The 117685-nt window shown below is 40.1% G+C and overlaps 1 protein-coding gene across 5 annotated transcripts; it reads right to left on the reverse strand.

Moving 5' to 3' along the window:
- Nucleotides 1–39547: 39547 nt before the first annotated feature.
- On the reverse strand, nt 39548–106382 carry LOC147918165 (uncharacterized). Of its 5 annotated transcripts, none has more exons than XM_087444847.1 (5): nt 106203–106382; nt 103819–103894; nt 73480–73560; nt 72674–72743; nt 39548–39708 (listed from the first exon to the last, which is right to left on the reverse strand). In XM_087444847.1, the coding sequence occupies exons 1-5, from the start codon at nt 106309–106311 to the stop codon at nt 39577–39579; spliced, it is 468 nt and encodes a 155-aa protein (XP_087300973.1). In that variant the 5' UTR covers nt 106312–106382; the 3' UTR covers nt 39548–39576. The 5 variants fall into 5 exon arrangements, 4 of the variants coding, with proteins under 4 accessions (XP_087300973.1, XP_087300998.1, XP_087300877.1 ...); XM_087444872.1 differs by lacking the exon at nt 39548–39708 and adding an exon at nt 69143–69357; XM_087444751.1 differs by lacking the exon at nt 39548–39708 and adding an exon at nt 72023–72458.
- Between the last annotated feature and the right edge of the window lie 11303 nt (nt 106383–117685).

Here is a 117685-nt window from a genome sequence, read left to right on the forward strand (position 1 = left end):
GCCTCAGAGACGAAGTCAGGAGGGATACCACCACTAGGCTGCTCCTGATCCTGCTTGCTCAGCCTGGCCCTGCCTGGGCATGCTCCACTCTCCGGACTCTAGAACCAGCCTGCCTGTCTTACTGCCTTCCTTCACTCCTTCTTTCTTTCATCCTTCCCTCATTCCTTACTGCCTCCCACCCTCCGTCCCTCCCTTCTTTCCTTGCTTCCTTCCTTCCTGCCTGCCTTCCTGCCTTGCTTCCTTCCCTCTCAATCTATACAGCCATGCTTCCATTCCTCCACACATTCCTTCATTCCTAGACAGCGCACAGTGACGGGGGCAGGCAAGACCATCAGCCTGTAGCTGTACCCCGCCCGCCAGAAGGCGCTGCCGCTCGCTCAGAGCGTCCAGGCTCTGTCGCCTAGCAACCGCCTTATTCATTGTGAGGCCAGAGGAGCCAGTTGCCGCGCATGCGCAGTTGAGGGGCTGAGTTTACTGCCGAGGCACTGGGCTCCTGGAGGGGTGAGGGAGAGGAGGAGCGGTCAGAGAGGCGCGGGCAGGTGGGGAGAGCGCGTCTACCTTTCTCTCCGCAGGTCCACGACATCCCAGATCTCTGGGCGGCTGCCACCACCGCCCTGCAGAGGCCGCCTGGCTGCAGGCGGCGCCGCACCACCGCCATTTGCTCAAGATCCGCTGACACCACCGCGGTGTCAGCGAAACTTGGCGGTGCGAGGCGCCAAGCCCGCCACCTCTGTGCTCTCAAACGTAGACTTTGCTGGCTGTGTCATGGGTCAGATCGGGGTGGTGGGGCTCCATGAAATACCGTGAGGCGGGGTAGATGAAGATCCCTGAGTCCAGCCTGAAGCGACGGTCGTGGCAACCATCCTTCTGTTGACACTGAGATGGGTCCCTCCGCTAGACACGGGCAGGTGGGCCCCTTTGACTGGACCTACACCCCAGGGGTGCTGCCTCTCCTAGTTCCTCCGGGAATCTCTTGAATGACCCTCTCTCTGGCGCCTCCACCCGCCACCCTCACATCTTCGCTCGCTTTCAGTACCTAGGAATGACCTGTGGGAACTTGGATGTTGATGCTGCTATGGCCTCATTCAGGCACATCAGTAGCCCTGTGACGTCCTCCTCTGAAAGGTGTGATGACTTTTCCAAGAAAACTTTTGGGACTAAGGGCTCTTCCCTCCGTCATTGTCCCGCTGACAGATACTTGACTCGGCAGGCAGGGAGTGCCAGCCCCGCTTTGGACGATGCAGGCAAGCATACGGTGCTCCTCTCCCTCTGCCCTGTATCTTGGAGCTCAGGAGAGGGCCAGGCTAGGTCCTTTTTCGGCCCTTCATCTTGGATTTCTCCCAAGATGTGTGCTCTAGGCAGCAGGAAAGCGTGGCTTCCTGCCTCCAAGGGCGTGGGTAGGACCTACTTGAGAGTGAGCCTGCCTGATTGGCTCCTCTTGCCCTGGATTGCCTGCCCGGTGTGGCCAAACTCCTTGGCAGCTCCTCCTGGGCCTTCTGACTTGACAAAGTCCTCCCTTCCTGGCGTTGAAAGCTTCCACCATGATGCGATGCCGTGTTTTTCTGAGGAGGAAACAAGGAGGCCCAGGAGGAAATCAGCTGCCAGAAGGATAGCCTTGATCTGCTCCCCAGTCCGCTGTTGGAAAACAGACAATGACTTGCAAAGGACGGCAGCAGCGACCTGTGCAGAAGGGTTGAAGAGGAGGGGAGAAGCACAACTGAGGGTCAAGTGACCCCAGTGCCACACAACACGTTCACCGTCCACTGAGGGGAGAGAATCATGGAAAACGGTGAGGAGCAAACACAAGCTTAGGGAGCAGAAACGTCAAGCGTGAGTTTGGGATCGAGCAACAAAAGATCGAAGAAGAGACTGAGTGATTCTGATGCAGTATTTCGGGATTCCAAAACTGACAGACACCCCAAGTGGGGCTTTGCAGTGCAAAAGATGCCCCAGCGGGGTCACGATGGCAAATATCCTGTCCAGGAGCCCAAGAGGTAGCGTGCTGAGCGCCACCCCAAGGTCTGAGAAGCTTGCAGACAGGTTGCAAAGAAGGACAAAGCAGCAAGAAAGAGAGAGAAAGAGAGCGCATTCCAAGGAGCACCCAGAAGACCCAACACCTCAACCCTTCATCCCAGGCAACGAATTCCCAGGAAAAGTGGGGCTCCCAGACGATGAAGCTCTGGAAGGCCAAGACAGACAGCTAAACTGCAAGAGGACCGGTGATGAATTGGCCATCCAGTTGGCAGCTGAGTGGGTTCTCTCCTCTCAACGTGACATTCCTCTTCTGATCATGGAACCACGGCGAGGTCAGATTTTAGCTTTGGGTGAATGGGGGGTGGGGACATGAGAGTCTTGAGCATCTTTCTGGACCTCTTTGGCTCCTTTCCACCAAGTCACAAATGAGCTCCTGATGAGGTCTTCTGGCATTCCTGTGTTTGGAAAGGTGTCTCTCCAGATGCAGATGGGCTTTTTCCAACGGGCGGTCCGGCCACGGCCAGGACAGGCACAGCTTCAACACCCGGGAAAGACAGCATGGAGGGAAGAAAAGCCACAGAGCTGAACACAGCCACAGAGACAAAAGGTCCTCAAGAGGAATGGGGACTTCAGGAACGCCCAAGCCAAGCCAGCAAGACGCATCCCTCCAAAGGCAAGGGCCGCTCCTCAGTCTTAGGGTGTAGCTCCAGGAACCCAAGCCCTCACGGAGCAAAACCACCCAGAAGCACACAAGCAGTCTAATCTCCAGGTCACAGGGCGAACGACTTGCTGGCCAATCCCAGGCACAGCCTCAGAGACGAAGTCAGGGAGGGATACCACCACTAGGCTGCTCCTGATCCTGCTTGCTCAGCCTGGCCCTGCCTGGGCATGCTCCACTCTCCGGACCTAGAACCAGCCTGCCTGTCTTACTGCCTTCCTTCACTCCTTCTTTCTTTCATCCTTCCCTCATTCCTTACTGCCTCCCACCCTCCGTCCCTCCCTTCTTTCCTTGCTTCCTTCCTTCCTGCCTGCCTTCCTGCCTTGCTTCCTTCCCTCTCAATCTATACAGCCATGCTTCCATTCCTCCACACATTCCTTCATTCCTAGACAGCGCACAGTGACGGGGGCAGGCAAGACCATCAGCCTGTAGCTGTACCCCGCCCCCGCCAGAAGGCGCTGCCACTCCCTCAGAGCGTCCAGGCTCTGTCGCCTAGCAACCGCCTTATTCATTGTGAGGCCAGAGGAGCCAGTTGCCGCGCATGCGCAGTTGAGGGGCTGAGTTTACTGCCGAGGCACTGGGCTCCTGGAGGGGTGAGGGAGAGGAGGAGCGGTCAGAGAGGCGCGGGCAGGTGGGGAGAGCGCGTCTACCTTTCTCTCCGCAGGTCCACGACATCCCAGATCTCTGGGCGGCTGCCACCACCGCCCTGCAGAGGCCGCCTGGCTGCAGGCGGCGCCGCACCACCGCCATTTGCCCCGGATCCGCTGACACCACCGCGGTGTCAGCGAAACTTGGCGGTGCGAGGCGGCCAAGCCCGTCACCTCTGTGCTCTCAAACGTAGACTTTGCTGGCTGTGTCATGGGTCAGATCCGGGTGGTGGGGCTCCATGAAATACCGTGAGGCGGGGGAGATGAAGATCCCTGAGTCCAGCCTGAAGCGACGGTCGTGGCAACCATCCTTCTGTTGACACTGAGATGGGTCCCTCCGCTAGACACGGGCAGGTGGGCCCGTTTGACTGGACCTACACCCCAGGGGGTGCTGCCTCTCCTAGTTCCCTCCGGGAATCTCTTGAATGACCCCTCTCTCTGGCGCCCCTCCACCCGCCACCCCTCACATCTTCGTTCGCTTTCAGTACCTAGGAATGACCTGTGGGAACTTGGATGTTGATGCTGCTATGGCCTCATTCAGGCACATCAGTAGCCCTGTGACGTCCTCCTCTGAAAGGTGTGATGACTTTTCCAAGAAAACTTTTGGGACTAAGGGCTCTTCCCTCCGTCATTGTCCCGCTGACAGATACTTGACTCGGCAGGCAGGGAGTGCCAGCCCCGCTTTGGACGATGCAGGCAAGCATACGGTGCTCCTCTCCCTCTGCCCTGTATCTTGGAGCTCAGGGAGAGGGCCAGGCTAGGTCCTTTTTTCGGCCCTTCATCTTGGATTTCTCCCAAGATGTGTGCCCTAGGCAGCAGGAAAGCGTGGCTTCCCTGCCTCCAAGGGCGTGGGTAGGACCTACTTGAGAGTGAGCCCGCCTGATTGGCTCCTCTTGCCCTGGATTGCCTGCCCGGTGTGGCCAAACTCCTTTGGCAGCTCCTCCTGGGCCTTCTGACTTGACAAAGTCCTCCCTTCCTGGCGTGGAAAGCTTCCACCATGATGCGATGCCGTGTTTTTCTGAGGAGGAAACAAGGAGGCCCAGGAGGAAATCAGCTGCCAGAAGGATAGCCTTGATCTGCTCCCCAGTCCGCTGTTGGAAAACAGACAATGACTTGCAAAGGACGGCAGCAGCGACCTGTGCAGAAGGGTTGAAGAGGAGGGGAGAAGCACAACTGAGGGTCAAGTGACCCCAGTGCCACACAACACGTTCACCGTCCACTGAGGGGAGAGAATCATGGAAAACGGTGAGGAGCAAACACAAGCTTAGGGAGCAGAAACGCCAAGCGTGAGTTTGGGATCGAGCAACAAAAGATCGAAGAAGAGACTGAGTGATTCTGATGCAGTATTTCGGGATTCCAAAACTGACAGACACCCCAAGTGGGGCTTTGCAGTGCAAAAAGATGCCCCAGCGGGGTCACGATGGCAAATATCCTGTCCAGGAGCCCAAGAGGTAGCGTGCTGAGCGCCACCCCAAGGTCTGAGAAGCTTGCAGACAGGTTGCAAAGAAGGACAAAGCAGCAAGAAAGAGAGAGAAAGAGAGCGCATTCCAAGGAGCACCCAGAAGACCCAACACCTCAACCCTTCATCCCAGCCAACGAATCAGGAGGCAGAAGTGGGGCTCCCAGACGATGAAGCTCTGGAAGGCCAAGACAGACAGCTAAACTGCAAGAGGACCGGTGATGAATTGGCCATCCAGTTGGCAGCTGAGTGGGTTCTCTCCTCTCAACGTGACATTCCTCTTCTGATCATGGAACCACGGCGAGGTCAGATTTTAGCTTTGGGTGAATGGGGGGTGGGGACATGAGAGTCTTGAGCATCTTTCTGGACCTCTTTGGCTCCTTTCCACCAAGTCACAAATGAGCTCCTGATGAGGTCTTCTGGCATTCCTGTGTTTGGAAAGGTGTCTCTCCAGATGCAGATGGGCTTTTTCCAACGGGCGGTCCGGCCACGGCCAGGACAGGCACAGCTTCAACACCCGGGAAAGACAGCATGGAGGGAAGAAAAGCCACAGAGCTGAACACAGCCACAGAGACAAAAGGTCCTCAAGAGGAATGGGGACTGCAGGAGCGCCCCAGCCAAGGCAGCAAGACGCATCCCTCCAAAGGCATGGGCCGCCTCAGTCTTAGGCTGTAGCTCCAGGAACCCAAGCCCTCACGGAGCAAAACCACCCAGAAGCACACAAGCAGTCTAATCTCCAGGTCACAGGGCGAACGACTTGCTGGCCAATCCCAGGCACAGCCTCAGAGACGAAGTCAGGAGGGATACCACCACTAGGCTGCTCCTGATCCTGCTTGCTCAGCCTGGCCCTGCCTGGGCATGCTCCACTCTCCGGACCTAGAACCAGCCTGCCTGTCTTACTGCCTTCCTTCACTCCTTCTTTCTTTCATCCTTCCCTCATTCCTTACTGCCTCCCACCCTCCGTCCCTCCCTTCTTTCCTTGCTTCCTTCCTTCCTGCCTGCCTTCCTGCCTTGCTTCCTTCCCTCTCAATCTATACAGCCATGCTTCCATTCCTCCACACATTCCTTCATTCCTAGACAGCGCACAGTGACGGGGGCAGGCAAGACCATCAGCCTGTAGCTGTACCCCGCCTCGCCAGAAGGCGCTGCCACTCCTCAGAGCCCCCAGCCTCTGCCGCCTAGCAACCGCCTTATTCATTGGGAGGCCAGAGGAGCCAGTTGCCGCGCATGCGCAGTTGAGGGGCTGAGTTTACTGCCGAGGCACTGGGCTCCTGGAGGGGTGAGGGAGAGGAGGAGCGGTCAGAGAGGCGCGGGCAGGTGGGGAGAGCGCGTCTACCTTTCTCTCCGCAGGTCCACGACATCCCAGATCTCTGGGCGGCTGCCACCACCGCCCTGCAGAGGCCGCCTGGCTGCAGGCGGCGCCGCACCACCGCCATTTGCCTCAAGATCCGCTGACACCACCGCGGTGTCAGCGAAACTTGGCGGTGCGAGGCGGCCAAGCCCCAAGCAAACACAGAGGTGACGACCTCTGTGCTCTCAAACGTAGACTTTGCTGGCTGTGTCATGGGTCAGATCCGGGTGGTGGGGCTCCATGAAATACCGTGAGGCGGGGGAGATGAAGATCCCTGAGTCCAGCCTGAAGCGACGGTCGTGGCAACCATCCTTCTGTTGACACTGAGATGGGTCCCTCCGCTAGACACGGGCAGGTGGGCCCGGTTGACTGGACCTACACCCCAGGGGGTGCTGCCTCTCCTAGTTCCCTCCGGGAGTCTCTTGAATGGCCCCTCTCTCTCGCGGCCCTCCCCCCGCCACCCCTCACATCTTCGTTCGCTTTCAGTACCTAGGAATGACCTGTGGGAACTTGGATGTTGATGCTGCTATGGCCTCATTCAGGCACATCAGTAGCCCTGTGACGTCCTCCTCTGAAAGGTGTGATGACTTTTCCAAGAAAACTTTTGGGACTAAGGGCTCTTCCCTCCGTCATTGTCCCGCTGACAGATACTTGACTCGGCAGGCAGGGAGTGCCAGCCCCGCTTTGGACGATGCAGGCAAGCATACGGTGCTCCTCTCCCTCTGCCCTGTATCTTGGAGCTCAGGCAGAGGGCCAGGCTAGGTCCTTTTTCGGCCCTTCATCTTGGATTTCTCCCAAGATGTGTGCCCTAGGCAGCAGGAAAGCGTGGCTTCCCTGCCTCCAAGGGCGTGGGTAGGACCTACTTGAGAGTGAGCCCGCCTGATTGGCTCCTCTTGCCCTGGATTGCCTGCCCGGTGTGGCCAAACTCCTTTGGCAGCTCCTCCTGGGCCTTCTGACTTGACAAAGTCCTCCCTTCCTGGCGTTGAAAGCTTCCACCATGATGCGATGCCGTGTTTTTCTGAGGAGGAAACAAGGAGGCCCAGGAGGAAATCAGCTGCCAGAAGGATAGCCTTGATCTGCTCCCCAGTCCGCTGTTGGAAAACAGACAATGACTTGCAAAGGACGGCAGCAGCGACCTGTGCAGAAGGGTTGAAGAGGAGGGGAGAAGCACAACTGAGGGTCAAGTGACCCCAGTGCCACACAACACGTTCACCGCCCACTGAGGGGAGAGAATCATGGAAAACGGTGAGGAGCAAACACAAGCTTAGGGAGCAGAAACGTCAAGCGTGAGTTTGGGATCGAGCAACAAAAGATCAAGAAGAGACTGAGTGATTCTGATGCAGTATTTCGGGACTCCAAAACTGACAGACACCCCAAGTGGGGCTTTGCAGTGCAACAAGATGCCCCAGCGGGGTCACGATGGCAAATATCCTGTCCAGGAGCCCAAGAGGTAGCGTGCTGAGCGCCACCCCAAGGTCTGAGAAGCTTGCAGACAGGTTGCAAAGAAGGACAAAGCAGCAAGAAAGAGAGAGAAAGAGAGCGCATTCCAAGGAGCACCCAGAAGGCCCCACACCTCAACCCTTCATCCCAGGCAACGAATTCCCAGGAAAATGGGGCTCCCAGACGATGAAGCTCTGGAAGGCCAAGACAGACAGCTAAACTGCAAGAGGACCGGTGATGAATTGGCCATCCAGTTGGCAGCTGAGTGGGTTCTCTCCTCTCAACGTGACATTCCTCTTCTGATCATGGAACCACGGCGAGGTCAGATTTTAGCTTTGGGTGAATGGGGGGTGGGGGACATGAGAGTCTTGAGCATCTTTCTGGACCTCTTTGGCTCCTTTCCACCAAGTCACAAATGAGCTCCTGATGAGGTCTTCTGGCATTCCTGTGTTTGGAAAGGTGTCTCTCCAGATGCAGATGGGCTTTTCCAACGGGCGGTCCGGCCACGGCCAGGACAGGCACAGCTTCGAACACCCGGGAAAGACAGCATGGAGGGAAGAAAAGCCACAGAGCTGAACACAGCCACAGAGACAAAAGGTCCTCAAGAGGAATGGGGACTTCAGGAACGCCCAAGCCAAGCCAGCAAGACGCATCCCTCCAAAGGCATGGGCCGCCTCAGTCTTAGGCTGTAGCTCCAGGAACCCAAGCCCTCACGGAGCAAAACCACCCAGAAGCACACAAGCAGTCTAATCTCCAGGTCACAGGGCGAACGACTTGCTGGCCAATCCCAGGCACAGCCTCAGAGACGAAGTCAGGAGGGATACCACCCCTAGGCTGCTCCTGACCCTGCTTGCTCAGCCTGGCCCTGCCTGGGCCTGCTCCACTCTCCGGACCTAGCACCAGTCTGCCTGTCTTACTGCCTTCCTTCACTCCTTCTTTCTTTCATCCTTCCTCATTCCTTACTGCCTCCCACCCTCCGTCCCTCCCTTCTTTCCTTGCTTCCTTCCTTCCTGCCTGCCTTCCTGCCTTGCTTCCTTCCCTCTCAATCTATACAGCCATGCTTCCATTCCTCCACACATTCCTTCATTCCTAGACAGCGCACAGTGACGGGGCAGGCAAGACCATCAGCCTGTAGCTGTACCCGCCCCGCCAGAAGGCGCTGCCACTCCCTCAGAGCGTCCAGGCTCTGTCGCCTAGCAACCGCCTTATTCATTGTGAGGCCAGAGGAGCCAGTTGCCGCGCATGCGCAGTTGAGGGGCTGAGTTTACTGCCGAGGCACTGGGCTCCTGGAGGGGTGAGGGAGAGGAGGAGCGGTCAGAGAGGCGCGGGCAGGTGGGGAGAGCGCGTCTACCTTTCTCTCCGCAGGTCCACGACATCCCAGATCTCTGGGCGGCTGCCACCACCGCCCTGCAGAGGCCGCCTGGCTGCAGGCGGCGCCGCACCACCGCCATTTGCCCCGCATCCGCTGACACCACCGCGGTGTCAGCGAAACTTGGCGGTGCGAGGCGGCCAAGCCCCAAGCAAACACAGAGGTGACGACCTCTGTGCTCTCAAACGTAGACTTTGCTGGCTGTGTCATGGGTCAGATCCGGGTGGTGGGGCTCCATGAAATACCGTGAGGCGGGGGAGATGAAGATCCCTGAGTCCAGCCTGAAGCGACGGTCGTGGCAACCATCCTTCTGTTGACACTGAGATGGGTCCCTCCGCTAGACACGGGCAGGTGGGCCCGTTTGACTGGACCTACACCCCAGGGGGTGCTGCCTCTCCTAGTTCCCTCCGGGAATCTCTTGAATGACCCCTCTCTCTGGCGCCCCTCCACCCGCCACCCCTCACATCTTCGTTCGCTTTCAGTACCTAGGAATGACCTGTGGGAACTTGGATGTTGATGCTGCTATGGCCTCATTCAGGCACATCAGTAGCCCTGTGACGTCCTCCTCTGAAAGGTGTGATGACTTTTCCAAGAAAACTTTTGGGACTAAGGGCTCTTCCCTCCGTCATTGTCCCGCTGACAGATACTTGACTCGGCAGGCAGGGAGTGCCAGCCCCGCTTTGGACGATGCAGGCAAGCATACGGTGCTCCTCTCCCTCTGCCCTGTATCTTGGAGCTCAGGCAGAGGGCCAGGCTAGGTCCTTTTTTCGGCCCTTCATCTTGGATTTCTCCCAAGATGTGTGCCCTAGGCAGCAGGAAAGCGTGGCTTCCCTGCCTCCAAGGGCCGTGGGTAGGACCTACTTGAGAGTGAGCCCGCCTGATTGTCTCCTCTTGCCCTGGATTGCCTGCCCGGTGTGGCCAAACTCCTTTGGCAGCTCCTCCTGGGCCTTCTGACTTGACAAAGTCCTCCCTTCCTGGCGTTGAAAGCTTCCACCATGATGCGATGCCGTGTTTTTCTGAGGAGGAAACAAGGAGGCCCAGGAGGAAATCAGCTGCCAGAAGGATAGCCTTGATCTGCTCCCCAGTCCGCTGTTGGAAAACAGACAATGACTTGCAAAGGACGGCAGCAGCGACCTGTGCAGAAGGGTTGAAGAGGAGGGGAGAAGCACAACTGAGGGTCAAGTGACCCCAGTGCCACACAACACGTTCACCGTCCACTGAGGGGAGAGAATCATGGAAAACGGTGAGGAGCAAACACAAGCTTAGGGAGCAGAAACGTCAAGCGTGAGTTTGGGATCGAGCAACAAAAGATCGAAGAAGAGACTGAGTGATTCTGATGCAGTATTTCGGGATTCCAAAACTGACAGACACCCCAAGTGGGGCTTTGCAGTGCAAAAAGATGCCCCAGCGGGGTCACGATGGCAAATATCCTGTCCAGGAGCCCAAGAGGTAGCGTGCTGAGCGCCACCCCAAGGTCTGAGAAGCTTGCAGACAGGTTGCAAAGAAGGACAAAGCAGCAAGAAAGAGAGAGAAAGAGAGCGCATTCCAAGGAGCACCCAGAAGACCCAACACCTCAACCCTTCATCCCAGGCAACGAATTCCCAGGAAACATGGGGCTCCCAGACGATGAAGCTCTGGAAGGCCAAGACAGACAGCTAAACTGCAAGAGGACCGGTGATGAATTGGCCATCCAGTTGGCAGCTGAGTGGGTTCTCTCCTCTCAACGTGACATTCCTCTTCTGATCATGGAACCACGGCGAGGTCAGATTTTAGCTTTGGGTGAATGGGGGTGGGGACATGAGAGTCTTGAGCATCTTTCTGGACCTCTTTGGCTCCTTTCCACCAAGTCACAAATGAGCTCCTGATGAGGTCTTCTGGCATTCCTGTGTTTGGAAAGGTGTCTCTCCAGATGCAGATGGGCTTCTTCCAACGGGCGGTCCGGCCACGGCCAGGACAGGCACAGCTTCAACACCCGGGAAAGACAGCATGGAGGGAAGAAAAGCCACAGAGCTGAACACAGCCACAGAGACAAAAGGTCCTCAAGAGGAATGGGGGCTTCAGGAACGCCCAAGCCAAGCCAGCAAGACGCCTCCCTCCAAAGGCATGGGCCGCTTCCTCAGTCTTAGGCTGTAGCTCCAGGAACCCAAGCCCTCACGGAGCAAAACCACCCAGAAGCACACAAGCAGTCTAATCTCCAGGTCACAGGGCGAACGACTTGCTGGCCAATCCCAGGCACAGCCTCAGAGACGAAGTCAGGAGGGATACCACCACTAGGCTGCTCCTGATCCTGCTTGCTCAGCCTGGCCCTGCCTGGGCATGCTCCACTCTCCGGACCTAGAACCAGCCTGCCTGTCTTACTGCCTTCCTTCACTCCTTCTTTCTTTCATCCTTCCCTCATTCCTTACTGCCTCCCACCCTCCGTCCCTCCCTTCTTTCCTTGCTTCCTTCCTTCCTGCCTGCCTTCCTGCCTTGCTTCCTTCCCTCTCAATCTATACAGCCATGCTTCCATTCCTCCACACATTCCTTCATTCCTAGACAGCGCACAGTGACGGGGGCAGGCAAGACCATCAGCCTGTAGCTGTACCCCGCCCCCGCCAGAAGGCGCTGCCATCGCCTCAGAGCGTCCAGGCTCTGTCGCCTAGCAACCGCCTTATTCATTGTGAGGCCAGAGGAGCCAGTTGCCGCGCATGCGCAGTTGAGGGGCTGAGTTTACTGCCGAGGCACTGGGCTCCTGGAGGGGTGAGGGAGAGGAGGAGCGGTCAGAGAGGCGCGGGCAGGTGGGGAGAGCGTCTGCCTTTCCCTCCGCAGGTCCCCGACTTCCCAGATCTCTGGGCGGCTGCCCCCACCGCCCTGCAGAGGCCGCCTGGCTGCAGGCGGCGCCGCACCACCGCCATTTGCCCAGATCCGCTGACACCACCGCGGTGTCAGCGAAACTTGGCGGTGCGAGGCGGCCAAGCCCGCCACCTCTGTGCTCTCAAACGTAGACTTTGCTGGCTGTGTCATGGGTCAGATCCGGTGGTGGGGCTCCATGAAATACCGTGAGGCGGGGAGATGAAGATCCCTGAGTCCAGCCTGAAGCGACGGTCGTGGCAACCATCCTTCTCTTGACACTGAGATGGGGCCCTCCGCTAGACACGGGCAGGGGGGCCCGCTTGACTGGACCTACACCCCACGGGGTGCGTCCTCTCCTAGTTCCTCCGGGAATCTCTTGAATGACCCCTCTCTCTGGCGCCCTCCACCCGCCACCCCTCACATCTTCGGTCGCTTTCAGTACCTAGGAATGACCTGTGGGAACTTGGATGTTGATGCTGCTATGGCCTCATTCAGGCACATCAGTAGCCCTGTGACGTCCTCCTCTGAAAGGTGTGATGACTTTTCCAAGAAAACTTTTGGGACTAAGGGCTCTTCCCTCCGTCATTGTCCCGCTGACAGATACTTGACTCGGCAGGCAGGGAGTGCCAGCCCCGCTTTGGACGATGCAGGCAAGCATACGGTGCTCCTCTCCTTCTGCCCTGTATCTTGGAGCTCAGGGAGAGGGCCAGGCTAGGTCCTTTTTTCGGCCCTTCATCTTGGATTTCTCCCAAGATGTGTGCCCTAGGCAGCAGGAAAGCGTGGCTTCCCTGCCTCCAAGGGCGTGGGTAGGACCTACTTGAGAGTGAGCCCGCCTGATTGGCTCCTCTTGCCCTGGATTGCCTGCCCGGTGTGGCCAAACTCCTTTGGCAGCTCCTCCTGGGCCTTCTGACTTGACAAAGTCCTCCCTTCCTGGCGTTGAAAGCTTCCACCATGATGCGATGCCGTGTTTTTCTGAGGAGGAAACAAGGAGGCCCAGGAGGAAATCAGCTGCCAGAAGGATAGCCTTGATCTGCTCCCCAGTCCGCTGTTGGAAAACAGACAATGACTTGCAAAGGACGGCAGCAGCGACCTGTGCAGAAGGGTTGAAGAGGAGGGGAGAAGCACAACTGAGGGTCAAGTGACCCCAGTGCCACACAACACGTTCACCGCCCACTGAGGGGAGAGAATCATGGAAAACGGTGAGGAGCAAACACAAGCTTAGGGAGCAGAAACGTCAAGCGTGAGTTTGGGATCGAGCAACAAAAGATCAAGAAGAGACTGAGTGATTCTGATGCAGTATTTCGGGATTCCAAAACTGACAGACACCCCAAGTGGGGCTTTGCAGTGCAAAAAGATGCCCCAGCGGGGTCACGATGGCAAATATCCTGTCCAGGAGCCCAAGAGGTAGCGTGCTGAGCGCCACCCCAAGGTCTGAGAAGCTTGCAGACAGGTTGCAAAGAAGGACAAAGCAGCAAGAAAGAGAGAGAAAGAGAGCGCATTCCAAGGAGCACCCAGAAGACCCAACACCTCAACCCTTCATCCCAGGCAACGAATTCCCAGGAAAATGGGGCTCCCAGACGATGAAGCTCTGGAAGGCCAAGACAGACAGCTAAACTGCAAGAGGACCGGTGATGAATTGGCCATCCAGTTGGCAGCTGAGTGGGTTCTCTCCTCTCAACGTGACATTCCTCTTCTGATCATGGAACCACGGCGAGGTCAGATTTTAGCTTTGGGTGAATGGGGGGTGGGGACATGAGAGTCTTGAGCATCTTTCTGGACCTCTTTGGCTCCTTTCCACCAAGTCACAAATGAGCTCCTGATGAGGTCTTCTGGCATTCCTGTGTTTGGAAAGGTGTCTCTCCAGATGCAGATGGGCTTTTTCCAACGGGCGGTCCGGCCACGGCCAGGACAGGCACAGCTTCAACACCCGGGAAAGACAGCATGGAGGGAAGAAAAGCCACAGAGCTGAACACAGCCACAGAGACAAAAGGTCCTCAAGAGGAATGGGGACTTCAGGAACGCCCAAGCCAAGCCAGCAAGACGCAGCCCTCCCAAGGCACGGGCCCCGCCTCAGTCTCAGGCTGTAGCTCCAGGAACCCAAGCCCTCACGGAGCAAAACCACCCAGAAGCACACAAGCAGTCTAATCTCCAGGTCACAGGGCGAACGACTTGCTGGCCAATCCCAGGCACAGCCTCAGAGACGAAGTCAGGAGGGATACCACCACTAGGCTGCTCCTGATCCTGCTTGCTCAGCCTGGCCCTGCCTGGGCATGCTCCACTCTCCGGACCTAGAACCAGCCTGCCTGTCTTACTGCCTTCCTTCACTCCTTCTTTCTTTCATCCTTCCTCATTCCTTACTGCCTCCCACCCTCCGTCCCTCCCTTCTTTCCTTGCTTCCTTCCTTCCTGCCTGCCTTCCTGCCTTGCTTCCTTCCCTCTCAATCTATACAGCCATGCTTCCATTCCTCCACACATTCCTTCATTCCTAGACAGCGCACAGTGACGGGGTCAGGCAAGACCATCAGCCTGGAGGTGTGACCCGCCCCCGCCAGAAGGCGCTGCCACTCCCTCAGAGCGTCCAGGCTCTGTCGCCTAGCAACCGCCTTATTCATTGTGAGGCCAGAGGAGCCAGTTGCCGCGCATGCGCAGTTGAGGGGCTGAGTTTACTGCCGAGGCACTGGGCTCCTGGAGGGGTGAGGGAGAGGAGGAGCGGTCAGAGAGGCGCGGGCAGGTGGGGAGAGCCCGCCTCCCTTTCTCTCCGCAGGTCCACGACATCCCAGATCTCTGGGCGGCTGCCACCACCGCCCTGCAGAGGCCGCCTGGCTGCAGGCGGCGCCGCACCACCGCCATTTGCCCCGCATCCGCTGACACCACCGCGGTGTCAGCGAAACTTGGCGGTGCGAGGCGGCCAAGCCCGCCACCTCTGTGCTCTCAAACGTAGACTTTGCTGGCTGTGTCATGGGTCAGATCCGGTGGTGGGGCTCCATGAAATACCGTGAGGCGGGGGAGATGAAGATCCCTGAGTCCAGCCTGAAGCGACGGTCGTGGCAACCATCCTTCTGTTGACACTGAGATGGGTCCCTCCGCTAGACACGGGCAGGTGGGCCCGTTTGACTGGACCTACACCCCAGGGGGTGCTGCCTCTCCTAGTTCCCTCCGGGAATCTCTTGAATGACCCTCTCTCTGGCGCCCTCCACCCGCCACCCCTCACATCTTCGGTCGCTTTCAGTACCTAGGAATGACCTGTGGGAACTTGGATGTTGATGCTGCTATGGCCTCATTCAGGCACATCAGTAGCCCTGTGACGTCCTCCTCTGAAAGGTGTGATGACTTTTCCAAGAAAACTTTTGGGACTAAGGGCTCTTCCCTCCGTCATTGTCCCGCTGACAGATACTTGACTCGGCAGGCAGGGAGTGCCAGCCCCGCTTTGGACGATGCAGGCAAGCATACGGTGCTCCTCTCCCTCTGCCCTGTATCTTGGAGCTCAGGGAGAGGGCCAGGCTAGGTCCTTTTTTCGGCCCTTCATCTTGGATTTCTCCCAAGATGTGTGCGCTAGGCAGCAGGAAAGCGTGGCTTCCCTGCCTCCAAGGGCGTGGGTAGGACCTACTTGAGAGTGAGCCCGCCTGATTGGCTCCTCTTGCCCTGGATTGCCTGCCCGGTGTGGCCAAACTCCTTTGGCAGCTCCTCCTGGGCCTTCTGACTTGACAAAGTCCTCCCTTCCTGGCGTTGAAAGCTTCCACCATGATGCGATGCCGTGTTTTTCTGAGGAGGAAACAAGGAGGCCCAGGAGGAAATCAGCTGCCAGAAGGATAGCCTTGATCTGCTCCCCAGTCCGCTGTTGGAAAACAGACAATGACTTGCAAAGGACGGCAGCAGCGACCTGTGCAGAAGGGTTGAAGAGGAGGGGAGAAGCACAACTGAGGGTCAAGTGACCCCAGTGCCACACAACACGTTCACCGCCCACTGAGGGGAGAGAATCATGGAAAACGGTGAGGAGCAAACACAAGCTTAGGGAGCAGAAACGTCAAGCGTGAGTTTGGGATCGAGCAACAAAAGATCGAAGAAGAGACTGAGTGATTCTGATGCAGTATTTCGGGATTCCAAAACTGACAGACACCCCAAGTGGGGCTTTGCAGTGCAAAAGGCTGCCCCAGCGGGCTCACGATGGCAAATATCCTGTCCAGGAGCCCAAGAGGTAGCGTGCTGAGCGCCACCCCAAGGTCTGAGAAGCTTGCAGACAGGTTGCAAAGAAGGACAAAGCAGCAAGAAAGAGAGAGAAAGAGAGCGCATTCCAAGGAGCACCCAGAAGACCCAACACCTCAACCCTTCATCCCAGGCAACGAATTCCCAGGAAGATGGGGCTCCCAGACGATGAAGCTCTGGAAGGCCAAGACAGACAGCTAAACTGCAAGAGGACCGGTGATGAATTGGCCATCCAGTTGGCAGCTGAGTGGGTTCTCTCCTCTCAACGTGACATTCCTCTTCTGATCATGGAACCACGGCGAGGTCAGATTTTAGCTTTGGGTGGATGGTGGGGACATGAGAGTCTTGAGCATCTTTCTGGACCTCTTTGGCTCCTTTCCACCAAGTCACAAATGAGCTCCTGATGAGGTCTTCTGGCATTCCTGTGTTTGGAAAGGTGTCTCTCCAGATGCAGATGGGCTTCTTCCAACGGGCGGTCCGGCCACGGCCAGGACAGGCACAGCTTCGAACACCCGGGAAAGACAGCATGGAGGGAAGAAAAGCCACAGAGCTGAACACAGCCACAGAGACAAAAGGTCCTCAAGAGGAATGGGGACTTCAGGAACGCCCAAGCCAAGCCAGCAAGACGCATCCCTCCAAAGGCATGGGCCGCCTCAGTCTTAGGCTGTAGCTCCAGGAACCCAAGCCCCTCACGGAGCAAAACCACCCAGAAGCACACAAGCAGTCTAATCTCCAGGTCACAGGGCGAACGACTTGCTGGCCAATCCCAGGCACAGCCTCAGAGACGAAGTCAGGGAGGGATCCCACCACTAGGCTGCTCCTGATCCTGCTTGCTCAGCCTGGCCCTGCCTGGGCATGCTCCACTCTCCGGACCTAGAACCAGCCTGCCTGTCTTACTGCCTTCCTTCACTCCTTCTTTCTTTCATCCTTCCCTCATTCCTTACTGCCTCCCACCCTCCGTCCCTCCCTTCTTTCCTTGCTTCCTTCCTTCCTGCCTGCCTTCCTGCCTTGCTTCCTTCCCTCTCAATCTATACAGCCATGCTTCCATTCCTCCACACATTCCTTCATTCCTAGACAGCGCACAGTGACGGGGGCAGGCAAGACCATCAGCCTGTAGCTGTACCCCGCCCCCCGCCAGAAGGCGCTGCCACTCCCTCAGAGCGTCCAGGCTCTGTCGCCTAGCAACCGCCTTATTCATTGTGAGGCCAGAGGAGCCAGTTGCCGCGCATGCGCAGTTGAGGGGCTGAGTTTACTGCCGAGGCACTGGGCTCCTGGAGGGGTGAGGGAGAGGAGGAGCGGTCAGAGAGGCGCGGGCAGGTGGGGAGAGCGCGTCTACCTTTCTCTCCGCAGGTCCACGACATCCCAGATCTCTGGGCGGCTGCCACCACCGCCCTGCAGAGGCCGCCTGGCTGCAGGCGGCGCCGCACCACCGCCATTTGCCCCGCATCCGCTGACACCACCGCGGTGTCAGCGAAACTTGGCGGTGCGAGGCGGCCAAGCCCGCCACCTCTGTGCTCTCAAACGTAGACTTTGCTGGCTGTGTCATGGGTCAGATCCGGGTGGTGGGGCTCCATGAAATACCGTGAGGCGGGGGAGATGAAGATCCCTGAGTCCAGCCTGAAGCGACGGTCGTGGCAACCATCCTTCTGTTGACACTGAGATGGGTCCCTCCGCTAGACACGGGCAGGTGGGCCCGCTTGGCTGGACCTACACCCCAGGGGGGGCTGCCTCTCCTAGCTCCCTCCGGCAAACTCTTGAATGACCCTCTCTCTGGCGCCCCTCCCCCCGCCACCCCTCACATCTTCGTTCGCTTTCAGTACCTAGGAATGACCTGTGGGAACTTGGATGTTGATGCTGCTATGGCCTCATTCAGGCACATCAGTAGCCCTGTGACGTCCTCCTCTGAAAGGTGTGATGACTTTTCCAAGAAAACTTTTGGGACTAAGGGCTCTTCCCTCCGTCATTGTCCCGCTGACAGATACTTGACTCGGCAGGCAGGGAGTGCCAGCCCCGCTTTGGACGATGCAGGCAAGCATACGGTGCTCCTCTCCCTCTGCCCTGTATCTTGGAGCTCAGGGAGAGGGCCAGGCTAGGTCCTTTTTTCGGCCCTTCATCTTGGATTTCTCCCAAGATGTGTGCCCTAGGCAGCAGGAAAGCGTGGCTTCCCTGCCTCCAAGGGCGTGGGTAGGACCTACTTGAGAGTGAGCCCGCCTGATTGGCTCCTCTTGCCCTGGATTGCCTGCCCGGTGTGGCCAAACTCCTTTGGCAGCTCCTCCTGGGCCTTCTGACTTGACAAAGTCCTCCCTTCCTGGCGTTGAAAGCTTCCACCATGATGCGATGCCGTGTTTTTCTGAGGAGGAAACAAGGAGGCCCAGGAGGAAATCAGCTGCCAGAAGGATAGCCTTGATCTGCTCCCCAGTCCGCTGTTGGAAAACAGACAATGACTTGCAAAGGACGGCAGCAGCGACCTGTGCAGAAGGGTTGAAGAGGAGGGGAGAAGCACAACTGAGGGTCAAGTGACCCCAGTGCCACACAACACGTTCACCGTCCACTGAGGGGAGAGAATCATGGAAAACGGTGAGGAGCAAACACAAGCTTAGGGAGCAGAAACGTCAAGCGTGAGTTTGGGATCGAGCAACAAAAGATCGAAGAAGAGACTGAGTGATTCTGATGCAGTATTTCGGGATTCCAAAACTGACAGACACCCCAAGTGGGGCTTTGCAGTGCAAAAAGATGCCCCAGCGGGGTCACGATGGCAAATATCCTGTCCAGGAGCCCAAGAGGTAGCGTGCTGAGCGCCACCCCAAGGTCTGAGAAGCTTGCAGACAGGTTGCAAAGAAGGACAAAGCAGCAAGAAAGAGAGAGAAAGAGAGCGCATTCCAAGGAGCACCCAGAAGACCCAACACCTCAACCCTTCATCCCAGGCAACGAATTCCCAGGAAAAATGGGGCTCCCAGACGATGAAGCTCTGGAAGGCCAAGACAGACAGCTAAACTGCAAGAGGACCGGTGATGAATTGGCCATCCAGTTGGCAGCTGAGTGGGTTCTCTCCTCTCAACGTGACATTCCTCTTCTGATCATGGAACCACGGCGAGGTCAGATTTTAGCTTTGGGTGAATGGGGGGTGGGGGACATGAGAGTCTTGAGCATCTTTCTGGACCTCTTTTGGCTCCTTTCCACCAAGTCACAAATGAGCTCCTGATGAGGTCTTCTGGCATTCCTGTGTTTGGAAAGGTGTCTCTCCAGATGCAGATGGGCTTCTTCCAACGGGCGGTCCGAAGCCACGGCCAGGACAGGCACAGCTTCGAACACCCGGGAAAGACAGCATGGAGGGAAGAAAAGCCACAGAGCTGAACACAGCCACAGAGACAAAAGGTCCTCAAGAGGAATGGGGACTTCAGGAACGCCCAAGCCAAGCCAGCAAGACGCATCCCTCCAAAGGCATGGGCCGCTCCTCAGTCTTAGGCTGTAGCTCCAGGAACCCAAGCCCCTCACGGAGCAAAACCACCCAGAAGCACACAAGCAGTCTAATCTCCAGGTCACAGGGCGAACGACTTGCTGGCCAATCCCAGGCACAGCCTCAGAGACGAAGTCAGGGAGGGATCCCACCACTAGGCTGCTCCTGATCCTGCTTGGTCAGCCTGGCCCTGCCTGGGCATGCTCCACTCTCCGGACCTAGAACCAGCCTGCCTGTCTTACTGCCTTCCTTCACTCCTTCTTTCTTTCATCCTTCCCTCATTCCTTCCTGCCTCCCACCCTCCGTCCCTCCCTTCTTTCCTTGCTTCCTTCCTTCCTGCCTGCCTTCCTGCCTTGCTTCCTTCCCTCTCAATCTATACAGCCATGCTTCCATTCCTCCACACATTCCTTCATTCCTAGACAGCGCACAGTGACGGGGGCAGGCAAGAGCATGAGCCTGTAGCTGTACCCCGCCCCCGCCAGAAGGCGCTGCCACTCCCTCAGAGCGTCCAGGCTCTGTCGCCTAGCAACCGCCTTATTCATTGTGAGGCCAGAGGAGCCAGTTGCCGCGCATGCGCAGTTGAGGGGCTGAGTTTACTGCCGAGGCACTGGGCTCCTGGAGGGGTGAGGGAGAGGAGGAGCGGTCAGAGAGGCGCGGGCAGGTGGGGAGAGCGCGTCTACCTTTCTCTCCGCAGGTCCACGACATCCCAGATCTCTGGGTGGCTGCCACCACCGCCCTGCCGAGGCCGCCTGGCTGCAGGCGGCGCCGCACCACCGCCATTTGCCCCGCATCCGCTGAAACCACCGCGATGTCAGCGAAACCTGGCGGTGCGAGGCGGCCAAGCCCGTCACCTCTGTGCTCTCAAACGTAGACTTTGCTGGCTGTGGCATGGGTCAGATCCGGGTGGTGGGGCTCCATGAAATACCGTGAGGCGGGGGAGATGAAGATCCCTGAGTCCAGCCTGAAGCGACGGTCGCGGCAACCATCCTTCTGTTGACGCTGAGATGGGTCCCTCCGCTAGACACGGGCAGGTGGGCCCGTTTGACTGGACCTACACCCCAGGGGGTGCTGCCTCTCCTAGTTCCCTCCGGGAATCTCTTGAATGAGCCCTCTCCCTGGCGCCCCTCCACCCGCCACCCCTCACATCTTCGTTCGCTTTCAGTACCTAGGAATGACCTGTGGGAACTTGGATGTTGATGCTGCTATGGCCTCATTCAGGCACATCAGTAGCCCTGTGGCGTCCTCCTCTGAAAGGTGTGATGACTTTTCCAAGAAAACTTTTGGGACTAAGGGCTCTTCCCTCCGTCATTGTCCCGCTGACAGATACTTGACTCGGCAGGCAGGGAGTGCCAGCCCCGCTTTGGACGATGCAGGCAAGCATACGGTGCTCCTCTCCCTCTGCCCTGTATCTTGGAGCTCAGGGAGAGGGCCAGGCTAGGTCCTTTTTTCGGCCCTTCATCTTGGATTTCTCCCAAGATGTGTGCCCTAGGCAGCAGGAAAGCGTGGCTTCCCTGCCTCCAAGGGCGTGGGTAGGACCTACTTGAGAGTGAGCCCGCCTGATTGGCTCCTCTTGCCCTGGATTGCCTGCCCGGTGTGGCCAAACTCCTTTGGCAGGTCCTCCTGGGCCTTCTGACTTGACAAAGTCCTTCCTCTTCCTGGCGTTGAGAGCTTCCACCATGATGCGATGCCGTGTTTTTCTGAGGAGGAAACAACGAGGCCCAGGAGGAAATCAGCTGCCAGAAGGATAGCCTTGATCTGCTCCCCAGTCCGCTGTTGGAAAACAGACAATGACTTGCAAAGGACGGCAGCAGCGACCTGTGCAGAAGGGTTGAAGAGGAGGGGAGAAGCACAACTGAGGGTCAAGTGACCCCAGTGCCACACAACACGTTCACCGTCCACTGAGGGGAGAGAATCATGGAAAACGGTGAGGAGCAAACACAAGCTTAGGGAGCAGAAACGTCAAGCGTGAGTTTGGGATCGAGCAACAAAAGATCGAAGAAGAGACTGAGTGCTTCTGATGCAGTATTTCGGGATTCCAAAGCTGACAGACACCCCAAGTGGGGCTTTGCACTGCACAAAGATGCCCCAGCGGGGTCACGATGGCAAATATCCTGTCCAGGAGCCCAAGAGGTAGCGTGCTGAGCGCCACCCCAAGGTCTGAGAAGCTTGCAGACAGGTTGCAAAGAAGGACAAAGCAGCAAGAAAGAGAGAGAAAGAGAGCGCATTCCAAGGAGCACCCAGAAGACCCAACACCCTCAACCCTTCATCCCAGGCAACGAATTCCCAGGGAAAAATGGGGCTCCCAGACGATGAAGCTCTGGAAGGCCAAGACAGACAGCTAAACTGCAAGAGGACCGGTGATGAATTGGCCATCCAGTTGGCAGCTGAGTGGGTTCTCTCCTCTCAACGTGACATTCCTCTTCCGATCACGGAACCACGGCGAGGTCAGATTTTAGCTTTGGGTGAATGGGGGGTGGGGGACATGAGAGTCTTGAGCATCTTTCTGGACCTCTTTTGGCTCCTTTCCACCAAGTCACAAATGAGCTCCTGATGAGGTCTTCTGGCATTCCTGTGTTTGGAAAGGTGTCTCTCCAGATGCAGATGGGCTTCTTCCAACGGGCGGTCCGAAGCCACGGCCAGGACAGGCACAGCTTCGAACACCCGGGAAAGACAGCATGGAGGGAAGAAAAGCCACACAGCTGAACACAGCCACACAGACACAAGGTCCTCAGGAGGAATGGGGACTTCAGGAACGCCCAAGCCAAGCCAGCAAGACGTATCCCTCCACAGCCATGGGCAGCTCCTCGGTCTTAGGCTGTAGCTCCAGGAACCCAAGCCCCTCACGGAGCAAAACCACCCAGAAGCACACAAGCAGTCTAATCTCCAGGTCACAGGGCGAACGACTTGCTGGCCAATCCCAGGCACAGCCTCAGAGACGAAGTCAGGGAGGGATACCACCACTAGGCTCCTGATCCTGCTTGGTCAGCCTGGCCCTGCCTGGGCATGCTCCACTCTCCGGACCTAGAACCAGCCTGCCTGTCTTACTGCCTTCCTTCACTCCTTCTTTCTTTCATCCTTCCCTCATTCCTTACTGCCTCCCACCCTCCGTCCCTCCCTTCTTTCCTTGCTTCCTTCCTTCCTGCCTGCCTTCCTGCCTTCCTTCCTTCCCTCTCAATCTATACAGCCATGCTTCCATTCCTCCACACATTCCTTCATTCCTAGACAGCGCACAGTGACGGGGGCAGGCAAGAGCATGAGCCTGTAGCTGTACCCCGCCCCCGCCAGAAGGCGCTGCCACTGCCTCAGAGCGTCCAGGCTCTGTCGCCTAGCAACCGCCTTATTCATTGTGAGGCCAGAGGAGCCAGTTGCCGCGCATGCGCAGTTGAGGGGCTGAGTTTACTGCCGAGGCACTGGGCTCCTGGAGGGGTGAGGGAGAGGAGGAGCGGTCAGAGAGGCGCGGGCAGGTGGGGAGAGCGCGTCTACCTTTCTCTCCGCAGGTCCACGACATCCCAGATCTCTGGGTGGCTGCCACCACCGCCCTGCCGAGGCCGCCTGGCTGCAGGCGGCGCCGCACCACCGCCATTTGCCCCGCATCCGCTGACAACACCGCGGTGTCAGCGAAACCTGGCGGTGCGAGGCGGCCGAGCCCGTCACCTCTGTGCTCTCAAACGTAGACTTTGCTGGCTGTGGCATGGGTCAGATCCGGGTGGTGGGGCTCCATGAAATACCGTGAGGCGGGGGAGATGAAGATCCCTGAGTCCAGCCTGAAGCGACGGTCGCGGCAACCATCCTTCTGTTGACGCTGAGATGGGTCCCTCCGCTAGACACGGGCAGGTGGGCCCGTTTGACTGGACCTACACCCCAGGGGGTGCTGCCTCTCCTAGTTCCCTCCGGGAATCTCTTGAATGAGCCCTCTCCCTGGCGCCCCTCCACCCGCCACCCCTCACATCTTCGTTCGCTTTCAGTACCTAGGAATGACCTGTGGGAACTTGGATGTTGATGCTGCTATGGCCTCATTCAGGCACATCAGTAGCCCTGTGGCGTCCTCCTCTGAAAGGTGTGATGACTTTTCCAAGAAAACTTTTGGGACTAAGGGCTCTTCCCTCCGTCATTGTCCCGCTGACAGATACTTGACTCGGCAGGCAGGGAGTGCCAGCCCCGCTTTGGACGATGCAGGCAAGCATACGGTGCTCCTCTCCCTCTGCCCTGTATCTTGGAGCTCAGGGAGAGGGCCAGGCTAGGTCCTTTTTTCGGCCCTTCATCTTGGATTTCTCCCAAGATGTGTGCCCTAGGCAGCAGGAAAGCGTGGCTTCCCTGCCTCCAGGGGCTTGGGTAGTACCTACTTGAGAGTGAGCCTGCCTGATTGGCTCCTCTTGCACTGGATTGCCTGCCCGGTGTGGCCAAACTCCTTTGGCAGGTCCTCCTGGGCCTTCTGACTTGACAAAGTCCTTGCTCTTCCTGGCGTTGAAAGCTTCCACCATGATGCGATGCCGTGTTTTTCTGAGGAGGAAACAACGAGGCCCAGGAGGAAATCAGCTGCCAGAAGGATAGCCTTGATCTGCTCCCCAGTCCGCTGTTGGGAAACAGACAATGACTTGCAAAGGACGGCAGCAGCGACCTGTGCAGAAGGGTTGAAGAGGAGGGGAGAAGCACAACTGAGGGTCAAGTGACCCCAGTGCCACACACCACGTTCACCGTCCACTGAGGGGAGAGAATCATGGATAACGGTGAGGAGCAAACATAAGCTTTGGCAGCAGAAACCTCAAGCGTGAGTTTTGGATCCAGCAACGAGAAAACGTGGTATAGACTGTTTGTTCCTGAGGCAGTATTTGGGTCTTCCATGACCCAAAGGACCCCAAATGGGGCTTTTCACTGCAAGAGGGACCTCCAGCATTTCACTATGAAGAATATCTTCTCCAGGATCGCAAAATGGTACATGGTAACATTCATTTTCTGAATCAACAGTGTCTTCCTACTATCTTGCTTGTAGTTATTTAGGACCCTCTTCATATAAGACTTATCAAATATTTTCTTGCATTCACAAAATAAGTTTGTAAGTTTCATGCACTTAAATTACACTGTGTATAAACCAACCTACTTGTAACTCTCTATGAGTATCTTCATATAAGACTTATCACACATTTCACCTTTAGCCTGAAATTATGTCTAGAATGCTTAGTCATTGAAAGGACGCTGGTTAAATGAACTTGCTTGTAACCGTTTAGGAATATCTTCATATACAATTTATCCAACATTTTACTACAGGTCTGACAGATATCTATAACATTAATCATCTAAAGAACACTTTGATTAAAACCTCCTGTTTTAAGTGATTTAGGAACATCCTCTTAAAACACTTCGCAAACATATTATATGCCTTGCAGTACGGCTATCAGTTTCTTACAAAGAAAGAGCTTTGTGTGTAAACTATCTTGCTTGTAGCTGTTTAGGAACATCTTCATATAAGTCTTATCAAATATTTCACTAGATCTGTAATGAAATATATATAACCTTCACTCAGTGAAAGAACTCTGTAGTTAAACCATGTTGCTTGTACCTGTTCTGGATCATCTTCTAATAAGACATTGCAAACATTTCAATATATGCCTTACAGAATGGATATCACTTTCTTACAATGAAAGAACCCTGTGTTTAAAACATCTTACTTGAAGCTCTTAGGAGCATCTTCATATAAGACTTATCAAAAATTTCACTACAGGCATGACAGGATATCTATAACATTCATTCACTGAAGGTACACTGTGGTTAATCCATCCTGCTTGTTGCTGTTTAGGAACATCTTATAAAACATTTCAGTCCATGTCGTACACAATGACAATTACTTTCTTAAAATGAAAGTACATTTTGCTGAATGCTGCTTGCAGGTAGCTGTTTAGGATGATCGTCATAAAAGACTTATCAAAACTTTCACTAAAAGCAGAGCAGAATATCTATAACATTTATTCACTGAAAGAAACCTGTGGTAAAAGCACTTTGCTTGGAGCTGTTTAGGAACATCTTCATATAAGACCTTTGAAATATTTCAGTATATGCCTTACAGAAGGGCTATCATTTTCACGCATAAACAACACTGTACTGTATCCAGCTTGTAAGTAGCTGTTTAAGAATATATTAATATAAAACTTATCAAACATTTCACTGTAGGCAGGACAGCATTTCTATAACATTCATTCACTGAAAGAACACTGTGGTGAAATCACCTGGCTTGTAGTTGTTTAGGAACATATTCATATAAGATTGACAAACATTACATCACAAGCATGAAAGAATGTTTATAGCATCCATTTGCTGAAAGACCACTGAGTTTAAATCATCTTTACTATAACTGTTAGGAACCTCTTCTTGAAAGACATTTCAAATAATTCCGTATATTCCTTATAGAATAACTATAACTGTCTTAAAATGAAACAATGTGTTTAAACCCTCTTACTTGTAGCTGTTTAGGGACATCTTGTTATAAGACTTATCAAATATTTCACTACGGGAGTGACAGAATATCTATGACATTCATTCACTGAAAGAACACTGGGGTTAAAACATCTTGCTTTTAGCTCTTTTGGAACATCTTCTTATAAGAAATTACAAACATTTGGTATGTGTGGTACAGAGTGGCCATCACTTCCTAACCATAAAACAACTTTTTGATGGGACTTTCTTGCAGGTAGCTGTTAGGTACATTTTTAAAGAAGATGTATCAAACATTTCACGAGATTTGTAGAGCAATATCCATAACATTCATTCACTTAAAGAACAGTGTGGTCAAACAATCTTGCTTGTAGCTATTTGGAAACATCATTGTCTAAGAATTATCAAAAAATTTCAGTAGATTAATTACAAAAATCTATAACATCATACACTGAAAGAACACTGTGGTTAACCAAGCTTCCTTGTAGCTGTTTAGGAACATATTCATATGACATTTGAAACGCTTCGGTATATGCCTTACAGAACGGAAATCACTTTCATAGAATGAAAGAACACTGTACAGAACCCAGCTTGCAGGTAGCTGTTTAGGAACACCTTCATATAAAACTCATCAAACATTTCACTCTGGCAGGACAGAATATCTATAACATTCATTCACTGAAAGAACACTGTGTTGAAACCACCTTGCTTGTAGCTATTTGGGAACGTCTTCATGTAAGATTAATCAAAGATTTTACTACAGGTATTACAGAATACCTATAACATTCATTCAGTGAAAGAACACTGTTGGCAAGCCATCTTGATTCTAGCTGTTCTGGAACATCTTCTTATGAGACATTTCAAACACTTCTGTATATGCCATACAGAATGGCAATTATTTTATTGCAATGAAAGAACTCTTTGCTGAACCCTGCTTGCAGTTAGCTGTTAAGCAACATCTTCAAATAAAACTTAGCAAACCTTTCACTACAGGCACAACAGAATATCTATAACATTTATTCACTGAAAGAAACCTTTGTTAGATGCATTTTGCTTGTAGCTGTTTAGGAACATCTTCATATAATAGTTATCAATATTTCAGCACAGGGATGACAGTATATCTATAAAACTCATTCACTGAAAGAACGTTGTGCTTATACCATCCTGCTTTTAGCTGTGTACAAATATCTTCATATAAGATATTGCAAACATTTCAGTTTATACCTCACAGAATGGCAATCACTTTCTTAAAATGAAAGAAAACTATGCTGAACCCAGCTTGCATAGAGCTGTTTAGGAACATCTTCATATAGAAGTTGTCAAACATTTCACTGTAGGCAAGACGGAGTATCCAAAACATTCATTCCCTGAAAGAATATTGTGGTGAAACCATCTTGATTATAGCTGTTTAGGAACATCTTCACTTAAGAGTTATCAAAAATTTCACTACAGGTGTGACAGAATATCTCTAACATTCATTCCCTCAAAACACACTGTGGTTAGACCATCTTACTGGTAGCTGTTTTGGATCATCTACTTATAGAACATTTGAACTGTTTCTGCACATCTCTAACACAATGGCTTATCCCCTTCTTACAGTGAAAGAACACTGTATTTAAACCATCTTGATTGTGGCTATTTAGGAACATATTCATGTAAGACATCAAATATTTCAGTATAGGTGTTACAGAATATCAATAACATTCATTCACTGAATGGACACTGTGATGAAAACATCTTGCTTAAAGCTGTTTTGGAACATCTTTATATAAGAATTACCAAAGATTTCAGTAGTTTCATGAAAGAATATGACATTGATTCACTGAAATAGCATTAAATTTAAACCATCTTGCTTGTAGCTGTTCTGGAACATTTTCTTATAAGACATTTCAAATATTTCAGTATATGCCTCACAGAACAGCTATCACTTTCTTACAATGAAAGAACACTGTGGTTGAACGGTCCTGCTCGTAGCTGTTTAGGAACATCTTCTTATAAGAAATTTCACACATATCAGTTTAAGGCTTACCGAATGACTATACTTTCTTACAAAGATAGAACACTGTGTTTAAACCATTTGCTTGCAGCTGTTTAGGAACATTCCTTATAAAAAATTTCAGTATATGCCATGCAGAATAGCAATAACTTTCTTACAAAGAAAGCACTCTTTGCTGGAACCTTCTTGCTGGTAGCTGTTTAGAAATATATTTGTATAAGTCTTATAAGACATTTCACTACAGGCGTGAAGTATATCTGTAACATCCATCATTGAAAGTACACTGATGTGCAACCATCTTGTAGCTGTTTAGGAATATCTTCATAGAAGAAATCAAACTTTTCATTAGGTTTCTAAAAAAATCTATAACATTCAATCACTGAAAGAACTCTGTGGTCAAAGTATATTTCTTGTAGCTGTTTGGAAAGATCTTCCTATAAGACATTTCAAACATTGAAGTATATGCCTTGCAGAATGGCTATCACTTTCTCACAATGAAAGAATCCTGTGGTGAACTAACGTTGCAGGTAGCTGTTTAGGAATATCTACATATAAAACTTATCAAACATTTCAGTAGACAAGACAGAATATCTATAACATCCATTCGCTGAAAGAACACTGAGTTTAACCATCTTGATTGTAGCTGTTTAGGAACATCTTCACATAAGACTTCTTACACCTTTCATCACTAGTTTGAAAGAATAGCTAAACACGCATTCACTGAAAGAACATTGTGGAGAAACCATCTTGCTTGTAGCTATTTAGGAGCATCTTCATATAAGACTATAAGCATTTCACTAAGGGGATGACAGAAAATCTGTAAAATTCGTTCATTGAAAGAACACTGGTTAAACCACCTGCCTCTAGCTTTTTAGGGACATCTTACAAGACATTTCGAACATTTCAGTATATGCATTATAGAATGGCTATCAATATCCTACAATGATAGGACACTGTGCTGAACCCATCTTGCAGATAGCTCTTTAGGAACATCTTCACATAAAAGTTACTTAACATTTTCACTATAGGCCAGATAGAATATCTTTATATTCATTCACTGAAAGAGCACTGTGGTTAAGCTGTCTTACTTGTAGCTGTATACTAACATATAAGACTTATCAAACATTTCACTGTGGGCTTGAATGAATATCTATAACAATCTTTCACGGGCAGAACATTGTCTTGAAACCATCTTGCATATAGATATTTAGGAACATCACCTTATGAGACATTTCAAACATTTCAGTATTTGCCTTACAGAAAGACTATCGCTTTCTTACAATAAAATACCACTGTGCTGAACCCAGCTTAGAGGTAGCTGTTTATGAACTTCTTAATATAAGACTTATCAAACATTAAACTATAGGCGTGACAGAATATTTATAACATTCATTCACAGAAAGAACACTGGTTAAACCATCTTTCTTGTAGCTGTTTAGGAACATCTTCTTCTAAGGCATTTAAGACGTTTCATATGTGCCTACAGAATGTCTATCATTTTCTTACAATTTAAGAACACTGTATTGAACCTAAATTCCAGGTAGCTGTATAAGATCATTTTCATATAAGACTTATGAAATAATTCACTACAAGCATGATAGAATATCCATAACATGCACTCACTGAAAGAAAACTATGCTGAAAACATTTTGCTCCTAGCTCTTTAGGATCATCTTCACATAAGATTAATCAAGTGTTACACTGTAGCTGTGAAAGAATATCTATAACATTCATTCACTGATAGAAAAATGTGGTTAAACCACATGCTTGTAACTCTTTGGAACATCTTCATATAAGATATTTCAAACATTTCACTATGGGTGTGAAAAATATATTTACCTTGCAGAGGCTGTTTAGGACCATCTTCACATAAGACCTTTCAAGCCTTTCAATATATGCCTTACAGAATGGATATCACTTTCTTACAATGAAAGAACATTGTGGTGAAACCATCTTGCTTGTAACTGTTTAGGAATATATTCTTATAAGGCATTACAAACATTTCACTACAGGCATCAGAGAATATCTATAACATCATTCATTGAAAGAACACTGTCGTTAAACCATCTTGCTTGTAGCTCTTTAGGAACATCTTCATGTAAGATTTATCAAATATTTCACTACAGGTGTTATAGAATATCTTTAATATTCATCATTGAAAGTACCCAGTGGTGAAACCATCCTGCTTGTACCTGTTTAGGAACACGTTCATGTAAGACTAATCAAATATTTCTCTAGAAGCATGAAAGAACACCTATAATGTTCATTCACTGAAAGAACACTGCTGTTTAACCATCTTGCTTGTAGCTGTTTAGGAATATCTTCACATATGACATTTCAGAGATTTAGGTGTATGCCATACAGAATGGCTATCACTTTCTAAGAATGAAAGAACACTGTGCTGAAGCAGCTTGCAGGTAGCTGTTTTTGAACATCTCCATAGAAGACGTAAACATTTCACTCCAGACATGACAGAATATATAAAACATTCGTTCACTGAGGATACACTTTGGTGAAACCAGCTTTCTTATAGCTGTTCAGGAACACCTACATTGAACACGTTTCAATAATTTCAGTACATGCTCTACAGAATGGCTATAAATATCTTACCACGAAAGAACACTAAGGTGAAAGCAGCTTGCTGGTACATATTTAGGAATATCTTCAAAGAGGAATGCCAAACATTTCAATACAGATGAGACAGAACATCTATAACATTCATTCAGTGAAGAACACCGTGAGGAAACCATCTTTCCTGTAGCTTTGTGGAACATCTTCATATAAGTCATTTCAAACATTTCAGTATATGCCACTCTTTCTTAAAATGAAAGACCACTATGTGAAGACAGCTTAGAAGTAGCTGTTCAGTTTTATCTTCATATAAGATATCAAACATTTCACTATAGGCATGACAGAATATAGCATTCTTTCACTGAAGGAACATTGCACCTATTAAGGAATATCTTCACATAGTCTTTTCAAACATTTCAGTACATGCAGTACAGAATTACTACGACCTTAACACAATGCAAGAACACACTGTGAACCCAGTTTGCAAGTAGCTTTTTTGGTACTTCTTCATATACGTCTTTCCAAATATTTCACAATGTGCCATAAAGAATGGTTATCACTTTCTAACAATGAAAAACACAGTGCAGAACTCAGGTTGCAGGAAGTTGTTCAGGAACAACGTCATATAAGACTTATCAAATATTTTACTAAAGGTGTGACAGAATATCTATAACATTCATTCACTGAAAGAATACTGTGATGAAGCCAAATTCCTTATAGCTCTTTAGGAACATCTTCATATAAGGCTTTTCAAACCTTTCTGTAAATGCCATACAGAATGGCTATCACTTCCATAAAAAGAAAGAACACTGTGTGCTGAACCCAGTTTGCAGGTAGGTGTTTAGGATGATCTTCACATAAATCTTAACAAACATGTCACTACAAGTGTGACTGAATATCTATAACATTCATTCAATCAATGAAGACTTCATTGAAACCAGCTTCATTTTAGCTGTTTAGAAAGATCTTCATATTGAACTTTTCAAACATTTCAGTATAACTCTATAGAATGGCTGTAACATTCAGTGAAAACACTGTGCTGAACTCAAATAGCAAGGAACTGTTTAGGAACATCTTCATATAAATGTTTTCAAATATTTTACTACAACCCATGCAGAATGGCTATCACGTTCATACAAAGAAAGAACACTGTGCTGAACTGAGCTTGTAGACATCTGTTTAAGAATATGTTCATATAAGTCTTATCAAGGATTTCACTACAACTGTGATAGAATATCTATAATGTTCATTCACTAAAAGAACACCATCCTGAACCCAAATTGTAAGTAGCTGTTTGGGAACATTTTCATGTAAGTCTTTTCAAAAATTTCAATATAGGCTTTACATAATGGCTATCACTTCCATACATAAAGATCATTGTGCTGAACTGAGCTTCCAGGTAGCTGTTTAGAAACCTCTTCATATAGGTCTTTTCAAACATTTCACTACAGCCATGACAGAATATCTATAACTTTCATTCACTAAAGGAACACAGTGGTAAACCCAGCATGCTTGTAGCTGTTGAGGAACTTATACATATATGCCTTTTCAAACGTTTTGGTATATACAGAATGGCTATCACTACCATCCAATGAAAGAACATTGTGCTGTACCAAGCTTCCAGGTAGCTGTTTAGAATCATCTTCATGTAAGTGTTATCAAACATTTCACTACAGCCATGACAGAACATTTATAATTCTCATTCACTGAAAGGGCATTGTCCTGAACCTAGCTTGCTTGCAGCTGTTGAGAAACATCTTCATATAAGTCTTTTCAAATATTTCAATATAGGCCATACAGAATGGCTATCTCTTTCATAGAATGAAATAAACTATGCTGAACCCAGATTGCAGGTAGGAGTTTAGAAACACCTTCATGTATGTCTTATCAACATGTCACTAAAAGTGTGACAGAATATCAATAACATTCCTTCCATGAAAGAACACTGTGGTGAAACCATTTGGTTGTAGCTGCTTAGGAACAACTTCATATAAGACTTTTCAACATTTCAATGCATGCCATATAGAATGGTTATCATTTCCATACAATGAAAAACACTGTGCTGAACTCTCATTTAGGTAGTAGTTTAGGAACATCTTCATCTAAAACTTATCAAACAGGTCACTGCAGTCATTACATAATATCAATAACATTCATTCAATGGAAGAACACTGTATTGAAACCAGCTTCCTTGTAGCTGCTTAGGTACATCTTCATATTTTACTTTTCAAACAGTTCAGTATAAGCCATACAGAATGGCTATCACTTTCATTCAATGAAAAACACTATGCTGAACCCAAAGAACAAGTATCTGTTTGGGAACATCTTCATATAAGTCTTTTCCAACATTTCCCTATAACCCCTACAAAGTGGCTATCACTTTCACACATTGAAAGAACACTATACTGAACCGAGCTTGTAGGTGGCTCCTTAGGAATATCTTCCCATAAATCTTATCAAGTATTTTACTGCAACTGTGACAGAAGATCCATAACTTTCATTCACCGAAAGAACACTATTCTGAATCCAATTTACAAGTGGCTATTTGGAAACAACTTCATTTAAGTCTCTTTGAACATTTCAATTTCTGCTTTAAGAATGCCTATCACTTCCATAGAAAAAAAGAACATTGTACTGAACCAAGCTTCCAGGTAGCTGTTTAGAAACATCTTCGTATAAGACTTTTCAAACATTTCACTACAGCCGTGACAAAATATCCATAACATTCATCACTAAAAGAACACTGTGGTAAACCTAGCTTGCTTGTAGCTGTTGAGGAACATCCTCATAGAAGACTTTTCAAGCATTTCAGCATGTTGTACAGTACGGCTATCACTTTCATACAATGAAAGAACACTGTGTTGCACCCCACCTGCTGGTAGGTGTTTAGGAATATCTTCACATAAGATTTATAAAACATTTCACTACAGGTGTGACAGAATGTCTATCACTTTCATTCTCTGATGAACACTGTGCTTAATCCAGCTTTCGAGTAGCTGTTAAGGAACATCTTCGTTATAAGTCCTTTCAAACATTTCAGTATATGCCGTCCAGAATGGCTATCATGTTTATTCAGTGAAAGAACACTGTTCTAAATCCAGCTTGCAAGTAGCTGTTTATGAACATCTTCATTATAAGTCTTTTCAAACATTTTAGCATATGCAGTACAGAATTGCTATCAATTTCATACAGTGATAGAACACTGTGCTGAAACAGCCTTGCAACTTGCTCTTTAGGAGCATCTTCATATAAGTTTGTTCAAACATTTCTTTTCAAGCATGACAGAATGTCTTTCACATTCATTCACTGAAGGAACATTGTGCTGAACCTACCTGGCAGTAGCTGTTTAGAAACATCTCCATTATAAGTCTTTTCAAACAATTCGGCATTTGCTGTACAGAATGTCTATTACATTCACTGACTGAAAAATTATTGTGCTGAACTCAGCTTGCAAGTAGCTTTTACGACCACCTTCATATAAGTCTTTTCAAACAGTTCACTACTGGCCTGCCAGAATTTGTGTCTGTTTCATTCACTGAAAGAACACTCTGCTGAACCCATCGTGCAAGGAGCTCTTTACGAACATCTTCATTATAGGTCTTTTCAAACATTTTAGTATATGCTGTACAGAATTACTATCAATTTCATACAGTGAAAGAACACTGTGGTGAACCTAGCTTGCAGGTAGGTGTTTAGGAACATTTTCCTTATAACTCTTTTCAAAGATTTCAGTATATTTTGTACAGAATGGCTATCACTTTTGTTCACCGAAAGAATATTGTGCTGACCTCAGCTTGCAGGTAGCTCTTTACAAACATACTTTTTATAAAACATACATTCTTCAACTACTTCATCAAACTTAATGCTGCAGGAGCTCACACTAGGAAAGGCACTGAGTGGTCTTAGAACTGAGACCAACAGAGGCAACAAAGGAAATGGAAGGCCAATTCTTTTCAACAGTGATTCAGAGATATTCTGCTTATTGAACAGAAATGCTGTAGAGTTTTTAAAATGTTTCCTACCTTTTTTTCCCCAAGTTATGTATATTTCATTGTGTATAAGTTAAATGTGTGTATAGTTGACAGATATTCATGTTAAAAAACAAATTGCAGAACCATATTATAACATGCTACTTTAAGAATACACATGCAATGTGTTCACTTTTAAAAAACTGGATTGAAGTATCCATAAAACAGTATAATATATACATTTATATATCTAAGGAGTTATACATTTATAAAGAAAGTTTGGAAGAATATAGGTTGTTAATTGTGGCTGTTTCTGCAGAATAAAATCAAGTATGAGGAGGGATTTTCTTTATATATCTTTGGATGTTCAAGGAGCATACATTAATTTTGTAATGAAATAGCGTATATATGTTAAGTAAGTGGAATAAAGAAAGAAACTGCCAATTTTAGAAAGAAAATCTTTGGGGCATTCTTTTTTTATCAAAAAGCTTAAAGCAAATTAGGTAAAGACGAAAAAGCAAGATGGAAAATATTGCCATAGCTCAGACAAATAATCACATTCAAATATTGTATAACTGTATCTATAAATGTACATTTCTGTGTATTTGTATGTATATCACAGTTATCAATTTCTATTGAATCTGCTTCCCAGTTGTTCCTGGAACCCACCACTGCCACTCCATCATTCCTGCTATTGCCCTAATTTAGTCAAGCAAAGGCAAACTCATTGTCTTTGGACATATTGCTATGAAGTACACAGACACAATTTGTTTAAAATCAGATATTGTTTTTAAAATTTGAAATTAATTAACAATTCATAAAATTATGAGATTTATTTTTGGCTTCCCCTATAGGATTAAAAAATGTAGAATATTTCATCCACATTTCCACATGGCAATTAGCGTCAGGAACTGAGTAGATGATATCTCCTTTAGACACAGCATGTTCTCTCAGTTTTCCATAGTCCTGACCAGCCCTGTTACACTCATTTAAGTGAACTTCCCGCCTTTTGATATTGACTGTCATAAATACATCTCTTCAAAGTATTATTATGGCCTCCAAATGGGTGTGCAGTTACTACAAGCTGCCGATCCTATTCTATTTACCAAAGATAATCATGTCACTCTTGGGTTTAAATGAGACACTTTCAAATCTGCCACCATTCCGTCCCCATCACTTTTTTTCCTTGTATGTCCCCGGCTTTACCCAGAGTTTCTGTTTCTCTCATTTCTGAGTACAAACCACATGCCAGGCTCCGTGCTAGGTGCTGTGAATATAAAGAGTTCATAGCCCAGCAGGAGAATAGAAAATTAAATTATTAATTGCAATAAATTGTAGTTGATGATAATAGAGCACTTAGGAAAACCAACTAACTTTACCCGGAGAGGGGTAAGTCAAAGAAGGCTTAATGAGGGTGAGATGAAATTGTTCAATAATTAACTGTTGGAGATAAGTTGGGTTGTGAACTGAGGATATGACAGTCATAACATATGGATTGACTTTCTCTTGAGTGATACCTAATCAGGTAACTATTAGGTTTAGCTTTAAAAAGAAAAATTTAGGGCCGGCCCCGTGGCTTGGTGGTTGAGTGAGCGCGCTCCACTGCTGGCGACCCGGGTTCGGATCCCGGGCTCCCACCGGCGCGCTGCTTCTCCGGCCATGCTGAGGCCGCGTCCCACATACAGCAACTAGAAGGATGTGCAGCTATGACACACAACTATCTACTGGGGCTTTGGGGGGAAAAATAAATAAATAAAATCTTTAAAAAAAAAAAAGAAAAATTTAAAGGTAAAACAACTGTTGAATGAATTTTCAATGCATGTCATTTAAAAATATACACAGCATAACATATTAATATCATTAAAGCATAAATGTTGAAATATAAATAATTAACAATAATCTCTATTACTATGTCATTATTTTCATAAATATTGGATAAATATAACCTGTCCATTAATTATGGAAATTCCAGAATCCTGCAATGAGTGCATAATATACTTATATAGAAGTCTCAAGGAATAAGAAAAATAATTGTGTCTGTATGTGTATTTGTGTCTGTATGTAGTGACTGGAATCCCCAATTACTTCAGATTCAAAAATAAAAAGTGACTGGAGAAGGAAGAGTAATAAGTACTAATACGTTCTAGAGTTCTATCTGCTGCTTCATCTTATTATTGCATGTTGTCTTTTTAAAATACTATGAATTTAATAAGATTCCAATCTTTAGAGGAAAAAACTCAGTCTTACTAAATGCATCATGGTAAGTTTAATAGCAATGTAGTATTCTGTAATTAAATGAATATTCTCAAAAACATATATAAGCTTAAATCTAGATAATTTTAAAGATTTTTTAATCTAAAAAAGGGTAAATCAAGGAAATTGGCACTCTGTTTATCAGAGCATCCTCAAATATAAAATATAATTTTTTAAGAATAAATTAAGATTGTGTGGTGATACAAGGTTACACAGATAAATGCATACTTTTCTTTCCTAAATCAATATATACTTTGCTGTTTTTTCATTACATTTTAAGTCATGCTCTCCAAGCAAGAGAATAGCTCAAAGAACGGAGAGGGATTCTAGTATTAAATGCTTTATATCTTTTTAGAGACCCAACAATAGCCTCAGAGGTAAAAATAGGAGAAAACATGCCATGTAAACAGAATTAATTAGGCAAGATATGGACAGATGTGTATACATAATGTGATTTCAGGAAGTAATTCAGAGCAGCTGAAGTATGGTTTTGGGTTAGAAATTAGTGAGGAAAAAAGTAGAAAAGAAGTGACAGTCTCTATCTGAAGAGTCCTAAATATCTAACCAAGGAATCAGTTCATTTTTATGTGAAAAGAAGTACTCATCAAAGCTTTCAGGTGGAACAATGGATCACATGTATGTGTAATATTTCTGGGAGTAGTATTTCTGGATGCAGTAAGCCCAATTTATAGACTATCGAGGGGAAACTACAAAATTCTAATATCTGAATGGGGGGTGGCAATGGTCAGGAAAATGAAAAAAGTGCTGGATGTGAGAGGTAATGGAAAAAACTTACAGCAGAGAATATCAGAAGTGATGATGTACTTGAGTAGACATCAGTTTTATGAGGTCAACATTATTCTGTTTCCCCAAGGAAACAAGTGAATCTTAAGAAAATTGTGTTTGTGAGGAGAAAGGCTATTTATGCCATTAAAAATAGAAGAAAGAGTAGGAAACAAACATGAAATCACAAAGATATTTTTAAATTTTGCTAGACAGTGTAGGACTAACATACTTGATGAGACTAACACCTTTATTGTCAGTAATAAATATTGTGAGTATGACATAGAAAGAACAGAGGCAAAATTAGGAGAAGCACTCAGAAAATATTTTCCACTTTTTCACTTATAGCCCAGGACAGAAGGAAGGCAAGCAGGAAGAAAGTAAAGAAGGAAGAAAGGAAAAGTTAGAATTACATTACTTATGTGAAAATGTTAAGCAAATATGAAGCATAGTAACTACTCTTTACTTTTTTTTTTGAAACTGTCATATATAAATACAGTATAGTATAAAAGAGAAGAGTATGATACTTTGGAAAGCTAGTTGGAGAAGGAGTCCAAAGTTGTAAATTTATGGTCTTTTTCCGCTTTTATTTTTTTATGTGACACTTTGGAAAGTCACTTAACTCTCCCAAGCTCAGTTTGTCACTTATTCTTCTTCCTCCTCCAAGAATTTATCAGACTTTGAATCTCAGTGTGGTTGTGGGGAAAATCTTGTCCACGGAAGTTTCAAGTCCCTACCATCTCCCTATATCCTCCTCCTCCAGTTTGGGGCTTCTAGACCTTCCCTGTTGTCACCAACGCCCCTGGCAGGGTTGGCTGTCAGGCTGGGCTCTGTACTTCCCATTGAAGGCTAACTCATTCCTTAGAATATGCCCTGCTACACTATACATTCTCTCCCTTCATCTGTACCAATCATTTCTTCTCTCTCTTCTACTTCTCTCTCTTGTACTCTTTATTATATATTTTGTTCTTACCTAGATATTTCCAAGTTTATAGAAAGGCCAGAATACCATGTTTCCAAAACCATGAATAATGTATCTGATTTTTATAATAGCTGACCCATCATTATCTAATAACAATTTCAACTGCCATATAAAAAAATTGAACTATCAATATTACCTTTTCTCTTTTCCGGTGAGCCATTTGATCTGAAAGCTGGACTCCCTTGCGAACACCTTACTTTGAAAATAAACTTCTATTTTACAAATTTGAACCTGAGCTTTCCTTTGCATTCTAAATATTGCTTAGGTTTTTTCCCAAGTGGTATATAGATGTGCTTAGGTCTCTCCTACCTTAGTTTTAAAATCTAAATAAATAATCCAAAACCAAGTATAGAACAACTCTCCTTTGAACCTGCTCATGCCTCTAATCTGGTAATATCTTTTTTCTCCTATTTTCAACCCAGCATTTTAAAGCAGCTATCTTCTCTCCGTTTCTTCGCTTCTTCACTTTCCACTTCCTCTTCTGCTTCTGTCCTTAGAATCTACCAGAACTTCTTTGGCATATCACCAATGACTGCCGTATCCTAATCCATTGACATTGTTCAGTCCTTACCTTTCTGGATCTCTTTGCTTCTTTTGGAATGGCTGATCACTCCTTCGAACTTTCAAATCTTTTCACTTATCTGGCCTTTCTCATTCCCGTTTCTCATCCTACTTTTCAAATCCAGGTTTATGTCTTGTTTCTAACTTTTACTAACTCTGGACTCTTAGGAAAAGAGTTATTTGATCTATTTGGATTTCAATTTTTCTTATGAAAAATGAAGATAATGATACATACTTCTTATAGTTAATGAGGAAATTAAGTGGCAAGGTACATGAAGTATCTACTGGCGTGCTCAAAGGAGACTCTTCATTAATTCTTTTTCTTCTGCTCACATCAGAATTAGAGAATAATTAAGCAAAATATTCCAAACCAAATGTGAGTTAGAAAAATGAGCTAAACATAATTTGAATTTCTTGAAAATTTCAAGCTGGGATAAGGAATGCAAAAGAATTTTTAACCTTAGAAGATTTATTTGGTTATTATTATTACCTGAATAGCTTTGAACTGTTTTGAGAACATCATTATTGAATCAATTATAACATTTCAAGAATCTTGGAATTGGAATAATGTGCAAAAGAGACTATGACTAAGATTTCAAGAATTTACTTTTAAAAAATGATCTTACATGGGCTTTGTTAGAGAAGTCTTCATGGTTCGCTTCTACCTGAACTCTTCTTTCTGTTGAAGTCCGTTCTTCTATCAAAATGAGGATGTCCAGCTGCGTACAGAAAGTAAAGTTATGATATGTGAGCAGTTTTTCATTAGCTTCATAGCTTTGAACAAACTTCCTTACATGATCTAACCTCAAATAATCTTCTATTCTAGAATAGAAGGCTGCTCATATTGACGAAATAACTTATTAACACAATGCAGCCACATCTGGCCATCAAGTGCTCAAACTCTATTTCCTCTTTGTACCCTTACCTGTCAGGACCACACTGCTGGCTTGTCTATATCTTTATATTCTCTTAGAAAAGACAATCTCTTTCTCTTGTTGCAGCTGTCCTATCAGAGCCCTTCAGTGAAACATTACAAAAAAAGAGGAAGCAAATTATTTTTTTTTTTTTAGAGAAGCCTGCTCTTTTTTTTTTTTTTCAGTTTTATTTATTTATTTATTTATTTTGTGTGAGGAAGATCAGCCCTGAACTAACATCCATGCTAATCCTCCTCCTTTTGCTGAGGAAGACCAGCTCTGGGCTAACATCTATTGCCAATCCTCCTCCCTTTTTTTTTCCCCCCCAAAGCCCCAGGAGATAGTTGTATGTCACATTGCACATCCTTCTAGTTGCTGTATGTGGGACATGGCCTCAGCATGGCCGGAGAAGCGGTGCGATGGTGCGCGCCAAAGATATAAACCTGGGTCACCAGTAGCAGAGTGCACACACTTAACCGCTGAGCCACAGGGCTGGCCCAGCAAATTAAATTTTAAGTCTGATTAAAATGCTCTGGCAATTTCAAACATGTCATTATATCGTATTCTAATAAAATTATGCAATAGTTTAATGAGCTTGAAGGAATCTTCGGCTGAGCATGATGTTCTGTGTTGAATTAAGCTCAGAAAAGGGTGTTCAGCTCTGCCTTTTCCTTGCTGCTTTCTTCTCTCTGGTTCTCTGCCTTGTGAATTCTAGCCATGTTGACCACCCTGAATTCTTAACTTTGTCTTGATAAATAAATGGCAAGCAATAAGATATACTGGAGTATATGAGGAAGCCATTTGGTCTAAAACTAATTCAGCCTGACCTTGTTTTTCCAAAAGAGCCTGACGTGGCCATTGAGCATGCTTTGTATATCTGCTTTAAGCATTTACTATGTCCCAAGCACAAGAACAATGCCCTTAAGATAAAGATGTAACTTCCCCCACATTGGCATTTCCTTAAGGAAAAACGTCTCTCCCTAGGCTAGGAATTGATTGCTGCACTCACCCTGTGACCACCCAGCTCAAGACAACAGACCTGCTACCTGCTGTGTCCATCAATCACTGTGCCAACAGAGCAATCTCGTGACAACTGTAAAAGGGACATTACAATCATACATGCTCTTTGATTGTACATAACTGGTCTGTACACCCCCACTTCTTTGGAGTGCTCCATTCCTTTGTGAAAGGACTCTCCAAGGCTATATGGGCCTCAAATCTGGCTCATAATAAACTCATCACAATTTTGATTTATAGATTGGTTATGGAATATTCACATTAACAGCCTCATTCTTTTTACTCAGGCAGATCACCAGGCTTAGTTTGGGGTCTGCCTCTCTGCACCGTGGTTGGAGATTCCAGACGGTGAGCTATGACAGTGTCAGGGATGACCTTGTTTGTTTCCCTTCCTGCAGGCATCACTGTCCTGTGCTGCCTCTTGTCCAACGTGTCAAGCAACAATTGTATCATATATTTTGTCCCATTATTTCAGTTGTTTTAAGGCAGGTGTGTAAAACCAGTCCTGGTTACTCCATCATGAACAGAAGTGAGTTGAAAATTGGCATCTGTTAACTATAGTAATTAGCCTAACATAACTGAAGATTCCAATACAGAACAGACTGTAAATATTATAATCCATGATTATGTAGAAATGATTTAAATAAGAAAAGAAGGAAGGGAAGATAGAAGTGGTATAATTAAACTGTTTCCCTTACGTTTTATCACAATGGTTAAATATCAATTAAATAATATATCAAACAATAGAGATTATAAAGGTAACCACCAAAAAATCAATACATTAACTAAAATTGGAAGGTAAGATGAAGGAGAGGAGGAGGGAAAGTAGAATTATTAATTTCATTATTGTTTAGTAGGGAGTCAATAAATAGTGTATAAATAGAAATTTAAGTGCATTATAGCTTACAGTTATAAATGGAACTATTAAAATGAATATATAAACCATTCAATTATCAAAATATATACACACAGAGAGAGATTATACAATAAAAGATTGAGAGGAAAAAAAAGTAAAAAGAGAAAGCATTACATAAAATATGATGCCAGAACCAAAACCAAATATGTTTACCATATCAATAAATATTTACAGGCTAAAATCGTAAATGGAAGGAAAAATAGTCTGTCACAGAATTATAAAGTAAAATGCTATGCCGTCAAAGAAAGGTTCAGCAAGGTTTTCGGGGCACCTATGAGCCGAGTCACTGGCCCAAGGAGTCCCTTGTCTACCAGAAGTGGGTCTCTTAAGATCCCTGCTTCCTTCCATTGTCAGCTAGGAGCAGCCCATGGGAAGTGTGCACTGGGCACATTCATACTCAGTGACAGATTTCAGAGTACAGACGCTGGGCCTTTGGTCAATTATGTTCCCACAGTTGGAGGTTTGGGAGACCCATTATCTTGGTCACCATGAAGAAACATTGTTTTAGAGATTGAAATAATAACAAAAGCAAAATAAAACATCAAAATACTATTCAAGACTATGCAACTGACTCAAATTAACCTCCTGAATCTATAGATCTTTTCATAAGGGTATGATGATACCTCCTCAAAAACTCAATAATGCTTTGTTACTCCATTGGGGCATGTTTTTCACTTATTTTAATGTTTATAATGTATGTAAATGAATAAAGTTACTTCATAGTTGTCATTGGCCTATTAAATTATCACAAATAAATAGCCAGAATAGGCAGACGTGCAGAACGGCAGGCTTTGATTTTATTGGGAGAACAAAATTAATGTTTATTCCAGGTTTTTGTCATATTCCTTAATTCCTCACCAGTATTAAATGAGTAAAAACAAAAGTAAAAAAAAAATTGGAAAGAAAATCATTAGAAATCATTAAAAATTGAATGCAACAAAAATAATGTTGTAAAAAAATTCTAGAAAATTGTAAGCATCTTCCTCTTTCAAACCAGCAAAATATACCACCACATACAATGAAACATTCAACCAATTTTTTTTTCTTGTAAGGCAGAGAAATGCAAGTTAATTCCAAATACTGTGGATAGATAAATGTTTCTGTAACAATAATTCTATTAAGCTATTACAGAATGGGCTAGAAGCACATTACAGATTCTGGGGATGATGTATAGTATGATTTTTTGATTTCTATAGCAGATACTGTAGCCAAAAAAAAAAAAGACAGACACACACACAGAAGTTCAAGATGAAGGACAAAGTCAAATGAGACTTTCCATATATCATAGCAATATTAAATAGAAATCAAATTTTAACACAGTCCACATGGCTTCTGAACAAGCTTAAGGTTAGCTCTCAAATCTCGATTGCTTGATAGTCTCCCATGAATGGATTCTCAGGAGAATTCTTAAACAACAAACCTCGTTTTAATGGTAGAGTGGCCCTCAGTAGTTGAATCTTCATGGGGCTAGTAAACTGATCACTATCTTTGAAGGAAGTCCTAATCTTTTCTTCTACATGCTCCCTACATGTGTAATGGCATCTCTTTTTTCACGTTCAGTCTTCCACAGTGTTTACCACTTTATCCCTTGTGGAACTAATATTAATAACTTCAATATGCATGAACTTCCATATGCATATAGTCATCAAATGATGCTTCAAATGATGGCTATAGGATGTAGTCTAAGGAGATCAGATTACTTTGTCTCTACTATTAATTCAATGTAGTTAGCTATCTTGTTCATTTTTTTCTTGTCTTTCCATACTGGCCAATGGCATCCTTAAAAAGTGAATGATCACAGACAAGCATCAAAGTCCTAAACAAATGGATATGGTTGTTGGGAGTCTTCAAGTCATCAGCACTATCAAACTTTGAGAACAGCTGAAGGATTGCTTACCAAGTTCTGCTCTTAGCATACGTAAAACATCAGTGTTGCATGATAGTGTCCTGGTTAGCAACCTCCTGATTAATTTCTGTTTCCTCATCTTCCGGGGAGGGCTTAGTAGTAGGAGTGGTTTATGGTGCCATATCTGTAACTTTAATGAATCTGATCACACCCAGTCTTTGATTTTTAATCAAGCTGCTTCTCATTGTTCAGAAAGCTCTAGGGTGAGTAGAAACAAGGATAAATGTATTATTTTTTAGAAATGGCTAATGAGCCATTTCAAGAGCCTTTGTGTAAGTCAGCTAGGTATACATAAATCAATACAAAATTGTCTTGCATTTACATAGGTGACAGAGTAATCTGTATAAAAATGTCTTATTTGTACCATTGTAATTGTAAATTGCATGCACGTACTACTTTTTTCAAAATTAAATAATTCATTTAAAATTCTTAACAAATGTTGAGACATAACTTGGAAGCATTTTTTTAACAAACTTTTATTTTATAATAGATTTGGTTTACGGAAAAGTTGCAAAGATGTTACCAGGAGTTCCCAAATGCCCTATACTCAATTTCTCCTCAATTTTTAACATCTTGTATTAGTATGATACCTTATCACAACAAATGAATTGATATTGATATATTTATTATTATTAATGAAAGTCCATACTTCATTCATATTTTCTTCATTTCTACCTAATGTCATTTTTCTGTTCCAGGATCCCACCCAGGAGATGACATTAAATTTAGTTGTCATGTCCTTGGAAGCATATTTCAACTATTACTTTTCAATTTTTTCAATGTCTATTATAATAGATTTATATGTACAATCTTTCAGAGTTGAATAACATTGTAATGTATTTTAAAAATTCATTTTAACATTTGAATGGTGCATTCTAAATAAGAACTTATACAAATTTTTAATTAATATTTTAAATAAAAAATTTACTAAAAATTTTTTAAAATAATTATATCAGTGACATCATCTAGATATCTAGAATGCATTCTGAACACATTCTGATTGCAGAAGTAATTTGCAACCATTTAAATGAATGTTTATACAAAAACTTTTAAAAATGTATACATGCACTTATATCGTGACATCAAGTAATTAAATAGGGTATCAGTCGCATCATGATATTGGAATATTTGGAAGGCGCAAGGTAACAAAAGAAATCTCTATAAACTCCCACTTCCCGGTGGCAGAAACTTTTAACTTTCAACATAGTTCCTGTCCTGCTTTTATCTAGTATATTTTTCTTACAAACCAGGGATCATATTGTATATGCAGGTATTAATCCTGCTTTTTCAGACTTACAATGTAGACTATTTGCAAAAAGAAGTTTCTTGGTGACAAAAATATTTTATTTCCATATAAACTTTTATTTTAAAAATCCATTTCCCCATTGATAACCATTTAAATCCTTTTCAGTGTTTTTTATGTATAATTTCTGAATGAATAGTTTTTAACAAGCACTTTATTGAAGTATGATTGACATTCAAAAAGCTGTATATATTTAATATATACCATTTGATGAGTTTGGAGATAAGTATGACCCATGAGACCATCACCACAATCTATGTATAAATATACCCATCACCTCTCAAACTTTCCTCCTGCCGTCATTATTTTTTATTTTTCTTTTTTTGGTGATAAGATAAGAACACAACTTTTTTGACAATAAATTTTTATATTGTTTTCAAATTTTTTAGGAGCTATTTATTGCTTTATTGTTTGCCACTTTCCAAACAGAATTTGAGAGAATACCAAAAATACATATAGTACATTTAATACGCTATAATAGAGCATTAGGTAGATTCCCTGAAATGAGTTTCTGCACTAAGGAATATAATCATTTTAAGGCTTTTCATAAACATTGAAAAGTTCCAACAGGTTTTACTCCAAGACACTGTGTGAAAGTGTTTTCTTAGAACCCTTTCCAACACTAGGCGTTTTTCTTAAAAAAAAAAAATTGATAAACAAACACCACTATCCATTGTATGCTTGAAATTAACATTGAAATCTTTTTGAAGATTTCTAGCCATTGCAGTTCCTCTTTTTTAAACTATCCATTTATATCCTTTACCCACTTATTGTAATGTTGGGGCTTATCACACCAATTTGAATTAGCTCCAAATAAATTAAAGTTATTAAAATCTTTATCTCTTCCATATATTGTGTTTATATACAAATTAATTCAGTGGTTTGGATGCACAAAAATGTTAAATGTTTATGTACTCAAAATACTAGTATTTTCATCTGCAGTATCTTCTATTGCTTTTAAGGTTAAAATGTACTCAGTGTTCATGTATCAATAACTATCATGCTCCATTTATTTTCTTCTGTCTGTTATAAGAGTCAATCTGCTGTGGGCCCTGAGCTCCCTCTAGTTCTCACCACGTGTGCCAAGAGTATAAGGCTTTGACCACTCTTTACCCATGCCTTTTTCAAGGTTGTATTTGCAGCCAGCAACCTTGAGTGATGAGGTAAACTATGCCCCCCAGACAAAAATGAGGCTTGTCTACCGCTTACGTAGGAGCAGTGAATTCTTTGAGCTCAGTGTTCCTCAACTGAAATGAAAACCCACTGAATGCACAGTATCTACATGGGCCCCTCCACATTGTTCCAGTGGGACTTGGGGAATAAGGGAAACCTATGCAAATAAGATGCTTATGCTGCTGGCTATGTAATACCTAATAGTCTTTTGTGTTTGATCCTGGAGTCTTATGCCTTCTGCCAGCATCCATGAAACAGTAACAAGGTAGCTTGTTAGCATTTAAACAGGATAAAACCCTAGACTCTGACGGTTTTAACAAGGATGAAATGCTGACACAGACAAAACTTTCTGAAAGGAGAAGGAAGAGGGCCCAGGTGGGCTGGATCTGGGGCTATGGGAAGACTTCCCAGGATCAGTTAAAAAATGCTTTTGCCAAAGAGACAGGGGAGATAGAAGAATAAGGTCATCCATTGTCCTACAGTGCATGAGTCTGAACAGCAAGAGATAAAATTGAAACAAGTCGCCTAAATGTCTCACTCTTCTCCAGGGAGGAGAGGAAGAGGGAAGAGTAGGAAGAAAAAGGGAAGCGGGAGGAAGAGGGATGTTATCACGACAAGGGGGCAGTAAGGGACCCTATAGCTGAAACGAATGGTGTCAGAAACGAGGATATAAAACTTTAACTGTACAGAAAATATTAAAAGATTTTTGAGTCTGAGAGATCAAGAGACCCTTGAAACTGAAAATAAATGCAGTCTACTTTACTGGAGGGGAGCTGCGTTCCCCTTCCATGCATCCTCATCCCTCCCTCTCTCCCATTTATCCAGACCTCATCTGCTTTAGGAAAAAGGCTAAGTATTTTGGGGAACTTTGGGGAAGAGAAGGATTCAAACTTTTATAACTGTTGAATACACGCACCCAAGTCACATTCTACCTGGCTCCATTGCAAAGGGGCTGCGAAGCAGAGGGTGGCCAAAGATCCAAGAACTGCAGGGAGGAGACATAGCAGTGGGGCCGGGGAAGGCAGAAAAGGGTCCCTGGACTTGCGTGCTTGCTAGACCCTGAAGGTGCATATGGCAGGAGGGAATGCCCACCCTGGAGCTAGAGACCAAAGGAGAAAATTCTTCCCCACTGATCTCTTCTAGCACAAGTGTCCCCCATGGACTAGCCTCCCCCACCCCTGTACTTCCTATATTCCAGTAGAAGGATAGCATAATCCCCTAGTGGCTGTGGCTATAGCTTCTGAACAGTGTGTTTAAACCCCTTGGTCTGTGTTCTCAAGGAGGAAAAACGCACTTAGACTCAACTGATAGGGTTTGAGCAAATTGTAGTGGAGAGCAGAATTAAAGCGATCTCCTAGGCGAAGCCTTTGGGGGCTATTCAGTGTAACATTGCTGTAGCTTCCACTGTTACATGTATAATTAGAAGTGATGTGTCACATGCTTGTACAGTAAATGCTCATAAAGTCTAGAGTGAATTCTTCCATTCAAGTACACCCCACTTGGAGATGTGACCCCTATCTCCTCCTGTGTGTGTTCTAGCAGAAATATGTAGAATCCAGGAGCAAAAGGGAAACTCACAGCTTAATTGACCCGTTTAGATGACAATGGCTGCATAAGAAGAGGCAATTTCCCAGTACAGGGGTGCCACCTGCCTGAAGCAAGTAAATTCTTTCTAAAAGAGGTTGGTGGATGGGTGGGGAGTTTTGTCCTGCTGAAGCTGAGTACCTGAAACTCAGAAGTTTTCAATTTCCAGGCCTGACTGACAGCCTCATTTTAGAGTAGGTCAAATCAGACCTCACGACTAATAAGGAAAGGGCCCAGCAAGTCTTGCTAATCAAATGGAGGTGGTAGAGCCAGTTTGGCCCTGGTGTCACCTTGGTTTTACATGAAGTGGTAGCAGCTACCCTTTTGGGCCCAAGTAGTCTTGGATAACACTATGTATCACAACTGACACTGGTGCTACTGGGTGATTCTACCCATGTGACTTAATCAAACCAATATAATATAATTTAAGTAAAGTTTAACAGCAAATTCTGAACTGAAATGAGCCTCTTCAGGTAGTATTTGTATGTATGGAAGATTGGCAATGGAATGTCTCCATGGGAGTTGCTTTTTGGCCCATCCATTGCCTGTTACAATTATTGTCAATGACAGTAAATATCAGCAGGTCCCTGGTGTGGGTCTCCAAGTGGTGAAACTTCTCATATCACATTCTGTTTCTCTTCTAAGGCTTCACAGTATGAACCTTATTGTTTCTAGGCTTAACTCTTGACACATAAACCGAAGTCTTAACAGGCAAAATACTTTTATCTTAAAAAGTCTTTCATTCAATCTATTGTTTCAGAAATATAATTCAAACATCATAGTCGAACAGTTACTTCTTTGTTCTATCATGGTATTCACCCTCCTGGGAAATTAAACCTTTTGGAGAGTAAAGTAAATCATATTGATGGAGAACTGCAGAGTAACATGATTCATGGAGATTTTTTAAAAGGCATGAGCTTTCTCTCTTGTGATATTAAGGTTGATTAGAAACAGTGGCTCACAGAGTATGTCCTATGAAGGATATAGTTGCTCTGAAAGAGTAGGTTCCCTCAGAGTTTCTAAGCAAACATCTGTTGATTAGAGGAGAAAAGAATAGGGAGGTGGGACCTACAGGGACAGGATAATACTAAAGGCCTAAGTCTTCAGAAGCACAACTCTTAGGATGCTGAGCCTTGAGTCAGCGGTGGAGATATGAACTTAGTATACAATCTGTGCAGCAAAATAAAATTAAATTCAGTAAGAAAAATGATTTAGGGAAAACTGGTTTACAATATGATGAAAAATAAAATTGTTTCCTTACCTCTCACCTTTGAAAAAATAATTCCTAGATATTTAAAATCTAAATGACAGAGATAAACTATAAAGTAAAATAAATAAAATAGGAAGTATTTCTTAAATATATCAGAAACCACAAATCAGGCGGCCTGCCCTGTGGCTTAGCAGTTAAGTGCGCGCGCTCTGCTACCTGCGGCCTGGGTTCGGATCCTGGATGCGCACCGACGCACTGCTTGTCCGGCCATGCTGAGGCCGCGTCCCACACACAGCAACTAGAAAGATGTGCTACTATGACATACAACTATCTACTGGGGCTCTGGGGAGAAAAAGGAAGAGAATTGGCAATAGATGTTAGCTCAGGGCCCGTCTTCCTCAGCAAAAGGGGGAGGATTGGCATGGATGTTAGCTCAGGGCTGATCTTCGTCACAAAAAAAAAAAAAAAATGAAAGAAAAGAAAAGAAACCACAAATCATAAAATGAGAATTTAGTGGATATGACTACATCAAAATAAAATTTTCTTTTAAAGATAAATTTTACAGATGTACAAAGAACTGTTAAAAGATATGTTTATATATATATCATAGAAGAGGAAATAAGAATTGCCAATAAGTATGATCAACTTACATGCTTTAGAGATGCTCAAGTTCATTAATAATAAGAGAAATAAAAGTAAAAAGAATATTGAGAAACCCCCTAATAACTATTATATAGGCAAAGAATACAATTTTGGATAAGCCAATCTTTATGAGATGTGAAATGGAAGTATAAACTTGGCAAGATATTATTAAGTGAAATTAAAGTTGTCTATATCTCAAGATCCTTTAATATCTCTCTTGAAAAATATCTCACCCAGAGAAACTCTTGCACAGATGCATTAAAGGATACATATAAAGACATTTTTTTTCAGCACTGTTTGTGTTAATTGTAGACAACAAAGCTCTCTATCACTAAGCTAATAGATAAATACAATTTGATGAATGCATAAGAAAGAATATTATAAGGCACAATATCAGAAGCATCAATGTGGATATATATACATTTATAAAGCAATATGTATGGTTCTTAGAATAATCTGGAGTTTTAAAACGGCAATAGAGTGAGATTCATAGCATAATTTCATTTATGGAAATTGAAATATACACACAAAATATCACTGTATATTTTTCAATCTAAGTACCTAAATAAACACATTACAGTTGGCCACTATTGCAGGAAGAAGAATAAGAGAACACATGAGTGATGGGGAGAAATGAAATGACTTACAAAATAAGAGAAAAGCCCAGTACAGATGAATGACTATCATTTTTCATGAACCAAAGGATGTGGTAAACTCAACTCTCCACTCTAGCTGAACCCCAACATGGTTGGGGGTAGATGCTAATCAAAAACCTCTCCAAAACCACTAAATTTCCAAGGGGCATGCTAGCAGAGGTTTTCAATGCCTTAATTCAAATGGTTGACAAATTTAGGGACTTTGAGATACTAAAATAAGTTGGAGGAGGAAGTTTTTAATATTTCCAAGCACATAACTCTCGTGAAGCTGACAGATGCAGTGATGATGGAATGGCAAGTTCTATTTACGCTGAGCTTTAGGGTTTTTTGAAGATGCCTTAGAAGCTAAGTAGATGAAACTTCGGTATCCTCTATAAACAAGGCAATTTCTTAAATATTTGGCTTTTGAAGATTTATTCTGAAACAAAAATCCATCATAAAAAAGTTATGATTTTTATAATATTTTATTTAAAACAACCTTGAAACATAATTCAATATAATGCTCCTTCTTTGAATTATTTGTAGTGGTTTTGTTGTATATAAAATTTGGCTTTACGAAACCTTCATATTTTGTTTTATAAAGAAAATAATGGCTGATATGAGCAGTTATTTTTTGAGTGGTGCTAAAAATGGAATACAACTTAGTGTCGTTTATTCATTTATAACATTGTTCTTTTAGTCCATGTGCTATAACTCTCATTATGTCATTCTTTTAGGGGGAATATTGATTTTGAAAAATTGTTTTAATAGAAATATAATGAAAAAATACAAAAGCTTTCAAAGTTACCTAGTATTAAAATTTTTCCTTGATATGAATATATTTATACTTAAAATATAATTATATTTGGTTTATAAATGTTAAAAGTAATAAATGTACTTCATTCAGACACAACTAACATCAATTGAGCACTTCCTATTTGCTAGGCATTTTCATGTAGGTTTTCTCATTAAATTATCTCAACAACAGAGGTTCAGACAATTAACTTCAAACAGCTAATAATGAGACAACAGGGCCTCAAATCTAGGCAAGTCTTCCAAGGAAATCATTTGTTCCATTACAACACTGTCAGAACCAGATTTACGAGGAAGCTAGTGATGCTTAAATATCAAGGCCCTTCATGTGTATGCATACCTTGCAATTTGTACCTAATTTTAAAGTCATAATTCCATATATTTTTCTTAAAAAGGGACCCTAGGGAGCCAGCTTGGTGGCGTAGTGGTTGGGTTCATGCGCTCTGCTTCAGCAGCCTGGGGTTCACGGGTTGAGATCCCAGGCACCAACCTACACACCACTTATTAAGCCATGATGTGGCAAGTGATGCATATATAAAGTAGAGGAAGATGGGCCCGGATGTTAGCCCAGGGCCAATCTTCCTCAGCAAAAATAGGAGGATTGGCAACAGATGTTAGCTCAGGGCTAATCTTCCCCACAAAAAAAAAAAAAAATAGAGAGAGAGAGATCCTAAAGCTGTATAACTTTCAAGCTTCCCAAACCTGAAGAATCCTCTACTGCCCATAATGCTTAGCTATGAATGTTATAGAATCTGAAAGTAAAACACAGAAGACTTTTTCTTTTATAACATCTGAGCATAAGCGATATTGTAGTATAGAAGTCCCCAGAAGATAGTGAGGCAATAATTCAAAAGTGGGTTAAAAAAAAACAACACTTTTTTTTTTTTGTTCCAGTGGGGTCAAGAGTGAGAATGTGAATTGTAGAAACCAAGAGAAAGCTAAATTGCTCTGAATAAAAAGGAATGGACAGGGGCCAGCCACATGACCTATGGTTAAGTTCAGTGTGCTAAGCCACAGCGGCCCAGGCCCCTCAAAGGTCCCAGGCGCAGACCTACGCCACTCATTGGCAGCCATGCTGTGGTGGTGACCCACATACAAATAGGGGAAAAGTGGCAACAGATGTTAGCTCAGGGCAAGTCTTCCTCAGTGAACAGAAAAACAAAAAAGAATAGACAAATCACAATGGGAACATTGGATATGGGGAAGGAGAGGAGAACATAGCCAGAGGTGAAAAGGAGAAGATTGACAGAGAAATTTCTGCACAAAAACAACAACGTAAAGATGAGAGACAATATTCTTTAAGACAGTTCCCTCTAGTAGAATATTGAGATAGTAGAAGAGTTTTGTACTATGTGAGAGACCTCACATGCACACACATATACCCCTCATTAAAATCCTACTGTCTCTTCAAACCTTTTATAAACAAATTTGGTGATGAAAGAAAGAACACAAGTGCTTTCATGTTGCATGCTGTATGTGTCCTTAAGGTGAATGTAAATCAGCCTGGTTACATCAAAGAAATCAGTGATTTTTGCTCAGCAATTGTATGCTAAATGTAAGGACTAGAGTAGCTGAAAACCAGGAACTCTCTGATTTCAGGAAATTTATGATCGTAATGGACTGTTGCATCAGAAATCTTACCGAAACAATTCATGAACGACTATGTCTAAGAAAAATATGTAGATGAGAAAGAAGATCCTAGTGTGGTTAGAAAACTTTGTCCAGGTGGGATGCTGAGTCTTGGGAAGGACTCAGGAGAACCAGAAGTAAAATTCTTAAGAAGGGAGAGTTCTATGGAGCACAAGAGAGTGCTTCCAAATTGAAAAGTTCCAATATAAGAGATTAGAAGACATATTTTTTTTTCCATTAGGAATGGGTTATTTGAATGACCCATTGATTTACACATCGAACCAAAGAGCTAGCACAGCAAAGGAATTGATGGCTTAGAGTGTGGGTATGCAACTTCTCTGGGTTTCAATCCAAAGTTGTGACAATTTGCTATTGTTATTTGACCTCTCAAGGCTTTATCTTCTTCTTTATAAAATAAAGATCATAATATTACCTACTTTACGACATCATTAAAGAATTAAATAAGATAACCATCATAAAACACTTAGCAAGGTCACCAGCATTGAGTTAGAAGTTATTCTTAGGTTTTATATAATAAGTAAAGTGCATTAGAGATTTTCTTTGAAATTGAATTTCTTTCAAATTTTAAGACAAGCCGTAATTTCTTTATCACTTTTTTATTTGTCAAAGGTAAAACACAGAATAACTTTTCTTTTATGACATCTAAATAGGAGTAATGTCTTAACAGAGGGGATACCAGAAGAAGACGGTGAGACAACAATTAACGGGTATATAGTTAATTTGGAGATAAAGGACAGAAATACTGGAGAAGTGAGACAGGAAAGGGAAGGCAGCCAGCACAGTACTGTTATGAAGCAAGTTATAACACTAACTGAAGCTCATCCTGTTGGGGAACTGGAAGTAGGTTAAAACGTGCACCTCAGAGTTGTCTCAGCCAGGATTGAGGGAGGTGGATATTTATACATTATTCCCTCCAGTCATAGGTTGAGGGCTGATCTTGAGGGAGATTACACCCTTGTCTGTTGCATGGCTATATCCTGAGCTCTGCTAACAGTAAAAGACCTCAGGCAAACTGCTGTCAGTTGAAAGGTGGGGCAGTTTACACTGGAGTGGTAGGTGCAGGGAGACCTGGAGGAGCATTAACAGTATTTGCTACCAGAGGTAATTTATGCATGAGTGTAATATGCAATACAATGACAGATATATGTACTGTTTATAACCAAAAAGGAGAATATGTTTTTCTTCAAAATCAGTCCATACCACACTTTCAAAGGTATTTAATAACTAAGTAAAATTTTGTTATAATTATATATTTTAATAAAATTTTCTATATTGGATGCTGACCATATATAAAGAACATAAGTGTTTGTAAAAAGCCTCTAAATGGACTTCTGGTTTCTGTCTCGACATGTAAGCAGCTTGGAAGTCACCATTCTGTCCTAACAACAAGTAAAGAGCTAAACAGACAGAGAAATGAATAACTCTTCTTAGATCCATAAGAAAGGTGAAGATACAGGACAAACCACTGCCCCGAGACTGAACAGACAGAAAGGCGAATGGAAAGCATCATGGCTTACCTGAGCAGAGATTAGTGAGTGGAAACTGCCAGGACAACCAGTGCACAGAATGAAAACCTCAACTGTAACTGATAAGTTGCTGGAGGCTCAGTGTGGACAAGTGTAAGTTAAAAATTCCAGGAGGTCCCAGTCATAAGGGGGCCCCCACATTTTTGTGAGATTTACCTCCAGGAGCTTGACAGAAAAATCTCCTGTGCTTCTAGCAGTAGGAAGGGAAAAGGAACCATTTTGAACTACGCCAGAGCACTCTGTTCTTCCTAACAAGACCTGCCCTCAGGAGAAGCTGGTTACCCAGAGCCTAACCCACTGTGGTATTATCAGAGCCTAACTGACCTGGGGGAAAGAAAATACTCAACTCCTGTCTGGCTTCCACAAGGGGAAAGGGAAGCACCCAATTCCAGCCCACTCTTGCCATTCTGTTCCACCTACAAGGGCAGAAAAAAACTGAGAGGCACTTGTGAAATTCACAGTCCAGAAGCATGGGCCCACTAAAAGACTAAGGCCTAATCCCAGGACTCTAGAACACCTCCCCTCCCCACAGACACTATCATCACGTTACTAAAGACCTATTTACAGCAGTTCATTTTACCCAGAACATCATGTCTGCCTATCAAAAAAATTACAAAAATTATTAAAAGGCAAAAACACAATTTGAAGAGACAGAGCAAGTATCAAACCAGACATAGCAGGGATGCTGGTATTATCAGACTGGGAATTTAAAACAGACTGGGAATTAATTTATGATTAAAATGCTAAGGGTTCTAATGGATAAAGTAAATAGCAAGCAAGAAAAGATAGGCAATGTAAGACAAGAGATGGAAATCCTAAGAAAGAACCAACAAGAAATGTTAGAGATCAAAAACACTGTAACAGAAATTAAGAACATCATTGAATGGGCTTGTTAGTACAGTGGACATGGCTGAAAGAAAGAACCTCTGAGCTTGAGGATATATCAATAGAACCTCCAAAATATAAAAGTGAAGACAACAAGACTGAAAAAACAGAATAACCAATGACTGTGGGACAATGACAAATAGTGTAACATATGTGTAATGAGAATACAAGGAGAAGAAAGAAAGGAACAGAAGAAATATTTGAAACAATAAGGATAGAGAATTTCCCCAGATCAAAGTCAGACACCAAACCACAGATCCAAGAAGCTCAGAGAACACCAAGCATGATAAATGCTAAAGAAAAAAAAAAAGTACATCTAGGCATATCATTTTCAAATTACAGAAAACCAAAGAAAAAGAAAAATCTGAAAAAAACAGAGGGAAAAAACATCTTACCTATAGAGCAACAAAGATAAGAATTACATCCAACTTCTCCTGAGAAATCATGCAAGCAAGAGAGGAGAGTAAAATATTTACAGTGTTGAGAGGAAACAAACCACCAAACTAGAAGTTTGTGCCCTACAAAATTATCTTTCAAAAGTGAAGGAGAAATAGACTTTCTCAGACAAACAAAAATTGAAGAAAATTGTTGCCAATAGACCTGCGATGTATAAAAGGAGTTATACCACAACCAAGTAACATCTATCTCAGGTATGCAAGGCTGGTTCAACATTGAAAAACCAATTAATGTAATCTATCACATCAACAGCCTAAAGAAGAAAAATCATATGATCATATCAATAGATGTAAGCATTTGGCAAAATCCAACACCTGTTCATGATAAAAACTATGATTAGAGGAAACTTCCTCAATTGGTAAAGAATATCTACAAAAACCTAAAGCTAACATCGTACTTCGTGGTAAGAAATTCAAAGCTTTCCCACTAAGATCAGGAACAAGGCAAGGATGTCTCCTTTCACCATTCCTTTTCAACATCGTACTGGAAGTCCTAGCTAATTCAATAAGATAAAAAGGAAATAAAAAGTATACATATTGGGAAGGAAGAGATAAAACTCTCTTTCTTTGCAGATGACGTGATCATCTATGTAGAAAACCTGACATAATTCACCAAAAAACTCCTGGAACTAGTAAGCAATTATAGTAAGGTTGCAAGATACAAGGTTAATAGACAAAAGTCAATATCACCTTCCTATAAATCAGCAATGAACAAGTGAAATTTGAAATTAAAAACACAATGCCATTTACATTAGCACTCCCCCAAAATGAAATACTTAGCTATAGATATAATAACATATGTACAAGATCTATATGAGGAAAACTACAAAGCTCTGATGAACAATCAAAGAAGAACTAAAAAAAAGGAGAGACATTCTGTTTTCATATATAGGAAGGTTCAATATTATCTTGATGTTCTTCCCAATTTGATTCATAAATTCAATACAATCCTAATTAAAATACCAGCAAGTTTTTTGGAGGATATACACAAACTGATTCTAAAATTTATATGGAGAGGCAGAAGATGCAGAATAGCCAACATACATTGAAGGAGAATAACAAGGTTAGAGGACTGACACTACCCACCTTCAAGATTTACCGTAAAGCTATAGAAATGAAGACGGCGTGGTGTTGGCAAAAGAAGAGACAAATAGATCAATGGAAAAAAATAGACATCCCGGAAATCGACCCACAAAAATATAGCCAACTGATCTTTGACAAAAAAGCAAAGGCAATACAATAGAGCAAAGATAGTCTTTTCAACAAATGATGGGGGAACAATAGGACATCTGCATGCAAAAATAATGAATTTAGACACAGACATTACACTCTTCATTACAATTAACTCATAATGGATCATAGATCTAAATGTAAAACTCTAAGCTATAAAACTCCTAGAAGATAACATAGGAGAAAACCTAGAAGACCTTGGGTATGGCAGTGACTTTTCAGATGCAACACAAAAGGCACGATCCACACAAGAAAGAAGTGATAACTTGGACTGTATTAAAATTAAAAATTTCTGTTCTGTGCAAGACAATGTCAAGAGAATAAGAAGACAAGCCACAGACTGGGAAAAAACATCTTTGCAAAAGACATATCTGATAAAGGACTGTTATCCAGTATGTACAAAAAACTGTTAAAATGCAATAGTAAGAAAACAAACAACCCAATTAAAAAGTAGGCCGAAGACCTAAACAGACATCTCACCAAAGAAGATATACAAATGGCAAGTAAGCATATGAAGAGATGTTCAACATCATATGCCACTAGGGAATTGCAAATTAAAATAACAATGAGATACCACTACACACATATTAGAATGGCCAAAATCCAAAACACTGATGCCACCAAATGCTGGCGAGGATGTGGAGCAACAAGACCTCTCATTCATTGCTGGTGGAAATGCAAAATGGGACAGCCACTTTGGAACACAGTTTGGCGGATTCTTACAAAACTAAACATGGTCTTTCCATGAGAATCAGCAATCATGCACCTTGGTTTTTATCCAAAGGAATTGAAAACTTATATCCACACAAAAACCTGCATACAGATATTTTCAGCAGCTTTATTTGTAATTGCCAAAACTTGGAAGCAACAAATATATCATAATTTCTAATGAAGATAAACTTTTAAAACTATGCTTACATTTACTGAAATCTTAAAACATTTATGTTTTTAGGTATGATTTTTAAATATCCAAATCATAAAATAGGGTATTTTTTCCATTTCTTATATTCTATGTTTTCAAATTATATTGGTTATAATAAAACAATAATTCATATCATCCAAATGAAGATGTGTTTCTTTTGTTGTTGTTTTGTTATTATTATTGTTGTTTGCTTTTTGCACAAGCTTATTTGAGTTTGCTGAAGATTCTGTTCTAGCTTTCCTCAAATGCTGTCTTCTCTGACACTGTCATTTACATTTGATTATAGTACGCAAATATATAGTTTGCATGTCTGCTGCCTGCAAAGCAAGTCTTCTGACTGTAGCTCCGTGTGTTATATATGCAGGGTAAGAACGACAACAAAATTCCAATTCCAGTATCAATGTAGAGTATTACAAAATAAGCGTATCTCTGTTTACCCATTAAAATGTAATTCACAATTTATTTAGTACCAGTCTTTAGAAACGACTGTGGTGTTATTAAAATTTATTTAGAAATACATTCCCTCTAGCTTTATTTTGGGGGCATAACTCCTTCTCCTACCTTCGTTACTTCTCTGCTGAGGTGATTTTCTTTTTATAGAGTTAGTCATTGTCTTATACCACCTGGTCACAAGGCAAGAACTAGAATCCTCACTTTCCCTGGTATTAGGTCTTTGTGTCAGAGCACAAGACCTAGTTTCTGAAGGCTTCTATTCTGTCACAAAATTTTCCTGTCACAAATATGAAGCATGAAGAACAAGGGTGGCCAATGCTTTAATTTGAATGTGTGATGTATGTTAGACACTTAAGAGTTGGACAGGTTGTAAAGAAAGGCATGGCACAAAATTGAATGAAAATTAAACTTAAAAGCTTTTTAATTTTCTATTTTTAAAATAGAACTATAAATAGTGTGAAAACTGAACTAGTTTATAAAATTTTCCAAATATAACATTTTCAAAACAACTTATTTAGCGTTATCACCCTAAATGTATATTTTTATTAGTGTCTTAGGATAAAAAAATCTAGTTTTATAATCTTGTAGTTGAGTTATATGAAGTGAAAATGAAATTCAGGCTTAAACAGATTACATTATGATTTAATGACAATATAATTTTAATTTTCTTATAATTTTTATGCATAAACAATGCTTTGTAAGAGGTTTAAGGAAAAGAAAACTGTGAAACTTCAACTCAATAGAATTTTTTCCACAGACTGACATATATACACAAAAATGAATGGAGAAGTGTAAATCACCAAGAAATGGAGAATGTGGGATCAAGAATTTGTACGTGAAGCTTCTTTTGCCACTAGATGGCATATGTTAGTCGTGACTCGCACTTGAATTAAACAGAGTTTAAGGAGATTTAACACGACTTGTATCGCAGAGTATCCAATACATTTTCCCAACTATCCCCTTTCATCCTTCACAATTTTGTATTGTTGTTTTAAAACTAACAGACTCTTACATATTAGAATCAGGTGCAATTATTTAACAACTGAAAGAACATGACATGATTATTTCTATATTCAATTAAAACAAAGAGAGATTTTATATAGATATTTTAAATGTGTGAATTATGTAAGCCAAAAAGGCCATTTCCTCCTGGTCTTTTCTTGGAAAGAAAATTACCAAGCAATTTCAATATGAAACATTAGTCATGTAAGCTAATTTGGATGAGGTCTTGAAAAATAAAACACAAATCTAAGCAGATACATACTAAAAATGAAGGGAAGGCTTTATTTTTTTGAGAAAATTATATTAAAAGATTGTCATTTGTGTTATAATTAGCAAGAAGTCTTCTTGATGATTATCTACTTTGAATGAAGTAACTGTCTTTAGGAGATCATAACCATAAAAATACATAATCTGAGAGGAGCTTCCCTTAATAATCAAGATTAACACATATACAATCATCAGTTTAGATCCTTATCACTTATACTGAGAAGAAGAAAGAAGAGAAAGGGAAAGAAATATTACCCCCAGAGCTAGGGACTACATTGGAAGGATAGGTGGGGCACCAATTGAGGGCTTAGAAATTCAACCGTCTGAATTCCTAAAAGACTCTCACTGTCATCTTCAGCAACCAGAGGTCAGAAAAAGCAACCCTCAGACCTAGGACATATTTATAAGGGTAATAGAGCTCCAGTGAAAATTTAATGCTCAACCCTGGAAGCTCTGCTCTACCAAGGTCAGGACTTTGAAAAAAAAGTACAACTTAGAATCAAGATATATATCTGGGATGATACACTTGCTAAACTTGAAACTAGGTCTTCTCTGAACCTCTGGGCCTGTAGGAGTGGCCCATTCCTTCCTGTTGCAGACAAATGCTCACCATTGTCTTGAAGACAATGCCCAGCAATTTAACTTGAAGGTCATTTAGGATTGATTTCCACCTCCTCTCCTGGCTACCAGACCAATAACTAAGGTCAAGGCAAAACATAACCTGACTGGGGAAATGCTGATTCTGCCAGAGAAGGAAAATGACTATGCACAAGAAAAACTGCAGAATCTAGTGTCTGAGTGCGTTTGGGATGCAATGACAAAATATCATAGACTGGGTGGCTTACAAACAACCAAAATTTATTTCTGACAGTTCTGGAGGCTGGGAATTCCAAGATCAAGGCACCAGCAGATTCAATGTCTGCTGAGAGCCTACTTTCTGGTTCTAGCTGTAACCTCACATGGTGGAACGAAGGGGTTAGGGAGCTCTGTTGGGTCTCTTTTATAAGAACACTATTACCATTCATGAGGTCTCCACCCTCATGACCTAATCCCCACCAAAGACCCTACCTCCTAATACCATCACATTGGGCATTAGGTTGCAACTTATGAATTTGGAGGGATCACAAACATTTAGACCATAGCACCAACTAGCATGTACAAGCAGAAGCTGCAAGATTGTATATGACACTAAATCCTGAGGGTGCTGAGGTTGATGGATCTAGAGTTCTGAAACATAAAATTGATAAGGAAGAATTTACCAATATGACAGTGGTGATTACTACCCTAGCAAGGACCACAGGAAACAGTGTTAACGTGCTCCTAGAAGATTGGAAAAATAAAGAGCCACACTAAATGAAGTAAAAATTGCAGAATTTTCATAGCAGATGGTTTAGGAAGGGATCAAATGGCATTCTAGAGGAGATATACTATATAAGGGCAGAAAACCCACTCCCAGCTATTCTCCACAAGAAGGCCCAGATAACACTGCATTTATTAAATCAATAAGGAATCTGCTGGTAAGAGTGGCATCTGATTGAGAACCTCAATGGTAGCTGTTTTCTGTAAGCCAGAACTGATAGTAGAAGTTTCTGTTACAGAATTGAGTACCCCAATTGCAACCGGGATAATAGGAAACTGAAATGAGAGAAGTCATGCACTTAAGAGTCAGAAACAAGAAACATTGTAATGAGCAGCACGGTCAGAGTAGCAGCTGGAAGTGCTTGGCCCACAGAGAGTTGTGGAGATGGTTACTAGGACACATTATTCCATACACAAGATAGATGGACTGCCAATTGGGTTATTTTACAATTTATATAACGAAAAGAATTCAAAGATCCATCATCTGGAGATTTAGGGCAGCCATCTCAGTAAAAAGTTATGATCCCATGCCCAGTATCCAGAGCTAAGATATTCTGAAGACACAGAACCCATTAACTGAAGGAGCAGCTAAGTCCCCATAAGGAAGAAAAAACTCATTAATACTACAGAATGTGTAAGTGGCAATAATTCCCCTAGTAGCCCTTTCTCCAAGGGAAAATTAGGTCATTTTCTTCTATAAGTGATCAGTGTAAAAATAGGGTATACCGGACATGTTGACAACTATTGGATACAGGGTTCAAGTTGAAGTTGATTCCTAGGGTCTGAAGCATCACCATGGCCTCAGATTTAGGGCTCACGGAGGCCAGGTAAAATAAACAGAGTCCGAGCCCAGTCCCCCTTGCTGTTGGTCTACTCAGCTCATGTCCCATCTGGTGAACATTATCATGGTGCCCAGATGTATAATCACTATGGTCATACTTGGTTGTTGGAAGAACCACAACATTGGTTCCTTGGCCTGTTGCAAGGGCCAAATGTAAGTCTCTGAAACTGCTTCCTCCCTGGCAAAGATAGTAAATCAAAAAAAATATCACAATGGTCTTGCTCATTAGGTTAATTAGGTTAATTCTCTCACTTTATGTCATAATATACTCCAAAGGGTCCAAGATTATCTGGACATAACATCACATTGTTCCATTACATCTATGCCATCATATTAATTGCATAGATGAGCAAAAAGTGGTAAGAAAGTTGGAGGCCTTGGTAAGACACATGTACAGAGGATGGGAGATAAATCCTACAAAGATTCAGGGCCCTGCCACCTCAGCAATTTTTTTTAGACTTCTCACAGTTTTGGGTAGCTGGAATATTTCCTCCAAAGTATAAGAAAATTGTTTTACTTTGTACTAAGATGGAAACACAATGCCTGGTAATAGCACACTGATCTATTTAGTAGGTGACATTAAGAGCTAAGAAATTTGAGTGGAGCTCAGATCAGGAAAGGGCTCTGCATCAGGTCTAGACCGGTTATAGAGTAAGCAGTCCTGCCTCCTGGTCTGTGACCTACCAGGAACCTATAATACAAAAGGAATGTGGTGAGAAAGACATCATGTGGAGTTACTGGAAAACCCCAATAAAAGAATGACAATATAAACCCATAGGGCAAGGCCATGCCATCTGCAGAAGAGAGCCCCACACCATTCAAAAAAACAGCTCCTGGTGTGCTAGAAATAAACTATCTGATCATGGAATACTAAGTGACTGTGTGGCTACAGCTGCCCATCATAAGCTGAGTTCTATCAGACCAACCAAGTCAAAACTGGGTGAAACCAACAACAATTCAGGGTAAAACAGAAGTACATTTGGGATCAGGCATGTGCAATGCCAGAGGGCACAAGTTAGCTGCATGATCTGGTGGCCCAGACAGCCATGTCTTTCACAACTGTTGCATTGGCGCTGCTCCCTCAGCTCACATCTAAGGCAACATGGGACTGGGGAAGAAAAAAGGCTGATTTTGCTTCACTGGTGAACTAGCTCAGTATATGGGTGCAAGCAGAAAAGGGACTTCCGCTGCTGCAGCTGCTCTGAAAGTCACAACTGCTATTTCATATCTCCCTTCCTTACTACCTATTTTAGATTCCTTTCACTCTAAGCTGGAACCTCTGATGAGTCCTCTGTTGCAAATGTATCACAATTCTGCTTCTGCCCAATCCTTCTTATCTCACTGCCTCAGGTATCGTTCCCCAAAGCACTCTTGCAGTAAACTTCCTGCAAGCAAATCCTACCTGAGAATTGTTTCTTCAGGGAACCTGAACTAAGATACTATCTGACTTAACGAAGTACACTTAAGAAAAACCTAAGCAAGTGCAAATTTGCTCTTTTTTCTTTCAGTATTGCTACTCTCATAAAATAACACTAATTTTGCAGTGGAACTCTAAAGTTTTTGAAGTATGTTAGGATATTGGAATTAAGTGAGCACAGGGGATAGTCTCAAAATGTATCAAACAAGTTCATCATCGAAAAAGTATGAAATTGTTTACCACTTAGATATTTGATTTGTCCTTTGAGAAAGAGAATCAAGTCCATTTTCTGAGTACTCTAATAAATAATTCAATCTCATTTCATGATATTTTTTTTAATTTATAAATTATTTCATATGAAAGATTTCTATTTTTAAATGTCTTAATTTAATGTTAGTTATTGAAATACAATCACAATCTGTACACAAGTAGAAACCTCAATTTATTTTCTACTGTGATTAGTCTATCACTATAAATTTTTAAACTAAAAACAAACACATCTCTACAGCATATAAACTTTACAATAACTGCAGTAATAAAAATCAAACCTATGAAAAAATGTGACAGGTTACACAAAAGTATCCAGCTAAGTTGAAAAAATAGATATCATTTTATTGTTAAAAGCTGCATTTTTAAAAGACCTTTTCAAATATAGCAAGTGACGTGAAGATATGCTGGTTAAACTCAAATGTCTTCCACTGGAATCACTTTCTTTTTTTTTTTTTTTTTTGGCTGAGGAAGATTCACCCTGAGCTAACATCTGTGCCATTCTTCCTCTATTTTGTATGTGGGTTGCCACCACAGCATGGCCGCTGACGAGTGGTATAAGTCTGCATCTATGAACTGAACCTGGACCACCACCAAGTGGAGATCACTGAACTTAACCACTAGGCTATGAGACCAACCCCCATCACTTTCTTTTCTTACTTGTTCAACATCTTGACTTCACCAGTCTGACTGTTGAATAGACATTGCATTTCTGTCACTGAAGAAAAAGGAAAAAAATACTTGGTTAAAAAGTTAATAAAAACTAGAATGACTTAAATATTAGAAATATAAATTTGACCCAGTGAAAGGTGATAGAAATGTAAATATTTTGTACTGCTAAAAATTTGAGGAGATAACCTTTGTAATTTAATCATTGGTTCAGAAGCTGTGAACACATGGCACTAGGTTCACCAATAAGTAACAATATCTCAAATTCTTTATAATGTATAAACAAGGAGAGGAGGTAAGGGTTTGGATTAATTAATGTATCTCCCTTAAAAACATCATAATAAATATATATTGAATACCGCTTATCACTCCACTCCACTAATGAACTTCCCTGACTTTCTCCTAATAAACCTGATAGAGTCACTCTGTGCTCTTGAATGCTTAGTTTATATTTTTGAGAAATTCTTCTCTCAACTGTTACTAACATCTGTTCACTCAATCTCCCAAGACCCTGAAGAAATTTATCATTGAAACATTAGGAAAGAGGTGAAATCTTCAAGATGGAGCAAAATATACACATAGTAAGTACATACATATTCACATACAAACAATATTGTGAATCATTTAAAGCAGCCTAATCCCCATTCGCTCATTCATTGAAAAAATATTTACTGAATATCATCTCAGATAGGTTGGAATTGCGGGCTCTAAAGCCAAACCACTGGGATTTGAATACTGTCTCCACCGTTTCCCATCCATGTAATGTTATACAAGCTATTTGACTTCCTTCTGCTTAATTTCCTTATGCAAAATGGGACTGATAAATATAGCACTTACCTCCTAGGATGGATGTGAACATTAGGTAAGTTTAGACATATGCCTGGTACATAATGAGTGATCAATAGTCAACGGAATTTTGTCAACTGCTGATAGAAGGGAAGTTCTCTCCTCTGTGTGCATACTGTCACATGCATCTACTAGCCTGCAAGACTTGAAAGGTTTAACTCATATACACCCTTAATGGAGAAATTAATTAAGCAACAGAATGGGTGACAGAAATCAAGAAAGAACAAGACCAAGATTGAGAAAGCAGTGAATTTAACTTTTATATGGGAGGTGAATTCCTAGAATTGGTGGCACTCATTGGGTTGGGGTGGTTCACTTTCTATGTAGAATGTACTCTGGCATTTAACTTTGGGAATTACTTTTCTTCCTTTCTCTTGAAATGGGAATAAAATGATACATTTTAATAGCAAACTGGGTATATTTAACACACACTTTCACTTTCACTAGATTTTTTCTACATAAAAGTCACAACTATTCACAAGGACACGAAACAATAGAAAAGAGACCGTGGTGAACAAATACAGAGATGAGTGAATTGTTTCCTAAGGAAAGAACAGTATGGTTAATTGACTCATTGGCTCAGAGTAGTCACTCTACCATACTGGCTATGAAAAAACTATGCAGAAACTCCCCTGTTTGGTAATAAACCAAACACACACACACTCTCATAAACACGTGTGCTATAACCATTGGTCCTTAATTGGACAGCATTAATCCAGGTCAAATTACAGTGAAGGAAGGTATCAGGATGGAAACAGGATTCTTATAACAATTGTTCCAGATTACACAGGGGGCTAGATGGAGAGCTTTGAAAAGGAAATCTTTGGAGAAAAAAAAAAAAGTAGTGGTGCTGGGGTTGGATTCTATACAACAGGCACAATTAGAAATAAAATTTATTTGAGAAATTGGTAAAGTATGTTATTTTTTCGTCAGTAAAAAAATAAAAAGTCAGCTAGAATCCCTGAAAAACTCAAAATCTATTTCATAAGTTATATTTCAAATATGAAGCACATCAAAACAAGCCTTAATTAGAGCAATGGATAGAAAGTATGAAAAAGAATTATTTGACGTTGATGATAGCAATGTCCTCCTTCATGTAGCACAGGGCCTGTAACGCTGAGTCTGTAAAGCAATGGCCTCCAAGCCTGGAGACACACATGATATGGATGCACAAGACATCCAATGACCGTAGAAAGTATAGTAGGAGTTTTACTGATTTTTATTTTTCTCATTTTTAAAACATATTTTGTCTATGTTTTTGATGCGCATAACACAACAGTACAGTACTTTGCACACAAACATCCATGTATAATGTGTAAAAAACACAAATATTTATTGGAGTTGTTGCTCAAAATTTATTTATTTTCTGATAGGCTTGCACAATGAAAAAGGTTTGGAGAGCAATAATGTATCAAATAAAATGACACTCTTACATATTATTTGGCTCTTCAGTGAAGGGTATTGATATAATCACAATATAACATGGCTTGTGATTTGTTAACTTTTAGAAACAAATTATTAAAATAAAATTATAGTTACCTCCAGAAACTGAGTCTGAGGTGAGTGGTGGGGTGCCACGGGATGAGTTAGAAGACAGCTGCTTTTTATTATAAGCTTTTATGTACTATATTATTTTTACCATGTTCAGATATTACTTAAGCACTTTAAAGGAAGCCGTACTGTTTATTTTCTTAAGTTGAGTTTAAGTTTAGCTTTTGTGCTCTGATGGTGATATCATATGTTATATTAATCATGTGGTGGTACATTAATTAAGAAACTTGACAGTAATTCAGATTGACATTTTTCAACTACTATTGTCATTACAATAATTCAAAATATCTGTTAAAAATACACATTTCCAAGTTGCTCCTCCTGAAAATATTTATTTAGGTGAGGCAGGGCCTGGCAATCTGTTAGCTAATAAGCATCTTAGATAATTCTTATGATTAGGCAACCTTGGAAAACATTGCTCCTGAATACACTTAATGAACTTGTAATGGAGACATGAAATTGCCATTTTGACAAATTTTCTGTGGGATACATGATGCCTATCTAGATTTGTTTGGCAGCATATGAAATTTAATATTAATAGGACATTTTTCATTATACATGTCGTATGGAAAGTATACCATGAATAATAAGTAACTTGTAGATACGCTTTATGTGTTTAATTTTTTGTTTTATTTATATTTTATTCCAAACTCAGTCAACGTAATGCCTCTCTTCACCTACAACCAACTTTTTGATGCCTCACTTCAAATACAATTAACATCCAAGGAACAAACAACTCACTCTTGCTATTGGCTCTTTTACTCTCATCCTTGTCTATTAGCTTCTGCTTCACTTCTTTTACCTTCACCTTTTAGAGTTTCCCTCACTTGTCCCTCTGATGTTGTCCTCTACTCCAACCATAAGCCAACCATCAGCACTTAAACAAGAAAGATATTAAGAGTGTCAATCCCTCTGCATAGAGCAGTGCTTCTCAATCCTGGCTGCACATTTCAATCACCTGAGGGGCAAATAGTCTTTATCATACTTCAGTCCTGGTCAATGAGAAGTTCTGTGAGTGGGACACAGGCATCAACACTTTTTTTAATACGAATGATACCTCTTATTTACAGACGAGGAAACTAAGGTTCAAACAGACCAAGTGGTTTCTCCAAGATTATATGGAAATTAAATGAAGCGATGACTCCAACTTAGCTCTTATTCTGCCCAAATTCTCTCTTCTTGTCTGTAATAGCTGAACCAAACATTACCTATTGCTTACTCCATCTATGATTCCAGTAAAATTTTCCCTTTAGCTTATAATTATACACACGCACAAATCACACACATACACATACACATACACATAGAAGAGAGATAAAGATATACGAAACTCTACCCTATTCTAAAACAAAAATATTTTATAGCTATCACTTAAAGTGATTTATGTGGTGCTACTATCCCATGCCTTTCTTCTCTTCTATTAGAAAATCTCTGCAAAGAACAGTTTGCACCCAATTACTCATTTTCATTAAGTTGCTAATCCCTTGTAACATGATATTTACCTTCTTTTTTTTTTTTTTTAAAGATTTTATTTATTTATTTTTCCCCCAAAGCCCCAGTAGATAGTTGTGTGTCATAGCTGCACATCCTTCTAGTTGCTGTATGTGGGACGCGGCCTCAGCATGGCCGGAGAAGCAGCGCGCCGGTGCACGCCCGGGATCCGAACTCGGGTCGCCAGCAGTGGAGCGCGCTCACTTAACCACCAAGCCACGGGGCCGGCCCGATATTTACCTTCTTAAAGGTTACCAGCACCAAATATCCTCTTAAGCAAACATGATTTGAGTGCCTAGAATTTGGTTGGCACTGGGGATAAACATTCAATTAATATATCTGTCTTCCAAGAAGTTTACAGTAAGAAAGACAAAGAGAGAAGCCGATGATATTATATATGGTGATAAGTGTGTTAAGAGTATAGTCAAGGCATGCCCAGCCAAGGAAGATCATCCAGGGAATGTGTTGTCTGGGTTGTCTTGTTTTGTAAGTAGGAGTTACTTGTTGAAGAAAGGTGAAGGGAGTCAGAAAGGGCACAAAACAGAAAGGTAGTATAAACAGAATGTGTGCAATGAAGTCCTATGCAAAGAATAGAGGCATGACACATCGTGACAGACTTAGTGAGCTACAGGTGATGCTATATTCCCAGAATTAATTGTATATATCTGGGGTTGTATATGTCTAGGGATAGTGAAGAACATGATTGTTTTCATTAGCTAAGGATTTGAATTTGGACAATGTGAAGTTGGTCCCAAGTCTCTGTTTCCTTAGACGTTAAATAAAATAATAATTATATTACCTTCTTCCTGATGATTTCATGAGGATTGCACATTAGCATGCTTTTTACACATGAGGCCTGGCACTTAGTACATGCTTACACAGTGTTGTCCATATTTTGTGTCGTTATATAGTAGCAGTGGAGGCAGTATTGGAGTTGTTGAAGAAAATGCAGGACACATTGATGGCAATTAGGAGCCTACTGCCTTGGCAGGCAAAAAGAGATTAATTAAGGCTATTCAGGTAGTAATGGAGATTAATGGGGGATAACAGAAGGCATTTAAATCTACTTGGGATGGGGTTTGTGAATTTTCAGAATATAGGTTTCAAGAAAAAGTATCTCAAGAATTCATGAATCATTGTGATTAAGAAAAATTAAACAATGAATTTTTGAATAGTAGAGCAATTTATTATTATAATGCACTAGGACCTTTAAGCAAAAATAAGCATTTATAATTCCCTTAATTTAAGCATAGTTCGCATAATTAAAACTTGACAGTACATTATTTAATCAACCCATAATGCTTCTCTTCAGTATTGTGAAATCTTTTCCATGCTTTTAGAACACTTTTTAAATGTAGAAACCTTGATATTGTATTCTATTTCTTACCAGGATCAATTGTACATCCATCATAAACTGTTGATGGCTAGAAGAAAATAATTTACAATTATTATTCTATTCTAAATTTGTATTCTTGTATATAGATGTTGACATTGTCAATGACCTTATAATTCCTAATAGTATTACTACTTTGCAATTCACAGACCCACTATACTAGAGTCTTTTATACAAGAAATTTGACAGCTGATTAAAATGACTGTCTTGTTTACTCCTATTATTCATGTATTAGGTAAATACTTATATCAAAAGCTTCCCTAAATTCCTTTATGGCAATTTACTTGTTGATATTGAAGCTTTACTTAGGCCTATCCAAGACACTGGTCACTATTATACTATGTCTCCAGGGCAGATAGAAAGAGTGTGCACTGTCACCATTCTATTGACTCCTTAACAATAGGTTTAGAGAAATCAGAATTAGGCAATATTTCCCCTAAATTGTAGGTCATTGGAGATATGTAAGGGCTGGTTCAATGGAATGTTGGAGAAAACTCCTCTTTGGAGTGAGTGAGTAGATATTTGCAGGCAAGAAATTGTATATAGCCACGCTAGATAACTCTTTTAAAAGGTATTATCATGAAGAATAACAGAAATGGAGTGATTACTGTAGGGAGAAATGGGGTCAAGGGAGGCACTGAAAGTAGAATATTGTAAATCATGTAAGGCAGTCTGAATGATCTAGCAGAGAGAGAGAGAGAGAATTTTTTTCCCCTGAGAATATCAGAGAGATAGATACCCAGAGCATAACTGGAAGGATGGCTTTAGATAAGAGCAGAAGTACTTTTTCTGGACTTAGGAAGAAGTCAGACCATATAGTACTGATGAAGGCAGGTTTGTGGAGTTGGTTCTAGGAGTCTGAGAGAGTTTTAAAATCTAATTTTGTATGTTTTGTTTATGAAATGTGACAAGATATTGCAGATCAGGGTGAGAAAAGATGAAAGTGTTAGAGATTTGAGAAAGCAGGAAAACTCTGAAATTGTCATCACTGAAAGTGGTTAAGTGAATTTATTAGGGACATATATATGGTTCGACTGTTTTGAGCTACCGTTTGAAAGCATGGTCATAAATCTGAAGTGAGTCCAGAATGCATAGTTGTGTTATTTTCAAGAGGAACATACTGCTGCTTAGGTGCAGTCATAGAGCAGATGATAGTTGGATTTATTCAGTATTGATATTTTTTTTTCCTAAGTGAATTTTAAGGAAGCTGGTCATCAAAAGAGTTAACCATTCGCAAATGGAGCAATAATGCTGGACGATGGATCCAAACCAGATAAGAAGAGAAGAGACATATGAGAGAAGCCATAGATAAAGAAAAAGTAGTAGGGTCATCAGCATGGAGGATTTGGGATAAATAAATACCTAAATATTTTGGATTAAGTTGGGTAATGATCAGAGTGGGTATTTGTCATCTAGATTTTCTTAAGTGTTACAATTATTGATGATGACAAAGTCCTGAGGGTGATCCTGGGAGTGGGTATCTGGAATAGGGAGAAGGACAAAAGAGTAGAAAAGAGGAGTTAAAAGAACTGATCCGCCATGATATTAATGGATCATTTTTGTGGAGGTCCAATATGCCATGAAATAAGCCAGGAAAAGTGTTGGAAATAAACCCATAATCCATAAATAAGTCATTGATGAATTTGTGGATGACAATAATAACGGCGTTTGTTAAAATCTAGTGATTTATGCTTCAAAGGGCAGCAATTTGTGAAGGAGCAAAGAGACATATGCCGGAAGAGGAAGAAATGGGGAACAAGTCACTTATTCCATCTCTAGGCTTTGAGATATTGGTATGTGTTTGCAAATATAACATCCGCAATGGTATTCTCAAGGTAAAAAAAAAAGAAATTCCATTAGCTCAAGAAGGTTAAAGGAATAGCATGGTGAAAGAGACTGACACACAAACATATATTTTAATGCATTATCATAAATGCTATGATGACTGGTAGATTTCTATAGATGCATCTAACTTTGACTACATAGTGGGATTAGAAAGTGTGGCAATTAGGATATCCGAGTCGAGTTTCAAAATATGAGAAAGGCAAAGAAAGGAAAGCTGATGCAGGTGGAGAGAAAGCTTGTGAAAAAGACTTGGAATTTGTACACCATGCTTAATGTCAAGACTATGCAACCTCTTTTCCACTGTTCTCCATCTATAAAAAGACACATATTATTCATGTGAACTCCAGCGATAATTCTTCTACAAAGTTTCCTTGACGAGTCTAACTCACAAGGACATTGCTCTTCTCTGAAAGCCTATGGAGCTTATTGCATGCACTGTTCATGTTGGCAGGAATTAATAAACTGCCAGAGATTATCCCCCTACAATATTTTACTTATATCTTTTCCCAGCTGGTGTATGTGTTCCTGATGAGTGAAGACCATGTTTTATACTTCTTTAAATTATTCCAAGTAATCTGCAAAGTGAACGCTACAGTTAAGTGTTGCATAAATACCTGTTGAATGAATCTTATTGTAAACTAATTTAAGTGCTAATTGCTTTGATAGTGACTGGAAAATACCTTACCTATCCAAAGACATTGAGCCAAATATAGTTTTACAAAATTCAGTTGTTCTGTAATCCAATAAAACACTGTGCTTTGGTTTCAATGTCTTAACTCCAATTTGAAATAAAATATATGCTGAATGAATATTGTAATGGAAGAACCACTATAAGACAATTTTTTATGTAGTATCTTTATTGAATACCTGAGTGGTATAAGAATGAATGGGCATCATAGGCATCCTTTGCCACACCTCCACTAGATTATCTCTATAATCTGATTTCACCTATCTTTTTGGCAGACATCAAAAGGGAAAAAAGAAAGAGCAATAAAAATTTGAATGCCACCTCACCAATACACGTCATCAATTTGTACTCCTACAGATTTATCAACCTTAGAATATTATTTCCCTCACTGATATCACCAATGTCAATCACTTAAAATTGAATGTTAGGGGCCGGCCCAGTGGCTCAAGCTGTGAAGTGCGCGCGTTCCGCTGCGGCCGCCCAGGGTTCGCTGGTTTGGATCCCGAGCATGCACCAACGCACTGCTTGTCGAGCCATGCTGTGGTGGCGTCCCATATAAAATGGAGGAAGATGGGCATGAGTGTTAGCTCAAGGCTGATCTTCCTCATGAAAAAAAAAAAATTGAATGTTAGCTCTTTTCTCCCTCAAGTATCATTTCTATTATCAACTGATATTCTTAAATTCTTTCTTTTCTCTTTATGAGTTACCTTTCACTATGTTTTGCTTACAAATGCTTTTTATTGTCTGGATGTTATGAAAAATGAAAGGGTAACTATTGTAATACTTATGACATAGTTTTTCTCTTTGCCCTTACCTGATGATTTCCAGGCAGCAAGTTTGGCTTCGTGTTTGATTTTGGGCCACTATTCAATAAGTTTCCATGTCTATAAAAAACATTAAAGAAATACTGGAAATATTTGTTTTAATCTTTTATACAAAAAAATATATTTTACTGCATTTACCATAAGTAATAAATGATTCAATAGTTTACCTTTATAAATAAATAGGTAACCACTACATAATGATATATTTAAATAGGCCTTAAATTGGCCCTTAATAGCCTTCTATATATAATAAATCATAATCTTTTATGTTCTTAAATGCAGGTTCACAAAAATACTTTTATTGTTACTAATATTTTCAGATAGTGTCTCTTCTTCTAGATAGAGATAATGGATCTTGATGCTGTTCTAAGACAAAATGTATAGATTTCATCTTAGATTATTGAAAAAAGTATATTTATTCTCTTTCCTGTGGCATTTATGCCTTCTCATCATTAAGTAAACAAATTCACTTAAAAATAGTAATAACAGTATACAATTGGCACTACAATACTAGTAGTAGATCTTAATACTTGTTGGTAAATGCGGTTTTGCTCTTTACTGTGTCCCTATGCCTGTAAACAACGGTATTAGGTGGTCAATAATTATTGTTGAATGAATATAGGGCTACTTAAAAAAATACTTTGATGAATTTAGGGTTGAAATTAAACCTTTTTAAATGTCAATCAACATTTTATGGCTCTAAACTTGAAATTTAAGGAAGCATTAAGGACCAAAATCTTAAAGCTTAAAATTTCTTTCTTTAAAGCATCAAGTTGGCTTTTCTCTTGATATCTACCTGGGCCATTTGGTAGTGAGACATGGTTGGATCTGCTCATGTTCGTGACAGTGGGGAAAGCATCTTGGAAAAGCAGGAGCACTATAGATAAAGGCATAAAAAACAGAGAGAGAAAATTTAAAAAGAAACTGAGTGCTTAGTTTTTGATCAAAATTGTCAAAATTATCAAAATAAATTATCTGCTTTGATATTAGTCAAATAGCTTTGACCTCCCCAGTTAACACTCTCCATACACACAAAACTAAAACTTAATCTAAAAAAAATACCAATTAATAAGTATTTATTTTGTATATGAGAGTGAAAACAGTATCCTTAAACTATTTTAATAAAATTTCCATAGGAAAAGATCAGCTCCTTAGACGCTAAAGATATTTCAGATTACTCTGCCATTTCTGCAATAAAAAAAAAAAAAAAAAAAAAAACTATGAATATGGTAGATGGCATTGGAATACCTGGGGAGAAGTTTCTAGTATAAGAGATACTATGTTGTAGCAATATAATTCTGTCATGCTTCTCCCGGTGATAACATATCCACACATCCCCTTCTATGATATATGATTTCAGATCAGAAATTCATTATGGAGAAGGGCATGAAATGGATGCAACAGAGACTTTTAAACTCGCTTATTATACTATCTTAGTTTACTATATTTTTCCGACAAAGGGTTTTTAGCTTTTGTTTTGGAACCAGAAGATCTTGATTAACATTTCTGAATCCAAATCTAAAGCAGTGATGCTGTTATCTCTCTCTCAGCTTTGCTGTGATTATCAGTAAGCATAGCATCTGTAAAGCATAAAAGTGATGGGTGCTCAATGCATTTTTCCCAATCTCTTCTCTTCACTTCCACCATGGTCCTTTTTAAGGCATTCTTGATAGACTATGAACAACAAACAAATTCAAATAGAAGGAGCAATTCAAATCTCACTCTTTGAAGAAACACCAAACAACAGTATGAAGAAACATCACAAAAAGAACTCCCGTTAGAGTTAGCACTGCAGGAATCCAGATATCAGGGCTCCAATAATATGAAATCTTTAATAAGACAGAAGTAGTAATCTGAGAAATGTAATAAATATGTATTAGGTATTAGTAACAGTACAGTTGACAAAAATGAAGAATAATATACACTAAGGAGAGTGTTTTGCACATTTCACTACTTCTTCCTTTTATATTATTAAAATAAGATTATCACCTAATACTTATTTGAAAAATAAAAAACACAAACACAGTAAATTACAAGGCATAATAAACTAACACCTTTTTCTGCCACCAAAAACAAACAAATGCTTTTCTTTAGAAGCAAATGTCTTTGTTCATAAAATTGCCTCTGGCCAGAATTCTCTTTGCTGCCACAGTCAACTTCTGGTGAACATTTGTTCACTTATCAGGGTTATCCTCCATCATTGCTTTTGCAAGCCTGACTTCTGAGTAGAAATTACCACATCTCCTGTTCATATTTCTACTGTAATATCTAGAATAATTTACCACATTGTTTTCCTTTAATTGTGACTCTTCTACCGGGAAGTAAACTGCTATTAAACAAGGACCATTACTTGATCATTTATAGAGATAGAGATTCTATAGAGTTCTTGGCACAGAGAAGATATTAATGAGTTTTGGCTAAATGACAGCTTTAATGAATCAATGAGATGTTTACAGGGCAAAGTATTTTTTTTGAAAATAAGTTGTTACAAGAGTGACGTCAGCATCACGGCAGAGTGAGTTGCTCCTTTTGTCTCTCCCCTCCAAGTTACAACTAAATGGACATTCATTAACCAACAGAGGATTCCCTACACAGCACAACAGGACACCTGAGAGATACACACAGCCATACAACTGAAGGTGGGTGGACCGGATCCCTGGGAATCAGTGGAACTATGTGAGCAGATGCCTCTCCCTCCCTGCCCCTGGCAGCAGCAATCCAGGTCTCAGATCCCCACACAGTGGGAGATGTGACTGTAAGTGGAGGCAGGGGTAGCCTAGCCCATGTGCAAATGCTTTTGGAATGGCAGCCCGGCCTGCAGGAGCACCTATCACAGTGCAGTGGCTCTGCTCCTGGGAGTGCTCCCCATCGAGTGGTGTCAGCTCAGCTTCTGCATATGCATCCCTCTCACCTAGCACTGCAGTTCAGCCAAACTGCCTGTGAGCGCAGCACCAGCCTGCATGAAAGAAAGAGCCTCTCCTGCCTAGAGCAGCAGATCAGCCCATCCCCTGCTGAACACAGTGGCCCCGGACCACGTGACAGCGACCCACCCATTGAACACAGAGGCTCTGCTTATGTGAGCACAACCTGGCAAGCAGCTGGTGCCAGCCCACACAAATGAAGAATGACTCCACTGGCACAACTACAGCAGATGAGGCAAGATCAGAAAACACACCTCCCACCACCACCTTAGCAGTGGCAGGTAGAATCTGCAACCTGATACTACCATAAATGCACCAGCAAAGGATGAATTCATAAAACAACATGAAGAACTACAGTAACACTTCAGAAGAGAAGGAAAATGACAAGTCTCCAGAAACCAAGCCTGAAGTCACAGAAGTTTACATCTAAATGACAGAGAATTCAAAATAGTTGTCATAAAGAAACGCAATGAGTTACGAGAAAACTCTGAAAGACAATTCAATGAGTTCAGGAATAAAATTAATTAGCAGAAGGAATATTTCACCAAAGAGACTAAAGCCCTTAAAAAAAAATACAGAAATTATGAATATGAAGAACACAAATGAGATATAAAATAATCTAGAAACTATAAAAACTAGTGCTGATGTTACAGAGGGCAGAATTAGTGAAGTAGAGGGCAGAAATATAGCAATGTTTCAGGTGGTGGAGGAGAGAAAACTAAGATTTTTAAAAAATGAAGAAATTCTTCAAGAAATATATGACTCAATTAGGAAAAGCAACATAAGGATTATAGGTATCAGAGGGAGAAGAGAGGGAAAAAGGAGCAGAGAGCTTCTTCAAAGAAATAATAGCTGAGAACTTCCTAAACCTGGGAAAGGAACTGGATTTATAAGTACATGAAGCCAAAAGAACTCCTACTTACCCCAATGAAAAAAGATCTTCTCCAAGGCATATAACAGTACAACTGGCAAAAGCCAATGAAAAAGAAAAAATATTAAGGATGGCAAGGCAGAAAAAAATAACCTACAAAGGAACCCCTATCAGGCTTACAGCAGATTTCTAAGCAGAAAATTTACAGACTAGGAGAGAATGGAATGATCCATTCAAAATACTGAAAGACAAATCTTTCAGCTAAGAAGACTCTATGCAACAAAACTATCCTTCAGATACAATGGAGAAATAAAAGCTTTCCCACATAAACAAAAGCTGAGGGAGTTCATTGCCACTAGATCTCCCTTACAAGAAATGATGAAGGAAGTCTTCCCACTTGAAGCAAAAAGACAAAGGTTTACAAATCTTTGAGCTAGAAGATAAATAGACAGACAAAATCAGAAAATTGCAGCTCTCTATCAGAACAGATTAGGAAACACTTAATTATAAATAAAAGATAAAGGGAAGGAAAGCATCAAAAATAACTATAAACACTTCAATTTGATCACAAACTCACAACACATAATAAAGAATAATTTGTGACAACAATAAGTCAGAGAAGAGGAAAGGGATGGAACCTCCTTAGGCTAATAGAGATAAGAGGCTATCAGAAAATGGACTGTCTCATCTATGAGATCTTTTATACAAGACTCATGGTAACCACTAAACAAAAAATCAGAGTGGAGCCACAAATCATAAATAAAGAAAACACTGAGAAAACAAACACAGAAAACCACCAAACTGAAATGGTAGTCAGAAAAACAAGGGAAAAGAAACAATGGAAATAAAGAACAACCAGAAAACATAAGATAAAATGGCAATATTAAGCTCTCATATATCAACAATCACTCTAAAAGCAAATGGATTGACTTCTCCAATCAAAAGATACAGAGTGGCTGGATGGATTAAAAAATAAGACCCAGCAATATGCTGCCTCCAGGATATATATCTGAGCTCTAAAAACAAACACAGGCTCAGAGTGAAAGGATGGAAGAAGATACTCCAAGAAAATAGCAAGCAAAAGAAAGCAGGTGTTGCCATACTTATATCAGACAAAGCAGACTTCAAGATAAAAAAGACAATAAGAGGCAAAGACAGGCAGTATGTAATGATAAAAGGGACATTCCACCAAGAGGACATAGCACTTATGACTATATATGCACCTAACACAGGAGCACCAAACTATATAAAGCAAAGTATAAAAAGCAAAGTATATAAAGCAACTAACAGACCTAAAGGGAGAAATTGACAGCAACACAATACTAGTAGGGGACCTCAACACCCAACTTACATTAACGGATTGATCATCTAGAGAGAAAGTTAACAAAGAAACAGTGGGCTTAAATGAAACACAAGAGCAGATGGACTTAACAGATATATATAGAACATTCCATTGGAAAACAGCAGAATACATATTCTTCTCAAGTGCACATGGAACATTCTCAAAGATGTTTCCTGACCATATGTTAGGAAATGAAGCAAGCCTCAATAAATTTAAGAAGGTTTAAATCATATCAAGAGTCTTTTCCGACCACAGGCTGTGAAACTAGAAATCAACTACAAGAAAAACCTGAGAAAGTCACAAATATGTGGACATTAAACAACATGCTACCAAACAATCATTGGATCCATGAAAAAATCAAAGGAGAAATCAAAAAATACCTGGAGACAAATGAAAATGAAAATGTAACATACCAACTCTTATAAGATACAGCAAAAGTGGTACCAAAAGGGAAATTTATAGCAATACAGGTCCACCTCAACAAACAAGAAAAACCTCAAATAAGTAATTTTAGACTACCCCTAACAGAACTAGAAAAAGAAGAACAAACAAAGCCCAAAGTCAGCAGAAGGGGGAAAATATAAAACTTGGAGCAAAAATAAATGAAATAGAGACTAAAACAACAATAGAAGGGATAAATGAAACTAAGAGCTAGTTCTTTGAGAAGATAAACAAAATTAACAACCTCTTAGCCGGACTCACTGAGAAAAAAAGAGAAGGCTCAAATAAATAAACTTAAAAATGAAAGAAGAGAAATTACAACAGATACCACAGAAATACAAAAGCATATAAGAGAATACCATGGAAAACTATGCCAACAAATTGGATAACCTAGAAGAAACGGATAAATTCTTAGACTCATACAACCTCCCAAAACTGAATCAAGAAGAATTAGAGAATCTGAATAGTCCAACCACAAGTAAAGAGATAGAAACAGCAATCAAAAACCTCCCAATAGGGGGTGTGTGTGGGAAAAAAAAAACAGAAAGTCCCAAAAAACAAAAGTCCAGGACCAGATGGCTTCTCTGGAGAATTCTATCAAACACTGAAAGAAGAGTTAATACCTATCCTTTTCAAACTATTTCGAAAAATTGAATAAGATGGAATACTTCCCAAATCATTCTGTGTGTCCAACATTACCCTAATACCAAAACCAGACAAGAACAACAGAAAAAAAGAAAATTGCAGGCCAATATTGCTGATGAACATAGAAGCAAAAATCCTCAACAAAATATTGGCAAATTGAATACAGCAATACATTAAAAATATGATACACCATGACAATGTGATATTTATATCAGGGATGCAGGGATGGTTCAACATCTACATATCAATCAGTGTGATATACCACATTAACAAAAGGAAGAATAAAAAGCACATGACCATCTGACCATATGCAGAGAAAGCATTTGACAAGATCCAACATCCGTTTATGATAAAAACTCTCAATAAAATGAATATAGAAGGAAAGTGCCTCAACATAATAAATACCATATATGACAAACCCACAGCCAACATCATACTCAACAGTGAAAACTTGAAAGCCATCCCTCTGAGAACAGGAACAAGACAAATCGCCCACTCTCACCTTTTCTATTCAACATAGTACTGAGGTTTTTGCCAGAGCAATCAGGAAAGTAAAGGAAATAAAAGACATCCAAATTGGAAAGGAAGAAGTAAAACTCTTGTTGTTTGCAAATGACATTATTCTATATATAGAAAACTCCAAAGAATGCACCAGAAAACTATTATATATAATCAACAACCACAGCAAAGTTTCAGGGTACAAAATCACCTTATAAAATCAGTTGCATTTCTATCCACTAATAACAAGCTAGCAGAAAGAAAAGTCAAGAATACAATCCCATTTACAATCACAACAAAAAGAATAAAATATCTAGGAATAAATTTAACCAAGAAGGTGAAAGACCTATACACTGAAAACCATAAGACATTATTGAAAGAAATTGAAGAAGACATAAATAAATTGAAGGATATACCATGCTCAATGATTGAAATAATAAACATAGTTAAAATGTCGATATTACCTCAAGCAATCTACAGGTTCAATGCAATCCTAATCAGAATCCCAATGACACTCTTCGTGGAAACAAAGATTCCTAAAATTTATATGGAACAACAAAAGGCTCCAAATAGCCAAAGCAATCCTGAAAAAAAAGAACAAAGCTGGAGGCATCAAAATCCCTGACTTTAAAATATGCAACAAAGCTATAGTAATCAAGACGGCATGTTACTGGCACAAAAACAGACACACAGATCAATGGAACAGAATTGAGAGCCCAGAAATAAAACCACACATCTATTAACAGCTAATTTTTGACAAAAGAGCCAAGAACATACAATGCAGAAAGGAAAGTCCCTTCAATAAATGGTGTTGGGAAAACCGGATAGCCACTTGCAAAAGAATGAAAGTAGAGGGCTGGCCCCATGGCCTAGTAGTTAAGTTTGCATGCTCCACTTCAGCAGCCCAGGTTCACTGGTTCAGATCCCAGACACAGACCTACACCACTCATCAGCCACACTGTGGCAGTGACCCATATACAAAATAGAGGAAGACTGGCATGGATGTTACCTCAGGGAAAATCTTCCTCAGGAAAAAAGAATGAAAGTAGACCATTATCTTATACCATATACAAAAAATAACTCAAATGGATTAAAGACTTGAAAGCAAGACCTGAAACCATAAAACTTCTAAATGAAAATATAAGCAGTACACTCTTTGACATCCATCTTAGCAGCATCTTTATGAATACCACATCTACTCAGGCAAGGGAAACAAAAGAAAAAATAAACAAACGGGACCACATCAGACTAAAAATCTTCTGCAAGGCAAAAGAAACAATCAACAAAATGAAAAGACAACTCATCAACTGGGAGAAAATATTTGCAAATCATATATCTGAAAAGGGGTTAATTTTCAAGATATGTAAAGAATTCATACTACTCAATAACAAAAAAACAAGCAACGTGATCAAAAAATAGGCAGAGGATATGAACATTTTTCCAAAGAAGATATACAGATGGCCAACAAGTACATGAAAAGATGTTCGTCACCACTAATTATTAGCGAAATGCAAATCAAAACTACAGTGAGATATCACCTTACCCATGTCAGAATGGCTATAATTACTAAGACAAAAAACAACAAATGTTGGAGAGGATGTGGAGAAAAGGGAACCCTCATACACTGCTGGGGGGAATGCAAACTGGTGCAGCCACAATGGAAAACAGTATGGACCCTTCTCAAAAAATTAAAAATAGAAATACCATATAATCTAGCTATCCCACGACTGGGTATTTACGCAAAGAACACGAAATCAATAATACAAAGAGATCTATGCACCCCTATGTTCACTGCAGCATTATTCACAATAGCCAAGACATGGAAGCAACTCAAGTGCCCATCAACTGATGTATGGATAAAGACGATGTGGTGTATATATACAATGGAATACTACTCAGCCATAAAACGACAAAATCGTCCCCTTTACAACAACATGGATGGACTTGAGGGTATTATGTTAAGTGAAATAAGCCAGACAAGGACAAACACCACATGTATTATTTCACTCATACGTGGAAGATAAACGCATGGATAAGGAGAACAGATTAGTGATTACCAGTGGGGAAGGTGGTGGGGGGTGGATGAGTGTGGTAAAGGGGCACATATATATGGTGATGGATAAAAACTAGACTACTAAGGGTGAGCACGATGCAGTCTATATAGAAACCGATATATAATAATGTACACCTGAAATTACACAATGTTATAAACCAATATGACCTCAATGAAATAATTTTTAAAAATTATAAGTTGTTACCCTTTCTCTTTCTATATCATAAAAGCACAAAAAGATTTTTTCTCAGACATAGTCCCATCTAAAATATTACCATTTAAGGAGAAGCTAGGAATAAAAAATTCAATGTAGATTTTTATTTAATTCCCATGACTAAGCGACATTATGTTCCAGCAGATGGCAGCATAGGATAGGATAAAGATAAGAACACTTAGGCATTTGGTGTGCCATTTCTTAAGGCAATATAAATTATGGGGCTGGTATCACAAAAATGAAAAAGAGAGAAAAAGATCTGACAACAAATATCCATGAACAGCGGTGGTAGTAGAAATAGCATTACTTACATAAGTAAGGGAGAGACTCCTGGTTACTTTGTAGACTTTTGGTAGTTGTTGAGATTAGGTATTACATGGTTCAACTTTCTATTTTATACTACAACAATCTGGGCATGTCTGAACAAAGATCAAGAAATCAGACTCAGCTCCAGCAGTGGCAGTTGAAATACTGTGGCCTTGTTTTCCTAAATAAATAATAAACAGTATTTCCAAGTGATAAATAGACCAAAATAGACCAATTTGGTTATGTCTGAATCACCTAGTTCTGTTTTCAGCTCATTAAGAAAAAATATCCCTACCAAACACATTTGGGAAAAATGTCACTACTAACATAAAAAAAAGAGACCTCAGGCCGAAATCTGTTAAGTTACCTAGTTTGCTTTCTTTCTTTCCCTTCCTTCCTTCCTTCCTTCCTTCCTTCCTTCCTTCCTTCCTTCCTTCCTCCTTCCTTCCCTCCTTTTATTCCTCCTTCCTTTCTCTCTTTCTTTCTCTCAACAAATACTTATTGAACACTTAGTATATCTCAAGAAGCGTGCATCAGAATCACCATATATAGGAAATGTTTTATAAAACCTTAAACCTGTGAAGGGTAGGTGTATCATTTATTTAAGAGCCACCATGTGCCATGATTGATGCTAAGCCTTTTAGCTGTGTTATTTAAGTTTCTGCTAATGCCAATCCTAAAAGAAAGGTGTTCACTGCTTCCAATTTACAAAGGAGGATTGAGGACCAGGGAGGTTCAGTAGATTACTCAGGTTCCATGGTTAAGAGGCAGAGCTGGTGTTCATATACAGATGTGTGTGTCTCTGAAGACACATGCTCTTTCTAGTGCTCCATCCCACGAAAATGAGGATATTTTGAGTTTTGAGGAAAAAAAATTCAATTTCTATATCCTATAAAAGTAATTATATATATTTTTTTCATGAGAATTCAGCTGCTTAGATCTAATTAAAGGTATTAGAAAATTGCTTAGAGATTAGATGAAAGAATCATCTTTACTTCTTTTACTTGGTTTGCCTGACAAACAAAGGTAGATTTCCCAGTTTCTTTCTCTTTTTTTCCTCCCTCCTTCATGCACACACACCAAAAATATCTAAAAGCTTTTATGAAAAAAGAAAGCCACATTTATTATTTTTAATATTTCAAAGTCTCAGACAAGTTAGGGTATTACTTTTTTTCAGGAATTATGTAAAAAGAGCAAAATCTTTCAACAGGGATTAAATCTAATATTAATGACATCTTTATATAACATGTTTATTACAAGAGCTTTCATGTCTCTTGTTTCATTTGATCTTGCAATATCCTTTGTACAGTACATACAGCTATTCTAATCCCTTTAGTAATCCATGTACACAGAGTAAATATTTAAATATGGATTATGTGCAGACTTGGCTGTCTCAATTATATAATCTTTCAATTGGTAATTCAAAACAATATTTTAAAAAATGAATTTGGGTGTTAGCATTTGATACTCTCAGTGCTTCCATAGCTTACTACATTGTCATCTTATGTTTTAATTGTTTTCAAGCTATTTGGAGTCCCTGGTAGATCATAATCATGAGGACAAGGACATTCACTCTTGCCTTACTTCTCGCAATAGCAACCTAGCTGGTCTTGCTGCCCATATCTTCTCCTCTTCCTCAGTCCATCCTCCACTCTGCTGATAAAGATTTAATCCTGAAACAATACATTTACACTTCCAGGAATCTCAGTTGGCTTTATATTATCTGTAAAACAAGGTCCAAAATCCATAGCAATGACTTCAGACCTGTATCAATCTACCTAATATCTGCCTGTCTGGGCTTACCTCTGGCCAACTCTCCTCACGTTCTCTTTCTCCTTTCTACACACACTTGGTTTGTCTCCTTTCAAGAACAGACCATGTACTCTCACTCCTATATTCCTCAATTCCCACCAATTCTAAGTGTCTTTGCTTCTTGTCCTACCCGTCAAAGGTCTACATAAATTTCAAATATTTCTTCTTGGATCTTCTCATATTCTCCAAGCCAAAATTTATGATGTTCTCTGTACAGCCACACATTTGTTTACTCTTCCTTTACAGCACTTGTCATAATGACTTGTAATTTGATTAATCAGAAATAAATCTATATGCTTACTGTAGTCTTACAAATCTTTGCTTGATATGACCTTTGCCAATTACTTCACTGTTGTCTCTAACTCTTGTCTCTAACTCACCACACTGGTCAGAAGATTGCTCAAACCTCAACCACGTCTCTATCTTTTCGCCAGTCTCCCTGATTCTACTACTTACTAAATCTGTGACTTTGGGAAAGTTATTTAAACTCCTGATGTCTCAGTTTTTTCCTTTGTAATATGGACAAAAGAATTTGAAACTTTGAATTTAATTAAATTAAATATTAAGTTATGTATTAAATATAATGGTTTTATTTTTCCACGTGAAAATTTTACAAACATAAATTTCATGACTAGGTAAGAAGTTTTGTTATTATATTAATGGAATTATTTTCTCATAAAGCAAACTATTAAAATTTGATTTAATTATTGTATCCTTAAATTTATAGGAATTATTTTAGATTACGTATATATTATGCACAAATTTTTCTCTTTCTATACTTACATTTTAAATACAGGTTGAAACATTTTTTTATTGCTTACGGACTTGCTTAAGCAGAAACCATGAAGATACTCTGATGATTGAACAATTGAGCAGTTACTCCTCTCTGTCATGATCATGAGGAGTGATGAAATAAAGGTCTAAGGAGTGACAAACCACTGGACTATGTACATCACCAGACATTTATCTCGTCATTAGGTAAATCACCAATGAAAACAAAAGAATTTTCCACCTGTTTTTTGGTCATGTATTAAGCTTCTTACAGCTGTGTGCAGTTAATTTGGTTTGATTCATAACGTTAATTATTTAATTTGTTATATTTTACAGAAAAGACAATAATAATATTCTTCCCTGTCATGAAATCTTTCATCAGTGGGTATTAGAGTCACAGTAGATGTGCAAGGCCATAACCTAGCAGAGAACAATTTATATATTTCTGCTGACTTTCAAATTATTTCATTTAACTCTCATTGAAGAAGAGTTTTTAAAAGTTTGCCAGTAAGAAATTCTGATTCAAGTTTATATAAAAATCCTTCTCATGCTGTGTCTCAAATACTTCAAGTCAAATATAGATCAGATTTAAATAAAAGAATAAGTATTTTTTAGTGGTTAAAACACTGCTAATTTAAGCAGATACGCTCGTTTTTTCCATTTGCCAAAAAATTACCATAAATTAATAAATATTATCAAAAAATTCTTAAAATGTTAATATTATAAAGAAAGCATGAAAACCTTTTTTTTTTCTTAGTGGGGACTGCAAATGAGAAGTAGATGTTTGATAACCATATCAACCATTATTTATACCTAATGTTTTCAGAGAATCTGTTTCTGCGCTTTCAGTAAATGAAAAAACATTTATAAAATAACTAATATAATACTACTACTTACTAATGACCGCCTATGTTCTGGGCACTGCACTAGGAGAGGCTTCTGAAGTAGCTTTTGATAATCCCCCTTGACAGATTAGAGACTGAGGCTCAGAGGTGGTAAACAACTCATCCTAGGTTCATGGTTATTGAGTGGAAGACCTGGGGTTCAAACCAAGATCTGTCTTATTCCCAAGGCCACACTCTTTCTGTTATGCAATGTAGGCTTTAAGATTGCTTACTGTCTATGTAAAAACTGTTCTGACAGAATCTATGTGAAATTATATTGATACAATTTCTTTTATTTCAAACTTTCATTTGAAAACTGTGCTTTCTTTTGATTAGAAGGCCTGGTCATACTGTGAATGAATGAGTATAGTGAGAATTTAAAAAGTAATGTTGTCAGGGGGCCAGTCCCATGGTGTAGTGGTTAAGTTTGGTACACTCTGCTTTGGTGACCTGGATTCACAGGTTTGGATCCCGAGCGCAGACCTACACCACTTGTCAGCCATGCTGTGATGGCAACCCATGTACAAAATAGTGGAAGATTGGCATAGATGTTAGCTGAGAGCTAATCTTCGTCATGCAAAAAAAAGAAAATTGGCAACATATGTTAGCTCATGGTGAATTTTCCTCACCAAAAAAAAAAGTAATGCTTTTAAAGTGCTTTCTGAGCATTGATATTATTAAAAAATTAACTGCTTCTTTTTCTTTTACTATGATATTACTCCTAGAGCTTCTTATTTATTCTCATATCAGAGGTGCTAATTCAATTAGTGTATGTTACACAAATTAAAATAAATCAAAAAAAGAAAAAACATCAAAAATTATTTAAAAGTATAAAGACAGAAGTTTAAAGCAATTAATTATGCAACTATAATTTTCCTAGAATGAAAGATAGGGCCATTAGCAAAAAGACATTGTTTAGGAAAGCAAAACAAAAAAAAGTATTTCCTAACTCTCTTTAATCAGTGATTTGTCTCACTTTGATTAACCATTTTATTACCCTTGGAGACCATATGACTTTCTTTATATTTTGTAAAATATTAAATACACTATTGGTTTCTAGTTTACAGGTAACTTTTTAAAACAAATCAACGATACTAATAAAATTCCAAAGAAAGTTATGTTCTATATTACAATGAAGTAGTGTTAAATCTAATATCAATGTACTTAAATGTGCAAATATGTGACAAATCATATGATAAAAGTCATGATCCACATCATGAAGCTGAGCATTGTTTTGTACATGCACTTTTGACTAGCCTTTTTTTTAAGTTTGATTCAGTGTTTTTCTTGCATATGAAAACTCATATATAGCAGACAGTTATAAATTTTTTAAACTGGAGAAGATCCTGCAACTTGGAGGACTTTTATGTAGAAATTTCAGTATATGTAACCAAACAAAATCTTATTTTTTTACTAGGGGGAGGAGAGCATTTATTTATAAGCCATAAACATATAAGCCACCAATCAAGACAATTACATATAAGTAATTTTCTCTTCTTAGTTAGATAAGACACTATTTTCCTTTAAAATAAACCCTAGGTCCTCTGTTAAGTAGTTCAGGAAGACTTAGTCGTGTACCTTTAGGCAATAGAATAGTCAAGTAGAATCAGAAAAAGAAACTATATATCATTGGCTAGGATGTAATTTGCTTATGAAGTGATAGGTAGAGTTATGCCATACTGGTTTTCCTTACCTCTGCCTACACATTTTTAAATAGGTCCTTCCATAAGTCTTCTGTTACTCTGCGTCTATTTCCTACTAGCTGTATGCATACCAAGATGAAGAAACACATGAATGTAAAATGTGATTCTCACTATTAATTCACAGAGTTATTTTTCTTATGGGGTATATAAATGTAAGAAAACACATGAAAATAAATGCTCAAACAATTGCTTAATTTATGCCACTTCTCAACATAGAAGAAAGTGAAATGTTTTGAGGGTCACCAAGAGACTTTACTTTCAAGCCATATCTGAACAAAGAAGAGGGACAGTTACTTGGTTCCCATGTCTGCAACCTAAGAAGATAAATTACATAATTTATAGATAGAGGTTGAACAGCAGAATGGCTCAAGATGTGAAGCAAAGATTTCCATCTCTTCCCACAGATCCAAGGGAACTTTTATTGCTGTTTCACACAGAGGTAAATACTTACATCATATCTCATAATACATCTGTGCTACATGCTCTGTTAGAGCAGGTAAAAATAGGCATGCATCCCTTTTGTATGTTTCTTCACATTCCACTTCTGGCCTACCACAAAGGTATTATATTTATCATTGTCAACCCATTATATCAATGCTTCTTAACTGATTTATTCTCAGAAATAATTTAAGATAAGAGAGATGAATTTGTTATAATTCTGCTACCACATTTAAAAAGTTATAAATTAATATACTTTTTATTATTATTATTATTATAAAAATAATGTAAATTAATGCTGGGTGTCTGGGAGGTTTCTTTTTAATTTTCCTTAAAAAAAGTGCATTGATTAATCAAGTTTAAGAAATATAGTAACAGTGGAATAGTGGAACAAACATGGCCTCTGGAAATCGACAGATCTGGGCTGAAATTATGACTGCCATTTAATTTGGACAAATTAATTTCTACTTGGGACAATTCTGCGTAGTTAGTAGGGTTGCTATGAGGAATAAAATTACCTTATGCAAGCTTCTAGCATTCAGTAGGCAATCAGTTATTGACCACTACTACCACTACACTATGTCATTATTTTTTAATACTAAAAAAGATAAAGAACAAGAGAAATTTAGTTCAGGGGTTAGAGATGTTGGGCAATCATAGAAATACCACAGTGAACCCCACTTCTTGGGCTGACAAGGCAGAGTGGCTGTTAAAGCACAACTCACAGCACGTAACATATTTCCCTAATTTCCTCTATAATTTTGGACAAATATAATAAGTAAAGATTAGATTCAAGTCAGCAGAAAGCACCATTGGCTTCATGGATACTCTGACCTATTAAAAATATGGCTATAGTGCTATATTATTCTTTAAAATGAGTGGTAGGGGCCGGCCCGGTGGCGCAAGCGGTTAAGTGCGTGCGCTCTGCTGCGGTGGCCCAGGGTTCGCCAGTTCACATCCCGGGCATGCACCGACGCACCACTCGTCAAGCTATGCTGTGGTGGCGTCCCATAATAAGTGGAGGAAGATGGGCATGGATGTTAGCCCAGGGCCAGTATTCCTCAGCAAAAAAAAAAGAGGATTGGCAGATGTTAGCTCGGGCCGATCTTCCACACAAAGAAAAAATAAATGAAAAATAAAATGAGTGGTAAAAAAGTAAAGTAAATACTCTTTTCATTTTTTGGTGGCTAAATTTTTGCTTAACATATATAAATATTTGCTAATTTCTCTTAAATCTTCTTCCGACCCACTTTAAATTTCTTCTGCCTTCCTAACTCTACTAAAGAATAGGATAGACAGGTTCAGTAGTGCACTGGTAAACTAACTCTTAAAAGGCAAAAAAGGAAAAGTGCTGTCAGCATCATGGCAGAGTGAGCTGTTCCCTGTCTCTCCTCTCTTAAGTTACAACTAAACGGACATTCAATTACCAACAGAAGATTCCCACACAGCACAACAGGATGCCTGAGAGATCCACACAGCTGTACATCTGAAGATGGGTGCACTAGATCCCTAGGAAGCAGTGGAACTAGGTGACTAGGAACTAGGCACCTCTACCCCTGCCCGGCAGCAGCAAGCCAGGTCACCAAGCCTCATACAGTGACTGGGAGTGACTGTAAGATGAGGTGGGGGCAGCCTCGCGTGGTAGCCCAGAGTGGTAGCCCAGCACATCAGAGTGTCCACAGTGCTACAGCAGCCCTGAACATGGAAACACTTCCCACCAAGTGGCAACAGCTCAGCCCCCATGAAGGAGCCCCATTCCTGAGACATAGCAGCTGGCATGACTGTAAGAGGAGGCAGGGGCAGCCTGGCATGTGCGAACACTTTCAGAGGTGCAGCCCAGCCTGTGGGATTGCCCATAATACCTCAACCGCCCTGCCTGTGGGAACGCTGCCCAGCAAGTAGCAGCAGCTCAGCCCCCATGAAGATGCCCCACCCATCAAGTGCAGTGGCTCAGCCAAACCACCCATGAATGCAGGGCCAACCCACGCTGGCGCAATCTGCTGGCTGAGCATAGAAGCCCCACCCCCATAAGAGTGACCTGCCAAGTGGCTGTGGCCAGCTCATGCAAATGCAGGGCAGCCATACCTGCACAACTTCCAGCAGATGGGGCAGGATCAGAAACACAGGTCCTGCCCCACCCCCCAGTGGTGGCAGGTGGAATCTGTGACCTGATATTACCACAAATGTGCTGGCAAAAGATCGGTTCATCAAACACCGTGAAAAAGTACAACAACACTTCAGAGGAGAAGGAAAATGACAAGTGTCCAGAAACCAATCCTGAAGTCACCAAAATTTATAATTGAAATGACAGAGAATGTAAAATAGTGGTCATAAAGAAATTCAAAGAGTTACAAGAAAACTCAGAAAGTCAGTTCAATGAGCTCAAGAATAAAATTAATCAGCAGAAGGAATATGTCACTAAAGAGATGGAAGTCCTTAAAAAAACCATACAGAAATTCTGGAAAGGAAGATCATAATTAGTGAGATAAAAAATAACCTAAAAACCATAAAAAATAGAGCTGACATTATGAAGGGCAGAATTAGTGAATTAGAGGACAGGAATATAGAAATGCTTCAGGTGGAGGAGGAAAGAGAACTAAGATTTAAAAAATATGAAGAGATTCTTCAAGAAAGATCTGACTGAATTAGGAAGAGCAACATAAGGATTCTAGGTATTCCAGAAGGAGAAGGGAGGGAGAAAGGAACAGAGAGCTTCTTCAAAGAAATAATAGCTGAGAACTTCCTAAACCTGGGGAAGGAATTGGACTTACAAGTACACAAAGCCAAAAGAACTCCTACTTCCCTCAATGAAAAAAGACCTTCTCCAAGGCATATAATAGTAAAACTGGCAAAAGTCAATGACAAAGAAAAAATATTAAGGGCAGCAAGGCAAAAAAAAAATAACGTACAAAAGAACCTCTATCAGGCTTTCAGCAGATTTCTCAGCAGAAAACTTACAGACTAGGAGAGAATGGAATGATCCATTCAAAATATTGAAAGACAAAATCTTTTAGCGAAGAGTACTCTCTCCAACAAAACTATTCTTCAGATATGATGGAGAAATAAAATCTTTCCCACATAAACAAAACTGAGGGAGTCCATCGCCACTAGATCTCCCTCACAAGAAATGATGAAGAAAGTCTTCCCACCTGGAACAAAAAGGCCAAAGTTTACAAAGCTTTGAGCTAGAAGATAAATAGACAGATAAAATCAGAAAATTACAGCTCTCTATCAGAACAGGTTAGCAAACACTTAATTATAAATAAAAGTTAAAGGCAAGGAAAGCATCAAAAATAACTATAAACACTTCAATTTGATCACAAATTCACAACATATAATAAAGAATAATTTGTGACGACAATAACTCAGAAGGAGAAGAGGAAAGGGATGGAACCTCCTTAGGCTAACGGAGATAAGAGGCTATCAGAGAATGGACTATCTCATCTATGAGATCTTTTATACAAGCCTCCTGGTAACCACTAAACAAAAAATCAGAGTGGAGCCACAAATCATAAATAAAGAAAACACTGAGAAAACTATCACAGAAAACCACGAAACTAAAATGGCGGTCAGAAAAACAAGGGAAAAGAAACAATGGAAATAAAGAACAACCAGAAAACAAGAGATAAAATGGTAAGATTAAGCCCTCATATATCAACAATCACTCTAAAAGCAAATGGATTGAATTCTCCAATCAAAAGACACAAAGCGGCTGGATGGATTGAAAAACAAGACCCAACAATATGCTGCCTCCAGGAAATACATCTGAGCTCTAAAAACAAACAGGTTCAGAGTGAAGGGACGGAAGATGATACACCAAGAAAATTGCAAGCAAAAGAATGCACACGTTGCTACACTTATATCAGGCAAAACAGACTTTAAGATAAAAATGACAATGAGAGACAGAGCGGCAGTATATAACAATAAAAGGGACATTCCACCAAGAGGACATAACACTTATGAATATATATACACCTAACACAGGAGCACCAAAATATATAAAGCAACTACTAAGATTCCTAAAGGGAGAAATTGACAGCAACACAATAACAGTAGGGGACCTCAATACTCCACTTACATCAATAGATAGATCATCCAGACAGAAAGATAACAAGGAAATAGTGGACTTAAATGAAACACAAGAACAGATGGACTTAATAGGTATATATAGAATATTTCATTCAAACACAGCAGAATACACATTCTTCCTAAATGTTCATGGAACATTCTCAAAGATAGACCATATGTTGGGAAACAAGGCAAGCTTCAATAAATTTACAAAGATTGAAATCATATTAAGCATCTTTTCTGACCATAGGCTATGAAACTAGAAATTGACTACAAGATAAAAGCTGGGAAAGTCACAAATACGTGGACACTAAACAACATACTACTGAGCAACCATTGGATCAATGAAGAAATCAAAGGAGAAATCAAAAAATACCTGGAGACAAGTGAAAATGAAAACACAAAATACCAACTCTTATGGGATGTAACCAAAGCAGTATTAAGAGGGAAATTTATAGCAATATAGGCCCACCTCAACAAACAAGAAAAATCTCAAACAAGTAATCATAATCTACACCTAACAGAACTAGAAAAAGAAGAACAAATGAAGTCGAAAGTCAACAGAAGGAGCAAAATAATAAAAATTAAAGCATAAAGAAATGAAATAGAGATGAAAAAACAATAGCAAGGAACAATGAAACTAAGAGCTGGTTCTATGAGAAGATAAACAAAATTGACAACCCCTTAGCCAGAGTCACTGAGAAAAAAAGAGAAAAGGCTCAAATAAATAAAATTACAAATGAAAGAGGAGAAATTACAATGGATACAACAGAAATACAAGGGATTATAAGAGAATACTATGAAAAACTATATGCCATACAATTGGATAACCTGGAAGAAATGGATAAATTCTTAGACTCATACAACCTCCCAAAATTGAATTAAAAAAGAGAATCCGAATAGACCCACCACAACTAAAGAGATAGAAACAGCGATCCAAAACCTCCCAAAAGGGGGCCGGCCCCGTGATGTGGCGTTTGAGTGCACGTGCTCCGCTGCTGGCAGCCTGGGTTCGGATTCCGGGCATGCAGTGATGCACCGCTTGTCGAGCCATGCTGTGGTGGCCTCCCATATAAAGCGGAGGAAGATGGGCATGGATGTTAGCTCAGAGCTGATCTTTGTCACACACACACACACACACACACACACACGCACACACACTAAATAAATAAATAAATATTAAAAAAAAAAAATCCCAAAAAATAAGTGTCCAGGACCAGATGGTTTCCCTGGAGAATTCTGCCAAACATTCAAAGAAGATTTAAAATCTTTCCTTCTCAAATTATTCCAAAAAATTGAAGAAGATGGAACACTTCCTAACTCATTCTATATGGCCAAAATTATCCTGATACCAAAACCAGACAAGGATAACACAAGGAAGGAAAATTACAGGCCAATATCACTGAAGAACATGGATGCAAAGATCCTCAACAATATATTGGCAAATCAAATACAGCAACACATTAAAAGAATGATATACCATGACCATGTGGGATTTATTCCAGGGACGCAGAGATGGTTCAACAGCCACAAATCAATCAATGCTATACACCATATTTACAAAATGAGGAATAAAAATCACATGATCATCTCAATAGATGTAGAGAAAGCATTTGACAAGATCCAACACGAATTTATGATAAAAACTCTCAATGAAATGGGTATGGAAGGAAAGTATCTCAACATAATAAAGGCCAGATATGACAAACCCACAACCAACATCATACTTAATGGTGAAAAACTAAATGGCATCCCTCTGAGAACAGGAACAAGACAAAGGTGCTTATTCTCGCCACTCCTATTCAACATAGTACCAGAGGTTTTGGCTACAGGAATTAGGCAAGAAAAAGAAATAAAAGATATCAAAAATGGAAAGGAAGAAGTGAAACTCTTGCTGTTTGTGGATGACATGATTCTATATATAGAAAACCCTACAGAATCCATCAGAAAACTATTAGAAATAATCACCAACTACAGCAAAGTAGCAGGGTACAAAATCAACTTATGACAATCTGTTTTATTTCTTTCTTTTTTTTTTTTCGTGAGGAAGATTGGCCCTGATCTAAAATCTGTTGCCAATCTTCTTCTTTTTGCTGAGGGAGATTGGCCCTGGGCTCACATCTGTGGCCATCTTCCTTTCTTTTGTCTGTGGGATGCCACTACAGCATGGCCTGATGAGCGGTGTGTAGGTCCGTGCCCGGAATCCAAACCTTCAACCCCCAGGCCGCTAAAGCAGAGCACGGGAACTTAACCACTATGCCACTGGGCTGACCCCCAATTGCATTTCTATACTCTGATAATGAACTAGCAGAAATAAAAGTCAAAAATACAATCCCACTTACAATTGCAAAAAAGAATAAAATATTAGGGTATAAATTTAACCAAGGAGGTTAAAGACCTATACACTGAAAACTATAAGACATGATTGAAAGAAACTGAAGGAGATTTAAGTAAATGGAAAGATATTCCATGTTCATGGATTGGAAGAATAAACATAGTTAAAATGTCCATATTACCTAAAGCAATCTACAGATTCAAGGCAATCCCAATCAGAATCCCAATGACATTCCTCACAGAAATAAAGCAAAGAATCCTAAAATTTATATGGAACAACAAAAGACCCCGAATAGCCAAAGCAATCCTGAGAATAAAGAACAAAGCTAGAGGCATCACAATCCCTGACTTCAAAATATATATAAAGCTATAGTAATCAAACAGCATGGTACTGGCAACAAAAACAGACATGCAGATCAATGGATAAGAATTGAAAGCCCAGAAATAAACCCACACATCTATGGGCAGTTAATCTTTGACAAACGAGCCAAGAACATACAATGGAGAAAGGAAAGTCTCTTCAATAAATGGTGTTGGGAAAACTGGATAGCCATATGTAAAAGAACGAAGCAGACCACCATCTTACTCTAAATGAAAATTAACTCAAAATGGATTAAAGACTTGAATATAAGATCTGAAACCATAAAATTCCTAGGGGAAAATATAAGCAGTACACTCTGACATCAGCCTTAGCAGCATCTTTTCAAATGCATATCTACTCAGGCAAGGGAAACAAAAGAAAAAATAAATAAATGGAACTACATCGGACTAAAAAGCTTCTGTAAGGCAAAGGAAACCATCAACAAAATGAAAAGACAACCCACCAAATGGGAGAAAGTATTTTCAAATAATATATCTGACAAGGGGTTAATCTCCGAAATATATTAAAAAACTCATACAATTCAACAACAGAAAAACAAACAACCCGATCAAAAAATAGGCAGAGAATATGAAAAGACATTTTTCCAAAGAAGATATTCAGATGGGCAACAGGCACATGAAAAGGTGTTCAACGTCACTAAATTATTAGGGAAATGCAAATCAAAACTATAATGAGATATCACCTTACATCTGTCAGAATGGCTATAACTACCAAGACAAAAAACAACAAATGTTGGAGAGGATGTGGAGAAAAGAGAATTCTCATACACTGCTGATGGGAATGTAAACTGGTACAGTCACTATGGAAAACAGTATAGAGATTTCCCAAAAACTAAAAGTAGAAATACGATATTATCCAGCTATCCCACTACTGGGTATTTATATAAAGAACATGAAATCAACAATTCAAAGAGATTTATGCACCCCTATGTTCATTGCAGCACTATTCACAATAGCCAAGACATGGAAGCAACCCAAGTGGTTACCAACTGATAACTGGATAAAGAAGATGTGGTACATATATATATATATACACAATGTAATACTATGTAGCCATAAAAAAAAAAAGACAAAATCGTCTCATTTGCAACCGCATGGATGGACCCTGAGGGTATTATGTTAAGCGAAATAATCCAGACAGAGAAGACAAACACCGTATGATTACACTCATATGTGTAAGATACACAAATTCCTGGATAAAGAGAACAGATTAGTGGTTACCAGAGGGGAAGTGTGTGGAGGAGCTAGGCAAAAGGCATAAAGTGGCACACAGGTATGGTGATGGATAAACATTAGACTATTGGTGGTCAGCATGGTGTAGTCTACACAGAAACTGAAATATAATAATGTACACCTGAAATTACACAATGTTATGAACCAATATGACCTCAATAAAATAATGGGGGAAAAAAAGCAAAAAATCCTGGTATGTGGCATTTACCAGTTTTCATAGTGTTAATATTCTCACCATGACCAGTTTCAAGCTACTAAAGGCTTAACAACCAGCCTACGCAATTTTGGAATATTTAACAATGGACTCTCAGCTTGAACGAGCCAGCTCCAACACACACAGTTCCAAATTATCAGCTGAAAACAAAGTTCCAGGCATATTTGCTGGCAAACTATCTTGTGAGATATATGCTAGTAAAGGATTAGTCTTTGATGATTCAAAATCAGCCTTGGGAAAGTACATACAGTGCCTCTGCAGTAAGCAAAATAGTGTAGAAAACATGTAAGTTTATAAAGACAAACTACCCAGTGTCTCTAAGTAGCCATATAACCTTTAGGATTAGTTTCAAAATTCAGAGTAAGTGAAAGACAATGAATAATTCCAATTTTGTCACTCTATCCATCCAATGCCTTTTTTCAGTTCTTCATTGGTGGGTTAAAAACCTTTTCACTTCATAAAATATGGATGGGTTACCAGGATGAATTGATGGACAGATTAGACACAGTTATTTATAGGGATTTCTCCTTTCTGCTCTTTTACCCATGCACTGCTTATGTTGAAAGCAGAGTAAAAAATATAGTTATAAATTAGTATGATCTATTGTTATAAATTAGTATGATTTAAGGTTTCTATTATCTTTCATATTTTGAAAATGGATAGTAATTCTAGGCTTTTTATTGTGGACTCATTTTGCTGCATGCATATAGTTTCAGGAATTTTGATTCATAATTCTTTGGGGATTATATTTGCAGGAAATGGTGTCTAGCCAGTTACCTCATTGTCTCTTTAGCCAATGTGGACTTAAATTGGATGAGTTTAATTCAGTTCTTGAAACATGACTTAGTTTCTTTCTTCTTTCCTACCTGCCCTGAGAGGGACCTCGGAATAGGCAAGTATAGATTCAAAGACAAAGGTTAATCAGGAGACAATTTACAGCAGTTCTGTTTATTTTACTTAGTCTAGGGTTGGGCTTACTTATTAATAGCTTATTTAACTAAGTCTTTCTACATTTAAGATAAAAAGATTTCTTCCTATTTTCCTTTCTAAGCTTCAAGGTATTATTTTACTTCTTGTAATGTCTGTAAGAGCATGCCAAGTGTTAACATATTCAAGGAATACATTATGTAAAATTTTCTCTATAGTTATTTTAGTGGCTTATATTGCTTTGTTTACTTTATAATAATAGAAATATATTTCGCTCATGAAAACATTATTTTACAATTCAGAAGCAGTAATAAACCCTTGCTTTTAGTCAAGGTATCTTAATCTGGGTTCCATGGAGAGGTTTTACAAGCCTCTACAGTTGAATAGAAGTGTATGCACATATACATGCTTACGTTGTTCTGGAAAGAGAAACCTTAGCTTTCATCAGATTCTGCAACAGTTTATGAATACCCCCTCCTTCCAATTAAGAACTATCACATACCTTTTGTATAACATGTACATTGGTCCTTTTACTTATTAAGTACCATACTTGGCATAGTAAAAGATGCAGAGGTCTTTATTGAATGCCTTCATTTGATTACAATTTGTGGGATGTTCTATTTTTTTTTTTTCAAGAACCTAGAAGAATCTTTGTTAAAAAAAAACAACTGCATTTATATGAATTTCATGCTGAAGATGTCTCCTATAATATTTATAATATGATTGAATTCATCTTTAACTGCTTTGAGTTTTTTATACTCAGGCCTTAGTTTCTCTATAACTCATAAACACACATTGTTAGCAATCTGGCTTTAAGAATGTTCTATTATTGTAATGGGATTTTATAGATATATTTTAGAAGCAGATAAAATTCTGGCAGTAAATTCTAACCATTTAGAAATGTCTTTAAGTTTTCATATCTCATTCAACATTTTAAATTGAAAGAGTTGCCTTATAATAAAAAAACTACAGTCTAATACACAATGGCTAAATCCTAAGATAAATTCTCTGTCCCATGATATATTATAATATGCAAACTTCAAACACAACAAGCGGTGAATTCTATTGTTTATATATATTTTAGATATAGCACTTCATTTGTACGTCAATAGCCACTGCCTTATTTTAGGGCCTAACTCTCTTATCTGGATTTTAAAATAGGATCCTAATTGGTTTCATAAGCATCACTTTCTCCATTCATCAATCTTCCCTTCATGTTTTCTCCACACACATTCTAAAATCACTCACACTTATCAGATATATCTGATCCTATCATCCTTCTCTTGTAATCCCTCTTTGGATCCTCTCTGATTGGAAGATAAAATCCATATTCCTTAGGGTGATGTACAGAGATCTGCAAATTTTTGCCCTAATAGTCCAATACTTTTCTGAACCTGAATTTTTAGTATCTAAGCCATTTCCTGTTGGATATTCTATTATTTATAGCTAGAAGGTTTTTCTCTGACTTATTCAACTTTGTACTCTAACAATTAGCACTAGGCTCAGCCATTCAGTTGATAAATAAACAGGTATCTGGAGATATAGTGATATTTACTGGGTAATTTTAACATACTCAAATATAAGTAATAGCTGGTCAGTAACAGATTAAATAAAACTTTAGAAATATTATCTTTTTAAAAGCTGTCTTAAAATATGCAGGTGTTTCTGTGTGTCTGTTTGCTCACTGTCAAGCAAATGGAAGTTATAACCTGTTTGGATATCATTTCCCTTTCCCGCACAATGGATGAATTGAACTGTAGAATTTCTAAGGTTACTTCTGGTTTGGTAATACTTTTTGCAAAGAAAGTCACATATATCTCCCTGTAGAGATGTGTGTATTGTATAAATACACGTATAAACATAAAAGCTGATATAGCTTATGGAGAATACCAAAGACCATTTGCCACAGTCCTGGGGAGTAAATTCATAAGTCACAGATTGGTAATCATTTCCAGACAGCATTAATTGGTTTGCCTCTTTTAGCAAGCCTAGTGTAGTTTGCCAAGGGAATTATATGGATTACAATGCCACTCAACTACAAATCTAAAAATCCTTTCTTTCACATCTTGCTGCAGAATTTGTTTATTCTGTCTGTTTTATTACAACATTCTGCTTTGCTACATTTTGCTTTACTAATCAGGAATTTGGATGGTAGAAATCCATATATTAATATAAGTTAGATTTTTTTTTCACTGTGGTACAGGCTAAAATGATCTCTCCTAAAAGAGCAAGAACCAGCAGAGAAGATTGACTCAGAATGGTTAGGAGAGGTTCATGTTGAGCCAGAAATGGAAAACAATACATTTTAACTGTTTAAAAGCTGCTATAGCATCTTACAATATTACTGATATTACAGCTCCATCTTAGGCAATATTAACCTGACTTATAAAATGATTTGAATATATATTTGTGGAATGTGAAATCAAGTTCCATGGTCATATATCCCAGGGTCGGGGGAGGAACTAAGAACTAATTTACTGAGTGACCAGGAGAATATTCATACTTAAAATAATAAATTGCAGGATTTGACTATATAGAACACATAATTATAAGCTCCAAAGCAGACAGTTTTAATGAAGCCCCAAAATAAGTGAGAATATTTTATTTGTGAGGATTATTTGGGGCAAAATTTATAGCATTAAATGCTAATAGCTTAACAAAGTACATAGGCATCTCAGATTATTTCCCTTTCAATTATCTTACAACTATTTTTTGATACCTAACATATATACAAAAGTCTAAAAAAAGTACAATAACCGGCCAGATACCCATAACACAATCTCAGTAACTGTCAACCTATGCCCAGTTTTGTTTAAATTTACTTACCCTTAGTCTCCTTCACTAAATTATTCTGAAGTAAAAGTCACATAGTCAAATACACTATCATTTCATCCATAAGTTCTTAATTCTAATGTCTTCAATTTTCTAAATTTTTTTCCTATGGCTAGTTTGTTTTTTTCTTATTTAAGAAATCTTCCCCTAACCCAAAATTATTAAGATAGTTTCTTATATTCTTTTAACATTTAATTGTTTTATTTATTTTTGCCATTTAAGTCTGTAATTCATCTGGGCTTAATTTAAGTAGGGACCATACCTATTTTGTCCATAGCATACCAATTTCCCAATATAATTTATGAAACTATCATACTTTTACCACTGCTCTGTATTGCTACTTTTGACAAAAATCATAGGTCCATATGTTGCGGATCATTAGTTGGACTCTGTATTGTGTTCTCTTGTCTCTTTTGTCTTCCCTTCACCCATATCACACTGTCTTAATTATTGTATTTTATATTAAGTCTTTGGAATACTGCAAGTCCTCCCACCTTGATTTTTCTTCATCAAATTTATTGACAAGGTTGTTCATAATGTTCTCTTAGTATTCTTTTTTTTTAAGGATTGCAGAACCTAGTGATGTTCCCTTTTCATTCCTGATATTGGTAAAATGTGAGTTCACTCTTGTCTTTAACAACCTCCTCAGAGTTATATAGATTTTATTATTATTTTTAAATAACCAACTTTTGGCCTTACTTCTGTATGTTTGATTTCTATTTCAATAATTTCATTCCTTAACTTCTTATTTCATTTTCAAAAATCTTTTTGAGTTTATTCTGCTGTTCTTTTTCTAACTTCAGGTGAAATGCAGTTTTAAATAACATATGGACAAAAGAAGTTTTAACGAAATAGATAATATTTTTAAATGAATTATAACAAAAATACTATATATTAAAATTTGTGAGATGCAGTTAAAATGGTACTTAAGGGAAAATATATAGCCTTCGATCCACTTTAACTGCATCTCACAGTTTTATTATGTAGTATTTTTATTCTTTCATTTAAAAATATTCTCTAGTCCCTTAACTTCTAAAGATATGGGGAATATTCTAGTTACTTTTTTGTTTTGATCTCCAGCATAGTGATTTATGATCACAGATTATACTCTGCACAATTTCAATGCACTGGAATCTGTTGAGACTTGCTTTATAGCCTAATATATGACAAATTTTGTAAATATTCATGTGTGCTCAAAAAAAAGTGTATTCAGTAATTGTTGGGTGTAGTGTTTGCGCATTCCATATGTCAATATGGTCAAGTTTTAATTTCAGTTAATTTATTTTTAATTTCTAGATGTATTTGATTATTTTCAAATATCCTATATTACTTTTATATCTCCAATACCCTGACCAAATGTCAAACTTGATTTATACCTCTTGAACTTAATAGGCATAATGATTTTACAGTTTGTGTTTGAAAATTTGTGTAGTTACTGTGTTTTTGTTTCTGCTTTATGTAGTTTCGTTGCTTCTTGGTCATGGCATCTTATTTCCTCACACGCCTGGCTATATTTAATCGTATGGTGTTTACTGGATTGAAACAATTTTAGAAGTAATTGGAGGCCTAGGATGCTATTACATTCCCATAGAGAGGATTTTAATTTCCTTCTGCTAGGCATATGGGAGCATTACCAGTCCTATACCAATTTAATCCAATTTTTGGTTTTCTTTGGATGGTTAGTGGTTAAGTTCTGCGCGCTCCACTTCGGCAGCCTGCGTTTGCCCGTTCGGATCATGGGCGTGGACTACACTACTCATCAAGCCATGCTGTGGCGGCAACTCACGTACAGAATAGAGGAAGACTGGCAACAGATATTAGCTCAGGGCCAATCTTCCTCACCAACAAAAAAAAAGAATGTTTACATTTGTATTATGATGATTTTTTATAGTTAATGCAAAACTTCACTGTAAGTCACGCAATGGGAGGAATTTTCTCTAACTTTTTCAACAAATGGCTATTTTAATTCAAATATCTTTCATTGTGTTAGCTGGGTTACATAGAGAACCTCATAATAATGTTAGTGAGAGCATGGATATGAATATCTACTTGGCTGTTTAAACTCCACCTGTTTGAAATCAAGTAGTATATTCCACACAAACAATTCTATCACATCATTGATTTTCTCTTTATTTCCATATTAGCAAAGTTTATGAGGCATTGTGAGTCTATCTTTTCTTCTGTGAAACTGTTATAACTTTCTGTCTTATGTAATCACCCCAACTTCTCATCTTTACATTCAAGACATCCCATGCTTGAATATTTTACATATCTACCACGAGCTTCCTTTTCCCTGACACAAATCTAGCCTCCAGCTTCACTGCCTTCTCAACATTCCCCAGAACATATTATATTCTTCTCAGGGTAATTCTATTCCTTCTTCTTGCAAAGCTTTTCTTCTTCTCTCTATATTAAGAAAAAAATGAATATCTGTTCTTAAAGAACTACATTATTATTTTCTTCCTCTATTTATAGAGATTTTACTGTCTATTGCAGTCCGAATAAACTTACCTTATTTTCAACCCCAAAGTTAAATAACAATTGCACTGTCATTTGATGCTGTCTAGTATTTATTTAAATTGTCCTAAGTGTATATCTTGTCTTGCAGTGAGACTGTATGCTTTTCAAGGAAACAAGCTTGTCAGATATTTTTGTAAACCTTATATGGTGCTATATACATAACAAACCCTTCATGAGAATTCACTTAAGCAGAGAAAAGTATAAGATGATGAGAATCAACAGAATTACTAATAATTTAAACTAAATAATAGCAAAAGGGCCTATAAAAATGATATACATTGATATAATTACCTTGACTCAAAATTAATGACAGCTACAATAATTTCTCCTTATTTTGATGTTGGAAATCTTAATGTATTAAAGTAACTGTTTCACTGATGTCTTTCATTGCCAAAATATAAAGATAACTCCTGTGAGAGTTCCCAAATACTCTCTACATTTATACGAATTCAGACTACTTTAGAATTATATTTCATCACTAAGTACATACTGTAGTTGTAGTTGTTTTTGTGGAGGAAGTTGGCTGTGTTGTGGTCCAAGGAAACACATGAATTATGACTGTTGTAGTGGCTGACAGCTGACTAGCTTTATTCCCACCTAATTCATCAGTAACTGCAAGAAGTAGCTGGAAAGTCATAGGGTCCAGAATCCCTTGAAATACATCATACTGGAAAATCTGAGTGGTAGCCAGAGAAGGAGGATCAACACCTAGTCTCGAAAGTGCGAATTGATTATTTGTATTTCCTGAGAATGATGAAGTAATAAAACTACATTATGTATTATGTTATTTCTATTGTGTAGTATAAGATCTTATTTAAAAACAGGTTTCATGATAATATGTTTCCAGCAATTATAAAATAATTCACATGGGTATCTTGTAAAATAGCATAGAAGTGACATTTGAAATCACGTCTTACCTCCCACAATAGCTCAGCTGTTCCTGTGGAGAATCTTTTTCTGAATAGCTGAGCTGAATAAAAGGAATCCTAATAGGGGCCAGCCCCATGGATAAGCGGTTAAGTGTGCACAATCTGCTACCAGCTGCCCGGGTTCAGATCCCGGGCGCGCACCAACGCACCGCTTGTCCAGCCACGCTGAGGCGGCGTCCCACATACAGCAACTAGAAGGATGTGCAACTATGACATACAACTATCTACTGGGGCTTTGGAGAGAAAAAGAAAAAAAGGAGGAGGATTAGCAATAGATGTTAGCTCAGGGCCGGTCTTCCTCAGCAAAGAGGATTGGCATGGATGTTAGCTCAGGGCTAATCTTCCTCAAAAAAAGAGAAAAAAGGAATCCTAATAGTGGAATTAATGTGAGTTTCCAAATGTGGTGGATTGCATACAGGAGGCTCATCATTTATATTCTGTAACATGAGAATATTATCTATTTTAGATCATATCTTAAACATCATTCCATATCTAATCAATTATTTGTTTAATTTTTATTACTCATTATTTTCACTTTCATAATATTGCTCAAGTACACTTTTATAATTCATTTTAATTATTTTACATTTGAAGAATATATTTTAGTGTTTCATCATAGAAACTTTGTTGTTTGGGGTTATCCAGCAGTATAATCCCTATTCTATTTTTAATTCTATAAATGAGGAATTAATTTTTAATAAATGTCTATTTCCTATGTTATATTGGTAGGACAGGTACTCACAACATTTATGTGATTATTGAATCTTAGAATTAGGTTGGAAACTAAATGTTACTTACTCTAATCTCTTCCTTTGATCCAGAAGATATATGTCATCAAGTCTCCTCTTGAACAATTCCTCAGAAGGGGTTCTCACTACCTAAAAGGAAGCGTATTTCACTAACGGACAGCTTTACTTTTTAGAAATATTCATTTTTATTGATCTCAAGTATTTTTTGCCTGAAAATTCAACCTATTCCTAGTTTTTGTCCTGAAGAAACTCAAAATTTAGCAAGACATGACTTACATTTCAAACATGGGAAAGTCTATCAATTAGATTAAAAGTGGAACTATATTATCTCTGGGAATGTTCCAATTCTAAGATTCTTTGACTCTGTAATCTAGGCTAAAAAGTGTGAGATAAGCTACTTCCCACTATCCCCCTTCTCCTTCTCATCTGTAACAGACATTGCTAATCTGTTCACTCTCCTGAAGAATACAAACATAAGCACAGAGATATTTTCAAAGTAGCACTCAATGAAGACACTACCAATTTCTCTGAATGGAACATGAAATGAAAGCAATTTATGTCCTTGATTTAGGAAAATGAAGTGCTTAATTCCACTTATGCTTTCCTTCCTTTCCTTAGTAATATTTCTTAAACATCCTTGGGCTTCTTCACTTTGAAAAATCAGTTCCTTAGAAGCCACCTGAGAGTGCAGAGCAAATTCCACTATCATTTTTTTCTCTCCTGTGCAATGCGGCTTGGTTTGTTGGATTGCCCACTGGAGTCCATAAAGAGGTACTTACTAACATTTAAGCCTGGTTTCATTAATTAAGTACTGATTCCTTTACAATTAAAGCCTTGATAACCATATTTCACTAAAAATGAATCATCATTAGTCTCCCTCTTTCGCTACAAACACAGTCCAAAAAAGAGAAAGATAGTATCTATTCTTTCACAATTTCTTATAGCTACTTTAGTAATAATAAATAATGATAACTACAACTACTTATTGAATGCATCATATGTGCTCGACTCTAATTGACTGACGTTAATATATATTCAACAACCCTTTGAAAAATGTAGTATTGTTATCCTAAAATGGGAAGTGAAAAGAGATAGAATAGCTCAGACAGCTATAAAATGCATAGGGACCAGAATTCAAAAACATATCTCCAGAGCCCAAGCCTTTGACCTGCGTGCTATACTGTCTCTCTAATACTGTTTTCTACTTAACAATAATCAGAGTTTACAAATTTTGAAACTAGCCTACTCTGTATGTGTTCTCAAAAAAAGTCCCTTCTGTTCTTTAAAAGATATTCTGAATGGTGTTAATTCATTGAAAGAAGACATTTCTTCATCCTTTAAATGATGGCTCAGTTTATTTGCACACTTAAAGCAAAGTTCTAGAACTAAAAACTATGGCTTGTGTGTTTCATAAATTCTTCATATTTGAACTAAAATTTTTAATAAAATTCCAAATAGATTTCCCTTGCTAATCAAATATTATTTTTTTAATTAGCCAAACATATTCTAAACTGAAACATTGATTACAAAACACAATACATTTATTTATTTATTTATTTGTGAGGAAGATTGGCCCTGGGCTAACATCTGTGCCCATCTTCCGCTACTTTATATGGGACGCTGCCACAGCATGGCTTGACAAGCGGTGCGTCAGTGCGCGACCAGGATCCAAACTTGCGAGCCGGGGCCACTGAAGCGGAGTGCACGCACTTAACCGCTGCACCACCAGGCCGGCCCTTAAAACACAATACATTTAAAATACAAATATGTGTCTATATTTTTCTATGAAGATGAAAGTCATTGCCCAGAACTCAACCTAAATTTTCATTTTTTTTTTCCATTTTAGTAGAAAGGAAAAATATGTACAGATATATTTGGAGAAAGCACCTATAAAAAAACAGATTTAGAAAAGCTACTGCGGGGAGGGAAGTCAAGATGGCAGCATAGGCAGACGCTGAACTCACCTCCTCCCGCGGACACAGCCAATTTACAACTACTCGTGGAAAAATTACCCCTGAGACAGAACTAAAAACTGGATAAGAGGAACTCCTGCAACAACGGACAATCCTAATTGAGGTGGAAGAGGCAGAGACTCCCTTCTGGAGAGAAAAAACGCTGCCTTCACAAGCCGCCAGCTTCACGGCCACCCGGGAGCAGCTCACAGGTACGCAGCCCTCCCTGGAGGCGCGGGGCCCTGAGCCGGGGAGCGCCCCTGCTGGGGGCATTTTGTGGACCCAGCGCAATCGAGGCGAGTGGCATAATATCTGACTTTGCCTGCTACTAAAACATCGGGGAGCACCCACAGAAAAGCTGGTTCACAAAGAAATTAAAACTGGCTCTTAAAGGGCCCACGGACAAACTCACCCGTTTCAGAAAGCATCCTAAAATCACCAGAAAGAAAGGTGCACAGTGCTTTGGTGAAAAGAGACTCACCTGAAGGCCCTGGGTGCATCTCCGTGAGGGGTGAGACCTCTCCAGGGACTGGGACATTGGCGGCAGCCATTGTTGTGGCCTGGTGTGGGCATGCTAACACAGACGCCATTGGAGTTCTCCCTGGGGCCTGCTAGCCCAGGGTCTGCCCCACCCACTAGAGCACCGATTTAATCCAGCTCAGCCAGGGTGGGCAGCCCACCCTAGAGACTGGCCCCACCCAACAACAAGCCCTCAGGCAACTTGTGGGCCTGCATAGATTGGTGACTGAATTCTCTGCTGCCTGGCAACTGAGCCTACTTCAGCAGGGCAGGACATGCACAAGGAGTGGGTGGAGAGTGTGGGGCGGTGGTGGAGTGTGTGGGGCTCCCGCCATGGAGAGACTGGGTCGGCTTCGGGAGGTCGGGACTTGCACACGGGGCAGGACTGTGTTGACTGTGTATGTGGACCTGTGGGCGGCAGGGCTTGTCAGCTGCAGAAGACTTGTGCTTCTCAAATACCCACATAGGGGGTTTGGCCCACCTTCCAAAGCCTGAAACAATTGAGTGCTCCTGTGCCGGAGGCCAGCCCCACCCAGCTGCAATCCTCAGAGAGCTGACAAGAGACCTAAAGGCTGGAGGCTTATAGTAATTGTAAGGCCCTGAGCCTAACAACCTGCCACGTTGGGGGCCTACTCACTTAAAAGAAATACTGCAACACAAATGTGGTATTAGAACTTGCAGCCAACTGTGCTGGGGCTCCCCACACCTGATAAAGAGACTGAAGGGCCCGCAACAACTACAAGCAGCTGAGCATTACAATAGCTGGCCAGGAGCATAACTCGGCCTCCCTGGGTGCCTACAGGGCACCTACAGGGCGCCACAACAGAAGGACACATATAGCCCACATAGGGGTCACCCCTGGAACATTGAAAACTGAGGAGAGCACAGCGCAGGCCTCCTAAGCCATCACTTACATAAGGTCACCTATCCAAGAGCAGGAGACGTAGCTGACCTACCTAATACGTTGACACAAACACAGGGAAAGAAGCAAAATGAGGAGGCAAAGGAATACATTCCAACTAAGGGAACAGGACAAAACCCCAGAAAAGGAACTAAGTGAAGCAGAAATGAGCAACCTACCTGATGGAGAGTTCAAGCAAAGAGTGTTAAGGATGCTCACTGATCTGGGGAGAAGAATAGATGAACTCAGTGAGAATGTCAACAAAGAAATGGAAGATTTTATATCTTCCAAGAACCAATCAGAAATGAAGAATACAATACTGGAAATGAAAAATTCACTAGAGGGACTCAAAAGCAGAGTAGAGGATACAGAAGAATGGATCTGTGAGCTGGATGAAAGACTAGAAGAAATTACCCAAGTTGAACAGGTAAAAGAGAAAAGAATTAAAAAGAGTGAGGACAGTCTAAGGGACCTCTGGGACAACACCAAGTGCACTAACATCCGTGTTATAGGTGTCCCAGAAGGAGAAGAGCGAGACAAAGATGCAGAGAATCTATTTCAAGAAATAATAGATGAAAACTGCCCTAACCTAAGGAAGGAAACAGACATCCAGGTACAGGAAGCACAGAAAGCCCCAAACAAGATAAACCCAAAGAGGCTCACACCAAGACACATCATAATCAAAATGTCCAGAATTAAAGATAAAAGCCGCAAGAGAAAGTCAAGTTACATACAAAGGAAACCGCATAAGGCTATCAGCTGACTTCTCAGCAGAAACCTTACAGGCAAGAAGAGAGTGGCACGATATATTTAAAGTGCTCAAAGGAAAAAACTTACAGCCAAGAATACTCTACCCAGCAAGGTTATCATTCAAAGTGGTAGGAGAGATCAAAAATTTCCCAGACAAGCAAAAATTAAAGGAGATCGTTAACGAGAAACCAGTGCTACAAGAAATGTTAAAGGGACTGATTTAAGGGGAAAAGAGAAGACCACAAATAGGAAAATGTATCTATTTCCATGTTAAGAACGTAATAGATACAAATGCACAAAAAAGAGGTTAGATATGATATCAAAAACATAAAAGGAGGGAGGACGGGAGTTAAAGAGTAGAGCTTTCAGACTGAGGTCAAACTAAAGAGACCATCAATTCTGTATAGAAGAAGAAAGGAACAGAGAAGGACTACTAAAACACTGAGAAAAAAAAAGTTAAAACATGGCAGTAAGTACATACTTATCAATAGCTACTTTAAACGTCAATGGACTAAATGCTCCAATTAAAAGGCATAGGGTGGCTGAATGGATAAAACAACAAGACCCATATATATGCTCCACACAAGAGACACACTTCAGACCTAAAGACACTCACAAACTGAAAGTGAAGGGATGGAAAAAGATACTCCACGCAAATGGCAATGAAAAGAAAGCTGGGGTAGCAGTACTCATATCAGACAAAATAGACTTTAAAACAAAAACTGTAAAAAGAGACAAAGAAGGGCATTACTTAATGATCAAGGGAACAATCCAACAAGAGGATATAACACTTGTAAATATCTACGCGCCCAATGTAGGTGAACCTAAATATATAAAGCAATTATTAACAGACATAAAAACAGAAATAGACAGTAACACAATAATAGTAGGGGACTTTAACACTCCACTTACACCAACGGATAGATCATCCAAACAGAAGATCAATAAGGAACATTGGCCTTAAATGACACACTAGAACAGATGGACCTAGTAGATATATACAGAGCACTCCATCCAAAAATCGAAGAATACACGTTCTTTTCAAATGCACATGGAACATTCTCCAGGATTGATCACATATTAGGCCACAAAACAAGTTTCCATAAGTTTAAGAAGATTGAAATAATACCAAGCATCTTTTCTGACCACAATGGTATGAAACTGGAAATCAAATATAGGAAGAAAATCAGAAAAGCCACAAATACGTGGAGATTAAACAAAATGCTACTGAACAATGACTGGGTCAATGAAGAAATCAAAGAAGAAACCAAAAAATACCTGGAGACAAATGAAAATGAAAATACTACATGCCAGAATTTATGGGATACAGCAAAAGCGATTCTAAGAGGGAAGTTTATAGCAATACAGGCCTATCTCAACAAACAAGAAAAATCTCAAATAAACAATCTAACAATGCACCTAAAGGAACTTGAAAAAGAAGAAGAAACAAAGGCCAAAATCAGTAGAAGAAGGGAAATCATAAAAATCAGAGCAGAAATAAATGAAATAGAGACCAAAAACAATAGAAAAAATTTATAAAACCAAGAGCTGGTTCTTTGAAAAGATCAACAAAATTGACAAATCTTTAGCTAGACTCACCAAGAAAAAAAGAGAGAAGGCACAAATAAGCAAAATCAGAAATGAAAGAGGAGAAATTACAACAGACACCTCAGAAATACAAAAGATTGTAAGAGAATACTATGAAAAGCTATATGCCAACCAATTCGACAATCTGGAAGAAATGGGTAAATTCTTAGAATCATACAACCTTCCAAAACTGGATCAAGAAGAAGTAGAGAATTTGAATAGACCAATCACCAGTAAGGAGATCGAAACAGTAATCAAAAACGTCCCCAAAAATAAAAGTCCAGGACCAGACGGCTTCCCTGGTGAATTCTACCAAACATTCAAAGAAAACTTAACACCTATCCTTCTCAAACTCTTCCAAAAAATTGAGGAGGGGGGGAAGCTCCCTAACTCATTCTATGAAGCCAACATTATCCTGATACCAAAACCAGACAAGGACAACACAAAAAAAGAAAACTACAGGCCAACATCACTGATGAATATCGATGCAAAAATCCTCAACAAAACACTAGCAAATTGCATACAACAATACGTTAAAAAGATTATACACCATGATCAAGAGGGATTTATTCCAGGTATGCAGGGACGGTTTAACATTCACAAATCAATCAACGTGATACACCACATTAATAAAATGAAGAATAAAAATCACATGATCATCTCAATAGATGCAGAGAAAGCAGTTGACAAGATACAGCATCCATTTATGATAAAAACTCTGAATAAAATGGGTATAGAAGGAAAGTACCTCAACATAATAAAGACCATATATGACAAACCCACAGCTAATATCATCCTCAATGGTGAAAAACTAAAAGCTATCCCTCTAAGAACAGGAACCAGACAAGGATGCCCACTGTCACCACTCCTATTTAACATAGTACTGGAAGTCCTAGCCAGAGCAATCAGGCAAGAGAAAGAAATAAATGGGATCCAAATTGGAAAGGAAGAAGTGAAACTGTCACTATTTGCAGATGACATGATTTTATATATAGAAAACCCTAAAGAATCCACCAGAAAACTTTTAGAAGTAATAAACGAATATGGTAAAGTGGCAGGATACAAAATCAACATACAAAAATCACTTGCGTTTCTATACACTAACAATGAAGTAGCAGAAAGAGAAATTAAGAATACCATCCCATTTACAACTGCAACAAGAAGAATAAAATACCTAGGAATAAACTTAACCAAAGAGGTGAAATATCTGTACACCGAAAACTATAAAACATTGCTGAAAGAAATTGAAGAAGACACAAAGAAATGGAAAGATATCCCGTGCTCCTGGATTGGAAGAATTAAGATAGTTAAGATGTCCATATTTCCTAAAGCAATCTATAGATTCAATGCAATCCCTATCAAAGTTCCAACAGCATTTTTCACAGAAATAGAACAAAGAATCCTAAAATTTATATTGAACAACAAAGACCCCGAATAGCTAAAGGAATCCAGAGAAAAAAGAACAAAGCTGGAGGTATCACACTCCCTGATTTCAAAATATACTACAAAGCTATAGTAACCAAAACAGCATGGTACTGGCACAAAAACAGACACACAGATCAATGAAATAGAATCAAAGGCCCAGAAATAAACCCACACATCTATGGACAGCTAATCTTTGACAAAGGAGCCAAGAACATACAATGGAGAAAAGAAAGTCTCTTCAACAAATGGTGTTGGGAAAACTGGACAGACACAGGCAACAAAATGAAAGTAGACCCTTACCTTACACGATAAACAAAAATTAACTCCAAATGCACTAAAGAGTTGAATGTAAGACCTGAAACTATGAAACTTCTAGAAGAAAACATAGGCAGTACGCTCTTCAACATTGGTCTTAGCAACATATTTTCAAACACCGTGTCTGACAGGGCAAGAGAAACAATAGAAAAAATAAACAAACAGGACTACATCAAACTAAAAAGCTTCTGCTCAGCAAAGGAAACCATCAACAAAATGAAAAGACAACCTAACAATTGGGAGAAGATATTTGCAAACCATACATCTGATAAGGGCTTAATCTCCAAAATATATAAAGAACTCATGCATCTCAACAACAAAAAAACTACCAACCCAATTAAAAAATGGGCAAAAGACCTGAACAGACATTTCTCCAAAGAAGATATACAGATGGCCAACAGACACATGAAAAGATGTTCAAAATCATTAACTATCAGGGAAATGCAAATCAAAACCACAATGAGATATCACCTCACGCCCCTCAGAATGGCTATAATTAACAAGACAGGAAACAACATATTTTGGAGAGGATGTGGAGAGAAGGGAACTCTCATACACTGCTGGTGGGAGTGCAAACTGGTGCAGCCACTATGGAAAACAGTATGGAGATTCCTCAAAAAATCAAGGATAGAACTACCATATGATCCAGCTATTCCACTGCTGGGTATTTATCCAAAGAACTTGAAAACACCAATGTGTAAAGATACATGCACCCCTGTGTTCATTGCAGCGTTATTCACAATAGCCAAGACTTGGAAGCAACCTAAGTGCCCATCAAGGGACGAATGGATAAAGAAGATCTGGTATATAAACACAATGGAATACTACTCAGCCATAAGAAACGATGAAATCCAGCCATTTGTGACAACATGGATGGACATTGAGGGTATAATGCAAAGTGAAATAAGTCAGAGGGAGAAGGTCAAGTACCGTATGATTTCCTTCATTAAGTAGTAGATAATAACAACAATAAACAAACACATAGAGATAGAGATTGGATTGGTGGTTACCAGAGGGGAAGGGGGGAGGGAAGAGGGCGAAAGGGATAATTTGGCACATGTGTGTGGTGATGGGTTGTAATTAGTATTTGGGTGGTGAACGTGATGTAATCTATGCAGAAATAGAAGTATAATGATGTACACCTGAAATTTAAACAATGTTATAAACCAATGTTACTGCAATAAACAAAAAATTAAAAAAAAAAAAAGCTACTGGAGGCACAAACAGAAAAATATTGCAGAAATGGATAATCAATACATATAGTAAGATGTAGCTATAAATTATGTCAAAAATATTTTTTCATCATTATCTGTATTATCATATGTTCTTACATTCTGATTTTTCCCTGGAGTATACTCAATGATTTCACAAAAACTTCTTTTCTTTTGGTTACGGAGAATATCATATTAATACTCAGATACACTGAACTCCACTCGGTAGCATCCAGTACTAACATACTCAGTAATACTGTTATTCAAATTTCATATTATCCTTAAGATCCATACTAAGAAGATAATATTCCTTCCATGTAATGAGTGCTGACTAACCTAACATGGAGTAAGCAGAGAGAGTCCTTCAGGGAACCAGATCATCTGGACCAAGTGGTCTATGCAGCTCTCTTCCTTCGGAGAGTGAGACTGCTCAGTTATGCTATAAGATGTGTATTATGTGCAGTCAAGTTGGCCCTGACTTCTGGCAATCCTATGAATCACCATGAGTGAATGAATGATGTCCACAACGTCCTCTCCTCAACAGCCCTATTCAGCTTCTGTAGACTCATGCCTATGTCTTCCTTTATGGAGTCAATCCATCTCATATTTGGTTTTTCTCTTTTCCTGCTCCCTTCTACTTTTCCTAGCATTATTGTCTTTTCCAAAGAGTCCTGCCTTCTCACGATGTGCCCAAAGTAAGAAGCCTCAGTTTTACCATTTTTGCCTCCAGTGATAGTTCAAGCTTAATTTCCTCCAGGACCCACTTGTTCATCCTTTTGGCAGTTCAGGGAATCCATAGAGCTCTCCTCCAACATCATATTTCAAATGAATCATTTTTTTCCTGTCAGCCTTCTTCTCTGTCCAGCTTTGGCACCTGTACATAGTAATTGGGCATACGAGGGTGTCTCTATTAGTCTCTAATGACACTTCCTTACACTTGATGATCTTTCCTAATTCTTTCATTCCTACTTCTTCAATGAAAGACTCAGAAGGGTAGCAATGCTGTAGATACTTTGATGTAAACTACAGAGATACATCATATATATATATATATACACGCACACACACACACATATATACATCTTTAGCAATATATAGCTAAACATACACACACACACACACACACACACACACATATGCGTATCTATATCCAGTGGCTCAGACCCTGTGATTGCAGAATAGCCAAGATGGTTAAGACACTCAAAACTGGATGTTGGCAGAGTTCTTCACCTCTACAACTCTGCGCAATGTGCTCTTTTCACAGAAAATTCCTATTCCACCACTTATTTGCTTATTGGACTCATCCATTCCTTGACCTTTTTGCTCTATCCACAAGTTACTCGTTTGTGAAATAAAACAGATGTACGGAACTACAAATACTATTGATTTGAATATGCAGTAGCTCTTTCTCAAAGATTATATAGGAAAATATATTATTTAACTTTAAAGTATCTCACTCTAAAATGGCATAAAATAAGACTTAGGACCCCTGAAGGCTTTAGTATGGATGTTCTAGCAAAGTACTATCGCTGCAGGGGTAGTGTGAATTTATGAAGAGACAGCAAGAATTGTTTGATTATTTAAAAAAAAAAACAAACCTCTATGGTTATAAGAACAAGAACCAAATGGTAAGGGGATGAGTTAATTAATTGAGGAGAAACTATTCACGAATTTTCTTGTAAAGTATGTTACCTTTAAAAATTAATACATCTCATAACTTTGAGGAATTAACAAAACCTAAAGAGAGTAAAAGCATTACTGAGAAGGATAGAAGATAAGGACAAACAATTCTCAGATAGAAACCATCTAAAAGCTTTCAAAAAATCTTTCTATGAGCATCTGTGGCTTTTATATACTAGTGGCTTCCAAGTTCATCTCTTGACCTTATTTTCTAGAGCTGCAATTTTCAACAATCTTTTTGACATCTCCACTATGTTTTTGAACTTGAAGAACCTGTTGAAAAGAGGAATTCTTCCTCCTTCAATATTGTTATGACCAGCCTTTAAGCTAGTTCTTAACATTGAACAAAGAAGATTCTGCCAAGCTTGAATCATCAGCTCCTATTTCTGGGGTGTTGTTTCTGGGCATTTAATATATTACGCTAGTGTTGCATGTCAGAATTAATTTTGGCAAAAGACCATCATTATCCTGACTAACTGAATCTCCAATGACAGGATAATGTAGCACATTCACTTCTCTAAGTGTTCCCAATTAAAATATTAGAAGTGTAACTATTGGATTATGGAAATTTGCTCAATACGAAGTTTATAAGACAGAGAAAAACTAAGTTTTAGCTGTTTATACATTTCAAAAACTTAGAATTATTAAACTTTTAGAATGCTAGTAGATGAACAAGAATCTCTTTTCACTAAGAAAAAATGGTAGGTAATGCTTCATTTTTATCTTGCAACACAAAAATGTAAATAATAAAGCATGCTAACATAATTCATAACACTATTGCTCATACTCTAGAATTTTATTACATATATTTATTAACTAAATTTCAATAACCAAACCTAACTTAGGCAATTTATTTGGGAAATGCTTTCAAACCTGTTCCCAATTAAAGACAAATTAAGTTAAGATTATCTTTAAGTAATACAGAAAAGCCATTTTCAATTTCTCGCTTGTTAGTGAAGAAACCAAAGCTATCTATGTGTTTTGTTTCTTAATCAAGAAATTATTATTCCCAATATAAAAATTATAATTCATAATAATATTTATTATTATTTTCACTTGATGTGCTAGAGATAGGATAGATTTCCTTTAAGTGTAAAAGGTATATCAATTATTAAATACAAATAGATAAACTTGAACCATTTGGGCAGCTACAAACCATTTTCTTAATATAAATTAGAGTTAAATGAAAAATCTCAAATGGAAACTTAAGTTAAGCAAATTTTCTAATAGTAATGTGCTATGCTAACATAGGTACTATATACTGATTCTTATTATCCAAAACAGAGTAATACTTATAAAATAATGAAACTAAGAACTTAGTCTGCAAGGGGAAATTAAGATCTTAGGTATCTGTAGGCAGGGCATTCTCTCACAGAAATGTTTAGAGAGGGTGTGAGTCTGTAATACCTAAAGAATTTAAAATGATAGCCAGTTATTCCCATGGGTATTCATGGAATTCATGGAGAGACAAATGGGATTATATATTATCCAAAGTGTTTTAAAAATCTCACAAATTGACGAAATAAATAATGATAATATTCAGAAAATGGCAAAGGCCTTTTGAATATAACATTCTACAAATTATATCACATGCAAGTTTGTGACAAATTCTTCACATTTTCATTTGAGTCCCTACACATTTACATAACTAAAAAGAAAAACAATGGAATTCTGAATTTACCAAATGGGGCAAAGCAATTTGTAAATTTTCCAATTCACAAAATGATCAATTCTAGTGACAAATCACCCTGTACTTCATATTATTTTAATTATATTTTACACAAAACTTCTCAAGAACAAACCCATCTTCAAAAGGTAAGGAGATTTATACCTTATAAACATTACAAACACAATTATTTTTATATTTATGCATTACTTATTTGAGATAAATGATTCTTTAAATTTTTGGCTAATATAAATTAGTCTGCTTTTATTCTTGTTGAAATTATTCCTTAAACTACCAACTTCTGTCATCTACAGTGATATAATAGTTAGGTTTTTTCTTTTTTTTTTTTTGGTGAGGAAGTTGGCCCTGAGCTAACATCTGTTGCCAATCTTCCTCTTTTTGCTTGAGGAAGATTGTCGCTGAGCTAACGTCTGTGCCAGTCTTCCTCTATTTTGTCTGTGGGACGCTGCCACAGCTTGGCTTGATGAGTGACGTGTATGTCTGTGTCTGGGATCCGAACCTGCGAACCCCGGTCCACTGAAGTAGAGCACATGAACGTAACCACTACACCACCAGGCCAGCTTCCTAATATTTTAGTTTTAAATAGAACATTAATAATCAAAATTAGTGTATAACATAGTGCCTAAACTCAAAGAGCTTATTTCTATTTGATAAGATAGAACTGGGAAACATGAAACAATTAGAGGAAAACTATGTACTAAAACATGTTATTGTTAAAATTCAGAAGACATAATGATAATAGTTGGAAACACTTTATAGAAGAGGTAGGGAGGCAATACTGTTCAGAAGTTTATACTACAACCTCATAGAAATATTTGTGGCTTGTTGGCATTTTGAATGCAACGTATGATTATACAAAAAATTCTCTACAAAATTAAGATTTGATTATAAATTTTATTAAAAATAAATGTGTATGCAGTTATCAGTTAATGGAAACTCAAATTATTTTATTGACTTTACAGGTTAGAAGGAACTTAGAGATTACCTATGTCAGAAGTCATTAAGCAGTCTACACAGAAAAATCCTTGTGGGTGTTTAGAATGTAACTACTCAAACCCCTCTAACCACTCACGTTTTCTTCTCCTCCACTAAATTTGTACATCTGGTACTAAAGACTTATCATTTCAAAAAACAAGGGGCCGGCCCTGTGGCCTAGTGGATAAGTTCGGCATGCTCCACTTCATCGGCCTGGGTTTGGTTCCCAGGTGTGGACCTACACCACTCACCAGCAGCCATGCTGTGGTGCTGACCCACATACAAAATAAAGGAAGATTGGCACAGATGTTAGCTCAGGGCAAATCTTCCTCAAGCAAAAAGAGGAAGATTGGCAGCAGATGTTAGCTCAGGGTGAATCTTCCTCAGCAAAAAAAAAAAAAAAAAAAGTTCAAGTCAATATATTAAACACCCAAAGGGAGATTTTATATATATATAAAAATGCTAATAAAAAAAACTTTGAAACTCTAATTCTGTATTTTAAAGACATATGACAGTTGAGTAGAGGTGATGCTTTTGTGAAAAGGCAGGATAGGGGCCTTCTCTTGTTTCTCAAACAAGCAGAGACAATACTACACTTATACCTATAGGTGAGGATAGCTAGAATCACTGGAAAAGAGCATAAATCAATATCTGGAAAGGAAGGAGACACCAGAAGCCATATGAAGTATAGTGTTGTACAACAGATCAAACCACCTAACTCCCAAGCTCTAAAACTGGATAAAAATAGTGTGATTTATTTGTTTATTTGTTTAATGTAGCATGCTCTCCACTAAATGAAAAATTAAAATTTAAATATAATTGCCGTATTGTTTGTATGTAATTGTAGATATAATCAATCATATAAGATTACCATTAAATAAAATCCCATTTATATACTTTTTAAATATTGTTCT

Source organism: Ceratotherium simum, chromosome 1, assembly GCF_057802395.1.
Source record: "Ceratotherium simum simum isolate JZ-2026a chromosome 1, ASM5780239v1, whole genome shotgun sequence".
Classification (NCBI taxonomy): Eukaryota; Metazoa; Chordata; class Mammalia; order Perissodactyla; family Rhinocerotidae; genus Ceratotherium; species Ceratotherium simum.

Excerpts from the sequence above, each read along its gene's own strand:
- LOC147918165 (XM_087444751.1), bottom strand. The coding sequence starts at position 106,311 with ATGGCGTCTGTGTTAGCATGCCCACACCAGGCCACAACAATGGCTGCC. Across the intron at positions 73,561-103,818 it reads GATCAAAGGAAGAGATTAGA|TGCTCCTGCTTTTCCAAGAT; the intron begins GTAAGTAACATT and ends CTTTATCTATAG. Across the intron at positions 72,744-73,479 it reads CTCACTACCAAATGGCCCAG|ACATGGAAACTTATTGAATA; the intron begins GTAGATATCAAG and ends TGTTTTTTATAG.